The sequence below is a fragment of the Lytechinus variegatus genome, chromosome 13 (assembly GCF_018143015.1).
Source record: "Lytechinus variegatus isolate NC3 chromosome 13, Lvar_3.0, whole genome shotgun sequence".
Taxonomy (NCBI): Eukaryota; Metazoa; Echinodermata; class Echinoidea; order Temnopleuroida; family Toxopneustidae; genus Lytechinus; species Lytechinus variegatus.
In genome coordinates, this window is record NC_054752.1 from 11,999,851 (window position 1) to 12,102,299 (window position 102,449).

The 102,449-nt window shown below is 35.5% G+C and overlaps 2 protein-coding genes and 1 long non-coding RNA gene across 3 annotated transcripts; all 3 read left to right on the forward strand.

Annotated features, from left to right (window-relative positions):
• Positions 1-3,371: 3,371 nt before the first annotated feature.
• Positions 3,372-71,240, forward strand: LOC121426233 (rap guanine nucleotide exchange factor 4-like). Its single transcript, XM_041622455.1, has 20 exons — positions 3,372-3,458; positions 6,749-6,822; positions 33,835-33,900; positions 41,166-41,400; positions 42,363-42,546; positions 53,539-53,684; positions 54,191-54,414; positions 56,017-56,135; positions 57,160-57,321; positions 58,924-59,077; positions 59,487-59,624; positions 60,749-60,818; positions 61,861-62,007; positions 63,863-63,960; positions 64,897-65,022; positions 66,169-66,347; positions 67,754-67,844; positions 68,526-68,729; positions 69,557-69,666; positions 70,925-71,240. The coding sequence occupies exons 1-20, from the start codon at positions 3,383-3,385 to the stop codon at positions 70,995-70,997; spliced, it is 2,676 nt and encodes an 891-aa protein (XP_041478389.1). The 5' UTR covers positions 3,372-3,382; the 3' UTR covers positions 70,998-71,240.
• LOC121426234 lies at positions 15,850-19,155 on the forward strand. Its single transcript, XR_005971582.1, has 3 exons — positions 15,850-15,890; positions 18,484-18,603; positions 19,141-19,155. It is a non-coding gene; the product is annotated as an uncharacterized LOC121426234 (long non-coding RNA).
• Positions 71,241-85,222: 13,982 nt separating the features above from the next.
• Positions 85,223-99,266, forward strand: LOC121426501 (beta-1,3-galactosyltransferase 1-like). The gene is made up of 2 exons (XM_041622831.1): positions 85,223-85,561; positions 97,040-99,266. Exon 2 carries the CDS (start codon positions 97,084-97,086, stop codon positions 98,344-98,346), a length of 1,263 nt encoding a protein of 420 aa, XP_041478765.1. The 5' UTR covers positions 85,223-85,561; positions 97,040-97,083; the 3' UTR covers positions 98,347-99,266.
• The last annotated feature ends 3,183 nt before the right edge of the window (positions 99,267-102,449 follow it).

Below are 102,449 nucleotides of genomic sequence, written 5' to 3' on the forward strand. Positions count from 1 at the left end.
TATATAAGGTATGAAAGAATATAGTGAATAAGATCTTTATGATGACATATGCACTCATATTATGTCACTGCTTGGACAAGAGTTTATGGTTGTTTTTATGGAAGCGGGATGATGTCCACGGGCATCTCAGATTAAAAACAAAGTTGGCAATATAAAGAAGTCCTGCTGATAGGTTTCATGATAAAGAAAAACATAAATACCTGAGAAACACTTATGCCATGTTCAGGGGCAGATCTGGGATTTTTCAAAGAGGGGGGAGGGCACTTTTTTCCAAGGAAAAATTTGACAAGCAAAAAAAAAAAGGGGGGGGGGGAACTTCAGTTTTAATGACATTTTCGCATTACACAGTTTAAATGTGCCTCTCAAGGGGGAGGGGGGCCATGGGCTGGCTTTGCTCCCCCCCCCTATATCTACCAGTTGCCCTATTTACCATCGGTCTGCAATCATCTCATGGTAATCATATCCCTCTGGCGATACAATCTTAGGGTGCTCTATGATGACCATATAATTTTCACACAGATTCATCATACGGTCTTCATTTTGTTTACGGAGGTCAGGACGTTGTACAAATTTGTCAAAAATCATGGCATTATAGCCTTTAAGCACAGCATATATACACTCTTAAGAAATAGAATATTAAATCAACATTTGAAAGGTTGGAGGCAAGGCTCCACACTAACCTTTTTGCTTGATGGCCCGAATGGTCCACCAAAATTATTGATATCATATTCTTGGTGGCCCGCAAGGCATATTTGGTGGGCCTAAAACAATAGAAACATTACAATTTATCAAAACCTTGGTAGTCAAACTGGACCACCTAAATCTGGGCATTTGCAGAATTTTGGTGGCCCTACTCTCATTTCTGGTTACCCTGGGCCATGCACTGGCCCACTGCTAATGTCAAGCCCTGTTGTCGGAGTGACAATCTTTTCCAAACTTTTATCCAATCTTGCATAAAGCTGAATCCAACATTTTCAGTGTTATACCCTTTTCATAAACCCATCCTCCAATTAGCAGCCTAAGAGTAATGCGGATAATTTGATAAAAATTGTGTTCACAAACTCCGAAAATAAGCCGCATTATTTTTTTACGAGCGCCCGTCATGAAAAAGTCGGATAATCGTCATGACAACTGGACACACCCCCTCCTATGCGGTTGTGTTGGAAAAGGGTGACCTTGTGACCGCACCATGGCAATTACCCGGATTATATGGAAATGCGTTCATAAACTCAAAATCTTGTCCCGATGCTGCTTTTATGCGGATAATAGCAGCATCAAAATAATGCGGATAACTCTGGTCCTCTTCCAATTTTACGACCAAATTATGCTGCTATTAGCCGCATAATTGGGTTTATGAAAGGGGTATAAGTTGAACCATCTTAAGTGGTAAATGTAACATTTAGAAAAGGTCATGCCTCCGACCCCTCAAATGTTGATTTAACATTTCATTTTTATAGAGTTACCCCAAATTCAAGTTAGCGCATCTCTCTAATATTCAAATTGTCATTGCATCGAGCATTTGTAAAAAGAGGGAGTATAGCTGTAGGTCCCACTTAGTTAATTTATGAATGACACATGAAAACAAAACCAAGTCAATAGCCAAATTAAAGTTCAATGTGAACGAGGATGGTATGAAGTGTGAGTGTGCATGTCATGAGAATAGTACTTGAGGAAGCAGCCTTTCGCTGATCCCACTCTGTTGATCCTAGGGTCATTTGAGATGACGAGGATTTAAGAATCAGCTGGAAAGGTTTTCACCCTGTCAGATGCAGAGAATATTTCTTGCAGACATCAGAAAACGTAATTTTGAAAAATGAAATACCAAAATCAAGATAAAATACACATTTGCACGGGCTCTTGGAACAATTTGTTACTGGGGGTGCTGACGGAAATTTGAAGAGAAAGAAAGAGAAAAAATTTGTCACTAACAAACTGAATCTGGTTGTATGAGACTTTCATTTTTATTAAAAACCACTCAAGTTAAAATGAGATTGACTGAATTCAAAGATGTTATCTGTTGAAAGCCAAATGAAAAAAAAAAAAATTAATGAATTTTGTTGACCACTTTGCTGTTTGAAAAGCCAACAAAGTAATCTTGTTTTTTTTTCATTTTCATCTTTCCTTTTTCATGCAGTACATTGTTTAAATTATAAGGCTCATTTACTAATGTCCTACTCTATTGATTACGGTATATATTAAAACATTTTTTCTTCAGTTTTCTTACTTTGGTTGTAATATTGACACAATGTTTATTATAATGCCCTGATTTTGTATAAAAATTGTATTTACTTGATTAGTGTTTTGTCAGAAAGGAATTAATCAGGATAAAATGAAATGTTTTTTTCTTTGGGATTCCAATCCCCCATACATTCTGTATATTAGAATCCCACACTAGCTTTGATTGATTGGAGATGGATGATTTTTTTTCTTCACATTTTCGCTAAGTAATCGGGTCACCTGCATTTAGCGATTTGATACTCGACTATTTCCTACAGGAAGTTTCACGAGCATTACATCTAAAATCTGGTAGATCACTCGTGAAGCCTGAGTATTCAGGTAGCAATTAGTCACTGGCAATTGGTCTTGTTTAATAGAGCAGTTTGACATGTATTCTTCATCAATTCAACAAACACCCACGCTGTATTAGCTACACTAATTGGCCGGACGGCTTCAAACTGCACGCACTAAATGCTCTAATAGAGTTGCATGCTATGTACCCGAATCGCCAGGATGTTGGAGAATAAATCTTGTATTTTTGCTTGTGTCTTGTCCTGTCTGATTGGTCTGTGTGTATGACTGTATCCTTGTCTATTTGTTTCTATCGGTCTGTCTGTCTCTCTCTCCCTGTCTGCCTTTCTCTGTCTCTCACACAGGCACTTTTAATTTTTGTGTGTATTCCAATAAATATTTATATTTCGCATCACTTTTTAAATATTTATTATTCGTCTTTTATGATTAATTGGCTCATTATGATAGGTGTTTTTTTTTTACCTGATTGCTAAGAAAGCATGAATGCTTGTAAGCAAGCAACCAGAGGACCGATGGCTTAAGGTCCTATCCGAAGGACCTGGTAATGAGGACTAATGCCTTACCAAAGGGCACTAGCTCACCAAGTGGAAATCGAACCTGGGTCACCAGAATACGAATCCCCCGCTCTACCGACTAAGCTATCGTGCCTCCTCCTTTCTATATAGTTTCTTAGATTTGCATGTATTTCATCCTGTTTATAATATTACATTTAACTCTTCACATCTTTATCAGGTAAAAATGTACCAAGATTGTATTTTGTCTCTAACGAGTATATACAAATGCGCAATCATAACATACCCACATTGATTTTCTTTTTAAAATTTTTTTTTTACTGTAGAAAAATCGAGCTGGAATGGAGCTTCTTCTGTCACATCGACCAATCACAGTGCCTCCTCCTCCTCCGACTAAAACAGCTCATTTACATCCAGGTGAGGTTTAGCTTTTAAAGGGGAAGTTCACTTTGAAGGAAAAGTTTGAGGAAAATCCATTGAAGATTTAGAAAGATATTAGAATTCAAAGTTTTGGATTTGTGATGTCATAGAGCATCTGAACCATATTTTATGTCACATAAAATGTATGAATTTCAATTTTTGTGAAATGATCAGTCTGTTGATATACTGAAGGTGCAGTAAATTCCATTTTCAATTTTCTGAGAAAATGACATTTCATTGTTTTGTTTTTTACCATACGATATGGAGGAAAGCTGCTTGCATGTGATGTCACAAATCAAATAACTGAAATTCTAATAACTTTTTTGTTCTTTTATGGATTTTTCTCAAATCTTGGGCAATATGCTTTATCATTTTTCTGCTATTTTGCAGTAAACTTTTCATCAGGGTGATTTTGCCCTTTAATAAGTATCTTTACCTTTGGTGAAGTCCCCTTGAAGTCCAATGCACTATTCCATTTCATTGAATAATATTAATGCACGTGCCTCAAAATGGGTATGGTGTGAAGGACATGAACTAAAAATATGTTTTGTTTTATATATTTACAGATTTCATGTCAAAATTTAATTCGATTGAGCTCCCTGTCAAAATAAAATATTTGCACATGTATAATTGTGTTTAAACGAAACCCCTTTTCAAGCACAGAATGGGCTGACAATTTTTGGTGTGTGTAGCTTTCAAATGTCCAATTTATACTAAATCTGTAAAGAAATGTGCTCAAAAGACTATTTTGAATAAATGTAAATTCATTTCTCAAAAAGGGCGCTAGATGCTGAATTCAAATTTAAGTATTAAGAAATGCAAAAGCTTAAGGCAAACTACCCTATCGTAATATTGTAATGTTTGTTTATACTCGTTAATTCACATTGTCTAAAGTTAAGAAGTCTAAGAAAACATTGTCTGAAGGGATTCATACAAAAAAGAACAGTTGTTGATACCTTATCTCAAATGTATTTCACTTTTATATACTTTTCTTATAGAAATCAATAATTATATCAATGCTTGTAATGATAATGAACCATTCTTTTTTAGTGTTTATCACCAAAAATTGATTTAAGTCCCTTTGCGCTCAGAGAAAAAAAGATAAAAAGGGTAAAACAGAATAATAGATAATAATGCAATGTATAAGAAAGAGGATAAAGGGAGAGCAGAGCAACTGTGCTGGAATGAACACAATGTCACACAGTGTGATCACAGTGTGATCACAGTGTGTTCACATAGTGGACTATGTGAAAATATTATCCACACTGTTGATAGGCTCATATGCAAGAGTGTGAAGATATTATCCACACTGTTGATAGGCTCATATGGAAGAGTGTGAAAAATTATCCACACTGTTGATGGGCTCATATTCAACAGTGTAAAGATATATTCACACTGTGGACACCTCGACAAGTGTGACTGTTCACAGCGTATTCACATGGTCGACTATGTGCATATGTGTTTCACACTGTTGAAACGCTCATATTACCTCCAGTGTGAAAGCAATTTAACATTGTGTTTCACAGTGTGTTCCACACCGTGTGAACACACTGTGGGATATTGTTCTTTCCAGTAAGGAAAGCAGAGAGGGTGATCGAATTTGTGTAATGAATGTGTGTGAGATATGGACCAAAGGTAGACAGCATTAGGGAAGGAAATGAGGAAATGAATGCGGGGGGGAGGGGGGGGTATTAGAAATATAGAGAGTTAGAATGAGAAAAAGAAAGACAGAGAGAGAGAAAAGGAGGCATGTTAAAGATATTTAGCTTTATCCTATTATTAAAATTGTCATCAGTCTTTGCATTCATCACAAGTTTAATCGATCCTTTCTCCCTTTCTTTGCTCGTAGTCCGGCATGTTTTAATCGAAAGAACTCATCACCAAAACAAATTTAGGAGAGATTAAGAGCAACAAACATCCTTTATTAAGAGCTTAAATGAGTCGTTAAGTGAAATGAATCCTCATCAGAAACTAATTAGAGCAATGTATTGCGTTCAATTGGAATGGAAATGGAGGGAGAATTATATCTCATTGTCCAGAAGAACATTTCATTTTGAGTGGTACCAGGAGTTATATTTTTGTTAAAGAAGATTGAAACTCTTAGAACTAGTTGAATTCATATGTGAATACAACTAAATCCATATTTTTTTTAGAAATATATGAAAAATAGTTTGGATGTATACACTCTAAATCTTGTTTTGTCATCACTCACTGGTCTGACTAGCTTCTTAAGGGGGCTGGTGCCCTTATTTGCTATCTAGAGCTCCTTTAAGTACTGAGTTATTATGTTATTAAGGAAAATCATAGAAATGGGTTAATGTGTGTTTTATAGGAAGATGGAATGAACAGTAAGAAAGTTATGAACAATTGAGGACATTAAAACCCTGACAGTTGAATTCATATACTAGAGGAAAACAGAAGAAACACATTACTAAATGATCAAGACCCTGACAGATGAATTCATGAAAAAAAGAAAAATATCAAAGAAAGAAATCAAGTAAAGTTTGAAGAAGATTTAATTGATAGCAGGAATTGTAATTACAATTAACTGGCTATTCTTGTGTAGAATTTATACAATACTTCTACAATAAATGTTATTAAATGATATATGATATTGTTTGTTACAACGTATTCATCTGCCATTCATTGGATTGCATCAATAAACACCTGGCAATCTTATTTTGCCTATACATGTATGTTCATTTAAAGATCGAGCAATTTACAGCATTTAATAAAATTTTTAAATATAGCCATCCTAAAATACATTCTTAAGTGTGATGAGATTAATGACCATGTTCGCCATTGTATTGCTGCCGAGTGAGAGCATCTTTATATTTATGCTGACTGATTTATTGATGGAAAGTGCCATTGAAATTATTGGCTGTTATGAAGAGGGGGAGGGGGCTATTTGTAGTAGACTATATTAATGCTTCTACATAATTGTTTTTAAATGTAATGAAGAACAGGATGTGTTTATAGACTAGTAATCATTAAGAATGTTCAAATGTGAAATCCTGTAATTCTGTTGCTTGCAATTCCTGACGAGTCATTTTCTACAAGCCGAGAACAAGTAAGCCAAAAATCTCCAATTATTTTCTTTGAACAATTAAAAAAAACCATAACAGACGTTTTGTTGCACTTTTATACATCACATATGATGTAATCTTTCAATTGGGTCTAATTGTTACTTCAAACTTTGAAAACCAATTCAGATTAACACAAACTTCGTTTTTATTTTTCGTATGTATATTGCATTATATTTTGTAATATTTTCTTTGTATAAACAGAAAGTAGTCCATCTACAGGAAGCCAGGGAAGGTCACGGAGGTCAAGTAGAAAATCTAGGTCACCAAGCCCACAGGTCAGTTATACTCTTGTTTATTTTTTTTATATATAAAGTTGTTAAGATTTGCTAACCAATCTTTCGGTTCTCTTCAGTACTATCTTGCTTATCTTTGCACTCAAATATTGCATTTTTATAATTGTTTAAAAATAATGCAACATTTTGAGAATCAGATTGTGTCATGGTTAGCAATGGTTAGAGCATTGGATTTGTAATCACAAGGTTCTGGGTTCACATCCCAACTCTGCCATTGTTTCAACTTTGATAAAAAGGCCCTTAGAGTGCTATCTGTCGTCTATAACCGTCAGCCACTTTGACCGATTAACCCGGACATAAAGGCCCAAATTCAAAAAGGTGGTTTTGAAAACCCTTGGTTGAGACCATGGTTTATGCAGATTTTCTGTATAAATTACGCTTAATTTAGTGCGTATCGGGCGCGTGTATGAAAAATTCCAATGCTGATGCGCAATTTTGTCACAGTGCGCCAAATTGACGCCTGTGTCCATGGTTAAATACGCTATTCTATTCATGAGTCCACTGTTTGAAGAGTGGACTCATTATTCAAAACAGCAGACTCATAAATAAAATAGCGTGAATAAACACGGCAACAGGCGTCAATTTGGTGCACTCTGACAAAAACGCGCATCTGCATTGGACATTTTTTAATATACCCGGTAAAATAAGCGTAATGTATACAGGAAATCTGCATAAACCATGGACTCAACCATGGGTTTTTAAAACCAACTTTGTGAATTTGGGCCAAAATGTTTCCTAGGTAATTGGTCATATATACCAGCTTGGTCTTTACCAGCTAAACGCTGTCCTGCCGAGTTCCTACAGGAGTAATTACCATAAACAGAAACAGACTGATTGATAGATCTGGGTTAGTTATAGGAAGAACTAGCGACGACAGCATGCAAAGGAGTTAGATGATACAATGATCATATGTCACCTTATCGGAGAATGGCTAGTTTAAAATGCAAACATGATCAGGTAATAGAGACCTTAAATGTCATCTCACTTTTCAACACTCAGTGCATGGAAAAGAAATCATATTTTTTTCCTTCCTTGGAGTGGAACGAATAATGTAAATGGCAATTTTGTAATGAAAGATGCATGGCAGGATTTTTAGATTTTAAAATATGTATTGAATTAATGTTCATCATTGTTGGTTGGTAAAGACATGAATTTCAGTTGTGAACATATACCATTAAAATATTTTTGATATATCTGGATTAGATTGAAATTCCTCTTTGTAATCAATGAATATGTCAGTTGCAATTGAAACAATAGTCATTATTGTAATTAATTGATATAGACAGATATTGCAATTGATTTAGATATCAAATTACAATGCAATTATATAGACAATGTATATGAATTAAGTTGAGATTTATTTTCACAATTAATTGATGAAGACATTAATTCAAGTCAATTTCACTTTGTTTCAATATAGAGAGCATCACATTACAATATTCTATTTAGTAGATATGAATTTGATTCAAATTCATCCTTGAAATTTGTTGATAAAGACATGAATTGCAAATTATTTTCCTTTTGTGGGAATGTTAAAATACCACATTTCAGTAGAAATTGAAGAAACCAATACACCTAGGCTAGGGCCCTTATCACAAGGCTTAGCAATTGATAAGTTGGCTGATTTCTATGATGATTGCATTGATTATTGTGTAAAATCAGTCGTTCATATCACCTCTATGATCAATCACTTTACGATCAATCGCTTAGCTTTTATGTTACAGGGCCCAGAAGCTGCTAATTGATTTAAGATAGATCACTGAGCTATTAACCAGAGAATTTATGCAAGGAAAATAAGTTGAATGAGGCAAGGGGAGAGGATAGATTGGGACATAGAGAGAGAGAGAGAGAGAGAAAGCAAGAAAGAGAACGATAGACGTAAAATATGACCTACCACCCCAAAACCATCAATAAGTTGCCATCAGATAAGGTTTTCTGTAAATAGCCAAAATAGTAATTTAGTCTTAAAAAAAAGAGCAATTCTTCTTCGTGACGTTGAATAAAAGAAAAGATACAAGAGTGTCTTGGACACTACTTTTTCGGACTGCTTGGTAGTTTCAATGAGATTACACAGTATGCACATCTCATGCTTGAGTAAACCACAAACTTCAAACCTTGTTTTCTTCTTATTTTTTAAACTCTTGCTGAATTTCCTCTTCATTCAATCATGTACTTGTAATGGTTATTATTGGTCAATTTTAGCATATCATATATCATTTTAAAGCTTAGGAAATGAATTTTCAAGCCCAATAAAGATCTTAATATTCATTTGGGTCAACTTATTGTTGGTTTTGGCGTGGCAGGTTACAAATGAAAGATGATGGGGAAAGGAAGGACAAAGGAGGGGAGAAGAGGGGAGGAAAAGGAGATAATGTAAAATTGGAATAACATTTTTATTGACAACAGTGAATTTGGTATGATAACTTGAAATACCAGTGAAAAATCTTATACAATGTTGCTTACTTGATGAACCTTACATTGCTTATTTACCATCTTAAGCAACCATGTTTAATTTATTGAGAATTAGATATTATTGAAAAATAAAGCTTGTTGTTTGAGATTTTTAACACTTGTTTAAACTGTTTAACTGTAAGGTTCATATAGTAAATAGAATTGTATAAAAGTATTAAACAGCGCTTTTGCTGTACATGATTGTGACGAACGGTGGCAGTAGTCATGACTGCCATATGAAATTGTGGATAAATCCTCACGAAAATTTGTAAAATGAAATTTACCGAAACCCCTGAGCCAAAGTATGAGGTTGATTGATGATGTATTCTTAAATTGTGGTGAATATTCATAGAATATGTTTGTACGGTGGAAAGGCAGTAATCTAGTCCGTATACCGTAAGGGATAGAGGGCATGGCTTGAATAGGGTTGAATGATGGGATGTATAGATGGGTTGCATTTACCTGTATGAAAGGCATCCCGATTAATTATCCGATACTCATATTTGATATCACTCTTCTTTACTGGTAGTGGTGTACCTAGGATTTTCCACGGGGGGGGGCAAATTCGTCCGCCCAAAATTTTGACAAGCAAAAAAAAAAAAAAGTCTTCAACCACAAATATAGGAAAAAAATGACAAGCAAAAAAAGGGATCTTCATGCTCATCGGGGGGGGGGGGGGGGCAGGGATATGTCCTTTGCATGGGTTGTGACTCGTCAGGGGGGGGGGGCAGACTGCATCCCCCCTGCCCCCCCTCGCCCCTAGGTACGCTATGTTTACCGGTAGTTTCAGAGAAGCTTGCTAGGAGAACATACTAATGTATCTGAACGATCCTTTAGGCAGTGATAATGATACTGACAGTAGTTACTTGTTCAGAAGATCATTCCAGTATGTCTGATAGAAGAAATTGATATTTCATTTGTTTCAATTTTGAATTGCATGATGATATATCGTTGGCGGTCATCCGAACCGTCGCATCGCGATACGACGGTGGGAAACCCATTTCAGAGAAAATAGACGTTTATTATAATTTGCCCTCTAAATTCTCCCACGTCGTACAAGATTCTTATTGCTAGAAAAATACATGGTAGGAAAGACCAAGACTTGGGCTTGACATTGATAATTTCATTTTTACACATAACCAAGAATAAGAGAAGATCTCACAAAAGAGCTACATGCTTGTAAATTTGGTTTGCCTGTACAAAGATGCCATAGGGAAAACAACAACCCTGCCTGACTGCGATTTCAATGCGCATGATCAAGCGTAACATTGTATCACTCTTTCACATGCAAAATCAAAGATATTGTTAAATGATATATTAGTTACCTGTATCTTGTTAATGATTATCTTTTGTTCACGGGGCCTGTATTGTTTTGGGAAGTTGAGTATATTCACATAGAAATTTATGGTTATGTTTTGAACCTATTGCAAAATACATATACATGTAGGTACCAATATTTTTTTAATGTTTTGACCCTGAACTGATTAATGCTTGGTCTCACCGCTCTTACCGATACAGAGAGGATGTTAAACAGAAAAGAATCTTGCCATCCGTTGGAAAACATTATGTATAGTTGTGTACTCTTTGCATATGTGTTTCGGACGCTCTACATCCATCGAGCATCCGTCCACTGTGATTTAATTGTTTGCCCATTTCGTCCATTGTCTGGACCGAATGAAAACGGATGGAGCCACCTTGAAATTTTGCTTGTTCGCTGTATCCATTATGAATACGTTTTGTGTCCATCAGCGAGGGGGACCAGGGGGATTTTTCATAAAGCTCTTTGTAAGTTAAGAGCAACTTTAAGAATGACTGGTGATCCTTTCTTAGGCACTAAACCATCACCAATAAATCTACCATTTACAAGACCGGATCACCAGTCACTCTTACAGTTGCTCTTAACCCGTTCGCGACGGCATAGTAGAATAGGTTCTAACACCCCAAACGAGATTAATCAGCCGGCCATGTCAAGTTCGAACAGCTCCATTGTTCCGTGCGTGCGAGCTGTATCGTTGATAACAAAAGCGTGTGTGCGATCCACGATGAGTGAATTGATCGATCGATAGTTTTCGCGCATGCGTAGTTCATTTCCTGTTTTGGCTGCACGGAGTTCAGAGCTCACCTGTCGCTCCAGTGCTATAATTATGTCCGTACAGAGTGACTTCTTTGAGAATGTATTGTTGGTGATGTGGGTTTTGAAGTTCTTCTTGGACTTCTTCTTTTTCGATATTACTATTATCATAATATTCTCATAATGTTACTATTATCATAATATTCTCCCTTCCTTTCTTCTTCCTTTTCTTCTTTTTCGATCTTCTTATTATCATCAAAATTATTATTCTCATTTCTTTTCTTCTCATATTCTTTTTTTTCGATATTCTTCTTATCTTATCATCCTCATTTCCTTTCTTCTTTTGTTCGATCTCTGTCTCATCTTTTTGTTCTTATACTTCCTATTTATAGATCCCCCCCCCCCCTTCTCCCTTGATATAGTCTTGCTTTGTTTCCTCTTGCAAATGAAATCCTCCTTGTTTTTCTTCCTTTTTTATAATGCTCCCTTTTCATTTTCTCTTCCTCCTTCTTCTTCTTCACTGATAACTGTGTAATCCTACACCTCCATCTCCTAAGTTTTCTCTTTCTTTTTCCCTTCTATTTATTCTTGTTATGAATTTGCTTGTGCTTCTTTTTTCGCCTTTTTTCTTCGTCGTCTTATTTTCTCTTTATACCTATTCTCATTCTTTTACTCCCGTCGTCCTATTTTGCTTAATTTTGTTCTCTCTGTTTTTCTCTTCATGCAAAATGAAAAAAAAATGAAGAATATGATATTTCCTTTTAAAAGTATGCCCCCCCAAAACATGAATCTTCAAAATATCGTTATATGCATACAAGTAATACTTTCTGAACAAGAAATCATAATCTTCTCGATTAAAATTTGCAAGGTGGTATACGACAATTATTATGAAGATTATTTATCATTTATCATCCAATTACTTAAGTTAGCCTACCCCATCCCCCATGATCACCATTATCTTCTCCCTTCATCTTTTTTCTGTTTCGTCTGCTTTTTTATTTTATCTTTTTCTTTGTCTTATCATTATTATATTCATAATCTTAACCATTGTTGTTATTATTATCAATATTATTATTATTTTTTTATTATCCGATTGTTATATTTTCTTTTATTATTTGTTATTATCATTGTTAGTGTTGATAGTAATGTTTATAATTGCTGATGTGGTTTACGGTACACCATGTGGAGTGTTATAGAAGCAGTGGATAGAAGAAGAGAAGGAAGTGGATAGGCGAGAAAGTGGAGATTTGAGAATAGAGTATTCTTTCTTGAGAATAGTCCTGAAAAGGACTGTAAACCAGAAGGAATGTTGAGTGAGAACAGCTTGAGTAGTAGAGCTGATGAGGAGATGCTGGCTTGCGTCGGCGCCCTTATAAAAATCGCCAATGGTATTTGAATGGTGCCGAATGGTAGTTGAATGGTAATCTGAATGGTAAATGGTACGCGAATGGTATTTAAGTGGTGTTTCAATGGTAAGTTCTTAATGGTAATTGGTAGTTTATTTAATGGTAAATGGTATACCATATACCGAATGGTGTTTCAGTGGTATGTGACTAATGATATGATTGGTATGATGAATGGTATACCATTTATCCAATGGTGTCTCAGTGGTATTCAATGGTGTCTCAGTGGTATGTGCTTGTAATGGTATGATTGGTATGATGAATAGTATACCATACATCCAATGGTGTCTCAGTGGTATAAAATGGTGTCTCAGTGGTATTCAATGGTGTCTCAGTAGTATGTGCCTGTAATGGTATGATTGGTATGATCAATGGTATACCATACACCAATGGTGTCTCAGTGGTATACAATGGTGTCTCAGTAGTATATGCCTCTAATGGTATGACTGGTATAATGGATGGTATACCATGCACCAATGGTGTCTCAGTGGTATACAATGGTGTCTCAGTGGTATTCAATGGTGTCTCAGTAGTATGTGTCTTTGATGGTATGACTGCATGGTATACCATGATATACCCAATGGTGTCTCAGTGGTATACAATGGTGTCTCAGTGGTATTCAATGGTGTCTCAGTGGTATGTGCTTGTAATGGTATGATTGGTATGATGAATAGTATACCATACGTCCAATGGTGTCTCAGTGGTATACAATGGTATCTCAGTGGTATTCAATAGTGTCTCAGTAGTATATGCCTCCAATGGTATGACCGGTATAATGAATGGTATACCATGCACCAATGGTGTCTTAGTGGTATACAATGGTGTCTCAGTGGTATTCAATGGTGTCTCAGTAGTATGTGTCTCTATAATGGTATGACTGGTATGATGAATTGTATACCATATACCCAATGGTGTCTCAGTGGTGTCAAATGGTGTCTGAGTAGTATGTGCCTCTAATGGTATGACTGCATGGTATACCATTATATACCCAATGGTGTCTCAGTGGTATACAATGGTGTCTCAGTGGTATTCAATGGTGTCTCAGTAGTATGTGCCTCTATAATGGTATGATTGGTATCAATATGGTGTCTTAGTAGTATGTGCCTAGTGGTATATAATATAATCATGTTGGATAATTGTAAAGCTATAGTGGCTTAGTGGTGTTTGCCTAATGAATGCCATTTGTGTTAATGCTGAATGATATGCCCAATTGCATTACCCATTAACATAATTCCGAAGATTTAAAGAAAATATCGTCGGCCTTATGCCAAAAGGGCCTTAACCCGATTTTAGGGGTTCTGAATATTTTATAATAAATTTAACACATTTCATGTAAAACTTAATAACTTAACACGTTTATCGAAATTGGCTTCAAAAGCAAAAAAACGACCACAAACTTTTGATTATTAGAGAGGCCAAAACCTTTAAACGCCATTATCTCGGAATGGCCAAGCAGTTAAGGCCCTTTTGGCATAAGGCCAACGATATATCAAAGATTAAAAGGTATTTAGAGTTAATTAAATATTTGACCTGTGACTTTTATGCGAGCAGCTTCCCCAAATCAAGTGTAATCGCTCATGATTGTAAACATGGTCTCTTGCATTCTTTTAAATTGTCTTTGTCCTTATTAAGTAAAAGGTCTATATGTGTTTAAATATTATTGATCCAGTGGTTATGATACAATATTATAAATTTGTTATATTTTACTATTGTACATAAATTTAAATCTGATGCAATGGGTGCATGCAAAAATAAAATCAATCGGTCAATGAAATCTTTTTTGATAAAAAGGGTTTTAATTTTTAATTAATAAGTTTTATTCTATTTTTATAATCATTTTGCTTGTTTATGGCCGCTTTTTATAAAAAGAACTATATATTTAGTGTTCCAAGAAGATATTTGCAATCAATCCCAAAATTCGATCAGATGCAAATTTACAGGTGATGATACATTAAGTTTATCTAGAACATATCAATTTGGATTTTTTTATGGATCAGTTGCAAGTTTGCAATGAAAAGTATGACTCTCATGATTTTGGAGTCTGAAATTGATTTGCGTTCGATTGCTTCGATTGCAAGTTTCTTGCAATGCCCCATATTTTGCTAAAAATGAATTCACTGTTGGTTGTCTTGGTCCCCCAACCTCTATCAAATTCCCATCCGCAAACCCTGATTTGGTCTGTCTGCAACGTCAAAAGCCCCATCTGACCCATTTGTACGCTATTATAGCTGCTTCCAATCATGAATTATTTCACCCTTTTTTTACAAATGATATTTCCAAAATTCTAATTCTATTTTAGGCTCTAAATATTCTTTCCCACTTGTGGACGGCGTTTATAAAGAGGAGAGCTATTCTATAGGCCGGCATTACTTGATTGAAATGATTTATCCACATGGTCTTGCTCCCTCACCCCTATCAAAATTCCCTGCCGCCATACAGGGTATAGTACAATGTAACAGAAAAGAAATCTACTGAATGAAATCTCAATTTCAATCATTACAAAAGCAAATTAAAAGGGAAGAGGAGTGAGTAAAAAATATATATATAAAGGGGAAAAACAAGAAAAGAAAAAAGGCAAAGAAGAAAAGAAAGATTAACAGAAAAGAAAAAAAGACAACGAAAATAAAAAAGAAAATAACATAGAGAACAGGAAAAAAAAGTGAAGGGATCGAAAACTTTTTTCATAGATTCCAAGATCCAAGGAAAACAGTGGCATGCACTCACGCCATCATGGTTTCCAACCCAGAACCAATCGAGAGGAAAAAGAAGACACCCCTGATTTGGTTTTAATTCACCCCCCCCCCCCCACCCATATCGGGATGTGTATTTATCTTGGCGAAGAAGTCCCCTCCCCCCATATTTTGTCATAATTTATCCCCCCCCCCATATGCTTTGGCGAGAGGGGCCGCTTGGCTGCTTGCCAGGTAGCTCTTTTATACGTGTTGTTCTCGCACTACGCACGCGCGAACGTCTAACCGCCAAGTGCAATATTTGAAAAAGAAAACTCGATCTACCGGTACTACCGTTTTGCTGTTGATAAGTCCGTCGATAATTCATCAAAAACTAAAGGAACACGGGTCAGATTCGGACAGCGACTTCAAAGTCATTTGTAGAAGGCTATAACAGTAAGTTCTATAACAATTTTCTTTGATTTATTTCTCAAATTGTCTCAAAATGTTAGATGTCGTTGTACTGCCACGACATGCACGACCACTGCACTGCCACCGTCACTGCCCCGTTGGCGCTGGCCGCTGCTCTACGGGCCGGGACGTGGCTTTGACGATAGGGAGTGCTTATGGTTTATGCTTTGTATTGGCAGAGTTAAGATCGGCGAGCATTGAATAGTAATTCGCTCATATTGCCTGATGTTTATTGTCAATGTTTTACAAAACCATCTCTGAATACATTGAATTCGTGAATGAATGATTTGTTAATGCTAATGTCAAGACTGTCAAAGTTTTAATTGTGAATAAATAGACCGTTACTGCACACGTTAATTTACTGAAATTGAAAACTTGCCGACAAATATTGCTTTGAAATTAGGCCTATAATTTGTTGTTGTTGTTGTTGATAGATGTTGGTAAATGAGATAAAATGGAGGTGAAACATGGTAAGGGTCCTTTAAAAAATGATAAAGGCTACGCAGGTCTATAACTTTGCTACACTGTACACACCACTCATTGCACATACTATTTCAATGGTAAAATGTGCACTTTGTGTGTGGAACTGTGACTGGACGGAGTGACAAACGATTCCTATTCAATTTTTCTACAGAGGCTGCAATAAATATGCAGAGAAAACTGGCGCTAATGCAGTTTTGCACCGGCCGATTACCAGCATACCTCATCACCAAAACTTGTTCCCAAATGTCATGACAGGTCTCTCAGTCACATTTCGATGTTAATATACCCACCGTTTTTCAAAATATTGGGAATGGCTGTATTTAGTCTTCGATCTCGACGTCGTTGATCTAATCCGTAGACATCACTTCGCGGATCTCTCGGATTCGCCGTAATATTTATATGGACTGAAGTTAGCAACCAAATCATGCTAACATGTTGCAAACAAACTGCCAGCATGCCGCATGCGAATCTTTTGATCGCATAACTTCGGTCCATATCAACATGACGGCGAATCCAAGCGATCCGCAATATTTTGAAAAGTGGTGGGCATATTGTGTATTGATCTCAAAATGTGTGTAGACAATTCTGGTGGGGAGTTTTGCTTGAAGTTGCATGCACAACGAACAATTGTCCATAGACTGTGTACAACGGATAGATCGTCTCCGCACAGCGATTCGAAGACCGCTGATTGGTCAATAGCGCAGACCACGTCATGACCACGTGGTCCCAAAAATAATTCCTTTGGACTGCGTGCGGAAGTATCGATAACGATATCCGGTCATGTTGTGTACACGGTAAATGGTCTTGGTTCGTGATCGGATCGCTCCGGTATCGATCGAAAATTATCGAAACTGCAATTTCATGCATATTCACGCGACGCTCCAAAACCCGGAAGCCAATTGACTTTATGCACGTTGCGATAGACTCTACAAATTCCAAGGAACACGATGACATATAGACGCTAATTCGTAAGATTTTGACGGAAAAGCAAGAAGTATTCAAAATTCGCTTACCTGTGCGGTATCGGTGAGAAAATAGATCCTCCGAGAATACCTTTCATAATTCATATAAAATATAGGAAAATTGAAATTCTAGGTCGATTTTGGTACGAGGTGATAGGGAATTGCACACTTGTTTTGGTGGAATTCTGTGTGGGGAAACAAAAGGCTTGCACTGCGCATGCTTACTATATTTTCATTCATAAATTGGTTCTCGGCAGTGGCTGGATGACGTCATGTAATAAGCAAAAATGTACACGACCGCTACGTTCACGCTCCGCTATCCGTTGTACACAATTGTTCACTGTGAGTTGGCTGGTGTGAAACTGCATTAGTGCCGGAGGGTATTCTTAGATCCTTTCATGGGGCTAGGCATATCAATTTTTAAAGTAAATTTTATCCTCTTTTAAAGTTAAGTTTGTCCTGTGATCACATTTTATCTGTTTTTATTTATTTACTGATCAAAACTTGCCTAAAAAACGTCTGGAGTTCATCCACTGGCATATGATTGTCCATGAACGAATCCATGATTTCTCAAAGGGGGTAGTGGGGCACATTTTCCCAAGGAAACTTTAAATATGAAGCAAACCAAAAAGGAGATCCTCTTGTATGAGACAATATTTTTGATATAAATATTTGCTGTAACTTTCGAAGGGGGGGGAACACTTGTGTAAGAAAGCCACATTTTTATCAAACACATCAACTATTGCTCTCAAGGTGGGGGCACAGGTGAAATGTGCCCACTTGGATCTGCTTCTGCGATTGTCAATACCAGAAAAATGGAATTTATGTCATCGATTACTCTCTTGAAAATTGCTGCTCTAGAAATTTGATTTCAGATGACATAGCTATTACTAGTATAAAGCATGCACAGTTATAATACAGCCTTGTCTGAACTACGCTGAAATACTATCACATTTCCTTATTTTTATCCTAAATTCTGGGCTGGTAATCAGAGGTCCATGAAAAATATCTTTAACATTAAAGTTCTAAGATCATTATTTTTCTATTACTATATTAGTATTCTATTTTTGTTTGTATCTGCACATACATGCAGATTTTACAACACTTAAATTGATTTTATTTCATTTTCAAAGTTTGGACGACGGATACACTGGATGATAAGGTAGATGATCCAGCCTTATCTTGGAATGACACGACGGGTGTTGAACACAGAAAACGTACCGTGTACAAGAAACAATTGGAGTTTATGAAAGGTAGGTGTGTAAGAATTTTCTTCAGTAGAAAAAAATGCAAAGCTTCATGAGATAAAACAGATTGTATTCCTGCAGTGGCATAGCTGAAAAAAAACCTTGTCAGGAATGGTAAAAAATCCTTAGAAAGGACAAATGTCATCCCTATTTAGAGGAGCACACGTCTTTTCTGACACCCCACCCCCAGAAAAAAAATCAGTATGTTGGCTGAGGGGGGAAGGGTGGACACTTTTTCCCCAGGTATTCATTTGTTGTGGTATTTGTCATCATTGGGGCAACCTCCCATTATATAATAGGTTATTGTCTACCCATCTATGGTTAAACATAAATTTATTTATCATATTTTACAAAATGTTTTGTTGATATTTGTTAATTGGTATCATTCAATTGAATGGTAGAGTATACTGCAAATTTCTCAATATATAAAAAAATATATGAACTTCTAAAGAAAGCTTAAACACATGACAAGCATTCATATTTTGAACCCTTAGCTAATATACTGTCCTTTGCATTGTTTTCATCCAATATTTCTTATTACAGCTTCAAGGAATTAATCCTGCCGGGTACCCATTCACTTCATCTGGGTCTAGTGATGCACAGTGTGGATGAAATTCGGGCTGAAGGAAAACACACCATGGCTAGGACTCAAATTCACGACCCTCTGTTTGAAAGGTGAGAGTCAGAACCACTAGACCAAGACGTTCCCAGCTGATGTCATATCCCCACTTGTTCTTTTGTATTTTATTACAAGAAGTCGCGCTAATTTACATTTTGTCCTCCGAGAACTATAAAAAATGGAGTGAAAATTTATTTCAAAGACATGTCCACCCTAACAAAAAAGTTGATTTGATTAAAAAGAGAAAAATCAAACATAAAAATCGGATGAAAAATAAGAAAGGTGTGACATTTTTAAGTTTCGCTCAATTTCACTTAATAGTTACATGCACATCCAGGTCGGTATGCAAATGAGGGAACTGATGACATCACTCATTCACTTTTCTTTGTTTTTTAGATATGAAATATTATAATTTTCTCCTCATTGTCCTATGAAATAAAGTTTTATTTTTATTTTTTATTGTCAAATCTGTAAAAAAATTGAAATATTGTACAATTCAAACAATGAAAACCAAAACAAAAAGTGAGGGTCTTATTTTGCATCCGATTTAGATGAAATATTTTGCATGATGCTTGCCTGATTTTCTCTGTTGATTCAAAACAATCTTTTCTGTGGTGGACTAGACCTTTAATGTGAAGATATGCATTGCTGGAAATAATGATATGATACTTGGGACATATCATACACACATGTATGAAAATATGAAATAATTATTTCATTTTATAGAATAAGCCTAACAAATATTCCTGACGATCGTGTGTACATTGGGTTAATTTTTTACCAAAATGTTGTTAAATTTCAAATTCAATAACTTTGTTATTATCAGATTTTAATGAAATTTTCAGCATGATCCTTTTCTGATTCATTCTCTCCCTACCAAAATCTCCCCTTTTCTCATGCTTTCTTTCTATGGTCCCCTTCATTCTCCTTATAACTATGTTATATGTAAAGTGTAACCGGTCGTCCAACCAATTTGATTGAAGGGCTAGAGGTACTCGAGACTGAAAGCTATGTGATATAATTCAAAGTGTACATCAGACAAACAAAAAACACTGAAAATCTCATCCAAATTTGTTTAGGATTAACAAAGTTTTTACGAATTAAAGTTGTTATTTTTTGCTAAAACTGTTCTCTGCAAGTCCTCATGAATATACAAGATCACAATTTATATATTTTTTGTATTATATGAATTTAAATTTTGTCCAAGCTCGGTTGTAAAAAATTACGATTGACTACTGATTTACTGTGTAAGACAATATAACACAACAAAAATAGACAGAAAAGAAATAAGTGGGTATCTTGTATATATTATTTTCTATATATTTTGCAAAAAAGGTCTCTATTTTTCTTCTGTTTTTTAGTGTTCCAAATTGAATAATTTTCTTTCCTTATTTTCATTATATTTTTTTTCTATGTGTGATATATTATTTATTTCTTAATGTATCATTATTGTATTTATGATAAACTTTTGGCGTGTTTCTACAGTAAATCATTAAAAACAGTTTATCTTTTCCGGACTTGAATAACCTTATCGTTCTTAAACCAACCTGTTTCTACAGACTGAATAATCTGATTAACTTGCATTTCGCGTCGCAAATACGATGGAAATCGGAAAATTCAACCTATAACCTCACATTGCATTTTGGTATGTCAAAAATTGCATCTCGTAAGGAAAATTTTCAAAATTCATGGTAGATCTCACTCATTGTAGCAGGTACACGTTTCGCGATCAGCTGGCGAGATAAAAAACGGCCAGAATATATGTGTACTGTGAGATCGCACTTCTTGGTTCAAGCACTTAAGCCAGACACGTATGCTATTTTGCCCCGTGTTTTTACAGAAAAGTTAAACGGATTAACATGGCAATAACCACCTCTCAGAGAGATGGTTATGAGAAACCGTATTTTGCGCGATGCAATTTATCAATAAACCGCATCGCGTCTGTTTCTACAGGAAAGTTATCAGGGATTCTGGATACTTAGGCGGGTAATACCTTTTAACAATTCTATGTAGAAACATGCCATTGATATATCTTTTTAGGTGAAAAGAAAAAAGAGACCAATTTGGGAGTACTATTTTCCCCCCTTTTGGGGATATTTCATTTCTTCTAGGTGTGGTACCCTTTATTCATTTGGCCATGTGAAGGCTATCACACATTTTGAGTTTAATCTTCGAAATTTGGTGTTCATTAGTTTGTTGTCCAAACTCTGTCTTACATGTAAATTTGTTTATAGGAAGATTAACATAATATTTATGTGGAGTGCAATCATTGATCTCTTGTGGAGTCGCACAGTCACATGTATTCATAATATGGTGCTTTTATGCCATACCTGTCAATACTCTTTTGTACTTGAACTTATTAGTAAAAAAATGTTTATTAATGTCGTTGAAATCAATTACACACAACAGATTTAACATCAAGTTTATTGTATTACAAGTATCAGGTTTGTATGCAGAACAGTGGTTTTGCCAAGTACTCAATCCATGTAAAAAGCAATATGAGAGAACAGGTTTATTCCTGGAAATGTTAGCCTTCATTTGTTGTGTTTTTCAATCAAACTCTGTCTTGATGCATGTTTACTTTTAGATAACAAGATTGACAGAGTATAGATATCAACGAGTAGCTAAGTCATATATATTAATAACTTATGTGCTTTAATTATAAAGTCTATACTTGTGAATACTCTGTGCCATTTATGCTGTACTTAAACTTCTTATAGTAAAAACATTTTATTGACGTTCTTGAAATAAGTAACTGTTTTCATTTTTTTTCTTGTGTATACTTATTCCATTATTAAGCCTACCACTAACCCCAGAGATATGCTGTTCACCAATGGTCTACCATTCACTGTACTTTATTGGCCTACTATACATTGCACATCGTTGTTCTACTGTCTACCATTCAGTGTAAACCATTGGTCTACCATTGAACTTGTGGTCTATAGTGTATGACCAATGGTGTTATTTGAATGGTTGACTAATAGTATAGTGTGTATGACAGTGTTGTATGGTAAATGGTAGGTCAATGGTGTACGGTGTATGGTAAGCCAATGGTGTATGGTAAGCCTATGGTGTACGGTGAATAGTAGTTCAATGGTGTATGGTAGGCCAATGGTGTACTGTAAATGGTAGGTCAATGGTATACGGTGTATGGTAGAATGGTGTAAAGTGAATGGTCAATCAATGGTGTGTGGTGTACGACGAATGGTAGTTGAATGGTGTATGGTGAGCGGTGAATGGTATGTGAATGGTGTACGACGAATGGTAGTTGAATGGTGTATGGTGAGCAGTGAATGGTACACGAATGGTGTACGGCGAATGGTACGCGAATGGTGTACAGTGAATGGTGTACGATGAATGGTACGCGGATGGTGAATTGTACACGAATGGTGAATGGTACACGAATGGTGTATGTTGAATGGTAGGCGAATGGTGTAAGGTAATTGGTAGGCCAATGGTGTCCAGTGAATGGTGGCTGAATGGTAAATGGTAGGCCAGTGAATGGTGGCTGAATGGTGAATGGTGGTCAATGGTAAACCTGTCTATAGTGGCCATATGGTAGATCAATGGTGAATGGTGTTTGATCAATGGTATATGAATGGTAAATGGTGCTCATGAATATGGTAATAGTAAGGTCCGAATTATTTAAATTAGTTTGAATGGTATACCATTGAGGCTTGAATGGTATACCATTGGTGTATGGTGGGTGCTGTGCGAATGGTATTCCAATGGTATATCAATGGTGTATGATAAATGGTAGTCAATGGTATACCATTCAATTTTTTTTATAAGGGCGAGTAGAGATGATGAGTAGTAGAGAGACTCTAGTCTCTCTACTCATTAGTCTCTCATTAGTCTCTCTACTACTCATCATCTCTACTCGCCGACGCAAGCCAGCATCTCCTCATCAGCTCTACTACTCAAGCTGTTCTCACTCAACATTCCTTCTGGTTTACAGTCCTTTTCAGGACTATTCTCAAGAAAGAATACTCTATTCTCAAATCTCCACTTTCTCGCCTATCCACTTCCTTCTCTTCTATCCACTGCTTCTATAACACTCCACATGGTGTACCGTAAACCACATCAGCAATTGTACATGCCACCATGCAAACCTTCAAACAACATATGTTTATAATTGTTATCATTGATATTATGTAAACATTTGAATATTTTACATGTAAAGAATAAAAAAAATTAGTTTAATTCGATTGAAAAATATTATTGTTATTGTCATGAATGCCATCCCCTCTACTCTCTCTAATCCCCTTACCTCTAGTCAACCTCTACTTATATTCTCTCTCTCCTCTATTTTCCCTTTACTTTTTTCCCTTCTATTCAATCAGTAGCTTACGCAGGGGGAGAGGGTTCAATTTCATACGAGGCGCTTTTAATCGAAAAAAATGTACTACAACACTGCGCAGACAAGTGGGTTATGCTCTCTCTCTCTTCTTCATCTCCCGTTCCGTGCCCCCCGCCCTCTCTCTACTTTTTCCCTTCTGAGTATATTCTCGTCATCACAGAAATATGTCCAAACCCGGCCCTCCAAGCCAAACCCATACTAAAAAATAGAACCTACATTAGGATAGGTGCCCGGCATATTCGGCCCATAATCAATTTCAAATGATTTCTAGATTTTATACGTCGTCGAGAAATGTTCAACAAAAACCTCCAAATTATTTCCTTAATTCAAAATCCAACGGAGACGTTGCCATGTATTTGTGTAAAAAATGAATATTATGTATCAAATGATTCTAGTAATTAAAATTGTATTAAAAACAAGACATTCTGCCTTTCTTTCATTATCCAAGAATATACAATAAGTCCCTGCAAACCGTTTTATTTATTGTGAACTTACTCAATTCTCAGTTTATTTCACTAGTTTAGAACGTGTGTGGTTATTTTCTTGACATTTATGTGCAAAGGATTTAATGATCAACAAATGATTAGTAATTCATGGAAAATGCAAGAAAAAATAACTTAAGTATATGTTGGTCAATTTAAAATGGAAAAAAATGAGTGTGACCAGAAAGACATTTTCGGTTTTGCTGGTATTCTAGTTGTCAGAGATCGGCGGTGAACCAAGGAATTCTTGGTGGAGGGGACTATAAATGCGCTACTTTTTCTTTACTTTTTTCTGACAAGCAAAGGGGGGGGGGAGAAATAGAGGTCAGCAATGAAATCGCAACCCAAGTTACACCATTACTATTTTATACCCTTTTTTTTATTCTAGTGCATATAAATTATATTCCATCACTTAACCCCCCCCCCCATTTGTTTCGCCACACTCACTGTCAAATTTTCGGACAATATATGATTTGATTAACATTTTAGGAACTTTCCGTTCGGAAATTATTATTTCCTGCGTTCAGTTTGTTTTAATATCCAATTTCGTCAAGATGAAAAAGGACTCTGAAAATAATAACCTTCATTGCCAAAGTATAATTCTAAAATGTCGTAAGTGTATATAATTTCTCACCCGGTACATTCACCTTTACAGAATTTCGATGTATTAAAATAATTCTTATGTTTTATTTCTCCACTTCCTTTTTCCTTGTAGCCAACAATTCATAAGAGCTCCGATGAAAATACAAATATAACGAGTTAATTAGAGAACTGTAAGAGGAAGAGCGTGCTTCAAAAGAGATACATAGAAAGGCCATTCTCGCCTGCCTAAATATCATATTCCAGCTCATATTAAGTGATATATATTATCTCTAATTAATTAATTAATTGTCTTTATTAATCAATTCATGTACTGATTGCTTTATCTCATATTTATCTTTATCAAAGTTGAACGTCTGTTATATTCTATGGAGTACGGCCAAAAATGAAAAAAAATAACTGAATGGACGTATATGGAATCACAATATGCTTTATGCCGTTTTTCTCGCACCCTTCTAACAAGCAATTAAAAAAAAATTAAACGAGCCGCATGATGATAATGATTAATAATTCATATAATATCCACTAAACATTGTGATCAAGGCGCTCTACTTATTCATTACCCGGCTTACATCATTTGTTCCGTGAAAAGCATTATAGGCCTGTTTGCAGACATAAACATAAATATTTTATTTTAATATATTCTGCTTTTCATTCCCTCTATCTTCTAGAATAATATATCCATGGAATGCATATTTACTCCATGCTCTGGATTCCTATAGCATCAAATTTTTTTTATATGCAGGTCAAACCAAACCACGATAACATACTCAATCAGAATAAAATCAATTGGGGAAACCTTAGATTTTTTTCGAAAATTCATATGAGATTACTGATATGGATAAAACATGCTTCATATACTTTGTACATCGTAAATAACACATATTAGTCTTCATTAGCATGATTATGCCTATGTCACGGCGTTTATCACTCTTTGGTGTTAAACCAAACTGACAAAGTGTGAATTCATCCGTACATCCTTCCCTTTCAAGTCACTCTTTACATTGTTAGTAAGTGGCAACTTTATCGACCTTCGCTGGATGCCCTTTTGTGATTTTCAAAGGAAAGGGGGCCATGCCTCCATCAATTACCACATCCGTATCGTTAGAACAAAATAGAGTGTACGTACGATCCGAGGTATTCTCAATAGCCAGCTGTATACACTTTTTGTTTAGGATTATAGAAATCGATATCAACTTAAAGTCGTGTACTCTCTTCTAGTTTGATCTAGCTTGATCAGTTCATGAAGTTGAATATTATGACAGCCATTTTCAAGAGGCAAAATAATGCACCTAAATGAAAGAAGAAAACAAAAATCGATGTGTTATAAACTGAAACCATGATTTTTCTTCTTCCTATATTTTATCAACGGCGCCATTTTTTTTAAAAAAAGAAGTGCACACCTAGTTAGCAGTAATGCATATAGCATTTTCATTTCTTTGAAAAGCAGGATAAAAAGAGCATTGTAGATTAAATGCCTTGCTCACGGGCATAGGTGCCGCGGCCGGGATCGAACCCCGGACTTTTTGATACCTCACAAGCAATCTTATAAAGTATCGATCGTTTTCGATCTATCGTTGATCATATCAGCGCACGCACGCAGCTCTGCGTGCGTTTTTGGTTGCATTTTGCTGCTCCCATTGTTTTCCCTCACTTTTATTGATTACGGTATATACGTGGTTCTGCGAAACTGAAAATCGTTGAAATCAAGCTTCCATCGTGGCAATGCCCACTGTACGCCAATATTGGACTCTCTTCGAAGCATAACTCGTTTTATAATGCTTTATAAACTATAGAAACAAAAGGTAAAAACGTATGACTTTCTGGAATGTGTAGTTTAATTAATGGACATTGTAATTATAACACAGAAAAGGCAGAAACATAGTATGAAATTGTATTTTTAAAGCCTGCAAATGGATGCGAGTAATAGCCTTTGCGGAACCGACTATATACGGCTCCCGTACATGAATAAGTTTTAGGGAACCGTATATATCCGGCTCCCGTTGGCAACGGGTTAAGTTACGAACAGCTTTATGAGAACCCACCTGGCCTTTACAGAAATAGTTACATGTATATGAGCCTTGCAGCAAGATCTATCTGATATTTAAGAAGGGAAGTGTTTAAATCACAGTCGAATAAAGTAAGATATGAGAGCTTATATGAACAAGTAACAGTTTAAAAAGTGTTTAAAATCTCAAACAACAATGCCTGACTTTTAATAACTGATGACTTTAATTTTTTTTTCAAATTTAAAACACTCGTTTAGGCTGTTAAATGAATACTGTAAAGTTTGTATTGCAAACATCATTGGATAAAATAAACCTGTCCTTAATTGCATCATGTAATAATGATACCAACTTGCTAGAGTGCAATATCACTGCCTAATGCATCCCTATGTGCTCTGCAAGGAAGCCAGAATGACTTAGAAAAGAAAGAAAATGTAGAAGTAGAAGACATGAGAATCATGATCGGTAAGGTAGACATAAAGATGGAGAATGGGAGGATGTAGAATGTGAGAGCCTTTGAACCCTCCAGGCTAAACATTGACAGAGCACTCGCCTCCGTATCGCCACGGTTACCAAATCAAGGCATCCTTGACTTAGATTAGCATCGATCACAAGACTGATGCTTGCAACGAGACTCCAGAGGGCCTGCGTTTACTCCACTATTCTCCTCCAGAAGTAAGGGCCATGATCGATAAAGCACTCCGTTGGGTTATAGGGAATTCAGCAATATCTTTTCTTACATTGTTGCATTTTAATGGCTTGACTTGCAGCAAGGAAAAAATATATTTGTGGATGATTTTTCTTGATTTTACGCTCATTCCAATTTACATTTATCCCATGGTAATATAGGAAGGAGGCTACCTTGCAGTTTGTGTGTTATTGGGTTTTAAAATTCAGTTTCAAGGGCTAAATAGCGAAAATTTTCTGACTTAGATAGGTTGGTATTGGGGATGATATATAGCTTACTTATAAAAAATCTCACCTTGGTTAACACATAAAACAACCAAATATTTGTAAAAAGAAAATTGCTCGTTCATGAATTTAAGAAATCCTCTTTTTGAGTTATAAAGTGGAATGCCTTTGGCAGTCTCACCTGCATTGCCAGATTCGATATAGCAGCAGTGCTGACTTTGAAAAAGCTATTGAATAATTATTCTCAAAAGAAAACATTCATATGATCGACCCTAAATGACCTTCGATGCATGATCATGTGACCTAAGATGTGTGCAAAACAATCATTCATACTTGATTACCCTTATGGCTACATTTCATGAACTAGATCCATAAATTTTCTAAATTATAATGCCAGTTCCACACATACCCACATAATGGCCAATGTTCGTTGAATATAAATGATCTTTGATCTTGGTCATGTGATCTGAAACATGCACATGATATTCAGGGATGCATGTTGCTCTTATGTCCAAGTTTCATGGACAAGAACCTATATTAAAGTTATGTGACAATTCCACAAAAAAACCCAACATTACCAAACTTTGTTGACCCTAAATGACCTTTGCCTTTAGCCATGTGACTTGAAACTCAATGGATATTTAAAAATACACCATTGTCCTTATGTCTAAGTTTCATGAACTAGGTCCATACACTTTTAAAGTTATGACGATATTTCAAAGACCTAACCTTGGTTAAGATATTGATTCCCCCAACATAGTCTAAGTTCATTGTCCCTAAATGACCTTTTACCTTGGTCATGTGACCTGAAACTCATGAAAAATTTTGATGACATCCTCCATATGGCCCCATTTTGTAAAGAAAGTTTCTATGATGAGCAACTCTTCCTGGAATATCACCTCAAAAAGTAGAATTTTCACTCTTTTCATGGTAGTCGACATTCCAGCACAAGACCTGCTTTCATACCAACTTTTCGTGAAATGGGCAATGATCTGACAACTTGTCCAACAAATTTATTGATAAAATGCAGATGTAGCTTGGATTGTGGTATCTTAAAACTTCCTTTCGGTGAAAAAAGTTGATTAGTTAAATTGTTCATAATCAGGCCAACAGCAAAGCGAGAAATTGTTTCATATCTAATGCTGATCAATGATTCAAAGCCATAGAGATGATGTCAATAGAGGGGGAAAAACATGGGGGCTTGGAACAATTCCGCCCCCCCCCCCTCCCCCTGCAATGCTCAGAAGAGCCTGGGAGGTGTTTCACAAAGATTTAAGTATGACTTATTGTTGCACTTAAATGCCCTGTTGCACGCGGTATAAAAGCCATGACCGCATTGGTCAGATCATACAAAGTGGGCGTGCACTCCTGCGTATTGGTCAACAAGATTGTGCGTTGCATATCATGTTAGCATCGGGATTTAAGTGCGACTCTTTTTCATACTTACGTCTTCGTAAAACACCCCTTCGGAAACAAAATCTCCCAAATTACTGCAATCATGAATCTTCTCCAATGTTGCAGATTTGCCCATTAGGCAGTGAAAAGCGGCCCCTGAAAAAAAAAAGTTTGCATGATATATAAGTGACATAATTTACCTCTAGACTTGAAGTAAAGAGGCAAAATAGATCAAGTTTTGAAAGACTGTCAAATTTGTCTTTTAGATTAATGTAATCGCCTTCAGAGATTACGAACAATTCCACTTCCCAATTTTTGTTTGCTTGTGCATGTATTTTTTCTTCTGTGCCTTCAAAAGTTCCTGTATCCACCCCTGACTGATGCTAAAGTTCTGTCTCCCTGAGGAAACAATGCAATTGCACGATTGCACATTGGATAAAAGGGTTATAGGGCAAGATAGCAACTTTTATTCACCTTCATCATCTTCAATGGGGCGATAGTGCAAAATATTACACCTTTCTCCTTCAATCAGGGCATAGAGTTCACATTTCCCTTAAGTCATCTCAAACCTGTCAACTCATGCCAGCAAGCAAATTTATATTGGGGCGCTGGGGAACAATTGAGAATATAGAAACACCGGAATGATGTTTGCAGCATTGCTGAAAGGCACATTTTACCTCTCGTTACTAAAGAGAGAAATATTGAGATGGAGAAAGAATCGTTTAAGACTTAAACTATTTTCCATATGGTGTTTGTCTATTTGGCTCGTAGTTTTAGCATTTTGATTACACTTTGTCTGGAGATTCAATGAAGGGATGTATGTTTGTCACATATTCGTTTAATTAACAGCAAGTATTGCTCTAATCGGACCGAAATTGCACTCAAAGATTTTCTGCAATTAAAATGACCAAAATCACTCTCTTTCTCTGGTAAACCCCTTGTCTTTTCTCTGTTTCTGTCTCTCTCTCTTCCTCTCTCTCTCTTCCCCTCCCCCTTTCTCTTTTACCCACTCTCAATTTGTTTTCTCATCGATGTTTATTCTTTACATTGTAAAAGCGCTGTTTGAAATCTCAAGCACGTTCTTTGAGCCTGTCACTCCAGCAGCTGTTGTTTATTATCTCTTTTATACAACTGTTTAAACTCTTTAAAGAACTGTTTAAACTTTTTAACAAGTTAATGAAGAGGTTTAAGTAATTACAAAAAAGAATTAAAACAACTTCTTGTTAGAGTAACAGGCTTAAAAATTAAATGTGTTCTTTTTACTGTGTATACTTTGATGTATCTTATTCCATTTTCTAGGCAGGAATTTCTACCCCCCCAAAAAAAAAGAATCAGTTATATTTTTGTTGAAAATGAAAAAAAAAAGGATTTTGACTTACTTGTATACCCTGCATACAAGGTGAAAATAGTGAATGTTGTTTTATATATCTGGCGGAATATATGTTATTGCTCATTACAAAAGGATTTCTTTCAAATTTATAATTTTGACATGTGTCGTTTCTGTATCTCTATCTGAACGAGCTTCAGAGTAATAGATTTAAGAAAAATTCTGACTAAATCATTATTATGCAGGTCTAAGTTGCTTGAATTTATATAGTTCTTTAGAACAGTTAACTTGGTTTTTAAAATCCTCTCGAAATTGACTATTTTGTTGCAAGCTACATTATTTTTTGCTACATGGGCTTCAGTAAAAACCTATACTTCCAATGAAAAAACTGATATTGAGGGCAGATCATGAAATGCTCTTTAGGAAATATGGCAATGATGGCACCAATATAAATATATAAATTAAAAAAACTTGTCCTAATTCCTGTAGAGAACTCTTTCTACGCAAAGGAAGTGTACTTCTTTATGTCATAACACTCAAATCAAGCTTTCGGAACTGTCTCAAAGTTTTAGATGTGAGGTTGAACAGCCTAGTGACAATATAATGTACATTCCCTACTCACACTCCACTTGGAGTGATAGTGTATAGGGACCAATCACTCTGGAGTAAACTGTACATCCTTTTAAGAGTGCATGATGACTCTTTTTGGAGTGAACTGCAGCTCTTCTTGCAGTTCACTCTAAAAGGTGTCATAATGCACTCTAATTTAGAATAAACAGTAAACTCCGAAGAGATTAGTCCCCAATATCACTTCTAGAAGAGGTCCTGGGTGGTCCTTTTCAGGACCAACATTTGCCCAAGAAAGATACATGGTGTACCGTGAAATCTACTACACTATTGTTCTTCGCCATGGAAACCTTCAGAAGTTATAGAAGAGTGTTATTAGGGATGAAATTAGCTCTTTGCATTCAGAGGGTATTTCTAAGTGCATTTTCCTTAAGAAATGTACATTTTGATATAATTAAAGTAATTCCTTCTTCACATTATAATGCAGAGATTGCTGTATAGTCATACATTTATGGCCATTTCTCAGTAAAAAAAAATATTCTGCTCAATCACTGCTGACAAAATCAAATTTTGATACTCATGCACATTCAGATTGGCTGCAATAAAATACCCCAGCAGACGAATATAGCCAGACAGTTTCCTCATTTTCTCTTCATTTGAGAGATAAGGTTATGGGTTGGTTAATCTAATACTACTTAGAAATCAAATCATTCCCGCGGTAGTCTCATATGGTTTGCAATGTCGTTCTTATTGCCTGCGCGTGCACGCGGCTGCCGAAAATCAATTCCGATTCAATTACTTTGCTAAGCAAGTTTTTACTTTATCTACTTAACGTACGCTGAACGGAAAATTGTGAATTAATAATCAAGGGGAGGGGTGCGGGGAAGGGCTGGTGATTTAGGAAGGGTAAATCGTTTAATCCTATTGGGTTTGTGGGGGGGGGGTCTGCTACTCAGCTATGCATGGATTCATGTATTGATCAGATTTTCTATTTTGGATATCCCATCGAAAGTTGATGAAAGATTTATATTAGCGGTGAGAGTGAGGATGGGAAATGCTGTCATGTGTGTGCGTCAAGCAGTACACATTAAAAAGAAACTATTGAAGCATTGAATGTCCACTTTTGCAATGAAATGTAAAGGTTACAGAGGTATCGTAATCAATAGATATGTAAGATGCTCTTAGAAAAAAAATAGCACATTCAATGCTCGTAACACTAGTATTGTGTTATTTTCTCATATATATGTATATACACACACACATATGTATTTATATAGGGGATTTTTATATCCATATTAAAGTTGATGATGGGGTTTTTTCATTCCAAATTTGTTCACTTTCATTTACAACAGAACATAATAAAATGGTTGTATTCACATTGACATTTGCGTATAATAATATAATCATACAAACAATGTAAAACAAGATATGCCTATAATAATTTTTCATGACTAAAACAAAATTTCTAAAAAATCAGAATTATTGATATAAGCACAAGCCATGATTGTTGAGGAGAAATTTATTTAAGGAAATTAGATATTCTTCATTCACTTCATATGTATTTGTTATTACCTAATGACATAGAATAGTATATCGTATCATAAAAGAAAGATCAGGGAAAATTTGATACAGAAGTTTGTTCCAAGGGGAGATTGAAAATAAAAAAATCTTTAGAATAGAGATGAAACGTGAGCCTTAGAATCTCAAGACAAGCATCTCTCAGATAACAACTAGTCATTGAGCGGCCTGGTGAAATATTATCCTAATCTGATTTTTATTCCTATCAAAATTTTCAATTTTCTAGCTCTCTGCGGCTGTACTACTCAAAGTAATACGATAATTCATTCATTGGATTTTTATTGCACAATCAATAATTATATCAGGTTTTCATTCCTTCACAATAATCAGTTCAAAGTCTTTGATATTTCTATAACTTTATTCATCAGTCTTAATCTGGTTTTATAAAATTGCTGTTTAAAATTCAACCAATTAACTCTTCAATTTCAAAATGATCGCAAGAATACTTGTTTGCTTAAAAGTGTATAGCTATGAACCCATTTTACTTTGAATAAGTTAGAGTACAGAATGTTTCTCTGAATTCTCTTTTTCTGTTATAATGGCATATTTTCCTTTCAACCTCCAGTTACGATCAATTCAAATTAGGTTTGACTAAACAGAAGAAGTGTTTGAAATCAATGTCATACACAATAATAATATTTTATGCCATCATCACAAAAAGCTAAAAAGATAGATATGTAAAGTTATTTCAACCCACAGTTACCCACATTAAATAATAACCTGACTACCTGTAATTGCCTTATAGCCCATTTTAAAGATAAGCCTACTTGTAAATTTTTAAGTATAAAATGTGTCCCAGAAAAAATGAAACCGGGAGTCCCATGTATTTTTTCTTCAAAGGCAAATGAATTATATTTCATTTACATAATCATATTATTCAGCTAATCCTCTTTAGTTTAATACCTAATATGTGACAAACACTTCATGCATTAATGAGCAAAATGAGTTTGAAATTTTAATGTCAAAACCAGGATGTTGGACAAGGGTGGTTTGTGATAATATGGCAAATGTGCTTATTCGACGACTGGCTCACTAGCATTTCTTTTGTATTCTTTGTTAAGATTCTCTCACTGATCCCTGAAATGAGAGTGGATTCAGATTCACACGTGAGTTTCTGCGCAAATCGCTTCTGATTATGCCTCAGTATTTTATTGTTTCTAATCTGCCATGCTCGAACGATTTGCAAAACTGTTGGTTTCAAATGAGGGATGAGATTCCTCACTTGCCATGAGCATCAAAGCTATAGTAAACAATATTTGATAATTGTTCAATCTATCTCTGAAAACGGGTTTCCTTGTATTGTGGGACGCACTGTATGATGAAATATATATGTATACTTAAATTAACTCTGATTGTTGGTTATATTTTATTTCTTTTTTTGTTTGCTTCAGAGATCCTCACCAGCCAGAACCCACGATGGTTTGGATCCAATTCACCCGGCACTACCCATCGTTAAGGTAATACTCTCTCTTTCCCTTATGATTAATCTCCTTTTTATTTTAATTTTTTTTTATGTTTTTCTCTTTCAAATTTTCTCTCTAGGTGTTTTCAGACCACCTCAAATCTGTTAGCTCCAGGTATTTTCTGATTGGGAATTCTGCCCTTAATCTACCCCGAGCGCAGAAAATAATACCAGGCAATTTTTGCAGTATGAAAGCAAACTAGGCGTAATATTCCCGAAAGACGATACCCGCTATAGTACTTTCGCAGGGATCTTTCCAAGGTCGCAGGTATTTTGGCATTGTGAAAGCACATTACGGGAATTTTCTTAGCTGAGCTTGTAGTTACGCCCGGACGACTTGGGTGGCTGCTGAGCAAGCGATTTTAATTCCCCCCTTGCTTCCATATCACACCATACTGCTTGTAACTCTGGGAACTCATCCCGAATGTATGTTTCGGGGAGGTGCATGTGAAATCAGGAATGATTACCTGATATTTTTGAGCCTGAAAAAGTTCTGGTAGTTTAACAGGGATTTTTTTTGATCGAGGTGGCTTGAGACCACCTTGACTTTCTTCTTTTCTATGTGTGCCTGGCTCAGTAATGTCTTTCTCTCTATCAGTCTCTTTCTTTCCCTAAAGTAAAATGCTCCTTCTGTAACTGGACGTTGCGTGTACAGAACCTATTAGAAAGATCAATTTCAATAGAAAGTGTCTACTGCTCACTTTGCGATAGGTCTGCAGTGAAATTTGATAAAGGTTTTTAAAAACTAATGTGAATATAGAGAAATGGAACATTTAGTGTTCAGGGGTGTGAGAGTTCAGATTTTTATTTGATTTGAGATTTTTTGTTTTGATTTTCAGCTGAATTTCAGTTTATATTTGACTTTCCTCTGTACAAAAAGTATGGGAGCTCTTTCTATTTCAGACTTTTTCAATACTCTTCAGCTTTTTTTCAGATCTTTTAATTTGTGACCACTCACACCCCTGACTGTTTTAAATCATTATACGAATACTTATCTTCAAATCTGTGACTATCCTAACATCCATGTAAGAAAAAAAAGTGAATTGAATATCAGTCTTAGAAATGATGTCATAAGACTACAATGACACCAATTTGGCCTTTACTCCAAAGTGAAGGCTTGCAATCATCCAAAATTGTTATATTAGTATTCTTACAAAGGATTTGAACCGAGAATAAAATGGCTTTTTATTTACCCTCTTGGAAAATAAGCAAATTATGATTTGTTCCAAAAATGATGAGATTTTGGACAAGTTGACTGAACGGAGACCTTTCTTTACCTCAACCAGTCCCCTGCATATGTACGACCGGACATGATTATTACAACTATCAACCCCCCCCACATGCGATACTATCTCATTATGTATGCATGCATTAACTACCGTGTCAATGGACTCTACTGCCATCCAAATGGGTACTTATGGGGTGTGTTCACACTGCTCAGACGTGCTCCATGCAGTGGTACACTGACTCATGCAGGGCTGGGTAGTGTTTACACTGCCATTAGTGGCAGTGAGATGACCACTTGGCTGGATGGCTGTATATACAGTATGTTGCTGGTATGACAGCTAAATAGTGCTCTCACTTGAAAGGAATAGTCAAAGTTGGTCAGTGATGGCTGAGTGACCATCTTGACGGACCTTCTCTTGATTAAAAAAAATTGCTTTCATTTGATATACTGCATTATTGTACATTCACTATGGTACACAGTGATATCACATCGATATATCATTCATTTTCTTTAGTACTCTCCATGCACTAATCACCCAATGTCCACATGAATGTAGATTTTAACAAATGTTGCTCAAGTGTAAGGGATCCTTCATGCAATGAATTCGGTCCCCCCCCCAAATTTTGCGTTGATTACCTTTGGGGGGGGGGCTTGTCAGAAAAATTTTGTTAGTCCTCCCTGAAATTTTGGTTGATAACTATTTTTTTTCTTGCTTGTCAATTTTGCTTCCTGCGTCCTCCCCTAAAATTTTTGGCTTCCGCCGCCAATGGCTTTATTTTTACAGTGCATAATAATTTTTTGTAGTATGCCTAGCTATCAAATCTTTGAACTCTTGATGCAACATGCTACAGGGAATGGAGAAAGTGCATACACTGTGTGCAGGCCTGCCATGATCCGATGACCGGGGTTATAATAAATACTGTGTAAAGGGCTTAGAAACTTTAAATACTGAAAAAGCACTATATACAAATAATGTACCTATTGCTAACAGGGACGAATCCTGGATTTTCCAAAGGCGGGGGGGGGGGGCACATTTTCCCATGGTAAATTTTGACAAGCAAAAAAAGGTCCTCGCTTGTATTCAAATATTCAAATTAAAAATATATGCTCTAACTTTTAAGGGGGGGGTACACTTGTATAAAAATGGCATATTTATCATTAAAAGTATTGACTGTATGGCTCTCAAGGGGGGGGGTCTGATGTGCCCCCCTGGATCTGCCACTGATTTCTATTATTTTTTTATTATGATGGTGATGATGATTGTTGTTATTATTATTATCATATTTTCTATTAGTAGTAGTTAACTGGAGACTGTTTTGAGTCGATATGAGGTTAATTGCCATCGTGTCCAAATCATTGCCACTGTGTCCAAAATACTGGGTTTTTTCTCAGCTACCGTCAGTTTTTGAGATTGATTTGATTTTGAATTATTGTTTCACATTCCACAAAAAACATACATCTTGAACACAATTATGAAAACATGATGACAAAAAATACATAGTTGTAGTATTTAACAAGAAAATACAATTACGTGAAATATGAGGAACCTATTAAAAAGCAAAGCTTGTAAACATATAGGTTCCCAGAAGAAAATAATCAAGGATTAAAAACTCCTAACGCAATGAAGCAACATCAATAAAATGAAAATACTCAATACATTATAAAGAGATCTACAAGATAGTCACTCGAGCAAGGCGCTTATCCACTAGCATACGATTAAAGAAACTTGTCGACAAAGATACCCACCAAGTATAATGAAGCTCCGACACTCTTGAATATAGGGCAGTCTCGTATTCAAAATGGGCAATGATTAAAGATTCCACCGAGAGAGATGGATCTATGAATACATAATGATGTGTAATTATGTGGAAAGGACATTATGCCAGAAAATATTATATCTCAGGGGGGGGGGGAGGGGAGGGGAGGGGAGGGGGGGGGGGGGGGTTGTACTTGGTGATACATCAGTCGACGGTAAATTGCTCTATGTTTGATACAATGGCAACTGAGTTTCAGTTGTTAACAGGCTAGCAAGTAGTTGAATGGCATGAATTGGAATTGTTAAAAGAAACAATAGATCACCATCTCTCTTCTCTGAATTATACTTATTCACCTTAATCCATTGAAGACTGAATCATTTTGTCATCACACCTGTTTTCCATAGACTCCAGTCTGCATATATCTGGGCACAGTTTCCATTGGATTAACAAATTTAGTATGAACATTTTTGTTAATGTTCTATTTTGTTGGTGGACTTCTGTTTAACCCTTCTATCTCCTTTTTAAAAAGACATTTTATATTTTATAAATAAAAGGAGATATTTTAGAATTATGGCAAAGGTGGCACCCTCAGGTTGTCTGAGAACCGTCTAATTCTTCCTATTAGAGAGTTGAATCCAAAAATGGGTGTCTACCGTATTAATGTCTTATATACTCTAATTCTTACTCTAATATATAGTCTTTTCTACGTTGTCATGGAAATTTGTTAGGTGCTGATATTCCAAGATCAAACAGCCTGCAGATCAATATTCATTCATTTACTTGTAAAGATTTCACATCAAAATTTATTTAAAAAAAAAACAGGAAATGAAATACACAGATTGACCTGCCATTATAAATCCCTGTAATGATGTTATTTAGTCAGACAAACAAAGTAAAGATACTGTTTGAAATTATTATACAATGATGCTTGATATAAATTGTATAAACATAACAGTAGTTGTTTAAACAGTATTTAAACGAGTGTTTAAAATCTTCCAAAACCGTCCATCTTGTGATAACTAATTCTCTGTGAATTATAAGCATGCTTGTTTAAAACTGTTGAACTACTGTAGTGTTGATTATTCAACTTAATATAGTAAACAACATATTTCATGCAATGTTAAACATCATTTTAACTGTATGATATTACTTGTAAAACAGGATAAATGAAGTATAAGTAAATAACATTTAAAAAATGAAATGAATTTGGTTAATGAAACAGTGGAGAGGGGTAAATCACCCTTTAAAAATGGCAGATGAGTGACAGCAGTTTTATCTAGGATGGAAAACGCTGTCACTCCTCAGCCCTTCTCCACCCCCTGCCATCCTATTTGCCAAGGGCGGATCCAGGATTTTATAAAAGGGAGGACACATTTTCCAGATGAAAATTTGACAAGCAAAAACAAAAGAACAAAAAAAACAAAACAAAACAAAAAGGGGTTTCATCTAAAATTGAAGGCTATTTTGTCCCAGGAAAATCTGACAAGTAAAAAAAAATAAAAAATACTTTTAAAGGGGGGGGGGACACACTTGGGTAAAAACGGTAAATTTACATTACAAATTTTGAGTATGGCTCTCAAAGGGGAGGGGTACGGGCTGGCTGTGCCCCCTCCCCCTTGGATCCACCACTGCTTTTCACCCTTCATGTTTTTAGAGTGTATGGCCTGTATATCTCTGTATCATGCACTGTATGGAAAAGTTATTTCGTGGCCCTGGTTGGGCTCACTGATTCATTTCTCAATGGTACTTTAGCATCATGTATACACTAATGATAAATGGCTTTTCCAAAGAGGAAAAGAAAGGTGGGTGGGTGAGGGGTGGATGGGTTGGCTTTAACCCACAAGGAAGTTGCAGTACCGTTGGAAACAATGAATCAGCACAATGAAAATGGAACACGTTAATAATATCAATCATTGAGATATTAATGAAAATAAATCAGAAATAACGAGATATACAGAAATGACTCTGCTTCCCCCCCCATGTTTAACCCTGATACAGTTTTATCGCACCCTCGCAACGGTGGGCGTCCTGAGTCGTTAATATTTCAGATCCATATTTCCACTCCCGCGAGCGACTTCCCGGGCAGCTAATATTCGGTTATTAATAATTCAAGCTGGGAATTTGTTTTGGGGATGTAAGCTTGGCTTGGCAGTGGGTAGGTTCACTCGCCGTGTTCTCCTTGAATGTAGCCATGGGATGAGAAGAGGAAGTAGAAAAAAGAAGAATCTCATCATGATCGCCCGAGGGTGGGTATGTTTGGTGGCTGCGTTGATAGTAGTATCCATGAAAAATAGATGTCATCTTTATCCTTAATCAAGACTTTTAATCAGTACAAAAGATTGTATTGGCAAGAAAACGAGGTCTTTGCAACGACATTGTTAATCTTAAACAGCTGAGCCCACTAACAGAGTATATACATGTATATTTCTGGGATAAAAATAGAATATATTTGTTCGTCATTGATGCTTACATCAGTAGAAGATGTGAAACTAGTATGCATTATGGCAATACTCTGATACCATGCACAGTGACTGGATTTAGAATTACTGTGTGATCAAAAAAAAATCTTGACTCTTCACATATCCCCATTTTCCCATTTTAAGGAAAAAATATGTCATAAACACACAGTTATTATATATGGCCTGAAAAAGTATGTTTTCCCAAATAATTTGATACCATATTTATGTGGTATGTGTTAATGCTAGGATGATCAGGAGGTTTACTTTGCAGTGATGTCAATTTTTAATTTGTACCAAAGTAAGGCATGAATGCAATGAATGAATTCAGATGCATATGATGTTGTAATGCTACAAGGATTGCATTAAAGTCCATTTCAAAGCTCCTTCATTAGTAATCTCCATTATAACTTTCATAAACACTTTAGTGTCAAGTCTCAAGTTAATTTCATTGAAAAGAGATTTGCGAATATGTTTACTAACTCATTTAGGATTATGAAACAAGTGTTTGAAATCATAAACAACAAAGTTTAATTTTTGATATTTAGTTCTCAATAAATTAAGTATGAAACCTCTGACATACAATCAATTGATTCCATTTTCAATAATTTGAAATTAATTGTAAATATTTAGCCACATTACCTAGGGTCGAAGTATGCAAATGCATACAGATTGATGTTTCAACCTTAGGCCTACACTCTAGTGCAAATTGTTGTTTTTTCACCTAAAATTTAAATGAAATCATATGAATAAAATACAGTCGTGCAAGCATTTCGAACAAAATTCAACTTCCACTTGGGCTCTTGATATTAAATTCGTTCACAACTTTGCAAAGGGGTTTCTGAAAGAGCCCCCTGGGATACAAAATGTAATCCCATTTACTGCCATTAAACAAAGTGGATAATACCTTTTATATAAGACTGTAACCTCTGAAAGTACTTGTGAAATTCAAATCTTATCCTCCAGGCTACGTCCCAACTAAGCACTATATAGCCTTGCAGCTAGAAGAGATACATGTATCTTCAAAACCTACATCAATGTTGTTATCACTTACCATGATACAGGTATTGACATTCTTTTGAGATGGAATTCCATCTACATTCTCATGTGTTATTACTTATTAAGGCATCTCTTTTATAATTTATAGAAACCTATTCTTGTATAGCGCAAATATGTACATGATATGTTTCCTTTTTTCCACTTTTGGAGCTATCGATGGCTTTAGTTAACAAAAAGAAAACAGACATTCCATATTATTTGATGCTAAAAACCAATTGCAGAATTCTCTGTGGTTGTTTTTATTGCTTCTACCTCTCCTTGAAAAAGAATGAAGATCACACCACTTCATTTTCTTGAAATCTAGGATGAAAGGAAGACTATTATGCAATTCATTCTATGTAACAGTGGAAAACGCTCGGTCCCTCGGATAGGACATCAAATGGAGACCCGAGTTAGCGTAGAGTCATGGAATTGGCACGTTTAAGAACCCACTGCGCTCTTCGTATAAGAGTAGGGGGAAACCCTGGTGTAGTGGTCCACCTGCATTCCCTCAATCAGTTATATTGGGAGGAGAGACTTGTGGGTCATAGTGATTCAGTTTGCTTTTCGCCACCCAGGTAAAACTTCTTCAAAATGAAATAATGATGATGATGATGATGATGATGATGATGATGATGGTGATGATGATGATGATTGATGATGATGATGATAATGATGATGATGATGATGATGATGGTGATGATGGTGATGATGGTGATGATGATGATGATATTGATAATAATGATAGCAGTAGTAATAATGTTCATTTTATACCATATAGGTTCCATCAGAGAAGCTCTCCCATGCAGGTACTATCTTCCGAACATTGATCTTAGCCAAGTCACCCAACCTCATAAAAGACAGGAAGAACAACCTTCGAACCTACCGCAAATGCATGATGGGATCCGAGATGGTTGATTGGTTAATGCAGCAGGGTCAAATGATGTTGGTGAGGTCGCGACCTCAGGCTATCGGCATGTGGCAAGCTCTGCTCGAAGAGGGTGTTATAACTGAAGGTTTGTGGATTTATTTTGTCGAAATTATCACAAACTGTCATTGAATGCATGCCTATATATAAATTTTATTTTTGAATAAATCATACCCTATTTCTTGGGACCCTTTTTTCAATTCAGTTTGGTCCACTCCTTGGTTGAAAAGTTATCATTAAAATGTCAAATATCTTAAGATATGATCAGAGATTTATTGCCAATGTACTTGTTTAGTATAGCAACACCTTGTTTTGCATTCCTTGGATATTACTGGCAGTAAAAATCAAACATTGGTATGGACTTTACTATGTATGCAGTTACAGTTCAAGAGATAACTTTATAGTAGTGATGCAGCTTTTGGATTTAACTTTGCAGGTGCTATAACAATTACGATAATGATCCACAGCATTGATATTGCACCATATTTCTGTTAAAAACATTCATAAGTGCAGGCTCATCCAATTAAAATGACTTGTTCAATCTAACTTTTACTTTGCCCACGTGAGAGCATAATGTAAAAAAAGACACAGATTTTAAAATAAACAATGAAATAAAGTATGAATGCAAGATGTCATGGCCCGTATTCTGATAACAGGTTTAACTTAAACTCAGGTTTAAAGTTGTGTTTTAAGTATGGAGAGGCAATTGTTACATAAATCACTAACAGTAGAGATATCATATGTCAGCTCATTTGGCTCTCAAATCATTCATAATTGTCTTGGAAGTATAAATAGATGATTGTCTTCACCATTGATTAATCAGGAAAGAGCACAGTAAACATAAGAAACATACAACTTAATAAGAATTTTGATACTTTTGGCTTCCCATACTTAAACCACAACTTTAAACCTGCTATCAGAATATTGGCCCATGATTTTTTCTATGGTTGTCACAATTCAATTTGTATTGGCCATCATCTATATCACCTTGTTTCTAAGGAAACCATTCTAATCCTCCAAATGTAAATGATCCTCTTTCTTCTCCCGCAGTAAACAGAGAGCACCCCTTCCAAGACGCCGAGCACCAGTACCGGTTCCGAGAGGACGATCTCGGCATCACCAGTACCCCAACGTCGTCCCAGAAGAAAGCCGCAGAGGAGGAGCTACCGGAGATTGCTGGGATGCTGTCCAAGGTGGCGCCGGACGCCATGATGAGACTCATTCTACGAAAACCGTGAGTTTGAACTTTGACCTCTCTTACTGACCCAAATCATCATTCTAAAGGTAGCTGGAATGTAAGAAAAATTATGCAAAAAAAATTGTTTTTGCACTCGGTTAAAACGTGTCGTTAGCTTTGGTAATAGGTCATAGAATCAAGTATCGTCTATCATTCTTTTCTAATCTTTAAACGTGTAGCAGTGATTTCATCTTTTATCAGCTGCTGATTCTCTGAAAATTTAGATGTCCAAATCGAACATATATATCACCTTTTATTAGTGAAATTTTTGTTTTCATTTGAATATGAACATCAAGCATACCTAGTGCCCTCTATCAGCAATATTTTGTTTTTCTTTTAAATGGGTTTTTTGAGCATTATCTCACAATTTTTTGGATATCAAGAAACTACCAACAATGTTAATATCCTCAATTTTAAGCCAAGTCCATACTGTAGAATTTGTTTTTCTATCAAATAGTTGGCGTCCACATTTACAGGATATTATATAAAAAATTACGACATTTATTTTTCATAATATTTATCAGATTCCATTTGAACACACTCTAAACAGATGTTTACACTTTCAGATAATTGCTACATGAAGAGATGATGTTATCTTAAAGTTGGTTATACTGATTTAAACATCTTTTGTTTATATGTTCTTCATGTTATTTCTTTCTCTTTATCTACATCTCTAGATGGGTAAGGTTTTTAGAACTACCTAAGATTTTTTTCTGATATCTAACCGATTTCTAACACAAGGATAACCTATATTTTATCAGACTGAGCAATCTGTTAAACTAACATATTTTGTACTTTCATTTACATTTCCATGTTCTAACTGCTTATATCTTAACATTAAAAACCAATATTACATATGTCATGACCAAACAAAAACCTATTTGAAGAGTTTGTTTGCAAAACGGGTTAGATCCACTTTAGACCATTCGAAGAAAGTCAAGTTTTTTATTCTCCCATATTGCAAAATCCTTATGCAAAACAAAAATTGTCATGATATACTACCCTACCACCTTAACGTAAACTTGGGTATATAAGAATTAGATCTGTCTATATATTTTTTACAATCTTTTTTAAAAAATATACCATTGTGGATCTAGTCCCTTTTGCGAACCAACTGAATGAAACGGATCCAACCCCTTGTTTGATAAAAAGTGATTATATGTCATTTTTATTCATGTTTTAATGGGAATTTCAACTTTTCTGTGGTATCATCTTATAGAGCTACTGCAAATCTATACATTGAGACCCCCCCATAAAAAAAAATAATATTTGATGAAAAATGGATGTAACCCCTTTTACCATTAAGCTCTTCATTCGAAAAAAATGATACTTAATAATAATGAAAATAACTATGATTCAGTGAACCATACACTGCTATTTCTGTCTGAAATTATGAGAAGTTATAGATACTAGACTAGTCTTTTTTCTTCTCAAGCTCATGCAACCATGTGTTGAGATACAAAGTAGAATCCATGATATGTCATCATAGGCACCTTCAGTGGCGTACCTAGGATTTTGCAAGGGGGGGGCAAATTTGTCCGCCCAAATTTGACAAGCAAAAAAAAAAGGTCTTCAAACACAAAGGATTTCTTACCAGAAAAAATATTGACAAGCAAAAAAAAAAAAAGGAGCGGGCCAGGGATCAGTCGTCATGGGGGGGGGCAGTCTGCCCCCCCCCCCCTGTAGGTACGCTAATGGGCACCTTGTCAATAGTCACAGCTGCGTCTTTTTTGTGCAGGAATCCTGCAAGCACATTTCATCATTGACAAAGTAATGAGGAATGTTGGAAAAGCTGCAATGAAAAGACACATAGCAACAATTAGCGGGATTTCTGCTAATACCTTGGTCTCATTTGCTCTACGGTGGCTGTACGGCGAGTCAAAAACAGCCGTTTTAACATTTTTGTACCAACTATATAGGTGGTTAAATCCTGGTTTGAATTAAAATTGATAAAACGGCTGTTTTTGACTCACCGTACGACCGCCGTAGAGCAAATGTGACCAAGGTATAAATGACCAAACAAACACTGCAAAAAGTTGACTTTATTAGAAAGATTTCTTTTTATATTAACAAATCAATAAATAATAAAAAAAAACCTTTAATATCTTTGTTCCTCCCATATTTTGCTAGCTGACAGAGATCTGAGGTGTATATTGTCTTGTTGAGAAGATAATACAGTGCAATGAAAAGAAAGAAGTCATTATGCAAATCCTTACCCCCATGCCAAGTATTTTTTTAATGAAGAAAAATATAGGGAAAAAGCCATATGCATTTATCTACGAATGTGTTGAGTATTCTAAGAACAGGAAATAAAAATATTGTCATTTAAAGAATAAAGACTTTTGCACAGATGTAATATAAGAATAGAATAAGATATTGTTGTTAGATATTATTAGCTACCTACAATTTTATAAATTTTACAAAACATATCACTACATACCATAATCAATGTGGGCCAGCTACAACGTTGCTTCGGCTGCTGCTTTATGTGTGGTGCTTGTCAAATAAATGTTTCTGTGAGTTTTTGTTGAGTGTTGTTGCTATGGTAACATAACAGTTTTTCCCCTTAAAATGATGTGCATGAGTTTTATGCTTGTTTGCTACTGTTACTTGTAACCCACTTTATGATATTAGTTGAATTTTGCTTTGGAAGTATTTGGTTTAATTTGAATGAGCTTCAAGATGATAAGGGGGTGCTTTTCTTATTTAGAATGATGAATTCTGAAGTATGTAATGTAGATCAGTTGATACCATTTCTCGCAGGGAGATTAGAAGCATATCTCTGAAGGAAAGTAGTAGCTACGTTATTTGAAAAAAAAGAAAAATTGATACATGTATATCCCGTAGGCTGTGATGATATTAGGATATTTCATGCAATCCACAAATTAGTCACACTTGCACTTAGGCATGCGATCGGGGAAAAAAAGTGAGTTCACATTGTTCACTCATAATAAGTGAGGCATTTTTGTTTTCTGTTTCTTATGATACTTGGTTAAAAAAAATTGTGTTTTACTAAATATTCAAGTGATTATGAATATCTTAATGATCATGCATCACCACGACCGCCATGTCTTTTCAGTATCACTTTTATCAATATCATCAGCATTGCACTCATCATTATCATCACACAGTAATTATTATTGCCATTATAATGATGATTGTCATCCTCCCCATCATCATAACCATCACCATTATCAATATCATCAACATCATCATCAATATCATCATCATCCCTTTCATCATCATCATCATTATTAACACCACCACCATCATGATTATCATTATAATCCTCTTTCTATTCTTCCTCCTCCTCCTCACCATCATCACCATTACTATTATCAATGTCATCATCATCATCATCGTAACCACCACCAACACCATCATCATGATTATCATTAACCCCATCATCATTGTTATCAACATTATCAATATCATCATCTTTATCATCATCATTACCATCTTCATCAATATCATCATTATCATCAATATCATCATTACCAACACCATCATCATGATGATTATTGCTAACCTCATCATTATCATCATCATCATCTTCATTATCATCATCATCAATATTATCATCATCACCATCATCATCAATATCATCATCATCATTACCGGCACCATCATGATGATTATCACTAACCTCATCATCATCACCAACATAATCATCATCATCATCATCATTATCATCATCGTCATCATTACCACCACCGCCACCATTGTCATCATCTTCATCATTATCCTCATCCTCATCATCATCATTATCATCATCAATGTTATTATCATCAATATCATCATTACCACCACCAGCATCAACAGTTTCATCATCATCATCATTACCACAACCACCACCATCGTCATCGTTATTAACATCATCATCATCGCCATCACCATTACCACCACCAACATCATCATCTTCATCATCATTATTATCATCATCATAATTTCCATCATCTCAGCACATCATTTTTGCCATCTTCATCGTCATCTTCAACACCATCATCCCTCTCTCAATCCTAATCGTCGTCATCACCATCATCATCATCCTCCTCATCGTTGTAACCCTCAAAATTTGAACCCTGATCGAACCTGTGATTGTCAAAATTTTGTCAGCACGAGATCCATCATAATTCACTCATGCGCTTTATTAATAAAGCAGAGGAGAAGCATCATTTCCATCTTTATATTCCAACCTAAACGTGTCCTGCCATTCTCAATGTTCTGATATCAGCATTAGCATCTCTATTTCTCTACTACATATATCGACATACACTTTCTGATTGTTATTGATTATTCACGCAATGAACCCTTTATCTGTGATGAATCAAACTAGGATCTATAGGAAATATATATGATACAAATCAATCATATTTAACAGCTCGAAGATTGTTTAGAAGAATGAAAAAGTATTCCTCTTTCATTAAAATCTGGAGGTAGTGTTCGTTTCTTCATGACACTTATATCTTCAAATATGTTAAACACAGCACATTTATAAAAGCTTTCTATTCTTTATTCTTTTTTTTAATACATTATGAACCAACAAATGTCATGGATATCCCTCACTTTTCAGTATGATATAATTTAATTACAGACATAGGGTCAACATTCCATATTGACTTTATTCTTTTCAACTGTTTTATAGTTTATTTATTGGATATACTTTGCATTTAAACTTTGTGAAAGATAACATGGCCTTTTTGCATGCACATAAAATAAGATTGTAAGTAAGTACTTTATCGAGACAAAAAACGTACGCATTGTCATTTTGATTGACAATGTCGCAATTTTACTTTGAATTGACATGGTATTATGGTAAATTTAATGCAACAAGGCCATGGATACATGTTCAATTAAAGTATACCATGAACATTTTTTTATATTAAGGGCTGTAATTGAATCAAATTAAAATTTGAACTTAACTCTTATTTCTTGAGTATGCCATATATTTAAATCCTAACTTGGGCTGTATGTGTAAGATGGGGCTTTGGTATTTAAGTTCATATTCATAGACATGTTGCATGTTGCATACAATATATAACTTTTAATATGAATTTCTTTTGATTTGCTTTATATAAAGCATCCCCATATATTTTTTTTTGTTTCTTGTTGTCTTCACACTCTTATACTCACATATAGCACTCCTGTCCGAGCATGGGGGTTCGAGTAAGTACATTGCTATGTTGCCATGGTAATTCTTTAAATTCAAAATGGCTGAATTTAGAGCTTTGTACGTGAGTAGGCATACCCTTCACGGCTTTTGACTAGAGATCTATGCACAAATGCACTGGATGTATTCATATAGAATCAGATTTAAAATATTACCCTTTTAAACAAAATTTCACACCTCTATCTCTTTTGCTCCCCCAATCCTCCGATCTATCTCGCATACATTCGTAATTCTGAAGCTTCGTTATTCCGAAGGTTCGTAATTCCGAAGGTTCGTTAGTCTGAAAACGAAATGCAGTTCGTAATTCCGAAGGTTTGTTAGTCTGAAAACGAAATGATTAACGAACCTAATTTTATTCTCGGACTAGCGAACCTTTGGAACATCGAACCTTATTTTAGTTTTGGATTATCGAACCTTCGGAATAATGAACCTTCGGAATAATGCGACAAATGTTTGGATTATTGAACCCTTTTACGTTTTTAGATTAACTAACCTCAAGGTATAGTCAATTTACATGTTTTGTAATTATGAACATTCGGAATTAAGAACCTTCGGAATTACGAAGTGTAACCGATCTATCTCTCTCACTCTCTTTTTCTTTCCCTCTCCTTCTCCCTCTCTCTCTCCCTCTCTCTTTGTCTCACTCTCTCTTGTTCCATCTGTATGAACATAATGTATGCGATTCAACAAAAAAAAATTGTGGAATGTTCCCTCTCAAAGCCTAGCATGATGATGATTGTAGTGTTCTATCTCCTTGGACAGATTCTTTCTTCTGTGAACAGAAAATTGATACTTACATACCTAGTTAAAAATACCCCTTTTCGTTGAAATAATTTTTTGGTGAATCTATTCTAAGAGAAGGTTTGATAAAATAAGCTAGACAAACAAAAAGGATTGATGATGCATGTGTGTGCAACGTGAAAAGCATTCTTTGTTTTTGGGTATAATTTGGAAGGTCCATAAACATGATAATGCGAAGGTCGTACTATTTGCATTGCTTTAGCTTGAGAAACTTATAATTTGCATGAAATTGCATTGTTCCTCTGTGGAAAGAAATCTGAGCCAGGGCATGAAACTTTTTAATGATGAAATTGCAATTATTACTTTCATTTCTCAATAATTTTCTTTCTTCCATCTGCTTTTTTTTGCAAAGCCCCATTCTGTTCATATCATTTTGCATACCTTACTAAATTTTATCTTTAGTTATACTAAGTGCATGTATTTTACTAACATCATATTGTAATTCTGGAATATATGTATTTCTATGCATGTTTTATCATTGACGATTAATAGATAAAGTGTTACGGCTCTGTGCATTATTGCAAGTGTGACTAAAAATAGTGATTCATTTTTCAAGAATATTCCTGGAAAACTCATCTGATATGAATAATTGAAGCTCTTACAGCTATCTTAGGAAATAATGTTAATTGATTCAATTACAAATGGTAGGGTGATTTAGATACTGTTTTTTAGTACAAGATTGCCTGTTGGTGTGGGTAGTTGCACATTGCATTTCTGGGTGATGCAATGCTTAAACACAAACAAGTTTTTACTTGACATTATTCTAGTTGATGTAGTAATATATCTCCAGTTCATAAACTCATTATCATAACACATAAATGTTGTAATTATCACTTGGTATTATTTTAGTATAGTTTCATAAGTCTGGAGCAAATAAAGAATTAAGAGAAAATACAAAATGATCCTTTTGTCTGTCTCCTGCCAGGGATGTCATGCATATATGTGTATATGGTATTCAAAAGCTTCTGTTTCAACCCTAGAAATACATGTGGGGCCCCTATATACTTAGAAGTGGTACATTATAATATCAGCCAAATAGCTTCATTAACGACGGTACTTAGAATGTAATGGAGAAACTCATCTCATCATCTAATACATGTAGGATCCTTCAGCCGTTACGGATAATTAGGGCCCTGTTACAAAAAGCCCAAGAATTTATTCCAGTGCTGATTTCTACGATTGATTGCATCGATAATGTGTGTTTGATGAATTTTAACACTCGGTGCCCTGGGGCCCGTCTTACAAAGAGTTGTGATTGATCCGATCAATTGCAACTATAGAAAGCCAGCAAAGTCAACATATAAAATGCATGCTTGTTCAAAATGTGTTATACGTATCATTGTATATCCATAAATTCATTGATTTCTTGACAATTTGGTGTGTTCTCCTTTGTTTGAAAAGGACATTTTGCAAATTTCCTGTAGAAAAAATTATGACACTGATGGATTTCCGTATAGTTACGATTGATTGGATCAATTGTAACTCTTAGTAAGAAGGGGCCCTGGTGGATTGCCAAGCTTCTTGGTGAAGTAGGTTATACTGTTATTATGATATTAGACCAATGTTCAACGTAATAAGATAAAGAAACTAGGATGGATTATATCATTTAGTTAATGAATTATAACATTTAGTTTATCTACATGTATGTGTAATGAATTGTATAATGCAGTTTATTTGCACGTTATTTTCTGATGAATTTACCAACCTATGGTATTTGAAGTGCCTTGTCAAAAGAAATTATTTTTTATAGTAGGCTTTTAATCTCATATAATGGTGAAAATTTAAGTTGCTCAGAGGATCACTCTGTGAGAGAGTATCATGATGATCGGCATTTCACTTTTTTTAGATTTGAATGCTAATATTTCAAGTTCTTTATCAAGGCTCTTTTCTCTGAATTGGGTTTCGCACTGTCATAAGCAATATGATGGTCCGGATGACCGCCAACGATGTTACTGTTTGATATCAAGTTATTTATTCAGCTACTTTCTGTATACTGGAGTGGTACTCTTAAAAGTGTATTTTCTTGATATTTTATGTTTCCTCACTTTCTGTCATGATTTTTTTTATCATAACTTTTGTCTCTTCTCGATAGCCAGCACAAAAAGGCGAGGTTTTGAAAATGCACATAATCCCATAACATGCTAAAGATATGTGTGGGCGCGTCGTGGTCTAGTGGTTCTTACCCTCGCCTTTCAATCAGAGGGTCGTGGGTTGGATTCCTAGCCATGGCGTGTTTTCCTTCAGCAAGAAATTTATCCACACTGTGCTGCACTCGACCCAGGTGAGGTAAATGGGAACCGGCAGGAAGAAATTCCTCAAAAAGGTGTGCGCACTAGAATCAGTAGACCAGCTTAGCCGGGGTAATATAGGAGTGCCTTGAGCACCTATCAAGGTGGATATGTGTGCTCTACAAATCCTATATTATTATTATTATAAAAATTATGACAGGGTCTAACATTCTTAAATTTTGTCACTTCTTTTAGGGCCATGATATAATTCCCCTAGCTTACCCTACCAACTATTTGTGAAACACACAATGATATAATAGTTTCACTCATCATCCATATTACTTCTGAATTTTTCAAAAATGTCTTTAATGCTACAAGTAGTTACATGTAGGTTGGCCTATTATTGTTTCCTCATTTCTTCTCTTTGCCTTTCATTTATTTCTCCCTCTCGTCTATACTCCTCAGCTCTCCGTCCCTTTATAGTTGAATACGTTGTCACACAATACCAGCTACTGTAATGAGTCTTTTACTCGGAAAGAACAGTAATATTGATTGGTCTGTCAATGAAAATATGGGCGGGTACCTGCATGGATACATATATGATAGAATGAAGAAAATCTGCAGAATATATACCCATTATTTACAATCATGGCGATCTAGAAGAAAATGACAAAAGTTATGACAAAAGAAATAATGCATTTAGCTCGAGTCCAGAAGTACCATCCCCGACTTCTAAATGATTTAAATCAGCATTAACCGCTGGAAAGAAAACAATGTCGCACAGAATGATGGCAGAGTGTTCACATAGTGGACTGTGTGGAAACATTATCCACACTGTTCAGATTTTCACACTGTGGACACCCCGGCAATGACTGTTCACAGCTTGTTCACCTGGTTGAATACATGAATTTGTGATTTACACTGTTAATATGCTCAAATTTAACAGTGTAATGGTATTTTCACACTGTGGATACGCCAACAGTTAGACTGTTCATGGCATGTTCACATGTTTGAGTATGTGAATTTGTGATTCACGCTATTTAAATGCTCAAATTTAACAGTGTGAACATATTTTCACACTGTGGACACCTCAGCAGTTTGACTGTTCATGGCATGTTCACATAGTCGAGTATGTTAATTTGTGATTCACGCTATTCAAATGCTCAAATTTAACAGTGTGGACATATTTTCACACTGTGGGTTCACACTGTGGACACCTCAGCTGTTTGACTGTTCGTGGCATGTTCACATGGTCAACTATGTAACTATGTGATCACACTGTTGAAATGCTCAAATTTAGCAGTGTGAAGTTCATTTTACATTGTGTTCCACACTGTGAACAAACTGTGGACACGCTGTGGGATGCTGTCTTCTTTCCGGTAATTGTATCCACTTGCTATGCAATGGTTAATCTTAATTTGATCTCCTCTTTATATTGACTTATATATATTAATCCATCTTTCTCTTCTGATAAAAATCTGCTAATCATAATTGTTATTTCTGCTGTTTCTTTGAATGCAGTGTTGACTGTAAATCTAATTGTTACTTAAACTTTATCAATTTGTTTAACTTATACAGTCTTTATTTGCTGAAAAGAGTGAAGTGAGTTTTATAGCATTTTCACTGATCTGCCTTTACTTCTTACTGATTTTCTTGAAACTTATTTGTTGTATATACTCACCAGCTTTTTGGTGTAATCATAAGGTTATGATGCAATACTAAATTATTTACAGGTATATTCTTTCAAGTTGAATGAAAGACTATAGCTTTAAAGGGGAAATCCAACGCAGATTTTATCTGAAGGGGTAAATGGTGAATTAGGGAAGAAGATACAGTGCATCGAAAATTTATATTATCTATTTTACCTCTAAATTTGTGAGTCAGTGTCACTGTACAGTTGCAGTACAGCAGGTTTTTCCTCCCATTTTAATACTTTTCATTGCTGCACAAGAAACATATTGGTCTGTATTCTGAAGTTTGGATAAATTTAGCCCATGGTCTAACTCGTGTTGAAATTATGGAAAGCAAAAAATTTCAGAATTGCATTTATATTATAAATTTCCTGTCTTTACTTGTGTGTTTCTCCATGTTTTAATAATGAAAAGGACTACTGGGCGTGTCGTGGTCTAGTGGTTCTGACTCTCGCCTTTCAAACAGAGGGTCATGGGTTTGAATCCTAGCCATGGCGTGTTTTCCTTCAGCAAGAAATTTATCCACACTGTGCTGCACTCGACCCATGTGAGGTAAATGGGTACAAGCAGGAAGTAATTCCTAAGAAATCGGTAGTCTAACTTAGCCGGGGTAATATAGGAGCCCCTTGAGCACCTAGCAAGGTGGATACGTGCGCTTTACAAATCCTATATCATTATTTTCTGATTTAATTAGAGTTACTTAGGAATAATTTGATTGTCAAGTGATCTGAGAAATTGAACTGATACTGTTTGAAATACCTGTCCTAGTAGGCTATATCTGTAGTTTAGCCACAAATTTATGATAATATTGAGAATATTACTATGGTCCATTCATATAGCGCTAAAGCATTCAAGGGTGCAGGTACCCTTGAGCCATTCACCTCACCTTGGGTCCAGTGCAGCACAATGTGGTAAATTTCTTGCTGACTGAGAAAAACATGCCATGGTTGGGATTTGAACCCACGCCCCTCTGATTGGAAGACGGGAGTATGAATCACTAGACCGCGACGCTCCCACATTTAGACCAAAGATGAACTCCAACAATATTTTAGGATACAGGCCTTGAATTCATCTTCTCTTTCTTTGTTTTGTTCTTTAGTCCACAGGAGAGGAGCGTTGATGATCTTGAGATCATTTATGAAGAGCTTCTTCATATCAAGGCCTTAGCTCACCTTTCTACGATGGTCAAGCGCCAGCTCACGAGTGTCCTCGTCTTTGAGTGCCACGAGAAAGCAGGGACAGTCTGTGAGTTTGGAAGTTACTCTTCAGAATTATCATTCACTTACTTAAGCTTTGCCTTTCAAAAGACACGACAGTGAACACTCATTTTTTTACAAAAAGTATAAAAGGTCGATTAAGAGCAGAAAAAAAAACATAACATTGATTAAAACACATCTCATGCAAATATGTAACCAGCCACCCTTAGACAAACATTAAATTACCCAAAATTAATTATGAGATTTTCAGTGAGTTTGAAAAGGCATGTCCTAAGCTTTAAAATGATATGTAATTAGTCAAAGTTGATCCATCGTAACCGCACTTGTCCATGATATAATTCAGAAGATATTAAGCAAGAGCTTCTAAAATTAGGAAACGTTTTTAAAAACATGTACGTGTTCATGCACAAGAAGTGCACATTGAGCAATCTCGGTGAAACTTTCAAGCACTTTGCAAAACCTTGTGACAAAGAAACCCTATTATCCTTTTTTATTCAACTTTTTTTCTCCAACTGAATGACATCATTTTGTCAGTGTTTCACCAAGGTGACGAGGGTCGTTCGTGGTTCATCATCCTGCGAGGATCCGTCAACGTCGTCAAGTACGGCAAGGGCGTCGTCTGTACCCTCCACGAAGGGGATGACTTCGGCAAGCTGGCCCTGGTCAACGATGCTCCGCGAGCGGCTTCCATCGTCCTGCGAGAAGACAACTGTCAGTTTCTGAGGGTCGATAAATATGATTTCAATAGGATACTTAGGGTGAGTCTAGGATGGTATTTCATCAAGCTGTTTGTAAGTTATGAATGAATTTACACATGACTGGTGACCCTTTCTTGGGATTTTTTTTATTTGAATGATTCATTTGTTTTTCTACCTAACATTATGATATGATAACATAGATATAGCAAAGACATTTTGAGAAAAAAACAGACATATTTATCATTGGATATAAAAAATCAGTCACAGGAGATGGATTGCCATTATAAACAAAAAAAATTCTTGAAAATGAGAAACCAAATTATACATTAATTTATCTAAACATATTTTGAGCAGAATGTATGACTATGAATGATTAATACATCAATTACATGTAAATAAAAAGAAAAAAAATGTATTGAAATAAAGCTTCCTGTAATTTATAATCATGAAAGAAGAAAGTGAGGATGATGGTGAAAAAGAAGATGATGATGATGATGATGATGGTGATGATGTTGAAGATGATGATGATGATGATAATGATGATAATGATGATGGTAAAGATGGTGATGATAATGATGATGGTGATGATGATAATGATGGTGATGATAATGATGATAATGATGATGATGATGGTGATTATGATGAAGCTGATGATTATGATGGTGGTGGTGATGATGATGATGGTGGTGGTGTGGGGTGGTGGAAAAGGGATAGGAAAAGATTACGACACAGAAAGTTTACCTTAGTAAACCGATAGTAACATGACCTATACGAAATATACCTATGTTGCTGGCTTATAACTTAAGAACATGTTGTAGTCGTGTTTATTAAATCGTGCCAAACACTTCACAAACAGCTTTATGAAATACTTACCTGTTTTGTTTTTCTTTACATTTACTGCTTCATGAAGTTAGACATGACTTTGCAAGAAAAAAATGGTGATCCGAGGATAGGTGCTAAGTCATCTTACATATGAATATATCATTTAGCACAAGAAAGGGTCAATCAGGCATGCCTAAATCCTTTTGTAATTTACAAGGAGCTTTAAATATATCATTTGGACCCCGGTCTGGTCACTAGACCTGCCAACCAGTACGTTTTTGGCGTATTTAGTACATTTTTTTGCAACCAAAATACGGCAATAGGTTTTTTTCTTTAACAAATATGTTTTTGTAAAAAAAAAAAAAACATTGACAAAATCGTAATTCAAGTGAGAAATATCATCTCTATATGTCTCTATTTCATAAAACTTACACAAATATGGTTATTAGATCAATTTTATTTCAGGTATTTTTTTTTTATAATCATTTTGTTGAGACCAGGGTGAGATATACACGTGTTTAAATTTTTTTTCATCTGCAAGAGCAGTGCGCATTTTAGCGTGCATGCAGCTTGAGCGCCGCAATGAGCGAGTGCGCCACACATTTTATTATGAAATACACTTTTTTGGGGAAAAATACACCTTTTTATCACAGAATACAATTTTTCATTCCCAGAGGTTGGCAGGTCTGAGTCACATTGATGGAATTAAATAGTCACATGTATGATTGATCAGATCAAAACCAAAAAAAAAAATAAATGAAATACAGGCTTCTTTCACATCTACTGTAGATAGTTCAGTTAGAATGTTTTTTAATTGTAGGATTTTTTTTCTTTTTATAGGATGTTGAAGCAAATACGGTCAGATTAAAAGAGCATGGGCAGGATAGTCTGGTTCTGGAGAAGATTCCAACAAATACGCAACATAGTAATAATAACAAACATCACCATGTTAGTTATAGGTAAGTATTACAATATAGTTTGCAAAATGTGTCATTATTCAAGCATACATAAAAGTTATGGTATAATTGTGTTGCATTTAAAGGTTAAAGGTGGTCACTTTTTGAGATAGGTGTAATCATTTGCATCATTTTTTTGTTCACAAATAAGATTTTAACAGTGGTTTCTCCAATTCCCAATGCTTTAAATAGAAATAAGTAAATAAATAATGCTACGTTTCCACCTTGTTAGGTGCTCAAGTTGCTCCTATATTAGCCCGGCTAAGCTCCATGTAGTCTATCAGTTCTGGTGCTCACAGCATTACATCCTGCTGGTACCCCTGTACCTCATCAATATTTTGAATTATTATTATGATCTTTATTGTTATTATAATCATCATCATTACCATCATCATAATCATTATTGTTATTATTTTCATTATCATTATACTAAAGCAGATGGTTAGATATAAAGGATCTTTCTTGGATAAAATTATATCCTGTATTGCCTTTCTAACCGATGAATGTCTTTGCGTTTTGTTTCTAAAAATGTGTGGCGAGTTGTGTGTATTTCATACAAAAATTACCTACAGTGTAACCTGTCAATAGTGATCACCAAAGGAAATTAAGGAAGTTAACTTTTTACTATGTTATATTTCTACAATTTTGCAGAGGTATTTTTTTTCTAATGCTTCTCAAGACTATCTAATTAATTATTTTGGCACCATTTTCAGTATTTCTTTTTTTAATCATTACGTTTTTGTACTAACAAACCTTCAGAATTACGAACCTCATTTTGTTTTCGGATTAACGAACCTTTGGAAATAGGAACCTCACTTTGTTTTTGGACTAACGAACCTCATTTCTTTTTCGGACTTACGAACCATCAGAATTACGAACCTTCGGAAATACGAACCTTCGGAATAACGAACCTTCGGAATAACGAACCTTCGGAATGTCCGAACCTTCGGAATGTCCTAACCTTCGGAATTGTAATTGATAGAGAGGTGGCCACTAACACAGGCTTGGCTGTGTTTGTTTTTTGCAGGTATTCAGTAATGGCCGGTGTTCCAGAGAAGATGTTGGAGCATCTTCTAGAGACGAGGATAGATAGCAAGTACGATCCAACAGACACATTCCTGGAAGATTTCTTATTAACGCACATTGTCTTCATGCCGAGCGAGAAGCTGTGCCCTGCGCTTCTTCAACAATATCCTTAATCAAATTAATGTCATATTTCATTCTTTCAATATCTTGTAATTTATTGCATGGATGTCTGAACTTTTCCTTATTTGTCTCTATTTCATCTATGATAATAATAATTATAATAGTAGCTAGTTTTTATTTAGGGATTTCCCCATATACATGTACGGCTCAAAGTGCTTCCAGTATGTTACTACCCCGGTCATTGGATTCATTGCCATCCCTCACGAAATTGCACAATTTCCACTCCCTGGGGAGCATTCCTTGCATTCATCACAGCCTCATAATGTCGCTGGCAAATTAAAACATACATTGACTTTCGCATCTTACTGGGTACCCAATTAGCACCTGGTAGGTGTTTCATAAAGCTGTTTGTAAGTTAAGAGCGACCGGTGATTCTTTCTTGTGGAAAATGGTATCATTGGCGATGGTTAAGCGGGTAAAAAAAATCACCAGTCGTTCTTAAAGTCGCTCTTAACTTACGAATATCTTTATGAAACGGCCCCCTGGATGGAGTATGGCAAATGCAGATCAACACCTTGCCAAAGGACACTAGCACCGAATGGGATTTGAACACACGACCCTCTGATTGAAAGGCAAGAGTCAGAACCACTACACCATGACACCTAATTGATCCATCTCTTATTAGGGGATAGGGATACTGCTTTTTCATCTATTGTTCCACATCTTTGTGACTTGATCCCTCCTTACTTTGTTCCATGAAGGTTTTTAGCTGAGAACTCTTCACATTTTGCCTTAAAACTCATTTATTTCAGGAAATGTCCAGTAATGAACTTAATTTGATAAGGCTGCACCTCCAGTATGAAGAGAATTATGGTGCAGTGTAAATGCTGCGTGTCATCAGCATCACTCAACCTCAAATTTTCTTTTACACATTGTATCTCTCCTTATGTGTACATATTTCACTTCTAAGCTTCTTTTCTGTACCTCTGTCTCTCTTTCTTTATCATAAATTCTTATTACTTAGTTCTTTTCATTTTATCTGAAGAAAAAAAGGCAAAAATCATTTTAATCCTATTAAGTATATGTAATAAAGCAGGTTGGTTATATGATTGAAATAACTTTTAGTGAAAAAAAAGAAACTCACAGGAATATAAAGCAAATAATATTCCCTAAAAACTAGTAACATGAAATCAATGAAAATTTGACATTGTTTGAACAGTCTTTATCTAGGGCTCGTAACACAAAGCTTAGCAATTGATCATAGACACATTTTCCTGCAACTGATTGCGTAGACTGCAATGTACAAGCAAACTTGAAAATCAAGCCTACGATTAATCGCTAACCTTTGTTTTACAGGACCCAGAATTTTTTTTCCTGATGTTTCATTTTTAGCATTATTTGTATTTTAGTTTTGCTATATATAATTACATGTATTCTAATTATTTGTAATCTTAATTTAATATGTGTATATTTTCTTTATGCAGGACCATTATGTGAAACAGCCTGCGAGCTGATTAATGTTTTATCCTGTTGAAAGATATTTTAATAAATAAATAGATAAATGAATAAATATCTTTTGTTGAGTATCCTTTTTTTCAATAGTACTCAAATGTTTAGAATCAGGGTTCCTTGACTAGATACATACCTATCACTCCGAGAGGACATCAAGAGGTCCCGAGCAAGAGACGATAGACTACATAGTCAACAACAAGAGACGGGTGGTCCAGCTGGTCTGTCTGTGGCATGTGGTAGCTGGGTATGCCTTTAAACAGGACACGACTATTATGCAGTTCTTAGAGGTATTCTGCCATCTTATAAATATAAGGAATCAACTCTGATTTTTTCAAAATGGATTTTTTTTCTTGTTTTCGGATATATGTTTGTGTACCCTGAATGATGCTTAAGGATTAAGAGCCACATAGTCCCTAATTTATGAAATACAGAAACAATAGATAATTTTAGAACTGAAATATAGACTTCAAAAGGAATTGAGTCTACAATACTTCCACATGAAACAGATATTAGATATTATTTTTGTAACTGAAGTATTTCTTATGACATTTATATTTTTTGTATATCCATAAATTAATATAGAGAGAGGTTTGTTATTTTAAATTTAAAGTAAAAATGAATAGATTGAAGCTTGAACATGAACATAGAGTTCATTATTTTTGTCCTATGAATTATCTTTACGCGATCCACCTCTAGACGCTGTTCTCAGCAGTGTGTGATGATTGTCCTGCTTACCCAAGCCTCCAGGACCCTCTAGCTAGTCTGGAACAGGTCCTAAAAGCTGTCAAGTCCACCAAGGATTCTAGTTCTCATACGTGGCAAGTGCAGACTCAGGTGAGATCACTCGACTACGGAAATATTGAAGGAGGAGTGAACTGTGTGGTCTGTCATTGAATGTGTGCATAACATATCTAGTCTAAAAATGAACCTTTCGGATAAAATCTCTTGATAATTCAGAAAATAAATGAGCCTATAATTTCATTTGCAAAGAGAGACTAAAATTTCCCTATTGGAATTAAAAGTGCCTGTTTATAGCTACTTGGTAACATTATTATTGTATTATAAAAGTAACGACTAAAGTGAAGTTTGTTACCATTCACAAGTGGGTTATATAACAAGACTACACTGCTGACAATGATGCATAATGGGTTCAGAACCCAGGGCACATTGCATAAAAGTGACCAATCGGATAAACTTTGCCATGCAATTGTAACTTGTTTGAAATCCTTGATTTTGATTGGTTGTTGACCATGGTAGCTACCATTGGATGGCAACGTTACCATAATAGTAACTTTTATGCAACAGGACCCTGGCCAGAGATCGGTAGTCGCCTTTAGTCTGTTGACATCTATGTTCTCTAATTCAAATAGGCACTGAGCAAGGATCACTTTGTTCCAGATAAATCATTGATCAAGATATGTTTGTTTGTGTTTTTTTTAAACTGCATTGATTAAGGAATAGGTATAGCTCATTTTAGCATTTTTTTGTTCTTTTTTATGTCTTTATATTCTATTGTGAAATATTTGATTGAGATTGAAGATTGATTTATCAATTTTTGCACATGATACATGTACATCCAACAAGCTAAAACATATTGTTCCTAATCTCTCATGCATTATATATATTTATTCTCATAATGAATAAGAGATTCAACTTTAACTGTAGTGTAAATTTTGACAACAAACACTAATTTGATGAATTTGATTTTTGCTTGTTTTCTCAATGGTAGTTTGTTACCATATCTTTTGGCTTTGAATTACGATGGAAAGCTAAGTGTTAAAACACTTGCATTTTTCAAAATCCCTTGGAGCATTACCTGGAACAAGTAAACAGTGATTTTCACTTACAAATTTTTATAATCTACTGAAATTCTTGCATCTGATTTGCTCTAAACAAATCAAGTCAGTGAAAATTACCGACAATTCGCTTAAAAAAAAACACTGCCATTATAATTACAGGTATTAAGTGAATCAAGAACCCACATGGAAGATGAGCTTCATAGGACACCAATCAAAGCTAAAGACGAAAGTAAGATTTATCTTTATTTTATTCCTTTCTCATTTAATAATTTTCGTTTAAAGGTCCAGCTGTTTGCATTTTCCATTCTATTTTCACTTGCCTGATGCAGTCATATGCTACTACTGGGGGCGTTTCATCAAAAATTTTGTCTGACAAGTCGTTAGATCTGACATTTTTCCTTGAATTTGATTGCCAGGCTGAGAAGTACTGTTGCTATGGTAACTGTCGGATAAAATGAGACTTTTCGGTTATAATGTCCGACAAATTCTTGAATGAAAGTATCCCTGACTTACCAGAATATGGAATAACATTTCTGATCAGTACTACACTTAATTCCTGAACTTGATCCAAGTAAAGATCAAAACTTTTTTGGGCAATATTCCTCTTCTTTCCTTCTTGTTCATTACCTGATTACTTAATGTTTTATTTTTAAAAGTACCTTGAGCATAGGTGGAACTTGCAAGAAAACAACAATAGCCCGTTTTATACCGTGCGGATCTCCCTCTGGTGATCCAGGGTGCCAATTTTATATTTACCTAATATTGCTGGAGTACATGTAAATTTAAACTTAATTTACATGGATGTGTACAGAAAATTGCAGTGTCTACTAGGATAGACCGGGCAGACTTTGGGTCTTGCTTGATAAGCCCCCTGGGAGCCAACACAGGATGTTACTGGGTCCTTAATATACACATACTTGTACTGTGACTGACTAACTCTGTTGGGATACTTGTAGAGCATTTGCAAATAAAAGATTGGAGTTTTTTTTTTCCTTTTTGAGGTATGTGAAGCATACACGAACATAGCTATGAACACGGAATATTATTCCTGTATCCAAACAATAGAGATATTTCGACCCCGGATGTAGCCACAATGACCTCCATGTAGTTGGAATACTTTTGAATGTGTTTGATTCAAACTCTATTTGCTTTGGATTTGTAATGGATTGTCACTCTTCCATAGGAAGCCTCAAATCTCAATGTCCTCCATATATACTTTCAGTTATGATATGAATAATATTCTTAGCACTTCCTTTTTATTACATTTCCAGCAATATTCAAGGTCTATTGCGCTGACCACACCTACACGACACTCCGGGTTACCATGGATACCTCAGTAACAAACATCATTCAGGTGGTATCAGAGAAGATGTGTCTTGGGAATGACCTGGTGCTATGTGAGGTCAAATCCTCGGGAGGTATGCTGATTAAATTCCGGCTTAAAGGGAAAGGTCACCCTGACAAAAAAATTGTAAAAATAGCTGAAAAAATAATTAAAGATATTGCCGAAAATTTGAGAAAAATCCATCAAAGAATAAAAAAAGTTATTTGAATTTCAATTATTTGATTTGTGAAATCATATTCAAGCAGCTTTTCTACAAATCAGTGAAATGTTGTTTTCTCAGAAAATTGAAAATTGGGTTTATTTTACCTTCAGTATATCAGTTCACAGCTGTTCATAAAACAATAACAAAAATAAGTCATCACAAACCATTGAAAAACTGAAATTTACGCATTTCATATTACATAACACATGCGGCAGCTGCTTGTTTATGGCGTCCCTAATCCAAAACGTAAAATTAATTCAAATTACTTTTTTATATTAAAAGGATTTTTTTAAACTTTCACCAATATTTTCAATTTTTGATAAATTTTCTTCATGGTGGACTTGCCCTTTAACTTTAAAAATAAAAAAAGAAGATCTGTTTTATAATGATGTGGTGCAATGTCCGGTCATACACTAGCATAACTCATACAAGCAGAAAAGATGTGTCTTGGTAATGATCTGCTGCTTTGTGAGATCCTCGGGAGGTATGTTGAATAAACAATAGCTCATTGAAATGGATGTGTTTTGGTTGTGATCAGGTGATATGTCAGGTATTTATATAATTGTTGGTTAAACATTGGCACACCTCATGCAATGAGAGACAGTATGTTTTAGTAATGATAAGGTGCTATGTCAGGTAAATCATCAAGAGGTGTGTTGATTAAACACCAGCTCAATGCTTACATTTAAAAAAAGATGTGCTTTGGTAGTGATCTTGTGATATGTCAGGTCATTGCTTTGATTGTTGGTTAAATATTGACATACCTCATGCAATGAGAGACAGTATGTTTTAGTAATATTAAGTTGCTATGTCAGTTCAAATCACAAGGTATGCTGGTTAAACTTTGGCATTATTTATAAAATCAGAAAAGATGTGTCTTGGTAATGATCTGATGCTATGTTAGTTAGGCCAAATCAACTCGAGGTATCTTGGTAAAACATTGGCTTAACTCAAACAATTGGAAAAGAATGACCTGGTGCTATGTCAGGTCAAATCCCCAGGAGATATGTTGGTTAAAAATTGGCTAAGCTCATAAAATCACAGATTGTGTGTTTAGGTAATAATCCAGTGCTATGTGAGGTCCAATCCTCTCGAGGTTTGTTGGTAAAACAACAAGCAACTCCTACAATCAGAGAAGATGTTTTGATAATTATCTGCCACTATTTTCATTGGTTGAATATTAATTGCATTTAATAATGGAGTTGCATTTGAACACAATTCCTTCTGCAATATGACTCCCTGATCTCATGTCAGTTTAAAACCAAGGAGATATTTTTCTTATTGTGAAACATAATATCGTAGTAATAATGCAGTATGAGTTTGAACAAATTCTGATGAGTCAACAAAGTGGTTATTTGAATAAAGAAATGTATGTCTCCAAACCAACAAGTTTTGATTCTACTTTTGGCACCCTCATATCCAGATCTCTTGTTTTCTTTCTTCGTCATTATTTTAGAACCAACTACAAGAATACTTTTTTATTGTAATTTAGTTATGTTTGCATTTCATATTCTACAGGGATATTTATTTATGCTTATCTATAAAAATCTGTATCATCTATTAATTTGTTTGTTTTGAATTGTTGATGTTTGAAAATGTGAAATGTTGGAGTGAATAAACTTTGAATCTTGAACCCTTGATTTGGTAGAAAACTGCTGAGAAACTTGAAAAACACATTCTTGGATAATGATGATTAATTGTGCTCATTTGTAAATTTTATTTTCAGAACGTTTATCATTCCATCAGAAAGACGTCTGCATAGCGACGAGTTTGAGCTGTAATGGTAGAATATTTATAGCCCCTAGAGATCACTTAGATGCCTTGGTGAGTCAGAAGTTGGGGGGGGAAGGGGGAGGGGAGAGGGAGGGGAGGTAAGGGGAAAGCGAGGGAGGGTGGGTGGGGTAGAGGGTAGACAATAGCAATAGTTTTTATTTTCACTATTCCAACAGTATGATATAAGGTGAATATTTAGAAGAGAGTAAATTGTTATTGCATAAGGATATTGATATATAAGTGTATTCTTTACACAGAGGTCAAATTTCACGATATTTTCTTGTATTTTATATCATCCCCCTTTCAAAATACATCTTGTTTTTAATTGCTCAAATGAGTTCATCATCACCTGTATTACATGTATACAATTTGCAAATTTATTTTTTTGTAATTCATGTTTTATTGATTCTTTTCATGAATAGTAAGCATAACAAAACATCTATGATATAACGGATCACATTATAAGATGAAAATGGCATTTGCATATAAAATAACATGTCTAACATACAAAATAGAGTAATATAAAAAAACATCCATTTGTTTACAACAGAAAAAAAACGGTCAGGCGCTTGACCTACATGAGAAAAAAACATAACAAAACAGCCTTCTGCTTTTATCGCCTCTTTATGGTATTCAAAATGGTGGCCCACGTATTGCCGACATGCTTTTCTAATTCGCATTTCCTTTGTGCTATAGTGTGTTCATCCGTTTCAAATGATAGAAGAAAGTAAGTTACAAACGTGAGACGGTAGGTTTTGTTTCGTTACATCAACAAGGAAAGTACAAGTGTGCACATTTAAACAATCTTACCTACAATTGCCCCATTATTTCATTGCAAAAAATAATATGCTACCCTTGTTTCACCTCACTCCCCGCCCCCCAAAAAATTTATCCTGGTGTCATCTTTCCTTCAAAATACACTTTGCAACGATATAGACTGTCATTTTGAAATTTTCCATTGATCTTAATTCATGCTGATATTCACAGACACCATTGCCTGAACAAGAGGGACCAAGTGAGGGCTCCGTCTCATTCCTGGAGCCAACGAGTTCAAGAGAGCTTGCCTATCAAATGACAATGTATGACTGGCAGCTCTTCCTATGTACTCATGAGGTACGTATTATACCGGGGGGGGGGGGGCAGTCAAATATATTGCTGTACACACGCATGACCCAAAAAACGTATTTAAATGGGTGTTTCTTCAGTGTTCACTCGTTAAGGGTATAAGAAACACTGATTTTCAAGAAAAAGGGTGGTTTTGAAAGACTGCTCAATGGTTAATTGTGGGGTCAAACGTATGGGGGTATGTTTTTCCCCCCAAAGCTTTTTTTAAAGATGAGCCAAACACGTTTAGGGTATGTTTTTTCCCAAGCTTTTCCCCGAGGTCATATTCTGGCAACATCTTGTTTAGGGGCCAAAATGTGTAAATAATGCCCCCCCCCCCCCGGGGGGTATTATAGCTCCTTGAAGAGGTACATGTAAATTGCCACTTGGTAATTGTCAGTGTTTGTTTCAGTTTGGTTTCTTCTTTATATATGTCACAAAATATAGCACATAATAACATTTCAACAAGAAAGAATAAATGATTGATAGCAAATAGTAGTACAATACAATAATTCAAGAGACATAAATCAATGGTAATGTCATTTTAAGTTGCAGATTAGAGAGGCACATATGAGAATATAAATGGACAGCTATTTTAAAAGCATAGCTTGTGTTTTGTAGTTTCACAATGATTAATGATAAGTGTTGCCAATTCGTTGTATTATAAAAAGTATAAAAGGAAACAGAGATAGATACATGTATAGAGAGAAAAAAGGAAAGATATTTCATATTTCTGCATGTATAGGGATCCTATGCAGCAATAAACTTCATAGTCTAGTAGCGGTCTTATAAGATTTAACTCTCTCTTTGACAGGAGTTGAGAAATGATGAAAGCTTCGTCTAAGAAAGCTTGAGACCCAAGATTGTTAGAATGTTTGTACAGGTTAAGTCCCACATGATAATTCACAAAATTTTATTGATTGTTTAAAGAAGAAATTTCATCTATAGATATTTGACCAAGAAAGTAAGAATAATGCCATAACCTTTTTTTACTCATGCATGTACATGTTCTTGTATACTGTTTTGGTAACTTCTAGTCAAATTCAAATAATCAAAGTGTCATGCTAAGGTTGTGCAATATTGACAAAAAACATATTTAGATACACTGATCAAATTACTTTTATATTATTTTTTTTTTATTTATATTATGAAAAGTGTGAGTTCATCTATCACACATTTGGGAGGCACAAATACCGGCGCATCACAGCTAATCTAGACGTCTTCCTACGCCGATTTAACGAAGTGCAATCTTGGGTTGTTACTGAACTTTGCCTGACGTCAAATATCAGCAAACGGGTCCACCTTCTCAAGAAGTTCATCAAAATAGCTGCCCAGTGAGTAGATGTATTACCTATTTTCACTAAATTTTGAAATAATATTGACAATTTTTCAAATCAAATGAAGTTCTTTTCACCCAAGATGGTTTTTGATAATTTTGATGCCCTATCTGTGCCAAATATCCTTTATTTACCAGAATAGGGTACCATTAATGATCACCAATTTATTAGCTAAAAGGTTAGTATTGATCTTCATTGAATAAAGATGAAAACAAAGAAAGAAATATGTTTTTTTTGTATAATGGCTTGTTGTGATTATGTACATTCGTAGAATTCAAATCAACAATTGTAATAATTATTTTTCTCCCTTACTTTAATACCGGGGAATGTGATAAATAGCTATAGTTCTTGGGTAGCATCTATTAAAAAAATATCAATATCGATGGTTAAATTTGGAACTCTATATTGAAAAAAAATATCATGAGTACAATTGTCATTATTTTCCCCCCAAAAAAATGAATTAAGCGTCCAAAGTGTGTAATCGCCAAATTGCTGTGCGATAGCGTGAACGGCGGCGGAGATCGGAAGGGGGCCATCACGCCAACCCCCATCTGAAATAGCCCGGTCCTTTTAGGGTTACAAGTATCACATAAATTGTCTTTACAGGTCACCATTGTTGAGTGTAACTCTTTATCATCATATGTTTTACAGTTTAATTTGGGTTAATGAACTTTGTTTCCTGTAATAATCCATAAAATTATGATTTCTATAGAGTCCATCAATAGTCGTATTGTTCGAAATGAGTTTTGTATTCCATTTGCTTAGACTTTGAACCCCTCCTATCATAAACCTCTAATATTTTATGAACATCATCAGGCTATTATGGTAATAAAACTGGTGCCCATATTCCATAAAACGTGTTATAACATATTTGTGATAATGGTTTTAAACAAATTAAATCATACAATTTGATTAGATGATAGTAAACATGTTATAGAAATGGTGCATTGATTGTCAAAACAAGTTTTTATGAAATTGGACACTGATGATATATTGATTAAAAAATGACATGCTATCACAAATATTTGCGTTATCTGAGATTCTTAAAATATTGGCAATGGATCATTCTTTTTCTCATAAATTTAAATAGAAAAAAACAATTTATGGAATATTATTTATCTGAGTCGACAAGGGTCTTGGTTTTATTTGAATTTTTTTGAGCTTGGTTTACTGTTTTCACTAATTTAGCTTAATTAATCACTTATTGTATTTTTATTTTCATTCCCCCTTTCCCTTTCTTTCTTTCTTTCTTTCTATCTTTCTTTCTTCCTTCCTTCCTTCCTTCCTTCCCCTCCCCTTCTCTCTCTCTTTCTTTCTTTCTTTCTTTCATTCTCCCTCCTGCCTTCCTTTCTTTTCTTCTTTATTACTTTTTTCTTTCTTTCCCTCTTTCTTTCTTTCTCCAGCTGTAAGGAGTATCAAAATATGAATTCTTTCTTTGCCATCATCATGGGTCTCAGTCATATGAGTGTGAGCAGACTTGCACAAACATGGGAGGTAGGTTGCCCCCCCCCCCCCCCGAAAAAAAAAAACACATATACTGAGGCTATAAACAATTTCACAAAAAGTGCTTGAAAGAGCCCTGGAATATATATAAATAAATTAAACCCTGGATTATAAAAAAAGAGTCCTGGAAAATCCCCATTTACTGCAATATTCAAACTTCCCCAGTGTTGCAGATTTAGCCAATGGGTTGTGAATAGTAGCACATGGTAAATACCCCCCCCCCAAAAAAAAAAAAGAAAATACCAGCTCACAAACCCCACCCCTTTCCCTTTTTTTGTCTTAATTTATTGCTTGTCTGTCACATATTTGCTAATTTTGTTTATAAAATATCAGTAAGATGGCTTATTTTCTCCTCCCCCCCCCAAAAAAAAAAAAAATTATGTTGGGTGCTCTTCCCCAGGTAAAAAATGGAGAGTTTCAAAAAATTGTCGAAGTATCCTGTCTTCCTCTTGTTAGGTCTTTGGTGCAGTAAATAGAGATGTTCATATGTCATGAACTGCCTCGGCAGCCCAGCATAAGCCGGAGTAACGATAATATCATTATGTTAAACAGGCCCCTCCGGGAGAACAGTTTTTGAAACTGAAGTGTCTACCCTTGGTAAATATGCCAATATTTTAATTGTAATAGTATCAAAGTTTATACTCCATTTTTGAAATCATCTATCATTGGCAGAAACTGCCCAACAAGTTGAAGAGAGTGTTCTCCGACTTTGAAGCGTTGATGGATCCGTCGCGGAACCATCGTGTGTACCGCCTAGCTCTGTCAAAAATGAGGCCTCCGATCATACCCTTCATGCCACTGCTTATCAAAGACATGCTCTTCACGCACGAGGGCAATAAGACTTACTTCGAAGGTCTCGTCAACTTTGAGAAAATGGTAAGTTGTATTCATTCGAGGTAGAATATTTCTAATATTGATAATAAAACAGTGATGATTAGTAGAAGATGAAAAAGAGAATACAGAGGAGGAAAAGAAGATGAACTTAGGAAGTTTTTCACACTGTGGCGCATAACAGATCCTTGAATGCAGCAAATGTATTGAAAATGAAAGTCAAATCACATTGAAGGGCTGGGAGTTCTTTATAAAAAATTTGTGAAACAGAGCAGTAGTTTCATCCTACGTAGTACAGAGCTGACGAAAAATTGCAACTGTGTTGTTTGTCAGAGTGCAGGATGAAACTGCTGTTTTGACTCACCAGCCTTGAACAAAGACCCCATTTTCATGAAGGGCCGCGTTCGACCACACATTCTCTATATGTTCCCAAAAGTGTTATGTTCCGCATTTGCGAAAACTTCCTGTCCCTCTTTAATTTTCTGATCAGAGTGAAATGGCATTTCAGTAAATCTAATGAAGATGTTAACATACTAGAAGCAATTCCTCTTCCATTATATAGTGTGTATCCTCTAACAAGTTTACACTTTGAAATAATCCTAGAAAATTTGAGAATATCCTGCAGCTTTATCGCATTGCTATACATGTATAGGCATCTTTGTGCAAGTGACAATATTACCAGACTAACCATCCCCATGGCTAGATAAAAGTGAAATGAAAAAAAATATGATAACTCTAGAGCACAGCCACTTTGTTTTTTGCCTTTTTCTCGTGAAATATTCACATATCGATTGCATAATGCAGAAATACACTGTTTAAAAAGCATATCTGACATTTGGCATTGATTGTCTTCTCATGCTCTTTCTCTAAAGCACCTGGTTGCGTCAATCATGAGAGTGGTCAAGTACTGTCGGAGTGAAAACTTTAAACTAGACTCTCCTCCAGCCGTTAAGAACGTCAAGGAGATCGTCAGTTATGTAAGGTAGGAATTAAAAATGGATCTGATGTCTTTGTATAAAAATGAATTGATGGCTACAAGCCTAGTGGGTATTTCATAAAACTATTTGTAAGTCATGAGAGCCTTTATGAACGACTTGTGATCCTTTCCTGTGGTAAATGATACCATATTTTTATTGGCACAGATATAGTTTCTAAGAAAGGATCAATAGTTGTTTGTAAAGTCGCTCATAGCTTACAAAAAGCTTCATAAATTATCCACTGGCTTACTTTCTTTGGAAAGGGGTGTCCATTTGTCTGTAAAATTGGTTCTCGACATTGTTAACAAACGATCGACCATACAGGTATAATAGATCAGCACCCTCAGGAATTCGACAAGCAAAAGCAGTTTGTATGTCCCTGAGCTACATCTACTTCTAGAGGTTGAATGACAAAATTAAACCTTTGGAACAAGATATCTTGTGTGAAAAAAGGAAAAATCAGAGAAACAAATCAATGATAGTTTGAGAAAAAATGAATAAATAATAAGAAAGATATGATTATTTGAACTTCAGATCATTATTGTAATGTAGATCCTCTCATTGGCAATGCGACAAAGATGTGTGATATCACATGTGAACAACTTTCCCCTTTAATTTTGTATATATTTCACTTAAACTGCCTCTTTTATCACTTTTTTTCACCATAAGAAGGAGCAAAAAGAGACATTTTGGGGGTATTTTATAGTCCATCAAAGGGAAAGTTGTTCACACTTGACATCACACATCTTTGTTGCATGCTTATAGGAGAATCTCCATAGCATTAGTGATCGCAATATTCAAATGCTAATAACTTTCGTATTATATGTCTGATTTTTCTATTTTGGATCTTATTCTTTGATTTTTCTCTTTCCACACAAGCACACTTGTTCCAAATGTTTCATTCCCCTTTTATAAAAAAAAAAATATAGACATATCTACAGTCTGTATTAAAGGCTTGTAACGAGTGCGGTCAGCTTTTTTTTTAAATCCTTCAATTCACCTTTTCATATTTTCCATGTTACTATTTTATTCAATTTTATGTTATTATAGATTTTTGTTTGCTTCAGTATTTATTATTAGGCCATAATGGGGAAATATTGTGTCATGATAATACTGTTCATACCCTATGTAATCTTCTGTGATATATTGTAAGTATTTGTTTGTTTTAGATATGATTTAAGACTTTAACTTCATCTCTATTTTGCTTCCATGTTAAAAAAATATATCAAATAATTGTTGTTTCATTTCCCCTTTCCATTCCAGGAATTTGCAAGTGATTGATAACACGAAGCGATTAATGCAACTCTCATACAACCTGGAGCCTCCAAAAACGTGATATCTACTTTGTCATGTGAAGAAACCATAGTATTACTTTAACTGGACAAAAATGGCTTCCATCTTTTGAATGCTGTATTTGGGCATTCCTTGGCAGACTTTTGTATGTTATTCATTTTGTCATCTTCCATGAGCTATCAAGATTACTCATTTCATTTACAGTATCTATGTCATTATCATCATCATCACTATCATCATCCTCACCTTCATTATCATCATCATCATCATCATTATAATCATCATCATCATCACCACCATCATCATCATCACCACCACCATCATCATCAACATCATTACATCATCACCATCATCATCATCATCATAAACTTCATCATTTTCACTCATTTTTATAAAAAATTAATCTTCCTCATAATCAACAACACCATCATCGTCATCAAAAGTGTGATTATTATTATCATCATCATCATCAAATTTATGATTATCATCATCATCATTATCATCATCATCACCTTAATAATCATTACAATCATTACCATTCCAAACACCACATCCATCACCTTTCTTTCTGCTATCATCAATAATCATTATTTTTTGAAAGCCCATATTTTATTAAGTACAAGTAGCATTGCAACTCTAATTGGACCTCAGCCATAATTAAATTGGATATTGAATCAGAAGTATCAAATAGATATTATCAATAAATCCCCAACTAGCAAATGGATCAAAAGCTTCCCTCGTTGATTTAATACACTAAGTATGTTATTATATCAGATTGTCAGATTGTAATTTTTGCATGAAGAATTCTGTAAGGGAGCAAGAGGTACATAGTATATGAATCTATGCATGAGTGTTATCATAGGATAAACGATCACATTAATCTATGCAAGAAATATCTGGTTCCTATTGTAGCTAAGCATTTGCAGATTTACTTGGAACTTAAATCAAAGCATATTGACAGTTTTATTCCTATATATTTCATAGTTATACATATACATTATACGATATTAAAACTAGACTAGGTTTAGGTTTGAAGTGGGTAAATACTTGACAGCATGACAGTTGTAGTCATAATTTTCTTATACTTCCTCATTTTAGTTCCATTTATCAAAGTAATGTAGAACAAATGTAAACAATGTCTGATTCTGTTTCTTAAGAGCCAATAAATCATTGCGTCAGCCTACCATGATGAACAATTAAATAAGCATTGAGATCAAAGGATAAATGTATGCAGCATATTATGAGAATGCTGTTGGATAGTCAATTAGTATCAGGCAGGATAATCATAATTATTTGTAAAATATACACAAAACTTGGTTTTCTGATACCGTGTATCATCTATAAGACTTGAATTGCAGCTGTACAAGACGTCATGCCTTTAATACTTACATGTAGCTAGAGGGCCGTAGCACAAACCTTAGAAATCATCCTAGAAGAATATCTTTACGATTGATAGCATTGGCTACAATGTACGATCAATCCTGAAAATCAAGCATACGGTCAATCGCTAACCTTTGTGTTACAGGACCCTAGTCTGGTAGAACGTTTAGGAACCGTTCACCAGGTATTTAAACCATTGAGTTATAGAGGTCAATTCCATTACCTACTCAGGGGGTGTTTCCCATAGTATATATTGGCAGATACAGGGATTCAGGCGGGGGCACAAGGGGTGTACATCCCTCCCACGCCTATATTTTGAGATTGCCCTTTAAACATTCATATTAATATAGCTCAAATCTAAGACATTATCATCTGCGCCGCTTCTATTTCAAAATATGCTACTTGTGCCCCCCCCCCCCTCTATGTTAACATCCTTGATCTGCCAGTTCAAAAAGCTATTGAAACCAATTTATTTGTAAAACTAATGCTGGCCTTCATTGGTAGAGGGAACTAGTGTGTCTCTTTGATGAGCCTCATTTTCCAGAAGGTCTTTCCTTGAGCTCTTTAGCATTCATTGTTAAAATTTTAGATATTGTTCTCTCCTAATCATTTAAAAGATATGCATTTGGAAGACCGTTTTACTTGTATTATCATATATCTTCTTATCAAAACAACTCCCATTTTGTCTAACGAGTGCATGTTATTACCGAGTCCAGTAAAATTGTGAGAACTCGAGATTATGATTGTTATCTTGAAGAAGTGCCTTGTGTGTGCAGTGATCTAAATGACATTTGTATTCATTAAATTGTGCTAGTTTATAGAAAAAAATGTGAGACAAATTTTCCCTATATCCAGATGAATATCTACTCTTCAGATCTTTATGTACATGTATATAAGATGCTTTATTTCAAAGTCTTTATTTATTGTGTCATATTTTGTATCTTTATTTAATTAGGGTTTCGGCCCTTGATTGAGCTGATGGAATCATTCCTTTTTGTGTGCTTCTCAACACTGCAAAAACACCGGTGTTAATTTAACATCAGCCTGGTAGTCTATACATGTACTGGCCCACACCAGAGAGGTGTTGAAACAACACCAGTTAAGAATCAAACCGATATTGGTTTAACACTAATTGGTGTTGCTTGAATGCCAAAGTGGTGTTAGCCACACCTCTCTGGTGTGTACCTATATATATTCTAGGCTGGTGTTAAATTAACACCGGCGTTTTTGCAGTGCAACATTAATGTTGTGTGCTTTTCTTCACTTAAAATATGTAAGTTTGCCTTTGACATGTGTGACTTTTTGGTAATCTATGATCTAAAATGTTATATGTGCTCAAATATGAATCTCATCTTTGATTAGAGTATCTTAAAGTGTATAAGTATTTTACAACGCTTTACGGTTCATGAAGTTTTATTTAAATATCTATTTATCATATTCTAAGCTTTTGAAACCTTGATACATTCTACTTGTCTTTATCATGTTGTATTTGTGTTCATTTGAAGTCGTCTTCTGCGTTCATGTGTTTTTATGCTGCCGGATTAGTGTCCATTAAATTGTTTTTAAAGTGCATATTGTGATTAGAAACAAATTTCTTAAGTACTTCAAAGGGACCAATATAAACATGAACAGCTTCCTGATGATTAGACAGTTTTCCTCATGTTGTAAGAGGATAGTTAGCTGTGACATCATTTACAATCTTTTAAATAACTTGCGTTTATTTGTCCCTGATTTTTTTTATATTTCTACTTATTTTTCTGCACTGGTAGAAAGCATACAAGTGCAAATACATAGGCAATACATCCATTAAAAAATGAATACAAAGAAAAAAAGGAAAAACGATATGAAGGAAATTAAGAAGTACATGGAAGGGGATAACAAAAGCAAATATGCTTGCCTGGGTTATCCCCTATACCATATGTTAAAAGGCAGGAGGAGGGTGGTCAGTGCAATCTTCCAAATATCATGAAAGATATTATGAAGAGGGGTTTTTTTTTAACAAATATTTTGTGAAGTTCCTTTTGAAATTTTAGAGTGATGCTGATTTTTAAGAATTTCATCTAATTAAACATTCCAGAGGACTTGACCTCTGTATCTAACAGTCTTTTGCCCTTGGGTTGTTTTGAAATGAATACTACACTAGCGTACCTAAGGCAGAGGAAGGCAGGGGGCAGACAGCCCCCCCCCCCCCCCGACGAGTCACAACTCATTCAAGGGACGTATCCCTGCCCCCCCCCCTTCCCAACGAGTAACAACTGATCCCTGACGATCCACAAGTGACCCCTTCCTTTGTTCTTGAAGACTTTTTTTTTTGCTTGTCAATTTTTTTCTGGTCCGAAATGTTCTTTACTTGGGGTTGAAGGCCTTTTTTTCTGGTTCGAAATGTCCTTTTTAGTTTGCGGTTGAAGACCTTTTTTTTGCTTGTCAAATTTTTGGGCTGATGGATTTGCCCCCCCCCCCCTGGAAAATCCTAGGTACGCCCCTGGAATACTATGATACCTTTTCTTTTGTTCCTGGTGGGTGTTTCATAAAGCTGTTCGTAAGTTAAGAGCGACTTTAAGAACGACTGGTGATCCTTTCTTACGCGCGTAACCATCGCTAATGAATATGCCGTTACCACAATAAAGGATCACCAGTGGTTCTTACAGTCGCTCTTAACTTACGAACAGCTTTATGAAACGGCCCCCTGGTATCATATTTATGGATGGAATCATTTAAGGTGTACCAATTAGAAAATTGTTGTGGTAATGAACTTCTGGTACATTTATACGTAGACTCTCTAAGTTGCAGGTCACCTAGTTGATCAATTGTCAACACGGCATTATATTTTTGACAAACTTCTGAAGTGATTGATGTCTGTTTCTTTACAGGATAAGTGAAGGTCACCAGCCCCTTTTCACCACTTTTTACACACACATGTTTATTCTTTTTGGGGGGTGGAGTTTACTTCCTTTTATTTCTATATTTATTTCAATTATTTTTCCTTTTTCCTTGATCAGTACAGGTCATAATAAAATGTTTTTAAATGTGCCTAACAAGGGCGTTCTTCATTTTTAAAAGGACCCTGGAGTATCACCCTCAACCTAGTCTGCAGGCGCAGACCCTGATTGGAACTTCGATCAACAAATGTGCCTCCAAGCAAAGACAAGACTAGCACATACAAAACTTGCTGTTCCAATACAGTACACAAGGAATGAGTAGGCTGCACATTCAGACCCTTAACTCGAGTGAAGGGTTTGCACAGCAGACTACCCTCAACCCAGTAGAAGTGTTTCTTCCTTTCCTCACGCCTATACTGATGAGCGCTTCCTGTTATAAATTAGCTGCTCTATTGATCAGACAGTTGGCAATGAAAATGGAATTCTTTCAATTAACTGATTAATGTGTCTATTGGGAGACAAAAAGGGATCCTTTGAGCCATTTTTGTCATACAATAAGGCAGGAACTTCTTATTGTAGGGAGGCTCTTTCTTTTTCATGTGCCATGTGTAAAGAAAAGAAAATTTAGTGCTGTCGATGTGTTCTCATTACAAAGAAGTATCAATGGTGCTTTGTCAAGTTTTGAAGATATGATATCAACAAAGGTTTGCTTGATTTTTTGGTCATTTTGTCAAACTGTTGGCTTGACTACTCCACATGTCAAAATCATGCAACAAATTTCCACAATATCGAAAGCAAATGAATCATATTCTTGTGTCAGATACATTTATTTCCGTCTTTATTTATGTGTTTATTTATTATAATTGTTTATTTATGTGTTTATTTAGTATAATTGTTTGTGTGTTTATGTATTGGAGTATCATCAAATAATCAATGGCATAGCTAGGAAAATTTCCCCCTAGGGTTGGTACTGAAATCATACCCAAACGTCTGATGTTACAGGAGTGTTTTGAAATGTGGCTCTCTTATTCCAACTATTATGTCTTTTCTGTTTGTCTATCCTATATATACACACTCTAATGACAAATCAGTCAAAAATAACTAGTTAATAGGGTCAGCTGGGTGCAACTGTTATTCTAGTAATATTTGACTATTTTCTAGTCATATTGTACTAGAAAAGAGTTATTTCTGACTAGAATATATGTCAGAAATGTGAATATCAGTGATTACTATATCAGTTGCTCCCAGCTGACTACTGGTCTAGTCAATTTGACTGATTTGTTTTAAGAGTGTAAAACTTTTCAGTCTTTGTTCATGATTTCTTTCTTTTATTTTACTCTTTTTGTACCCCTACCTCCTCGAAGGCAGTCTGTGCAAGTGCCCTTCCCGTTTCCCCCTTAGATATGCCACTTAACTCATTTGTTTGTAGGACACATTGAAAAGCCAAGATAAGAACAAATTCCTGCAAAGAAAGATAAAAAAGACTGAAATTTTATTTATTTTGAGTGATATTACAATACATTGGGGATTATATGCCTTTCTGATCATCATCATTCCAAAGGTATTATGTTATTTACCCCCCCCCCCCCACACACACACACACACAAATTATGCCCCTTGTAATCTTTAGCAACATTATGTTTTAAGTAAACATACCTGTCTATCATACTGATTTGGAAGACACAAAATGTCCGAATATTTTCACAATTATTTTTTTGTAACTGATGGCAGTATACTAAACCGTCTTCTTGCAATAAATAAATTGTATGATGTGATTTATACTCTCAATGAAAGAAATGTTTGTTTTATACTCTGTCTTTTTGTGTCTTCCTTATAGTCTCTTCTCGCATGTCTAGGTTTGGTTGATCTATATAGACATGATAGATAAGCTTTTAGTTCACCGTCTCCATGAAATAAGTTTACACTAAAACTTATATAGATGACCAACACTTTATGTGGTTTGTCATTGGCTGTGTGACTGTGTGTTGAGAGTATACATTTTGAGATAACCAACAATAATGCATAAAATGATTGATTGATTGATTGTATTCATCAAGAATATCACAAGAGATTACAATGAAATTGAAGAATACCTTGACAGGATAGCCCATGAAAGCCGAAAGGCTTATTTTTCAATGGGGTCCTATGAATTAGCCAATAATTTCATACAGAGAAACTAAAAAAAATTTTGAGAAGGAAGTGATTGTTTTGCTACTTGTTAACATTATATGATATGAATGTATCGAGTGGTGACGTATCCTGAAGTCGGGTGTAACTTAAACCCAAGTTTAAAGTTGTGGTTTCAGTATGGATAGCCAATTGTTACATTAGTCACTAAAAGTAGAGACATCATAATCCAGCTCATCTGGTTCTCAAATCATTCATAATTGTCTAGGAAGTATAAATAGATGATTGTCTTCACCAATGAAGAATCGGGAAAGAGCACAGTAAATGTTAGAAATATACAACTTGATAAAAATTTTGACACTTTTGGCTTTCCATAATTTAAACACATAGACCATGGTCTAATTAAGTTAAACCTGACTTCAGAACACGGGCCTTAGTGTTTTATTTTCAACACAGGCCTATGATACAAGACTACATAGTTCAAAATGTTGTATTATGCGAGCCAGATGTTATGTGATATTCACAAAATATTGCTGAACTTCAAAATTCATTAATTCCCTTTAATATTTGTTAGCTGATTTTGATGAAATTTTCAGCATTTTGCTATGTGAATTTCACGCTATTTATTCAGATATAAATATTTTCAGCCGGAAGTTTACCTCTTTTCAACTGTTCAAGAGATTTGTCAGAGCCAGCATAATGTCATATGCAGGTTGATAAGTAATTTCAGTTCATGCCGTTCGTTTGTTGTTAGTAAAACACCAAGGCCATATAAGCAATGAGAAAATCGGTGAAATTTCTGTTAAAGTGCGGTTCGCCCCCCCCCCGAAAAAAAATTGCTTGGGCATTCTGAAACGCATACGTCTTGAAGTATTGATATTTTACAACTTTGGTGGTATATATGCAAATGACTCCATGCCCCCACACACTCATGAACTTTTAATGTTACACCGTTTTTACTTCAAAGGTGAAAGAAAAAAGGTATCATCACAGTATTGAGTTGACTGGCATTCAGCATATTTCATGACAATGTACATTGCACGTGTGGGTTTCCTTGAAAAAAACAAACGGGGATGGAAATGAGAACGATAAAAAAAGGACAGATGATTAGAAAGAATTTGTAACCTAAGCAAGGGAGAGAGTGTGGAAGAAATGGGGGTGGCGAGAGAGGGGGGGGGGGGGGCGGGCGGGTGGAAAGAACTTAGGAGAGAGAAAAAAAACCCTGATAGCTTAAATAGACTAGGTCCTATGCCCTTATTAGCTGCCCAACTGGGTTTATTTGTATTTAATAATACTCGAAATCGAATAGTACATTGTAAAGATCATTCTGCGTTTGTTGATAAAATAGCTTGCACATTGTGCCATTGGTAAATTAACATAAAAGGTGTGTTTAAACAAGGTTTAAAGGAGAATCCAACCCAAGTAAAACTTTTTTTAGCGGAAGAAGAAATCCCACAAATACAGGGTGAAAGTTTTGACAAAATTGCACAAAGTACGATTCGGAGAAAGTTCTGATTTATTTTAAAAAGGTGTATTAATTGGCAATCGCTATACGCATGAGACTTTGTATTGGCCACATTGGTGCTGTTATAGTGACGTAAGACAAGGACCACTCTCCCATTTACTCAAATACATAAAACTGTTATATTGTCGTTTTTCAAAAGTTTATTTCAAACTATTTTTTCCATGAGGATATAAAGCATTACGCTACATTAGTTATTTATTGATTATATTGATTGATATAAAAAAATCCTTTGTAAAACATGGCCTGTGGAAAAGTTGACCTTCCCACTTATCATAATTTACTTACCCAGTTGCCAATTTGAAATTTACATAGCTTTAGGGATCTCAATTCTAAAACTGTCACAACTTTCTTATTGCTTATCCGAATTAATTTAAACTTTCACCATTCTGGTTAAACTTATTTTACTCCTTTCGCACACAATGTAACAACACTTATCATACCCCTCTAAAGTAAAATCATTAAATCAGTCAATTCAATTAATGGTGTATTGGTGGAGACTGCCAATAGCTAAAGAACACATTTTGTACACATACTAAGTAATGTAAATAGAGCTTCTGAAGTACAAATCAAAACAAAGAAATGAATTAATTTCGATTAAAGGACAAGTCCACCCCAATAGAAGTTGTTTTGAATAAAAAGAGAAAATTCCAACAAGCATAACACTAAAAATTTCATCTAATTCGGATGTAAAATAAAAAAGTTATGACCTTTTAAGCTTTGCTTAATTTCACAAGAGAGTTATCTGCACATCCTGGTCGGTATGCAAATGAAGAGACCGAAGACGTCATCGACTCACTATTTCTTTTGTATTCTATTATACAAAATATGAAATATTCTAATTTTCTCTTCATTGTTCAGTGAAACAACGATTAATTCCTCCCTGAACATGTGGAATTGCATTGTCAAGTTAGTCCATATTGTCAAATCTTTAAAAATGAAATATTTTATTATTCAAACAATAAAAAACAAAAGAAATAATAAGTGAGGAACATCATCGACTGTCTCATCTGCATGTCACTGAATTGTGCATATCACTTTTTTATGAAAAATAAGTGAAACTTTCAATTTCATAGGTTTCTCATTTTGCATCCGATTTAGATGAAATGGTCAGTGTTATGCTAGTTTTACTTTTCTCTTTGTACTTAAATCAACATTTTTCTGGGGTGGACTTGAATTTTAATGACGAACACAAGTAAGGAGTGTTATAATGGCTTAGTGGCGGAGACCGCAAAAAGCTTATTAGTACAGGTGTTCACGTAATGTAAATATGAACCAATCAATTAATGACGAACACAAATTGCAAATTTTATAATGGTTTAGTGGCGGAAAAGTCAAAAGCTGAATAATACACGTGTCCACTTAATGTAAATATAATACGACCCACTACTTTTAAAACAAAGAATGAAATGGATATCATGATGACGAACATAAATTAGAAGATGTCCCTAATACAGGCGCGGATCCAGGAGGGGGCCGAGCCGGCCCCGCCCCCCCTATTTTTTTGACAACCTGCAAAAAAAGGTGTACTCTTTATCTTGATAGAAAGTACGAAAACAGAAAAAAAGTAAGAGAGAGGTATTATACCCATGATGTGTAATGCACAGCCTCGTAACGGCCGGCCCGACCTTGAAAGGAAACAAGAAAAAGGTGAGGGGAAGAATTGGAGAATAGACTTTATATAAAAATTTGTGAGATACATATTCTCTTTGGAAATTCTTTCCAAATTTGTCAAAATGCTCCTTTATCATGTCAGTATATCAATAAATTAAGCTCGTGCTTCGCGCTTGCATTTAATTATTGTTTGATACATACAGCTTGTTCTTTATTTTAATAAAAACGCGCTTGTACTGTCCAGTTTTCAGGTCGGAATATCACAAATTTTGAGCTCGCGCTTCGCACTCTCATTATTTAATTGGTGATACTTGTATCCTCTTCCTTTATCACTAACACAGTCCTAATAGAGTCCCTTTTCACGTTACTATAATAAAATTTCGGCTCGCGCTTCGCGCTCGCATGGTTTAGTTGGATACTTATCTTTGTTAATGATTATAAAAACTGCTTAGAATCTTCAGTTCTATATAAGGACATAAAATATCAAAGAATTTTAGCTCGCGCTTCGCGCTCGCATTATATATTTAGACCACATGAGATACCTTATCTTGTTTATAACAATAAAAACTAACATATTCTTAAAACTTCAGTCTTTAGTTAGGACTACCCCCTGAAAAACCAAAAAAAATCAGATTATAGCGGCCAATCGAGAAAAATTTTGATGAAAATATTTTTCGCCCCCCCCCCCCCATTGGCGAAAGCTGGATCCGCCCCTGACTAATATGCCGGACCTTCATGAACGAACATTATAGTATTATATTGATATTATTAAACGAACAAGTCAATATGCATACTGTACACGCCTTTTTTCATACATGAAGAGTATTGAAATAGTGCTCAAAATAAACAAGTCTTCATTAAAATGATAGGCGCCTCTTAATTAGTCTATTGGCAAAGATATTATGCAAGCGCATACTTTACAATAATTCTGACAACTATCGTAAGGTAGGAGCGGAATGCAGGGAGGGGGGGGGGGCATTCATAGTCTGCAAACACAGACCCTGATTGAAACTTTGATCAACATGTGGGTCTCCACGCAAAGACTAGCACATACAAAACTTTCTGTTGTCAATTCAGGAGCAATCGAGAGAGGGTCTTCGGTACTCAAGACATACGTAGGCTGCACATTCAGACCCTTATCTTGAGTGAAGGGTTTACACAGCGGACTATTTCATGCTGTCGGCACTGAGTGGGCTGAAAATATTAGCGAAATCCTTGGTTTTGATTTGGCTAAGAAGCTCTGGATGCTGATTGTTACTATCAAATGTCGCAGAAAGTCAGCGCTGATAAATTTCTTTCAAAACGGTCCCAATGTCAGTGAAATAAATCGGGCAGGGTTTATTGACTAGACTAATTCAGATATTATAATGGTCAAGTAATGTAATGGCAAGTATAGATGAAAAGTATCCAAAGGATGCAAAGCGACCAGATGAGAAATACAAGCAGAGCAGAGTAGAGGAAAAGTTTCCCCTCCAAGATGAAATCCTGACTAAGGCATTCGTGGTCCCCCTTGCATGGAACTAGTCCCACTTTATGGAAGGCGAAGTGTTCCAAAATACCCCCCCCAAAAAAAAAAAAACCGATCAGTGGGTTGGGGGTATTTTCGCCTTCCATACCCCTTCCATACCACTTCCCTGGTGGAACCATGCACCTTTGGCACCACCAATAGCCTTCAGGGGGTGCGAAAATACCACATTGCTATAGCATATAAGTATGATAGATTCTTCTGTAAGTGTGACCTATAGTTTAAAGGTGAAGTTCACCCTGAAGAAAAGTTGTAAAAAAATTGCAGAAAAAGAATTATGAAAAAAATTGGTGAAACTTTGAGAAAAATCCGTTAAAGATAAAGAAAATTATTAGAATGATAAGTTTTGTTTTTGTGACGTCATAAACGAGCAGGTGCCCCTTATGTTATGTAATATAAAATGCAGGTTCATTTTTTTGTAATGGTTCCTCATGACTTATTTTTGTTTTCTCTTTATGATCGGGTGTGAAACGATCAACCGCGTGGCCATGATTTAATTTTGGAGGGGCGGTTAGTGCACGCAAAGCGTGCCAACACCAACACTTACAGAGCGCTCCCGGGGGGGGGGGGGTGGGGGGAGCGCAATTTTTTTCATATCTCATCAAATTTAAATTAAAAGAAGTCGTCTCTTGTGTCTCTAGTATCATTATCAACTCGAATTCAATGGAATGGCAGTGATTAAAAAAAATAAACTCGCTTCGAAAGACATTATTAACACCCCAAAATAGGAAAAGATTGAGGAATTCAAAGTATTTCCTCTTACCGCGCGAAGCACGGAAGCTAAAACGTTTTATAAAAATTGAAAACAGAAGTGGTATAAAATGTTTACCTTGGTCACATCAGATTTGATTTTAAAAACTTTAGCCACATTAAATTTCGGGCCTTTTCACACGTGAATCTTGAATCATCATTGTACTTATGATTGCTATTTGTCTTTAGAATCATCGGACCTTTCACATAGAAATTTTGTAAGTACTGTAATTCGAGTGAAACTTAACTTGAATTCACCTCCGGAGTAGACTTTGAATTCATGATTGTGATTAGCGTTCGTGATTCTATTGGTTTCACACGCGCTAAAAATTCGGCATTAGCCTTATTTTTCACTGAAATTCATCATTCAAATTACGATTTTTTTTTACCGTGTGAAAGGGCTGTCAGTTCACGCAAGTCGCAAATTAGAGTAGTTCTAAGACAGGTATATGGAAGAAGGGAATAGGCCCTATTCCTTCCCGCGAATGGCGTTGAAGCTCTGAATTTTAGAAATTTCTCTGAAACTTTAACCTGTTCTAGATAAGAAGAAAAACGAGCTAAAATGTGAAAGGGATGATGCAGGCTAGAAGAGAGACCTTTTTGCTTCCCCATGTCCGCGAAGCAAGGAAACCTCTGTGATTTATTTTGGAAGAAAAAAAAATTGTGTAATTTCGCTCATAATAAGGGAGCGCTTCCTTTTGTTTAAGAAATTTCAGTGAAATTCAAAATTTCAAATCAATTGCGCAAAACAAGACAGGATATGGAATACAGTTTCATCGTACTTTTGCATGTATAGCACGGCACGAATTTAATGCGTTCCCCCTTTGAGCATATATTTTGCCAAAATTACTTGTTGAAAAGCGAGAAGAAATAGCATTTGGGAGTCAGGAAGTACCGGTAATTTATACCCACTCCGAACAGAATAGCAGAAATTTTGTGTCAATGCAATAAAAAAAAATACTTTTCAAACTCTTTTACACCCATATACGATTCCCACAGCCCGGAAGGGGAAAAACGGAGTAGAAAAAAACAGTGTGGGAAACAAAAGGGAAAGACAATTTTTATATTTTTCAGGAAGCAAAACTTTTTGAAGAGAGAAGAACGTCTCGTTTAAGTTTTTATTCTTTTGACAAAAAAGAGAAAAAAAACAAAGCTATATACCTTTCTTACCTTTTCTCCTTTCGCTTGTTCATTTTCTCCCCCCCCCCCCTTAGGGGCTTTTTTTGGGGGGGACGCCCACGTCGCCCCCTGGCTACGCACCTGGAGATGATTTTGTCTTTTGATAGGAAAAAGGAACAGTAAAAACATTTTTAATTTTCAGAGTAAATGACATTTAATTAAGGTTTTTTTTACTATTCGCAGCTACGTACATGATGTAGGAATGCTGCTCGCACATGACGTCACAAATCAGACAATTAAAATTCTAATAACTTTTTGATTTTTAGATAGATTTTCCTCAAACCTTCGGAAACACTTTTAGATTATTTTTTTCAGCCATTTGTACAATAAACTTTATGTCAGGGTGAACTTTCCCTTTAATCTGTATAGGGCCGAGTGTTTATGCATTTGGCCTGTTTGCAGATCAAAATTGTTTAAATAACCGGTGAGATTCTTCAAACAAAATTGGCGTATACATCGATTGGAGGCGTAGGCATTTTTTCTTTCAAATTTGAATGATTTTACCAATTGTATTCCTCGACTAGACCTATATAACAATCAAACTCTGACATTTCCACCGACTCCTACCAGAATGAAACTGCTGCAGGCCTCGTAAATTATCATAATGTAACCCCCTTAACTACTACAGTATATATACAACGATTCGATTTATAAGGGTCTGCATTTTCAGTCATACTATAGGCCTATACTTTCTAAGGGATCGAAAGTGCTTTCAATAATGCAATGACATTAAATCAAATATAAATTGGGCAGAAACAAAAATAATATAGTTGTTCATAGTTCAATACAACCAGTTGATCCTTCATCTCATTTTATTTTTTGTTTACTAAATGTGTTTGAAAAGTAGAGCCTGTCCCTGTTTTCCGGGCCGACCCCAAAGGCCCAATCTACTCTCCCAAGAATTCCCTCTCATCAACCTTACCTCCCCTCTCCCCAATAGCGTACCTACGGGGGGGGGGGGGGCAGGGGTATCCCTGCCCCCCCCCCCCTGACGAAATTGAAGACCTCTTTTATTTGCCTCCCCCCTTCCTCTCACAGCCTTCTAGCTCTGATGTCCCTTCAAGTCGGCTGTATGCATATTAACTCTCTATCCTAGCCACCCCTCCCCATGAAGTTCAAGTCTCTACCACCCCTCTCTTGCCCCCCCCCTCCCCCAACGCTCTTCCCTTTATATCCTAATCCATCCCTCTCCCTGCCCACCCCCTCACCCCTACCAATCTCTCGCAAGCTCCCTCCCCTCTCCCATTCCCCAAGTCGGCTCCATGTATTACTTACTGCCCCCACCCCCCTCGAGGTTAAAGGGCCTTCGAGTAGCTCAGCTCAAGATCAAGGCGACAGGATGGAGAGTCTGCGATATCCTGGCCTCCTTTCTTCCTGTCACCGTGCTGTCGTATAATAATAGACACACACGCACAGGACACACACTCGACATGAAGACGCGGCTGTCCGCATAATAAAGCAACGCTAGCACGTTGTGCGCAGCTGTGTTATGATCAAGTGGCTTGCCTGTACAGTTTCAAGCAGCAATGCCATTCTACTACTCTGCAGTACTTGGGAGATAATATTAACCATGGATTTACAATATCTTACAGGATTATGAGCGTATTTATCGTCTTTGTTTTACAGTACTGGTGAGTATGCATACCGGAATTGATCATTTTACCATGTTCAGACATCATTAAACCATACGATCGGCCTGAATAAGCTCAAACAATGCCTTTATACTCAGTGTGTACGGTACCGGTATATGTGTAGACTGAAGCTATTGAAAAAGTGATAATTTCTTTTGTGTGATTGCTGAAGCAGAACTGAATCTTTGAAGAGCAATGTCCTTAACTTGACGAGTAGCCGATAAAGCCGTCTTGACAAGTGTATCGATATTTCAAATTTCCTGGATGTGATACTAAAATTGAGAGTGAAAATGTTGAATTTTATTATAGGCCTATAAATAATCACGATCTCAAATGTGTATTCAGCAACGGGGTATATAATTCGTGCCATTGACTCCCGGTACAATATGCGCGACGAGATTTGCTATAACTGTTTCTCTCTTTCTTTTGTATGACATCCATTGCTGTTTAAAGTGAAAGTACTGACCTATGAAGTATGTATTTGCCATTTCTATAATTTTGGATTCTCATTTTCGTTGTCTTTAATGATAATAGGCCTACTGCAAATTTGAAGATATTATCGTGTTCATATATTAAACGATATTCGGGAGTATATATGAAACGGAATATGACTTCTCATCAAGAACAATAAATGGATTTGCGCATAAAAATGAACATATTTATTTACAATAATGGATTTGCGTATAAAAATGAATATATTAACAATAATGAACATGCGTACAAAAGTGAACATATTTACAATACTATTTTTTTCAATATTATACTGTTTTTTGTTTTACAAAGAAAGAATGCTCGTCTGTAAAATTTTACTTGATTTACATTATTATTACTTTATATTACTTTCAGTTTGTATTGTGTTTTGAATGGAAATGGAATTAAGGATTGAATTCAATTGAAAATGAAAATTATTATTTCCCAATAATAAACTCATCCCAACGCTGCTTACGACATGAAAATAACATTTTTATTTTTAGAGTTACACGTTGAACAAACCATGCATAATTTAATGATATGGAAAGTATGCTTTGATTCTTAAGCTGTTAAAGGTCAAGTCCACCTCAGAAAAATGTTGATTTGAATCAATAAAGAAAAATAAGACGAGCACAATGTTGAAAATGTCATCAAAATCAGATGTAAAATAATAAAGTTATGACATTTCAAACTTTCGCTTATTTTTAACAACGAGCCAGTTAATCCAAATGAGAGCGAGTCGATGATGTCACTCACTCACTATTTCTTTTGGTTTTTATTGTTGAATTATACAATATTTCAATTTTTACGAATTTGATGATTAGGACCTCCTTGCCTGAAGCACAAAATGTTAAAATAATGGAATTCCACATGTTCAAGGAGGAATGAAACTTCATTTCACATGACAATGACGAGAAAATAAATATATTTCATATTTCATACAATAAAATACGAAACAAATACTGAGTGAGTGATGTCATGCAGTTCCTTCATTAGCATACCGACCGAGATGTGCATACTGTTTTGTGAAATGAAGCGAAAATTTAAAATGTCATAACTTTCTTATTTTACATCCGATTTTGATGAAATGTTCAGTGTTAATGCTTGTTGAATTTTTCTCTTTTTATTCAAATCAAGTTTTCGTTGGGTTGGACTTCTCCTTTAAACGGGTAATGTAAAGTACATGTAAAAAAAAGCAAAACACTCTTCAACGTTAAAGGGGAATGAAACCTTTGGAATTAGGAGACTGTGTCGAAACAGAAAAATCAAAGAAATAGATCAACGAAAGTTTGAGAAAAATCGGAAAAACAATGAGAAAGTTATGAGCATTTGAATATTGCAATCACTAATGCTATGGGGATCCTTCCATTGGCAATGTAATAAGGATCTGTGATGTCACATGTGAACAACTTTCCCTTTGTGGACTACATGTATATTAAAAATACCCCCCAAATGTTTCTTTTTGCTTTTTCTTATGGTGATACTAACTCTTTATCCATGGTGTATTCTTAAAAAAATGTATTACATGCCCTCGTATAGAAAGAACACATTATCTACTGATAGATGTGATAAAAGAGGCAATTTAGGGAAATATATACTAAAGTAATGGGGAGAGTTGTTCACAGGTGACATCACACAGCTTTGTCGCATTGCCCAATGTGACGATCTCCATAGCATTAGTGATCGCAAAATTCAAATGCTCATAACATTCTCATTATTTGTTCGATTTTTCTCAAACTTTCGTTGATCTGTTTCTTTGATTTTTCTGTTTTCACACAAGCTATAATTTTGTTCTAAAGGTTTCATTCTCCTTTAAACAAAACCCAACGTATGGACCTATTTGTAACATTATACTTCGCCCCGTTTCTCTCGCAGAGGTGTATCAGATCGACCTACTGTACACACGTGTCGCGTGCTTCTTGTCAGTGTTTATTACTTGTATACTTCTAGTTCTGTTGGACCTATTAGTCATAGCTAACAATAAATTGGCTTCAAATTCTACATCCTTTATTTAACACCGACCTACATAATGCAAGCAGGTAGCTCAGGAGTGCTATATATATATATATATATATAATTTGAGCGATTTAGCGTATAGGCCTAAAATTTCCACAGTCCATGGCAAGCAATTCGAGATTATAACCTCCTTACCGGATATATCAACATGTATATTCGAAAAATATTTCAATAAAAAGTTAAACATAAGGATTAAATAGTATTGGCTGTAGGTGTAGTAGGCCTACTACATCAATAATCATTGGCGACAAAAAAAAATGTGTATGAAGCATGTCTCGAGTCTATCTTAAAGGACTAGTCCACCCCAACAAAAAGTTGATTTGAATAAAAAGATAATAATCCAGCAAGCATAACACAGAAAATTTCATCAAAATCGGATGTAAAATAAGAAAGTTATGATATTTTAAAGTTTCGCTTTAATTTCACAAAACAGTTACATGCACATCCTGGTCGGTATGCAAATGAGGAGACTGATGACGTCATCCACTCACTATTTCTTTTGTATTTTATTATATGAAATATTCTAATTTTCTCATCATTGTCAAGTGAAACAACTATTAATTCCTCTCTGAACACGTGGAATTAGCATTGTTTAATATTATATGGTTCAGTCAAGTTGGTCCTAATTGTCAAATCTGTAAAAATGATATATTGTATAATTGAAACAAAAAACAAAAGAAATAGTGAGTGATGGACATCATCGATATCATTGACTCATTTACATGTCATTGAGTTGCATGTGCATATCACTGTTTTGTGAAAAATAAGCGAAACTTTAAAATACCACAATTTTCTTGTTTTAACATCCGATTTTGATGAAATCAACATCTTCGAGTCTGGGGTGGACTTGTCCTTAAATAGTAGGCCTATGTTATAATTCGATTCAAATTCAATTCAACATCATTCTGCTAAGAAAATATGTAGGTCCTACGTACAGTGTCTCAGTTCTCGATGCACGAAAATATTGAGTTGTTTCGCATCTGTCTGTATTCACGGACCAATTATGTAGGCACAAGGCATATGGCGCAGTATGTACGCCCCGATGTACACAATTCCTAAAAAAAAGACATTACTGACTCATTGTTTAATCTTAAAGGGGAAGTTCACCCTGACAAAAAGTTTATTGTAAAAATAGCAGAAAAATAATAGAAAATATTGCCGAAGGTTTGAGAAAAATTCATCAAATAATTAAAAAGTTATTAGAATTTCAATTATTTGATTTGTGACGTCATATGCGAGCAGTATTCCTACATAGCGAATGGTAAAAAATCAATGAAATGTCGTTTTCTCAGAAAATTGAAAATGGTTTTCATTGGAACTTTTGTATATCAATAGACAAATCATTTCACACCCGATCATGAAAAGAAAACAAAATTAAGTCATCAGGAACCATACAAAATTTGAAAGTCATACATTTTATATTACATAACACATGGGGCAGCTGCTCGTTTATGACGTCACAAATCCAAAATTTTGAGCTCTAATAACTTTCTTACTCTTTAACGGATTTTCCTCAAACTTTCACCAATATTTTTGACTATTTTTTCTGCTATTGTTACAACAAAGTTTTCTTCAGGGTGAACTTCCCCTTTAATGCTCTTTCCTTTGTTTTAGTTTGCTATACCCTGTAGGCCTATACATGTACATGTGTGTAGGCCTACATATATAATTTTAACGAATATACTGAGGATAGAACCATTCGAATTCAATTCAATTGATTTACAAGAGAAAATGTTCTCAAATGCGTTGAATTATTTGTTTCCTTTATAATTATAGAGGGCAAAGCTCAAAAAGGCCGATACATTGTCAAGCGGGCTGGGGTTAATGACCGTGGAGTTTTAGGGTGGTAAACATTACGTAATATCCTCATCTAATGCTGGTAGTATATGGTACGAGACTAGTCTACAGGCACAGGCCCTGATTGCAACTTTGATCAACAAGTGTGCCTCCACGCAAAGACTAGCACATACAAAACTTGCTGCACATTCAGACTCTTCAGGGTTTACTTTACCCAGCAGACTAGTACGAGGCAGCATGAAGTTGAACACGTACATGTATACCACCTCAAAAGTATTACAGTCTGTCAGATCACTGATATCCGTCAGACATCGCACAGGCCTTCAAGGGGCGAAGTTCACCCTGACACAAAATATATAGCAGAAAAATAATGAAACATAGTGCCGTAGGTTTGAGAAAAATCCATCGAAGAATAAAAAAGTTATTAGAATTTGAAATAATATGAAATAATGAAACATTAGTGATTTCATGTAATAACATATATAAGGGAAAGTGGAGATGTGACATCATCAGCCCACCTAATGAATATTCATGAAGATATGCCTCGAACTATTTCACAAGACTAAAAAAAATCTTTGAAATTCAATAAATTCGTTATGTATTATCCAAATTTAATGAAATTTTCAGCATTTTACTCTGTGAATTTTACTATAGTTTTATCTAAAAATATTTTAATAATAATAATAATATAGGGTATTTATATTGCGCACTTATCCACCTTGTTAGGTGCTCAAGGCGCTCCTATATTACCCGGCTAAGCTAGGCGTTCATAGCGCACACAGCTTTTAAAGGAATTACTTCCTACCGGTACCCATTTACCTCACCTGGGTTGAGTGCAGCACATTGTGGATCAGTTTCTTGCTGAAGGAAATTACGCCATGGCTGGGATTCGAACCCACGACCCTCTGTTTCAAAGTCCGAAGACTAATCCACTGGGCCACAACGCTCCACGGACCATCTCTTTAAACTGCAGTTGCCAAATTCGTATATATCGAAATTACCCCCCCCCCCTCCCCGAGCTACTTATCATAGATTTATTTGTAATAAAGAACCCAATTCGAATATATTCCCACCAATCAAGCAAAGGCAATCAGCCATCAATAATCATCGATACTAAAAAAATTGAACGAAGTTGGATAGATTGGTTTGTTTTGGCTCTTAAAGGTCAAGTCCACCCCCAGAAAATGTTGATTTGAAATGTAGTAAAATCAAACTAGCATAACGCTGAAAATTTCACCAAAATCGGATGTAAAATAAGAAAGTTATGACATTTAAAAGTTTCGTTTATTTAAAAAAAAAAACAGTGATATGCACTATTCAGTGATGTGCAAACATCTATAGTGTAAATGAGACAGTCGATGATCCATCGCTCACTATTTCTTTTGTTTTTTATTGTTTGAATTATACAATACATGTATTTTTACAGATTTGACAAAGAGGACAAACTTGACTGAACCATATATAGTATTAAACAATGCTAATTCCACGTGTTCAGGGAGGAATTAATCATTGTTTCACTTGAGGAGAAAAATTAGAATATTTCATATATCATATATTAAAAATAAAAAAAAATAGTGAGTGGATGACGTCATCAGTCTCCTCATTTGCATACCCAATAGGATGTGCATATAACTGTTTTGTGAAATGAAGCGAAACTTTAAAATGTCATAACTTTCTTATTTTACATCTGATTTTGATGAAATTTTCAGTGTTATGCTCGTTGGATTTTTCTCTTTTTATTGGGGTGGACTTGTCCTTTAATCAAGAATTCCAGTCTAGAAGTAAATTCAGATAACATTTGTGCATAAAAAGTCAACTAAATCCATATGGAATGGGCTTTTTGAGAAAATATTTTTTTCCATTTGACGCTTAAGTTCAGTATGGGGTATGTAATAAGAAAAATATAGCGATACAAAATTGATAAAAACTCCCTGACATAGTCCGCTAATTATGATAAAATCATAGAATAGCTCCATGATAAAATCAAGGCGTATTAGCATGGAGCTATCTGTGGTATTAGGGTATACATGACGGTGGCTGTAGATGTATAAAGGATTGATTATTAACTGGTTATCGAGCTTCACAACGTACTTGGGATCTATTTCGTTTGTAACCACCCCCCCCCCAAAAAAAAATAATAATAATAATAAATTTAAGAAAAATCGTGGAACCCTTGATTCATTTTTGGGGTGTAAATTTAGGGAGATCCAACTAATCCACATTTTTTTGTGATCTCTCTTTGTGTGTTATAAAAAAGCTAGAATTAAAGTGTACCTTTTGAGATAACTAGTAATAGTAATACAAAAAGTAAAGAAGCCTATGATCCTATTTGTGTGGGAAACAAAAAAAATACAAATTTTCAAAGCTCCTCCCCCCAAAAAAAATTAATGCTTAGTGGAATTTAGCAACAATGTAGGGAGCGGGGAACAGTTTTGTTTAATAGTGGGAAGGGGGAGGGGGCTGACCATACCAACAATCACAAACAAATGGTAACTTTTAAAAGAAATTTGTACACGGTTGTTAAAAAGTGTGTGTGTGTGTGTGGGTGTGTGTGTGGCGGGGGAACTGTAGCCCAGCCAGCCCACCCCCCCCCCCCCGCTTCTGCCCCCTTTGAAGCCTTTGGAGCTTTAACCTGCTTTGAATTAATCTGTGCGATCTACACACACACTCTTCCTCTTCCCATGAAATGCCATTATCTTTCAACAAGTTGAACAATAATAATTAAATATTTGTAAGTATGATTGGTGTCATTTGACTCCATTTATTCTGTCGGTGGTTGTAAAACTTCTATCGAAATCGAAACTACAAGTTCTTTCCGGAAGTACCCGTCTTGTAGCCAGGTCATCATAATATTCCTGTTTAGAATACAATATAGGCCTATACTTTAAGGACAAGTCCACCCCAATAAAAAGTTGATTTGAATAAAAAAAAAATCCAGTAATCATAACACTGAAAATTTTATCAAAATCAGATGTTAAATAAGAAAGTTATGACATTTTAAAGTTTCGCTTAATTAAAAAAAAAGTTATATGCACATCCTGGTCTGTATGCAAATCAGGAGACTGGTGACATCATCCACTCACTATTTCTTTTGTATTTTATTTTATGATATGTGAAATATTCTAATTTTCTCCTCATTGTCAAGTTAAACAATGATTAATTCCTCACTGGACATGTGGAATTACCATTGTTTAATACTATTTTTAAAGGTCACTTGACCTTCAAAAGGAATCATGTTTCATGTTTATCGTGTAAGGAATAGTATGGTGCATGTAGGCCTACACGGAAGATTTCCGACTATCTTTATATTATAAATGTTGGTCATAGCCTAATTCACCAATCATCAGCAGGCGTAATAAACTCCTCTAAAGGACGATAAGATAAAATTTCAAAGAAAACAAAATAATGAAAAAATAGTATTGCGTGAGAGGAATTAGGGCAATAATTTGTTTGAAATGTGTAATGTGTTATTGCTATTCAAGTTAATTGATCAATACTCCGGAAATTTTTCCTTTTCTTCCGCCACCAATGGGAGGGGGGGGGTGCTTCGCCAATATGTTCGTGTATATACCAGTGCAAAGAGAGAGTGTAGGGTTGCCCAAAGAAATACTAACTTCCAGATCTAGACTAGGGTACACTCAGCGCCCCCCCCCCTCCCATTTTGGACCGAGCGGGGGCGATTTTTTTGTAATGAGAAATCAGTAGGCCTTTGCTCAAAACTTTCTAGACATTTTTTTATGATCCATCCATGCATGGGCATGCGCGGATCATCCCAATCAATCAACTGTTCCCTATTGTAAAAGAGATCAGATTGTTCCGCACTCACGTCCGGTCAATGTCAAGTATGAAAATCCGTCAACGTCATAATAATAATGACAGCCGCATTGCCACTTCGGGAATTAGCAGGAGCACATCGCTTTGTCAAGACGCTGTTTCATGCAGTTAGTCTGCAGTCACAGACCCTGATTGAAACTTTGATCAACAAGTGTGTCTCCACGCAAAAACTATATATAGCACATACAAATACGTTAGGTAGCTTATGAATATCAAATTATATAATTTATTACATTTTTTGTTAAGACATGCGAGTAGATTCCCCATAATTGTGTAGTAGTATAAAAAAAATTATAGCTGTCATGAACTATATTTACAAAATGACATTCATGCATTTTATATTGAACATTTCAAGAACTTTCTTAATCTTTCATGGATTTTCCTCAAACCTTCACGAACATTTTAATCATTTTTTTCTGGTACATTTGCAACAAACATTTATTCAGAGTGAACTCACCCTTTTAAACACGCAAGAACATGTCCCGAGCGTGACGGTGCGTTGGAGTCTTCAAATCTTAAAGGACAAGTCCACCCCAACAAAAAGCTGTTTGGATTAAAAAGAGAAAAAGTCCAACAAGCTTAAATGCACTGAAAATTTCATCAAATCGGATGTAAAATAAGAAAGTTACGACTTACGACATTTTTAAAAATTTCGCTTAATTTCTCGAAATTGTTATGTGCACATCCTGGGCTGTATGCAAATGAGGGAACTGATGACGTCACCAACTCACTATTTCTTTGTATTTTTGTATAAAACATGAAATATTTTAATTTTTCCCTCATTGTCATGTGAAAGAAAGTTTTGTTCCTCTCTAAACATGTTGAATTACCATTCTTTTAACTGAATTATGGTTTAATCAAGTTGATCCCTTATTGTAAATTTTGTAAAAATATTTCAAAATTCAAACAATAAAAAAAAAGAAATAGTGAGTGGGCGACATCATCGACTGTACCCGTATTTGGATGTAACTGACTCGTCCATATAATCATTTTGTGAAAATAAGCGAAACTTTAAAATGACATAACTTTCTTATTTTACATCCGATTTTGATGAAATTTTCAACGTTACGCTTGTTGGATTTTTCTCTATAAATTCAAATCATCATTTTTCTGGGGTGGACTTGACCTTTAAATTTCCCCTGTGCATATTATGTAGCCTGTACCAGTGTTCGTAGGCCTACGCATTATCACTTGTTTTAATCTCTCATCAACTGTTTATCTGTTAAATGAAGCAATGTCTATAGGCAACATCTGTTCTGTTTTATAATACATGTATTTTATGCCAAGGACTTTGCCTTGGTATTGACTGCTTTATATCACGAGCTTTGATCACCATAGTCGGGTCCTAGTGATATTAATGTAACACGATCCTGTAACACGATTCTCTATTTTTGAAAAAAGGCGGGTACGTGTAGGCCGACATGATTGTGAAACAAAGGGTATCATGTAACATTATTGGTTTATTATGGTAGGCTAGGATGACACTTATGATGAGTATCTATTAATACTCATTGATACTCATACTGGTATCAATGAATATTTCATACAGAATTATTTATTTCTTGAAGTTTTGGAAAATAATTGATTTTCTTTTTGTAACGTTAGTAATGGTTTCGTCTTCTTTTTCATTTCGATGAAATATTCGAATCTGAAGGTGCTCCAGATTAAATAACATAAATGAAATAAAAATTACCCCCCCAAAAAAAAAAATTAAAAAAATAAATAATAATAATAATAATAAAATAAAAATAAATTATAAATAAAAAAAATATATATATGTGTATCAGTTTTGATATCTTTAGCGGAGTATGATCACACATTAAACACGAATTCCTTTTAGATCATGACCGTATACGTAAATAATATCTTTTGGTGGTGGTTGGGGGGAAGGGCGGGCAAGACGTTTGAAAGTTTCAATTAAGAAAAATCGAAACCGAGGGGGCGAAACGACCAAGCTTGTCATTATGGCGCTACTTTCGGCAATGTCGAAAATTTCATTAGGATTTTATTAAGAAACCACTAAGAAAAAATTTAGCCTCATACATGTGAACGAAATAGTTGGATATATCACTTTTTTATGCGACGCATTTTTTTTATTTGAAAAAGTGCTTCCCCAGAACTTCTCGGTCCCCAAAATAATGTTGTAAAGTAGCAAGGTAATAATAATAATAATAATAATAGGCATTTATATAGCGCCATCTATCTAGAAATGTTCTATTTCGAGGCGCGTTATTATTATTATTATCACCCCGGCTTTAGCTCGAGCTGCCTTGAAAAACACTTCACGTAATAAATTCATCGTTTAACTTCATATACGCCTGCAGGTAGTTATTTTCTGTTTAAAAATATGTCTGTGTTATTTTACTAGACCTAACTGGATGTAATAAGAGCTTGGTCGAATTTACAATCATGTTTGATGAACAGACGTGGCATTCATTTTACCCGGGAATCAGTTTATTAGCTTTCCATTCTTTTCTTAATATTGATTTCCTGTTAGAATGTCCATCAATATGTGCTTCCATTGTTCACTTGGTTTTACGACCACCCTGCTCAATTTCAATCTTGCTCAATTTCAACTTTGTGAGAGCTACGCTCACAAAGGTATGCACGGACTACCAATGATGCATTCGTACGAATATCGCTGTTTGTTCGAATTCCGGAGTTAGCAGAAAAATTCTTACGGCCTTCTTAAGAACATCTTAAGAAATAAGATCTTGAGAAACGAAATGATTTTCGGTTATACAATTCGTAAGATTTTATAAAGAATGCGTCAAGTTATTCTTTCGTCAGTTTTTCTACAATCTGACGATCTCTGTTGTCGCAAATATGACTTCGTGCAAATCACGGCACTCTCAAGTCATTCGTATGTTGTCGCTTATACGGACACCTTCCAAACAACAAGGGTCGTTCTTAAGAGCGCTGTACGAATGTCAGACAGTTAGTAAGACGCTCTTACAACACCCGTAAGAACCCTCATACGAACAATGTGCAAAGGCGTTCTTACGATCATCGTAAGAATGAAGGCTTCGAAAATTTCTCTCAATCCTCCAAAATTCTTACAACGTTCGGATATCCGCCTTACGAAGAGAGGGTTTCGTACGACGTTAAGAAAAAAATAACTTGAAGACAAGCGATCGACTAGGCTGCGAATTTACGAATGGTCTACTAATAGTTTACTAACGTTAATACGGCCTTCTTAAAAAGAACTAACGAAATGGTTTAAAAATCGTCCGTTCGTATAGTGGTATTCACAGTGGTATTTGTGGCCAAGCCATGAGCTGAAATTGTGGCTCCATGACAAAGTTGGTTAAGATTTGGCAAAATTGTAACCCCTTCTCTTATCTTCTATTTCTTTTCCAGATATTTCTCTTTTGGATGGGCGTCATGCCAATCATTCAGACACCATGCCTACTCAGTCGGATGGGTACATGAGGGCGCTGCAGGACCTGTCAACGTTCATCGGATTGACCCGTCACAGGCGAATCAAACTTTACTTCCTTGCTATGGTACTATTCAATGCATGTCTCTATTTTGCCATCTACAGTGGACACAAAGAGGTCGTTACTGGGAGACAGGTCTCCACTTCAAAACCACGTGACATAGGGGTCATATCGTCACGTGACCCGAGTAAAGTGGAATGCGACCCGGAAGTCGTTAAAGACATCGTACGACACCATGGCCAAAATGCCAAGGAACAGGAAAGGAAACTGTGCCCCAAGAATGCAAATGCAGTGGAAGACTCCTCTCGGGGATTTGTCTCAAGGTTTGTTAAATGGTGGAATGGCGGATCAAACGACACCAGTAGCAAGCCCCCAAAGAGTCTCAGTGCTTCTCATGACTACAAACTTGTATTGAATGAACCAGATGCATGTAGGACTGCAGACGGAAGTGTCTTCTTACTCGTGTGTGTCTTTACAATCCATTCGAATTTCGAAAAGCGGAAAGCTATCAGGGAAACCTGGGCTTCACAGAAAGTGGTGCAGGGTAAAGAAACAGTGACAGTTTTTATGTTGGGTAAAACAACCAACGAGTACCACCAAAGACTTGTAGAGTTGGAGAGCAAGAAACACGGTGACCTCATCATGGAAGACTTCGTCGATTCCTATCATAATCTTACTCTCAAAACAATCATGACGACGAAATGGTCTAGTCAGTACTGCGGCGATGTGAAATACGTCATGAAAACAGATGACGACATGTTTGTCAATTATGACGCTTTAATTACCCACCTCGTCGATCCCCAGACACCACAGACAAACTATTTTGTTGGGAGTAAATTCTCCGGAAATTCTCCGATTCGAGACCCTAAGAGCAAATGGTACGTTCCCAAGAAGATGTATTCAAATCCGCGTTATCCGACGTTCTGTTCGGGAACGGGGTACGTCATGTCCGGTGACATTCCGGCTCGCGCGTACAACATGTCCTTGCACACACGTTATCTCTACCTCGAAGACGTGTACATGGGGCTTTGTATGAAGAAGTTGAAGGTTAAAATGTCGGGGCATTCGGGGTTCCATATTGATGACGTGCCCTACAAGTACTGCGCGTATAAGCGATTGATTACAACGCATGGGAAAACGACGACGATGATGTACAGAATATGGGAAGACCAAAAATCTCGTGCTGGAACCGTGTGTGCTGGCATTCACAAGCCACATGTCAAATAGCCAGTTCGTTGGAGAAAGGGTTTACGTCACCTCGTTAGCAAGAATCGACCTTTGACATTTCATTATTTATATCGCAGGGGCCGCGGAAGCGGTGGGGGGGAGGGGGGGCTGTTTTTTCCAAAACCGTGCAGTACGAAAACGTAAAACTAATCATGATTGTGATTTTTTACATGGTCAGCCCCGCGGCCCCAGTATCGAGACCATCATCTCCACCATCATCATCGTATGGTCTACTGGAATGGTGATGTCAGGCCAAGGAAACGGTGGTGTGAGTCTGGTGAACTTGGAAATCAGTTAAACCCTCGTACTTTGCCACATTCGGCCAACGACAGGATCGAACGGTCACTTTAGTACTCGACTCTGTTCCTCTTTCGACAAGCGCGTGCGCACAGATGTTATTTCCAGCGTATCACGTAGAATTAAAATGCAGTACATAATACCAATCTATGATACCGCGGGAGAATGCAATTACCCCCCCCCCCCTGATGTTTGCCTATCACGCTTGCCAGAACAGGTTGTGCACATATTAGTAGGCCTCGTGTATTTTGAAGAAAAACAAAACAACCTGAAATATTTTTGATGATTATTTTATGTACAATCCTTACCAAAACAAGTAAACACCATATTAAGGTGCTATAAACTTGCAATATACATGTATCTCGCTTACACAAAGAATGCAGATTCCCAAAATAAGTATTTTATTTAATATAAACGTCGTGTCAAGTCGATCGCATATCGCAAGTGGTTTAGAGTGGGTTTGTCAACAAACTTTGTTTAAGATTTTCTCTATGTGCTTCTCTGTGTCTCTTAGATGTATTTACAGCTTCCATTATGACAGGGTAAATGATGATGTAAATTATGATTGGTGACGTCCATAGGAGTGTTATTATGTGTACCTCGTCGGAGTAAAATTCTATGATGTATGGATTAAAATTCCAAAGATATTTATATCATCACGACCAATACGTAGGCTGTTTTGGACGGAGGAAGGGTCGGAGTAGTGCCTCTCTTGACAGAGTTACTCCTACAAAAACTGTGGTGTTAACTGGTGAACATAGAGGACCACACCAGTTATTTTACACCGGTGTTAAATTGGTGGTGTTATAGTTTTACACCAATAGGTGTTATTACAACACCTTTTGTTGTTACATTTACACTCTTTGGTGTTATGTTTAATCTCTAGGGTGTAATTTTAACACCTCAGGGTGTGGTCCTCTATTAACACCAATTGGTGTCAGTTTTAACACCGCAGTTTTTACAGTGTACCTTCATCCGACCAGGATACTCCCACCTCCGACCAGGAATTTTAACCCATGCTTAATAGAATTTTACTCCTACTATACTACTACTACTATACATGCTATAGGAACCCAGGTCTCTGAACGAGGCTTTTCGAGGCTTTTCTAGATTATGCTGAATGTTCTTACATGCACTGTTTTTTTCTAGAAAATTTAGTGTACTTGTCTTTGTTTACAAAGGACATACATATACACTGCAAAAACTCCGGTGTTGATTTAACACCACCTGGAATCTATGTCCACACCATAGAAGTATTGAACCAACACCAGTTTGGAATCAAACCGACGCTGTTTTTTAGTAATTGGTGTTGTATAAACACCTATACGGTGTTAGAAAAAACTTCCGAATCATACAAATGTAGCACTGGTGCTGATTCTATCGAAGAGGTTATCTTGGCCTGATCTTTCCACTCAATAGTACTGTTACATAATAAATAATATGCGCCTGATATGTGGTAATACTGAGTCTCTGGCGCGTTATAAACACTGTATTATATCGATTACATATTGTTATACTATATGGCTATTTAAAAGGGTATGTTGCAGTTATATGTATATTTGTCATAACGATTTTGAAGTTTTCATGTAGGCCACCCTTTTCATGACTTCTAGAATTATAGTAAGATATTTTACTTCGAATGGAACATTGGAGCGGTGGCCCATTTATTGTGTAAAGAAATAGTGCTCATTAAAAAAAAACAAAAACAGCAACAAACACACACTCGCGCGCGGACACACAGAAACTCACTTTGAATTTTATACAACGATGTTCACTTTATGAACGTTAGAGTAGTTGTTTAACATTTTAACAACCAGTTTATTGAAGATTGAATATGTTGAAAAATATGTTTTTTGTATGTTTTAAAAACTTATTTAAATTCTGAAACAAGTACTGTAAAGATGATAGTAAATTGCATTGTATAGGCCTATATAAAAAGAGAAGAGGGGAAAGAGAAGGATGTAAAGGGAAATAAAGAACAGTTAAAAAAAAGAAGAATTGTTTGGTTTATGTAAACCTTAATTACCCTTAATTACTTCTAGTGATGTATAATTGATCGAAAACTCAGTATTACTGGTTTCTTGTCAGTTAAAGGGGTGGTCCCGGCTGAAAGTTATATCTGGCCATGCGTTTTAAGTTGGGCCCGCAAATAGGTGGTATCGTTACATTTGCACGACAAGCACAGTAATAATTAATGGTATAAAACTTGAAATACATGTGCTACATGGGTATATTTGGTATCATATTAAAGGGAATCTTTATACCAATTACTTAAAAGAAAAAGAAATACTTGAGATTACTTCGTTTACCAGTAATTAGCAATTATGTAACATCAATTGGCCATTTTTGCATGGTGGTAGACGAGGGGAGCATGACGAGGGGAGCATAAATTTTAATTTCATTAAGAAACTAAATGTGTAACATCACAGTACCTAAATATGTAATAGTTCTGGGGCTCACTAGCTTATTCTTCAATCATAAGTGGGTCAAATTTGAACTTTTCAGTTTAAAGGGTACCTAATTAAGCTAATTAGTATAATTAATTGATGTAAAACATGAAATTAACATGATTGAAATTCTGACTGTCTGATGTATAGGAAATGAGGAGAGATAAATACAGTTGTGGGTTACACCTTGAATAAAATTTAGAAGCTGCATAAATTTCAAATAGAAAAGCACAAACTAATTAAAGGCTTCAGAGATAAATCAATCTATTGTTTTAATAATTATGACCTCATGGTTTCAATATTGACAGCGTAGACTGATAGTGATAACTTTGTGTCAGAATCTTCAGATTACTCTGGTAACATAATAGATATAAATACACCTTTTATGCAATTTTAATTAATGAAAAATTTATAACTTGTCAGTTGTTTTTGTTTACACTAATTTTAAATAAGCTCAAGCAGTAATGAGAACTTTTCATTGTGCATTCACATTTTTCCTATATTTATATGTTAAACCTGACTCTCAGTTGTCAACCTGTGGTCCACCGGTCTTTGAGCCAAGAGGTGACGAATCCCACAATTTGAGTCAAATGAAATCATTTTTTATTCATAATAACCACAGTTAATATATTATAATATACTGGTTAGTGTTTGCAAGTGTATTTATGCAACTAAAGGCAAGACTAATTAATATTTTAGGGGTAAATCAAGCATTGATACATATTAACCCGCAAAAATTGTGATGTGAAATTTGGTCTCAAAAGACGATTGCGCCCAGTTATTTTGGTAGAGTTATCCCCAACAAGTTATATATCACTGGAAAGGTCTCACTCTAAAGAGTTGAAATATGCATGTTATTTCCCTATAGGGTGTAAAGATTATCTGATTCTCAGATTTATTGGGAAGTATGTTTTTTTCACAGTTTTCCACATATTTTGACCTTTAACTTTTTATGACATTACCCTATGCCTTTTCTGATTGCATTTTTGAATTCCTCAGACAATTTCCTTTCAGAATATATATACTTTTATGGGTAAAGGATGTCAAACATAAAAAAAAATACAATTTTATAAAATGGTGCGATTTTCGAGGAAAATTTGAGTTGTAACGGAAATGGGCCCAACTCAAAACGCATGGCCATATAAACCAAAAGAGCGAGAGTCAACTCGGTAAATGCTAAAAGTTTCATCAAATTCTGATGAAAAATGATCATGTTATTAAGTTTACAAAATTAGGCCATATTTTGTGAATCAGTTACATTTATGAGGCCATGAATATACATGGGCGGAGATCCTAGGGGGTTCCCCTACCCAAAATAGTAGGGGGATACAATATCAAATGTCCCCCTACTTTTATGAT

Coding starts and splice junctions, on each gene's coding strand:
- LOC121426233 (XM_041622455.1), top strand. CDS start 3,383: ATGGAGCTTCTTCTGTCACATCGACCAATCACAGTGCCTCCTCCTCCT. Junction 53,685..54,190: donor CGAGAAAGCAGGGACAGTCT/GTGAGTTTGGAA, acceptor TCATTTTGTCAG/TGTTTCACCAAGGTGACGAG. Junction 62,008..63,862: donor TGAGGTCAAATCCTCGGGAG/GTATGCTGATTA, acceptor TTTTATTTTCAG/AACGTTTATCATTCCATCAG.
- LOC121426501 (XM_041622831.1), top strand. CDS start 97,084: ATGCCTACTCAGTCGGATGGGTACATGAGGGCGCTGCAGGACCTGTCA.